The 144,179-nt window shown below is 34.4% G+C and overlaps 10 protein-coding genes and 1 pseudogene across 26 annotated transcripts; 5 read left to right on the forward strand and 6 right to left on the reverse strand.

The window, feature by feature from the left end:
* The first annotated feature begins 4,132 nt into the window (after positions 1-4,132).
* Positions 4,133-13,672, forward strand: LOC110672029 (membrane protein of ER body-like protein). 8 transcript variants are annotated; one of them, XM_058149899.1, is made up of 11 exons: positions 4,133-4,430; positions 4,877-5,130; positions 6,402-6,749; positions 6,902-6,961; positions 7,861-8,172; positions 9,546-9,638; positions 9,968-10,060; positions 11,610-11,717; positions 12,349-12,531; positions 12,780-12,841; positions 13,050-13,672. In XM_058149899.1, the coding sequence occupies exons 2-11, from the start codon at positions 4,929-4,931 to the stop codon at positions 13,518-13,520; spliced, it is 1,932 nt and encodes a 643-aa protein (XP_058005882.1). In that variant the 5' UTR covers positions 4,133-4,430; positions 4,877-4,928; the 3' UTR covers positions 13,521-13,672. The 8 variants fall into 8 exon arrangements, with proteins under 8 accessions (XP_058005882.1, XP_058005885.1, XP_058005884.1 ...); XM_058149902.1 differs by having other exon boundaries at positions 11,625-11,717; XM_058149901.1 differs by having other exon boundaries at positions 7,864-8,172.
* LOC110672040 (wound-induced basic protein) lies at positions 7,647-54,649 on the forward strand. Of its 2 annotated transcripts, XM_058149909.1 has the most exons (3): positions 7,647-7,651; positions 53,110-53,201; positions 54,245-54,649. In XM_058149909.1, the coding sequence occupies exons 2-3, from the start codon at positions 53,131-53,133 to the stop codon at positions 54,315-54,317; spliced, it is 144 nt and encodes a 47-aa protein (XP_058005892.1). In that variant the 5' UTR covers positions 7,647-7,651; positions 53,110-53,130; the 3' UTR covers positions 54,318-54,649. The 2 variants fall into 2 exon arrangements, with proteins under 2 accessions (XP_058005892.1, XP_021690401.1); XM_021834709.2 differs by lacking the exon at positions 7,647-7,651 and having other exon boundaries at positions 53,039-53,201.
* LOC110672038 (uncharacterized) lies at positions 14,119-17,934 on the reverse strand. Its single transcript, XM_021834706.2, has 2 exons — positions 16,894-17,934; positions 14,119-15,679 (listed from the first exon to the last, which is right to left on the reverse strand). The coding sequence occupies exons 1-2, from the start codon at positions 17,148-17,150 to the stop codon at positions 14,284-14,286; spliced, it is 1,653 nt and encodes a 550-aa protein (XP_021690398.2). The 5' UTR covers positions 17,151-17,934; the 3' UTR covers positions 14,119-14,283.
* LOC110672039 (DNA-directed RNA polymerase subunit 10-like protein) lies at positions 18,085-24,938 on the reverse strand. Its single transcript, XM_021834708.2, has 4 exons — positions 24,803-24,938; positions 24,393-24,451; positions 18,748-18,842; positions 18,085-18,304 (listed from the first exon to the last, which is right to left on the reverse strand). The coding sequence occupies exons 1-4, from the start codon at positions 24,836-24,838 to the stop codon at positions 18,279-18,281; spliced, it is 216 nt and encodes a 71-aa protein (XP_021690400.1). The 5' UTR covers positions 24,839-24,938; the 3' UTR covers positions 18,085-18,278.
* Positions 27,464-34,331, forward strand: LOC110672036 (FHA domain-containing protein FHA2). 3 transcript variants are annotated; one of them, XR_002498194.2, is made up of 4 exons: positions 27,464-28,151; positions 31,335-31,501; positions 33,247-33,588; positions 33,689-34,331. XR_002498194.2 is itself a non-coding variant. In XM_021834703.2 (3 exons), the coding sequence occupies exons 1-3, from the start codon at positions 27,527-27,529 to the stop codon at positions 33,454-33,456; spliced, it is 1,002 nt and encodes a 333-aa protein (XP_021690395.1). In that variant the 5' UTR covers positions 27,464-27,526; the 3' UTR covers positions 33,457-33,615. The 3 variants fall into 3 exon arrangements, 1 of the variants encoding a protein (XP_021690395.1); XR_009150020.1 differs by having other exon boundaries at positions 33,247-33,563; XM_021834703.2 differs by lacking the exon at positions 33,689-34,331 and having other exon boundaries at positions 33,247-33,615.
* On the reverse strand, positions 34,461-36,711 carry LOC131181497 (uncharacterized; annotated as a pseudogene).
* Positions 36,867-45,322, reverse strand: LOC110672034 (ethylene-responsive transcription factor-like protein At4g13040). Of its 4 annotated transcripts, none has more exons than XM_021834698.2 (8): positions 45,021-45,322; positions 43,488-43,631; positions 42,245-42,375; positions 41,008-41,092; positions 39,316-39,366; positions 38,293-38,473; positions 37,446-37,567; positions 36,867-37,363 (listed from the first exon to the last, which is right to left on the reverse strand). In XM_021834698.2, exons 2-8 carry the CDS (start codon positions 43,528-43,530, stop codon positions 37,230-37,232), a joined length of 747 nt encoding a protein of 248 aa, XP_021690390.1. In that variant the 5' UTR covers positions 43,531-43,631; positions 45,021-45,322; the 3' UTR covers positions 36,867-37,229. The 4 variants fall into 4 exon arrangements, with proteins under 4 accessions (XP_021690390.1, XP_021690391.1, XP_021690393.1 ...); XM_021834699.2 differs by lacking the exon at positions 45,021-45,322 and adding an exon at positions 44,592-44,971; XM_021834701.2 differs by lacking the exon at positions 45,021-45,322 and adding an exon at positions 44,388-44,542.
* Positions 54,650-56,652: 2,003 nt separating the features above from the next.
* Positions 56,653-58,702, forward strand: LOC110672028 (uncharacterized). The gene has a single exon (XM_021834689.2). It carries the CDS (start codon positions 57,214-57,216, stop codon positions 58,495-58,497), a length of 1,284 nt encoding a protein of 427 aa, XP_021690381.2. The 5' UTR covers positions 56,653-57,213; the 3' UTR covers positions 58,498-58,702.
* A 5,483-nt stretch (positions 58,703-64,185) lies between these two features.
* LOC110672037 (galacturonosyltransferase 8) lies at positions 64,186-66,952 on the forward strand. The gene is made up of 3 exons (XM_021834705.2): positions 64,186-64,558; positions 64,877-66,124; positions 66,429-66,952. Exons 1-3 carry the CDS (start codon positions 64,400-64,402, stop codon positions 66,702-66,704), a joined length of 1,683 nt encoding a protein of 560 aa, XP_021690397.1. The 5' UTR covers positions 64,186-64,399; the 3' UTR covers positions 66,705-66,952.
* A 678-nt stretch (positions 66,953-67,630) lies between these two features.
* On the reverse strand, positions 67,631-74,943 carry LOC110672022 (nuclear transport factor 2). 4 transcript variants are annotated; one of them, XM_021834683.2, is made up of 10 exons: positions 74,722-74,943; positions 74,287-74,382; positions 74,029-74,166; positions 72,917-73,205; positions 72,599-72,843; positions 72,190-72,382; positions 71,933-72,054; positions 71,798-71,857; positions 68,952-69,015; positions 67,631-68,244 (listed from the first exon to the last, which is right to left on the reverse strand). In XM_021834683.2, exons 2-10 carry the CDS (start codon positions 74,329-74,331, stop codon positions 67,949-67,951), a joined length of 1,452 nt encoding a protein of 483 aa, XP_021690375.2. In that variant the 5' UTR covers positions 74,332-74,382; positions 74,722-74,943; the 3' UTR covers positions 67,631-67,948. The 4 variants fall into 4 exon arrangements, with proteins under 4 accessions (XP_021690375.2, XP_021690378.2, XP_021690376.2 ...); XM_021834686.2 differs by having other exon boundaries at positions 74,287-74,345; positions 74,722-74,922; XM_021834684.2 differs by having other exon boundaries at positions 74,287-74,375; positions 74,722-74,922.
* Positions 74,944-90,805: 15,862 nt separating this feature from the next.
* Positions 90,806-92,957, reverse strand: LOC110672026 (uncharacterized). The gene is made up of 2 exons (XM_021834688.2): positions 91,900-92,957; positions 90,806-91,561 (listed from the first exon to the last, which is right to left on the reverse strand). The coding sequence occupies exons 1-2, from the start codon at positions 92,786-92,788 to the stop codon at positions 90,987-90,989; spliced, it is 1,464 nt and encodes a 487-aa protein (XP_021690380.2). The 5' UTR covers positions 92,789-92,957; the 3' UTR covers positions 90,806-90,986.
* Positions 92,958-144,179: the final 51,222 nt, after the last annotated feature.

The following is a 144,179-nucleotide window of genomic DNA, read 5'->3' on the forward strand; positions in this document are numbered from 1 at the left end:
AAATAACGTGAATGATGCATATTAATTATTGATTTATATAATCTTATCTCTATATCTATATCAATAATCTATATAAATGTATGAATGAGGATATTGGGTTTGTAAAAAGTACCCTTTATAATTTTTATTATTTATAAAAATATTAATAAAAATATATATATATAGTAATAAATATATAAATTCGTTGCTAATAATATAATTTAGCGACAATATATTTATCGTTAACCATTTAAATTGATCGTTAATAACTTTTTATGACACCTATATATCACTAATAATTTTAGTAATAAGGGCTTATCCATAATTTGTCACTAATAATGTTTAGTGACAATTTATCCATCTCTGATCTGTAAATAATTTCAATTGTCAATATTACCATAACTATTCATTTTCATTAATTTATTTTTTAATTATTCTAAATTTTTACAAAGGTATAATATTAAATTATAAAATTACTATTAAAAAATTAACTATTAATTAATGTAATTATAAAATTATTATTAAAAATTAATTATTTAATTAAATAAAAAATTTATTTATATCAATAAATATAAAACTCTAATCATACTCAGTGATAAATATTTTATTTATTATAAATTTATAGCTTTTTTTTTAATAATGAATAAGGTTTTACATTTAAATACTGTATTTTTGTGAAAGTCTAATTAACTTTGATATATAATGTGATTTTCTTTTTTTTTTCTTCATTATATTTTTGTATGTATTTTTTTTTCTCTAATGGTCAAAATCAATTTGTAAGTCTTTAAATTTTTTTAATTTTTTTTGTGTGACGTGTATAATTTTTATAAGGATAGTGACATGTTAATGTAATTATTAGTAATTTGTTATTATTGTCAATATCAAATGATATCTTTGCAAATTCAAAGATATTTATATAGACTTAAATAGATTAATTTTTTTATTTCTTTAATATTTAATATTAATGCATCCAATAATATTTATATAATTAATATTATTTTTAACATAAAAAATACATTTTGCATGTGATGGTATGAATTTTAATTTTCTTGGGTATACTTAGTTTAAATATAGATTAATTATAATTTGTTGATATCTTTATGAGCATTAACATTTTTTTTATTTTTAATTTATTAGTCAATCTAAGCAAAGTTATTAATTTTAACCATAACGTTATAAGAAAATTCAGCTAATTATATTTTTGCATATATTTATATGAGAAAGCTATAATCATCTCAATATTAATTTTAAATTATTATGTTTTAAATTTTTAAAACAATAAAAATAAGAGGAATATACGAAAAGAAAAAGGAGAAAAAAATTCACTACTCCAGAGTATTAGTTATATAATTATTGTGAAATACTTAAAAATGCATGATTAAATTTATATTTATATATTTATATTTTAATCTATAATATATTTATAACATATAAAATATAATATTTGAGAAAAAAATATATAATATAATTTATAATTTAAAAAAGTAAAAATACTTATTAAATATATTAAATAATATATTAAATAGGGTTTAAAATTATTTGTATTAAACAACATGATAGCATAAAATTTCAATAAATTAATTTAGTGAAAATTAAAATTTTATAATGATGCACTAAACTACAAAATACATTTTAAAAATTATCATATATTTTAATTTTATAAATTTTTTTTTTCACATTAATTTAGCTATATAATCTCATTAAGTTAATATTATTTTAAATTATAAAAAAAAGCAAATTAAACTTTAAAAAAAAAAAGTAAAATAACAGAGTTTGAATAAATTTAATTAAATGGACTAACTTGAATTTATTATTAATTTATTTTAATTTTTAAAGATATTTCTTCATTTATATTTTTAAAACTTATTATTACATTTTTTTATTATAATAAATTTAATTTTATATTTAAGTTAACATTATATGTTAATAATATAACACATATTTTTGTGGCAATAAAAATATTATTAAACTAATAAATATTTTGACTTATAATTAGTTAAGATAACATTAAAATTAATATTTTAATTTAAATCATTAATTGTAATATTTATAATACTATAATTATATTATATCATATACAAAAAAAATTAATAGAAATTATGTATTAAAAATTGATACAGAAAAAAACTAATAATGAATAAAATATTAATGTGGTATGTATTTAATTTTTCATCTTTTTCACATTTCTATGATTACAAAAAAATCTCACTGTTTATCTTTTATTTTTCTTTTAAATTAAAATAAATATCTTTTTAATTTTTTTTATGCCAATGGTAGTATTTTCAATTAATTTTTGATAGATTTATTTATTTATTTTTTGTAAGACCACAAGTTTTTTGTGTTTTGATTTCCCTAAATACTCTAAAGTATTAGTTTATAAGATCATCTTTTTCTGGAAGGACAAATTTTTATTTTAAGATAATAATAGTGGCTAATTACAAGCTCTAAAAATAAGAAGATGAAAAAAAATATATAAAAATTGAAAATGTAAGATTTTTTATACACATTTAAAGAGATTATATAAAAACATTTATAATAGGTAATAATAGATCTTTAGACTTATTATGAGTTTTGGTGATTTTAAATTAACTCGATTCCTAACGTCGTTAATGGCCCTCGATTTGAGTCATTACATTTTTTATTTGTCTGTTTAATTTATTATAAAAAGAATTATTTGGAACAAAAATAGAAGGATATTAATTTTTTATATTTAATGTAATGGATAATTATAATAATATGAATGATATTTTATAAGAATAATTAAGCTAAACAATTAAAATTACATTAAAAAAAAGTGTGCCATTAACTATTTTAGTTATGAAAATAAATTTTTCCTTTTCAAAAAATGATTTCACTTAAAGCATCAAGATGGCAAGGGTGTGAAAAGACTCATCCCTAACAGTTATATTTTAAATCATAAAATTATTTTAAGTTTCAAAAGAACCAAACAAATTAAAATACTAACTTCCTCGCCTGTGTTCTCACTTATGGTGTGATGCATACCAGACACAGTGCAATTCACAAGAATCACCTTTAAAATCATATATCACCCACATGAATCATGCTTTATATTATATTATGTGCTTTTGAGTTACTTACCATTATGAGTAACCCTACGCAAGTCTTTGTTTCGTTGGATTTGATTTTACCAATGGAACATACACTTCATAATTATATGAGTTTTGAAATCGACTCTATTCAACAACAGTAACATTTAGTATTTTGATTCTAATAAAAACATTACGTACCTCTCTTATTTATACTGTTCGGTAGTATAATATTTATATTAATATTTAGAGGTTGAGGGAGTGTTTTATGAAAACCTACCTCTACTAACTTTTAGAGATTAAAGGAGTGTCTTGAGTAGTGTCAACAAGATTATATAACTATTTTTACATTTAACAACTAATTCAACAGTTATTTTTACCGAACACTTTTGTTTTAATGACTATGTAAACAACTAACTATTTCAGCTAATAGCTAATAATTGACAATTATTAAAATAGTTAACAAATACTATAACTGCTTATATTATCAAACAGGGCCCTTATTGTATTAATGAATTGTGAGATTATCATCTTTAACTTTCACTATTAACAAGTTGATTATGAGATAACTTTTATTTCTTAGACACTAATAAGTATTAGGTATAATGGTAAGGCCTATTGTACTTCTAAAGGAATAACTAATGTTTAATTCTTAAAAAAGATATCATTAGGAGGGCAGCCATTAGTCTTCTATGAATAGAAAGATATATGGATAAAAAAAAAAATTATTAAGTATTTTACAGTTTAACTATATTGAGAATTAAACAATTATAAAAAGTAAATTGTGATGGATTAAATTATTACAATTTTCAATTCATTGTGGGTAATTAAAAAATATTTTATTAACAAAATGAATATATTATTAATAGAAATTAAAATTCAAGTAATTTGAATAGGATTTTTACTTTTATTTCAAATAGATTAAATTTTAATAATTTACATATTTTAAAATTCAACACATTTTAATAATTTTATAAATTGATTAAATTTTAATAATGATTTATATATTTTATAAATATTAAAATATTAGAGACTTTTTAATAGAAAGACTATTTTATGAACAATATGACTATATATGTGATGGACCGACTTATTTCTCATAGAAATTGAGGGAATAGCTATTACATTGTTAGGAAGTAAACTGTAAATACAATAGAAAATCCTATACATTACCCATCAATTCATCTCCAACCTCATGAACACAGCACAGAGAGCTTAAAATCCGTTCTTTCCTTTTTCCACAGTAGCCTTAAGCCAAGAGAGGAGAGAATAGTTTCAGAAGGGGATCCTCACTTCAAAATATATATAATTAAAAAAATAAATAAATAAAGAGTAGTCTCCAGGAATATCTGCAACTGATGCTCTCATCTACTAGTTTCAGAAGGAGAGACGAAGCAATATAAGGTACGTAATATCATAAATGGTTCATGATGGGAAGAAGGTTGAAATCATTCATAATCTTTCTTGCTTCACGCCTCTCGTTATTTTCTATGCATTCTTTTTTCCTCCTTTTTGAATTGAATAATAAAGAGTTCATTTAAAATTTACAAAATGATTCACTATTGAGATCTGAGAATAATATATGTATGTTCTATGCACATCAATGCTAGCTCATGACAAAGGCCATATTCCCGACAAGTTGTGTTTATATTAATATTTAGAGGTGGAAGGGTGAATCATGAAACTTTATGAAACTTTACTCTTGGTAATTGAGGTAGTGTTTAGGCTGATTGCTGCAGCTCGCATTAACGTTTTGTAAAAGAAAGTCATCAAATCTCTATTTCCCATCTCAACTATGCATTTCCATTGACTCAATCATGCATTTATGCTTATAAAAATGAGGGATCAAGGTACGTGGACTCAGGTTTTCTCGGAGAAGGGTAGCCATTGAGAAAAAGGCCGATGGATCCAGTTGAGCAATGGGAACAGGAGGAGGAGGAGGTGGCAGAGGTGGGGTTGCGAGGAAGGCTGCCTTGCCATCCTAGCAGCCAGAAATCCACCACCACCACGAGAGCTGTAACACCCAATGGAGTCGAATCTTCTTCCCACCATCAAAAACTTAATGGGAAGCCAGAAAGTGGGATTTTCTTTAGCAAGAGTAGAGGTAAGCATACAAATTACAAAGCTATATATTTATTCTACATTGGTATTACATATATATATATATATATATATAAAAGAATGCATATCAAGACTATTTCTCTTCATGGAATGATTTTAAGAGTGCACTCTCTCTCTCTCTTACATTGCATTTAAGATAAATAATAAGAGTAATTATCACATGCAATTACTAAACTTTATGGATATTCTCATAAAAATTATTAAATTTTAAATTTTTTTAATAAAATTTATTAAATTTTAATTTATTTTTATAAAAATTACATTGATCAGAAATTAAAAATTTTCAAGTTAATTTATTGAACCTGTTAATCATTTTATAAATAAAATTATCTAACAGTGACTGGTGACTAGTTAAGAAGAAATGAAAAAAGAAAAGAGATTTAGTGGCAACATAAATAATTGGATTCGTTTTATACATCTATTTTCTTTTTTTTGAAATTAATAAAATAATATAATTTTATTTATAAAATAGTTAATAGGACTGTAAATTAATATAGAAATCTTTAGGTGATAATAATTTTTATAAAATTAAATTAAAATGTAATAAATTTTATAAAAAAAATTAAAATTTAATAATTTTTATTAAAATATAGTAACTACACATGATATTTATCCTAAATAATCATTAAGTGATTCTCACATCATAAAGTGCTTCTCACTGGAATCGTGGGAATCGACCCTGGTTGATAAGAAATAAAACCTTTCCTTATCAATTGTACTAACCTCATTGGAGTATGTACTGCTTATTTTTTAAAAGAAAAAATGATTTGAGTTCAAATTTCTTATTTTTCATTTCTGACGAAAAAAATGTGGTAGAAAATAAATTAAAAAGAAAAAAAAAGGGTAACATCAGTATTTTTATAAATGAGAAAAAAATTTATTCTATTAAGAATTTATTAATTTTAAAAATAAAATTATAAAATTAAATAGCTCACAATATAAGTGAATGGAAGACTCTTAGAGGGCAGGATATTTGCCATTTACCTTGATTTGTGGTTGATTTGATTTCTTTTGTATAGTGAGGGCACATGATGGGGCATCAAGTTGGACCTCCTATTTAGTCCCAACATTTATAGAAACATATCTATTTCTTGGTCTTGTTGTAGGTAGAAGAGACAACCTTAGGATTTGGACTTTTTTTAATCCCTTCCTCCATTTCTAGAGGTCATAATTGCAGGATTCTTCAATGCACCATCTTTCATTCTGTGTTGATTTGTCTTGATCTTGCAACTGATAATTATGTGCATGGTTCAGGCACTGAATCTATTGACGGATTCAACGACTCTAAAGAAGGCAATGTTGACATTACTCCAATTTCTGAGACTGAAAACTTACTGGCTGTTTCAAGCCTTCCACCTTCCAACAATGGGACAGAAGCATGTGAAAGTATTACCTTCAGAAAAGGAAGTAGACAGGATGAAACAGAATTATATCTGGACGAGTTTTTTAAGAAGCCAGTTGCACACAAGTTCTTCTGTCCTAATTGCAATTCTTGTATAAAGAAGGTTGTTATTCGAGAATCGGGAAGTGATTATGCATCAGGTCCTCAACCGATTGATACATTCAGATGCACATCATGCTTTAGTTTTCTCATTCCTGCAGGTACTTTTGCTTCAATCTTTTTCTGTCCCTGCAAGGATTCATCCAAAAAATGCTTGTACATGCCATATAATACGTGCTGGTCATTCTGATCCTGCATAGGCTATTCAGGATGATATGTGCTGTTATTTAAACCATTCTGTTGTACTCAACAGGTGAATGGTTCATCCATACCTTTGCACCGAATGAGGAAAGAATTAGGTGGAAAGAGCAAGGTAATGTTTCTTCTGCAGTCTTTCTATGACTCTATTAGAAATGCTTGATGGTGAAGTAGGAAGGAAACAGCAAACAAAGTTATTTGTATGCATAAGGACAGACATATGTCCCCACTCATAAATAGCTATTAGAAGGGACATGAACTAGGCATTCACCGGTAGATATTCTCTGTCAAAGTTCAAACTCGGCTACATTTGAAAAAACCAAAAGGAAACATGAGAGTACTGTTAGAGTGGCATCCGCAGGCCTAGCCCAATTGCAGGTGCAACTCTTGGGCAAAAACCTGAGTTGAAGTCTCCCCTCGCTCTCCTTTAAACACCCCCACACCACCCACCCCCCCCCCCCCCAACCCAAAAAAAAAAAAAAAAAAAAAAAAAAAAAAAAAGAAAGGCTTGAAGCATGCCCTTACAATTTGGCATCTTATTTGAGCCTTAGAAACAGCATACACTAACCCCACAGAGCCCACAAGTGTGGGATGCTTCATGCGTTGTGTTACACTTTTATTTGATTTCACTTCGCCCATACATGTGTTAAGCTCTGAATTTCAATTTTTGAATTAAGAAATGGACAATTCCAGATAGCATAGCTGTAAACATTTGAATTATTATCCATGTCTATGGCATGCTCTATGCAGTGGATGATAATTGATTCTTTTGAAGTGCATTCTTGGCCCCATGTCTTGGGAAGCAAATGATAATCTTGCTTCTAAATACTCGACACTGTTCATGGTCTTTTTTCTTGTATAAGTGTAATTGGTACTGCTAAGTAAATCTTAAGTGGGGAACTGTTGCTTCTAAATTATAGAAGGTTTAACTTTTATTTGCTCTTCCTGTTTCTGTTATTTCAATTAAGTACTGATATATCATTCTCATGCTCTCTCACTAACGTGCTGATGCAGCAGAAACTAATGTTCTCCAAGATCCACCAAGTGATTCATTGCTACAAAGAGATTCTTTGGTGGGAACAGTCTATGATAGAACTACTCAACCAAATAAAACATTACATGATGAAAATGGTCATGCTCCAACAACAAATATTGTTTCATCACCTGTTGATATGGTCGGAGAGAATCTAAATTTTGGAATGATTAAACCCCAGGACGCTAGCAAAGATAATGTGACCTTCCCAAAACCAGATACTTTACTACAAGAAAAGGTGAAAATTGATGGAGGAGTAAGTTCAACTGAGGCAATGAGAGATGGGAAAACAGGTATGCTCTAGAATCAATGCCATGAATAAACATCTATACTCCAAACCTCCTAGTATTGTTGCAAAAAAATCATTTGAAGTTACTTTTTAGCTATTTTCGAGCTTTCTATGGCAAATTTTATGTCAAAATGAGCTAAGCATAACAACAATGCTAAACCAATCTATAGTTAATTTAAAAGCAAGATCTACTGTTAGGTAATATTTCCATTTAGAAAGGATCAATGGAGATTTTTTTTTCTTCTCTTTCTTCATGGAAGACATTGTTTCAGTAGCTTGACCTGTCTGTTTAATGTTAACATATTGAATATACATTTTTTTCCTTAGTTTTGTTGTAATATTATTCTTTTTTTAAGAGCAGTTAACGGTTGCTAGTATTATTATCATAATGTTGGTGCATTGCTCCATTATCATTCTCAAAATGATTGTCATGATCATCTACAGAAATTTCTTGTTCTTACCGATATTAGCTAGGCAATATTTTTATTAATGTGATCATTTTATTCTTTATGTAGTTCATTCATTTACGCATATTGATTATGTAGATGAGAAACACTTACAAAAGCCTGAACCTGATGAAAGACCTACAATGCAATCTAACATTAAAGACAATTTTAAAATAGAACAGAGTAGCAAACGTATGTAAGAGATGTAGTAATAAATTTTCACTAATCATACAATTTTTCTATCATATCTCTTCTCTATGTAGTGGCAAATACATTGCAAAAAAATACTTTTTATACGAATAACTAGTTTCCTGATTATATTCCTATAATTAGTTTTATTTTGTTACTTTGCATCTTAAATACACCTTGTCATAAAAGATGATCCAATGCACTGCTTGTTGAAATTAGCAATCGAAACCACACTTCTTCCAAGCACATATGAACTAAGCAATATTTTTATTAATGTGGTCATTTTATTTTCTTAATTAGTTCATTTATTCACAAATGTTGATTATGCAAATGAGAAACATTTACAAAAGCTTGAACCTGATGAAAGACATGCAATTCAAGTTAGCATTAAAGATAATTTTAAAATAGAACAAAGTGGCAAAGGTATGTGAGAGATGTAATAATAAATTTTTACTGATCATTCAATTTTTCTATCATACCTCTTCTCTAATTAGTGACAAATACCTTGTAATAAAATAATATTTATACGAATAAGTAGTTTTCTTATTATATTCTTATAATTAGTTTTATTTTGTTACTTTGCATCTTAAGTACACCTTGTTCTAAAAGATGATCTAATGCATTGCTTGTTGAATCAAGAGCAATTGAAACCACACTTCTTCCAAGTACATATGAGCTAAGCAATATTTTTGTTAATGTGATCATTATATTCTCTTAATTAGTTCATTTACTCATTATGCAGATGAGAAACACTTACAAAAGCTTGAACCTTATAAAAGGCCTATAATTCAAGGCAATGTTAAAGATAATTTTAATGCAGAACAGAGAGGCAAATGTATGTAAGAGATGCAGTAATAAATTTTTACTAATCATGTAATTTTTCTGTTGTACCTCTTTTCTAAGCAAGGGAAAATATCTTGTAATGAAATACTATTTCTACGAATAACAAGTTTTCTAATTATATTCCTATAATTAATTTTATTTTGTTACTTTGCATCTTAAATATACCTTGTTCTAAAAGATGATTAAATGCACTGCTTGTTGAATCAGCAGTAGCTAAAACCACACTTCTTCTAAGCGCATATGAGCTAAGTAATATATTTGTTAATGTGATCATTTTATTCTCTTAATTAGTTCATTTACTCACATATGTTAATTGTGCAGATGAGAAACACTTACAAAAGCTTGAACCTGATGAAAGACCTACAATTCAAGCCAATATTAAAGACAATTTTAATTCAGAACAGAGTGACAAAGGTATGTAAGAGATGTAGTGATAAATTTTCATTAATCATGCAATTTTTCTATTATACCTCATCTCTAAGTAGTGGCAAATACCTTGTAGTCAAATACTATTTCTACGAATAACAAGTTTTCTGATTATATTTTTATAATTAGTTTTATTTTGTTACTTTACATTTTGAATACACCCTGTTCTAAAAGATGATTCAATGAACTGCTTGTTGAATCAGCAGTAGTTAAAACCAAACTTCTTCGAAATGCTAAGCAATATTTTTGTTAATTTAATCATTTTATTCTCTTAATTAGTTCATTTACTCATGCATGTTGATTATGCAGATGAGAAACAATTATAAAAGCTTAAACCTGATGAAAGACTTACAATTCAAGTTAACATTAAAGACAATTTTTATGTAGAATAGAGTGGCAAAAGTATGTAAGAGATGTAGTAATAAATTTTCTGTTGTACCTCTTTTTTAAGCAGTGACAAATACCTTGTAATAAAATACTATTTCTATGAATAACTAGTTTTCTAATTGTATTCCTATAATTAGTTTTATTTTGTTACTTTTATCTTTAATACACCTTGTACTAAAAGATGATCCAATACATTGTTTGTTGAATTAGCAACAATCGAAACCACTTCTTCCAAGCTCATATGAGCTAAGCAATATTTTTGTTATTGTGATCATTTTATTCTCTTAATTAGTTCATTTGCTCACACAAGTTGATTATGTAGATGAGAAACACTTACAAAAGCTTGAACTTGATGAAAGACTTACAATTCAAGTTAACATTAATGACAATTTTAATGTAGAATAAAGTGGCAAAGGTATGCAAGAGATGTAGTAAGAAATTTTCACTAATAATTAAAATTTCTTGTTGTATCTCTTTTCTAAGAGTGGCAAATACTTTGTAATAAAATACTATTTCTACAAATAACTAGCTTTATGATTATATTTCTATGGTTAGTTTTATTTTATTACTTTGCATCTTAAATACACCTTGTTCTAAAAGATGATCCAATGCACTACTTGTTAAATCGACAACAGTCGAAACCACACTTCTTCCAAGCACATATGAGCTAAGCAATACTTTTGTTAATGTGATCATTTTATTCTCTTAATTAGTTTATTTACTCTCACATGTTGATTATGCGGATGAGAAATACTTACAAAAGCTTAAACCTGATGAAAGACTTACAATTCAAATTAACATTAAAGACAATTTTAATGCAGAACAGAGTGGCGAAGGTATGTAAGAGATGTACTAGAAAATTTTCACTTATCATTAAATTTTTTTGTTATATCTCTTTTCTAAATAGTGGCAAATACCTTGTAATAAAATACTATTTCTATGAATAACTAGTTTTATGATTATATTCCTATAATTAGTTTTATTTTGTTATTTTGCATCATAAATACATCTTGTTCTAAAAGATGATTGAATGCATTGCTTACTGAATTAGCAGCAATTGAAATCACACTTTTTCCAAGCACATATGATCCAAGCAATATTTTTGTTAATTTGATCATTTCATTCTCTTAATTAATTCATTTACTCACAGATGTTGATTATGCAGATGAGGAGCACTTACAAAAGCTTGAACCTAATGAAAGACCTACAATTCAAGTTAACATTAAAGATAATTTGAATGCAGAACAGAGTGGCAAAGGTATGTAAGAGATGTAGTAATAAATTTTTACTAATCATGCAATTTTTCTGTAATACCTCTTCTCTAAGTAGTGGTAAATATCATTTAGTAAAATACTATTTTATGAATAACTAGTTTTATGATTATATTCCTAAGTTTTATTTTGTTACTTTACATCTTAAATACACCTTTTTCTAAAAGAAGATCCAATGCGTTGCTTGTTGAATCAGTAGCAGTCGAAACCATACTTCTTCTAAGCACATATGAGCTAAGCAATATTTTTGTTATTGTGGTCATTTTATTCTCTGAATTAGTTCATTTGCTCACACGTGTTGATTATGCAAATGAGAAACACTTACAAATGCTTGAACTTGAAAGACCTATAATTCAAGCTAACATTAATGATAATTTTATTGTAGAACAAAGTGGCAAAGGTATGTAAGAGATGTGGTAAGAAATTTTCACTTATCATTAAATTTTTCTGTTATATCTTTTTTCTAAGTAGTAGCAAAAACTTTGTAATAAAATACTATTTCTATGAATAACTAGTTTTTTTATTATATTCCTATAATTTGTTTTACTTTGTTACTTTATATCTTAAATACACCATGTTCTAAAGGATGATCGAATGCACTGCTTGTTAAATTAGCAGTAGTCGAAACTACACTTCTTCCAAGCACACCAATCTTTATTGTTGAAGACGAGCAGACAATCCCTTCTGAACCAGCGGATGATAAAAATTGGGTCCTGAAAAGCATTGTATACGGCGGTTTGACTGAAACAATTACAAGCTTAATTGTTGTGACATCAGCTGCAAGTGCTGATGTTACCACAAGTAAGTTCAAAACTCTAGTGCTCTAGAAATGTTCACTGTAAATTGCATTTGTTTTCATTTATTCATCCTTCTTTTGATTAATTATAAGGTATTTGTGAATTGCTGACGTATATTTCTCATTAGATATTTTATGCTTTTTATATTCATATCACAAGTTCAACAAAATTGCTTTCTGTCATTGCGGACTGTGGAGTTGCACTTTGTTCATCTTGCATGGTTTAATCAGCTATTTTCTTTTCAAATTGCAGTGAATATTCTAGCTCTGGCATTGGCAAGCCTCGTTGGTGGACTCTTCATCATTGGACAAAATGTGAGTAATTTTCCCTGTCGATAGAGTTCAATACAAAGTTTTCAATTTTTCATAATGACTTCTTCTTGGATGAGTATTTTGCTCTTCTCATTGTAGACATAGGTTCTATATAGATCAAATGGTGCCCTGAATTAATACTCAAAACCTCAAGATTCTTTTGACATGAAACCTAGGTTCTTGCATTTTTAACTTACATGTAAGATTACAGCTTTGGGAACTAAAAAATGAACAATCTGGAAGAGGCACCTCAGATCAGACAAATGGACGAGAAGATCGTTACGAAGATCTGCTTGGGAAGAGACAGAACTTCATTCTTCATGCCCCAGTTGCCATATTATCATTCGTTGTTTTTGGGTTAATACCTCCTGTAGTTTATGCCTTCTCATTCCAGAAGAGTGACAATAAGCATTACACGCTAGCAGCAGTTGCAGCAGCTTCTCTTTTGTGCATTGTTGTACTTGCCATTGTTAAGGGTTATGTCCAGAAGCCGCCCCAGAACTGCATAATCACTATACTGCTCTATGCTGTTGTTGGAGTTATGGCTTCAGGAGTTTCATTCGTAGCAGGTGACCAGCTGAAAAAGCTAATTGAAAAGCATGGATGGTTCAAGTCAGAAGTAGCTGTTGTTATGCCCCTTGCTGAGATGAATTCGGGTAGACTTGCATGGGCAACTTATTGATCGCAACTTAGTTTGATTTGGGATTTGTTTAAAGTAATTTTCTTTGCTTTTGGAAAGCCTGGAACTAGTGCATCAGATTTTTCACTTGATCCTTTTCTTGTTCCTTTTTCCCTAGGAATATGGCAATAGCAAAACTTTTTGGCATCCGATAACTATGAAGGCGCTGGATATTCAATAATGCTGCGAAATTCAGGTTGATACAGTTTAGGTTGAGCTTAATCATGTACATGACACAATATGATGATTAGCATCCCCAGGGATTCAATATAACGTTTGTGCAGCACACACCAACACTTGCATGCAATTTGAAAATAAAACCATGAAAAGGAGGGAGAAAAAGAAAAAGAAAACAATTAGATGAAACATAAATGCCAAGTTTCAAGCCTCCCAAGTATGCTATCAAGTGCTTAACATACAAATTTAACAGTTAAATGGGTCATTAACCTTAGTGGTAACCAAAATGAAAAAAGGATGCAAGACTTTTACAAATTGTCATTCAAAGTCATTTATCCTCTTCTTTAAGCAATGTCAAACCAGGAAATTAATTGGAAAAAAAAAATTGTGTACACAATTATACAATTGAACGCCTGAGCAAAACTGCAAGTCTACAACCTTGTCGAATTTTCTTATTTATCTTAGATTGGTCTCCACGTGGTATCAATAAATTAGTTACACTATATGCATTTGAATGGACATGATCCAAACAAAACAAAAACATAGGATTTCTGTTTATCTCTTTTGATATCAAATTAATCTAGAATAATCAGAAATTCCATCTTGAAGAAGAGTGAACAGCACTTTGCTTCGGTTTAGTAGGCCGTTCTAAGTTGTTTCGCTTCTTCATTATTGATGACACAGTTGGACTGAAGTAGTCATTACTCCTTTGAGATGTTGCCCCTTGTGAATGCATATTCCTTCCATGGATAAAGCTTCTCTGCTGTTCTAGCATTGCCCTACGGGCCATGGGATTCTTGTGGGCAGCATTTCCCCATCCATTGTGACTTACACAACTTTGGCTCCTTCCAACGTGTTGAAACCTTCCCTCCCTTGGACTGGGATAGTTTCGGCTCTCAGCAGTTTCTGCAGAGTACATGGTCTGTTCCTCGCTGCTATATCCATTATGCATCTCTAAAACCTCCACCGGTGAGGAACTTGACTGGACCTCACTTTGGGCCCCATTTACCGAACCAGTAGATGTAATCTCAGCATCTACTTCAGGACTCACAGTTCCTCTGTCCTCAATTTGATCTCCACCTGATAGGTTCTGCAGAGGAAGTTCCTCAACATGATTCTCATCAGAGTTAGGTGGGAGCTGGTTGCCTGTTGGTGGTTGAACAGTTGTTTTGGCGATCCTTGGGAGGAAATTAATATCCAAAAGCTGAATTTGAACACTTTCCTTTTTCCTAATGGGAGCTGCAGTCAGCTTTCTTGACCCATAAATTTCTGGAGTCAAGATTCCCTGCACATGAACTGCATGGGGATTAGTGGTTAGGGTTTCTTCTTTTGTAATGTTTGCCACACCTGAACAACCTGGTCCATGTTGGTCCCCAGGTTTAGAGATTGTATTTGATGATGAAGGGGTTCCATCATTATCCACATCTGTCGACTTAAAAACCTGTCGGAGACTGAAGGAAGCACAAGAATGCTCGCTTTTCTGGCCTGTGGACATCAATCTAATGATTGGTAGCTTGGGTTTGGTAAGTTCATCAAGGTTGCCTTCCCAATGCTGGTTTAACCAATCACAGATGATGGGAACAGGAATACCAAATTGCATAGGAGAATCCTTCTTCCAGGATGTTGAGGATGAGGATGAAGTTGAAGAAGATTTGGTATTTGGAGATGTTGATAGTTTCATAGGATCACAGATCATGAAAGCGAGATTGCCTTGTACATCAAATCCAGCAGATCCAGGGCTCCATATTATTCCATCAGTTGACAGTTTTATGAGATTGTCAGTGGCTATTACCACCTTTCCCTCACCAACTGTCAGTTCTTCCTTCTCTGTGTAGCCCAAAAGATAGACAACACTGCCCAGATCCAGATTTGGTTTTGAACATGTCTTCAAGTAGTGAGGCTGCTGTCCTTGGGAATTGGAGTCTCCATCCATGGCATCTAAACCCACTATTGTAAGGTCCAGAACAGAACTGGTGATAAAAAACCTGCAATTAAATAATTAACATAAGAAAATTCATTGAAGAATGCCTAGATTAAACCATAAAGCTATTTGGAAGAAAAGTTGTCATCTCTTTCCTTTCCAATACATACAATGTCTCTACAGACAACAGACAATGTGGCAGCATTAGTTACAATAAGAAGTATAAAATAACATAATTCTGTAAAGCAAGGCAAGATGTGAATCACCCAAAATAAAACTTCAACGCATGCCATTAAGCATTTGATACAGCCATGAGAGAAAGCTATTGCTGAGCTACTTTCACCCCATATTCAAATCTGGCAACTGAGAGCATTTCTTATGTAGGACCCTACATGTGGTCCAGCTTTACATCAATTGATAGACTGAGACATTATGAAGCTTCTTTGGTTTTCCAGGCAAATTTGCAATCAAGGGTAGAATGCAATTTCCTATGAAACAGGGACAACCTTAAGACATGCTAAGAGTCTTGCTTTTAGTTTATTCAAGTCCAAGTTTAGCCTATTAGTTCTCATCATGAATTTTATTATTTAGGAGTACTAACTCTATAGAGTGAGTTGTCAACTCTCAATGAATATCTGTCTAATCCAAGTATTTTGGTAGACTTCTGTTAAAAAGAATTACAAGTATTTGGCTCTAGTTCTAAGGCACATAGGTCTAGTGAATGCAACAAAATGAGAGTTGCTATCACAATAAGGCATCCTAAAGAAAACAGAAACTATTTCACATCACCTCAGATACGATGCAAACACATAGTAAATGCAAAAAAATGAATACTAAAGGATGTTCACTGTTCCTCAATTAGCAGAACCAACTACTATTTATGCAAATGTAACCTCTCATACACAAGCATATATTTGCATCAGATCCAGTGCTTACACAATTATGAATAGTTTCCTTTCAGGGAGATGATACGACAACCCACCAACACTAATACTGCAACCTCAACTCACAAAATCATTTCCATTAATATCACTTTCCCTCTCAATCCGTCAAATAAATCCACATCTCAAGTTTACTCATCCGAACCTAAAAAACCATTGGCTCAGTTCAAATGGACTTTTCCACTATTTCAAAATCAATCTCTATCAAGTACTCAACTTCTATTAAAGATCCCACTTTTTCCCGTCAAACAAACACAGACCCAGAAGATAAAATGGGTAGAAATGTCAACATCAAAAACAACAATTATACGTAAAAATATATATTAAGAAAGAGAACCTGTGAGGGACGAGGCTAGCAGGTACGCCATTTTGGAGCCGGATCTCCAAACTCTCAGCAGCAGCAACGGAGGGAATATTAACATGAGTAGTCAAGAGGAGATTCCGGTGGATCAGGAAACCGGTGCCAGAAGTTCCGTTTCCGGCACAGGAGATTGTGACCATGGCTAGACCCTTATCGGAGAAAATGGCAGCTTTCATTCTCTCCGACTTGCCCACTCCTTTGCAAAAGCACCACGACTCCCTCAAAACGCCCATTCTCTTAAAAACTCAACAATTTCTACTCCTTCAAGAGAAAAAAAGAATGGGTTTTGCTTGGTCTTGCACAAGAATCAGAGCATCGCAGCTGAGATCGATCTAAAGAGAGTGACCTTTTGAGTTTTTAGTTCAATAAAATGGGAAACGGGTATTGAATATTAGTGCATTATAGAAAAGAAAACGAGAGAAAAGCAATGGAGACGAGATAGACGTGAAACAAGTAAAGGGTATGTGTCTCTCTGAGCTGGAATTTTCAGGAAATGAACTGCGGGAGAAGACGGGAGAGTCTTTGAGTGATGGTGAAGCCGACTGCGACGCTGCGTTTTGGCTTCTGGGAAATGTTTGCACGAATGATGTTATCATGGTTAGAGACTATTAGATAAATTTGAAAAACGACCACCCTTTGTTTTATTTTGTCTTTTTTTCTAATTTTTTTTTTCAAATTTAAAGTGTTTGAAGGTGAGAGAACATTGAACAGTCTACTAAGTTGTATTGATTTTTGCTATTATTTAACAAGAAGCAGAGTGCTCCAATCTTATATGACAGGACAATTTAATTGGATAGGGGCCAAGCCATAACTACACGTAACTGTTAAAACGGTCAAATGATGGGAACCTCAACGTTCAAGTTAAGAAATCATTGACCTGTAATGATAAAGAAATAGCTAAACACCTCTTTTGGCTTCATGGGAAAATACAAAAATATATATATACAAGACAATAGAAATGCTGCCAATACATTGACAATATACTACCATCCTAATTTACTTAGATATGCAAATGAAGCTAATTATTAAAATGCAAATCCAAAACTAGATGAGGCATAATAATTTCATGGCCTGTGACAGGAGCATCTTGATCATGACAGATCATCACCATTTTAAAGAAGATTTCCAAAAGCATGAAACAAGAAACATACAAAATGATTTGAACAGTTCCTCACAACATTGGCATCACATTAATATATAGGTCTGGTTTTCAAACAGGAAAAAAACAACAGTGATGAATCTAAACATGATATTTGAACATTCCCTTTTTTTTTCCATTGTCTACATTTCCACCATAGTCACCACACATCTTTGATAGCTAGTTTCAGAACATTTGTAACTCCACAGGGCCACAGCCTCCTTCAACTGCCCTCACTTCTCTCCAGAGCTGCAGCAAAGTATTTTGTCAGCACCAGAAGCTATATCCAATCCAACAGTAATTTATAAACAAATAAATATCAGAGTTTGCACGTAGAAACAGATTAAGATCAACACATGCTTAAATAAATCAACTCTCTTCTTCTCTTGATGTAAACTTTAAAATCTAAACTCAAAGCAATGGATCAAATATCAAAATATTGGAGTCCTAAATATTACATCAAATTTAATAATAAAATGCTAAAAGCATGATCAAACTGCTTAGGTGGATTTAATCATGCAAAGACAGTTGACTAAATAGCTAATACCACAACTACCAGTCAGCCTTGCAAGAGTGTATTTCAAATTCGACAAATACACTACAATGTTGATATATATATATATATATATATATATATATGTGTGTGTGTGTGTGTGTGTGATAGAGAGAGAGAGAGAGAGCCAAGGAGATACTATTGTAGTTCAAAAGCTTCTCAATGAGGTCAACATGTGTCATGAGCATTCGCCTGCAGCAATAGCGGACCAACCCCAATGCATCAAGAGCATCTCTGCATGCCAAGCAACAAGATGTTATTTCTAGTCTTCATATATCCTCTTACAAGTTCTGTTCATTATTAGTCTTAGTCATCAAATTTCATATAAATATTAGGAATGTTAACAGTCAGCAAGAATCAATGCACCAATGCTCTTGATGGTTCTTTTGCGAATCAAGTAAGATGATCTATCAAATTAAGACCCGTAGTTTCTGCATCAATTCAACTCAACTCAAATCAACTAAGCCTTTATCCCAAAATTTGAAATCGGCTATATGGATTCTCTTTTTTCACTCTAAACGATTTTGGGTTAAATCCTCAGAAATGTGTAATGCTTCTAGGTCATGTTGTACTACTCTCCTCCAAATCAGTTTAGGTCTACTCCTTCTTTTCTTTCTATCCTCTACCCTAATGTGCTCTACTTATCAAACTGGAGCCTCCGTATGCCTATGCTTCACATGACCAAACTACCTCAATCTCCCTTCTCTCAACTTATCCTCAATTGGTATCACTCCTACCTTTTCTCTAATACTCTCATTATGGACTTTATCTAGTCTAGTATGGCCACTCATCAACCTTAACATTTTCATCCGTAACTCTTATGTTGGACACATACGACTCCTTCAATGCCCAACACTCACTACCATATAACATAGCCGGTGGTATGGCTATACGGTAAAATTTTTCTTTTAACTTATTGGGAATCTTGCGATCACATAAAACTCCCGTGGCACGTCTCCACTTCAACCATCCTACTTTAATCCTATGACTAACATCCTCCTCACATCCCCCATCTACTTGAAGGACTGAGCTGAGATATTTAAAGTGATTACTTTGGGACAGTATCACTCCATTCAAACTAACTCCTTTCCTATCATCATTTCGGCCTTCACTGAACTTGCAATGCATGTATTATGTCTTCGTTCTACTTAACTTAAAACCCTCTGACTCTAGAGTACTTCTCCAAAACTCTAGCTTTCTAATAACTCCTTCTTGCATCTCATCTATCAGAACTATATCATCCACAAACATCATGCACCAAGGGATACTCTCTTGTATATGTTTCGTTAATTCATCTAAAACTAATGTAAAAAGGTAAGGGCTTACAACTGAACCTTGGTGTAATCCAACTGAGATAGAAAAATCTCTTGTGTCCCCTCCCACTGTGCGCACAATAGTAGTTGCTCCTTCATACATGTCTTTCAACACTTGTATGCACCTAATAGATACCCCCTTTTGTTCTAACACTCTCCATAAGACATCTTTTGAAACACTACCATAAGCCTTCTCCAAATCAATAAAAATCATGTGTAAATCTTTACTCGCATCTCTATATTTCTCCATTAAGTTTCTAATGAGAAAGATCGCTTCCATAGTTGAACGACCAGGCATGAAGCCAAATTGATTGAGAGAGATAAAAGTATCATGACGTAGTCGATGTTCTACAAGTCTCTCCCACAACTTCATAGTATGGCTCATGAGTTTAATTCCCCTATAGTTTGAGCAACTCTGTATGTCTCCCTTATTTTTAAAACTAGGTACTAAAATACTCTTCCTCCATTCATCAGACATTTTCTTTGAATTTAGAATCTTATTAAACAATTTAGTTAACCATGCCACTCCCATATTTCCCAAACACTTTCACACTTCAATTAGTATTTCATCGGGTCCACAGGTTTTACCCATTTTCATTCTCTTAAGTGCTTCCTTTACTTCTAAAGTCTAATCCTTCTAGTATAATTCACATTCTTTTCTATTGCTCTGCAATCTATATTCACGCTATTACCATTTTAACTATTATTAAAAAGATCATCAAAATAATTTCTCCATCTTTCTTTAATGTCCTAATCTTTCAACAACACTTTTCCTTATTTATCCTTAATGCACCTAACTTGATTAAGATCTTAATATTTCTTTTCTCTCCTCCTTGCTAATCTATAAATATCTTTCTCCCCTTCTTTAATTTCAAGTTTCTCATATAACTTTTCAAAGGCCTGCACTCTTGCTTGATTAACTGCCTTTTTTGCTTCTTTCTTTACTATCTTGTACTGTTCATATGCCTCATTATTATCACACTTAGGTAATTTTTTATACCATTCTCTCTTTCTCTGCCTGCACTTATATATATTCATGATCAAACATAACATGATCATCAATACTCTCTTCAATTGGAAACAAGGCTTTATATGGATAAGCACATCATTGTACACAATGACATAGCTTAACATCTTAACTACCTAATAACTATAGTTCCATCTTTAGTTGCCAAAATAAGGTTAAAAGGAAAAAGGGTCCCTAAGACTTGTGCTAATGCACAAGGCACAAACACACACCCAAGGGATTTGAGGTGCATATTTATTAAAATGTGCACATTACAGGAGTGTTATTAAAGGCGCCAGAGGCGCCAAGGCAGGGCACAAGGAGAGGCGAGGAGCCCCTCTAGTGCCCCACCTAGCACCGCCTGGCTTGCCTTCAATAAGGTGAGCGCCCCCAGCAAGCGAGGCAAGGGCCTCCGAGGGGCTGAGGCGACGCCTCTTTGAAGTAAAGTTTTTTTTTTTCCTTTTTTAATTGTTTTGTAACCCAAAGATGGTATCTATTAAGTACATACAAATGTTGAAAGATATGTATGAAGGAGCAACTACTATTGTGCGCACAGTGGGAGGGGATACAAGAGATTTTCCTATCTCAGTTGGATTACACCAAGGTTCAGTTGTAAACCCCTTACCTTTTTACATTAGTTTTAGATGAATTGACAAAACATATACAAGAAAGTATCCCTTGGTCCATGATGTTTGCGGATGATATAGTTTTGATAGATGAGACGCAATGAGTCAATAGAAAGTTAGAGCTTTGGAGAAGTACTCTAGAGTCAAAGGGCTTTAAGTTAAGTAGAACCAAGACAGAATACATGCATTGCAAGTTCAGTGAAGGCCAAACTGGTGATAGGGAAGGAGTTAGTTTGGATGGAGTGATACTGTCCTAAAGTAATCACTTTAAATATCTCGGTTCAGTCCTTCAAGTAGATGGGGGATGCGAGGAGGATGTTAGTCATAGGATTAAAGCTAGATGGTTGAAGTGGAGACGTGCCATGAGAGTTTTATATAATCACAAAATTCCCAATAAGTTGAAAGGAAAATTTTACCGTACAGCCATACGACCGGCCATGTTATATGATAGTGAGTGTTGGACATTGAAAGAGTTATTTGTATTTAAGATAAGAGTTGCAGAGATGAGAATGTTAAGGTGGATGAGTGGCCATACTAGACTAGATAAAGTCCGTAATGAGAGTATTAGAGAAAAGGTAGGAGTGGTGCCAATTGAGGATAAGTAGATGGGGGATGTGAGGAGAATGTTAATCATAGGATTAAAGCCAGATGGTTGAAGTGGAGACGTGCCATGAGAGTTTTATATGATCGCAAGATTCCCAATAAGTTGAAAGGAGAATTTTACTGTACAACCATACGACCGGCCATGTTATATGATAGTGAGTGGATAGTGAGTGTTGGGCACTGAAGGAGTCATTTGTGTCTAAGATAAGAGTTGCGGAGATAATAATGTTAAGGTGGATAAGTGGCCATACTAGACTAGATAAAGTCCGTAATGAGAGTATTAGATAAAAGGTAGGAGTTGTGCCAATTGAGGATAAGTTGAGAGAAGGGAGATTGAGGTGGTTTGGTCATGTAAAGCGTAGACATACAGAAGCTCCAGTTAGACAAGTAGAGCACATTAGGTTAGAGGATAGAAAGAAAAGAAGGGGTAAACCTAAACTGACTTGGAGGAGAGTAGTACAACATGACTTAGAAGCATTACACATTTCGAAGGATTTAACCAAAAATCGTTTAGAGTGGAGAAAGAGAATCCATATAACCGACCCCAAATTTTTGAAATAAAGGCTTAGTTGAGTTGAGTTGAGTTGAGTTGTAACCCAAATAAAAAAAATCCCTATCTAGTCTTGGCTACCTCACGCAAACAGAAAGCAAAAAAGAGAAAAGTAGAAATATACAACCTAGCTCACTTCTCTCAACATAAGGTATGTGTCTCTCTCTCTCTCTCCCCTCTTCTTCTTCTTCTTCTTCTTTCCTCTCTTTCTTCTCTTCTTCTCTATTCTATGCTTCTCTAAAACACAGCAGTATCTTTGCAGGCTTTCTTCCTTTTTTTTTATTTTCTTCTTTTTCTCTCCTTCTCTCTTTATTGAATATGGGACTATGGGTATGTCTCATCTTCCCCTCTCTCTCTCCTCTACTCCTTCTTTCCTCTATTTCTTCTCCACTTCTCTTCTTCTATGTTTTTCTTCTTTCAAGCTTCAACACAGCAAAGTCTCATTCTCTTCTCTCTTCTTATACTCTGCTATAGTTCAAAACAGAACCTCTGTTTTCTTTTTTTTTTTCTTTTCTCTCGTCTTTTTCTTCAAAACAGAATCTCTACTCTCCTCTCCTCTTTTTTACTCTGCTAGTCATATTATTGTTTTATTTATTTTTTTTTTATTTTAATTGTTGTTTTAGATATGAAATGCTTCTTGTTAATTTATTGTTATATGGATATCATTGTTAATTTTATTATTGTGTTAAGGGTATGGCTTTTTTTTATATGAGTAATGTTTAATTTTTATTTTAATTGTTTTTGTTAGATATGTTTTTTTGTTAATTTGTTGTTTAATTTTTTGTCATATGGCTATTGTTTAATATATGTATGCAGTTTTATAATTAGAAATTAAAATTGACATTGAGGCGCTCCTTGCAAATTTATGGTGGATAACACATGTATTTTATGTGTCATTGTAGGCTAATAGCTATTGAGGAAATTAATAACTATTGAAATTTGAATACATTTGTGTAAGGTGTTGTTTTGCTATAAAGGAGTAAGAAAGACTAGGCAACTATTGAAATCTAAATAGATTTGTGTAAAGTGTTATACATATATATGTATAATTTAGACAATTTAGGCTATGGCGCCTTGCTTCAAAAAGGCCCTCGCCTTGCCTCTCGCCTAAGGCTATATGGTACCTGTCGCCTTAGTGTCGTTTTTCGCCTTAATAACACTGCATTACAGACATAATGATTTGATTTTCAAGTAGAAGTAATTGCAATTATCGAATACAGAAGCCCAAAATTTTACAATCAAATGAAATACTACAGAAATGATAACTATTGAGACTAGTTCAACATGAATCATGAGGAAGATAAAGTACATAGAAATCATACCTCAAGCTACATCAGTAAAGATCATTACTAAGATTAATATAAGGCACATGCACATATGGTAATATTCACCTTTTAAGAGTTGAATCTATTTAATTATACTTGTTTTGGTTACATAGAGAGTGCCATCCAGTGATTAAAACCAAATAAAAAATAATGAGTGGAGTAGAACTTTTGACAATCATGAATCAGCCTCAAGTCCCAGAGTGCTCGAGGTGCACTTTTCACAATCATGGATCCAGAAGGGGAAAAAATATTCAATGCACAAGATTTCAATTCAATCCCTAGATTCTAGAAATTCCACAAAAACCAATGGAACTGAAAACAACAAACCAATAAAAAAAGACATGCTCAACGATAATCTCACCCTTCGGAGTAATCTGCTTGAAGGAGATCAAGATAAGTATCCCATTTGTTTCCAATCACCTAAGAAAATACATAACCAACGCCATAAAAGATTAAATGCAACATAAGAACACAGGGGAATTTTTTTTTTTTTTTCTTTTCTCAAACCAAGTAAAAAATGACATGATAAGCATTCACCTAGTCTCAAAATTTTAAGAACAAATTGTTCTAATAGTTTTTTCATTAAACATTCAATTGGTCTCAAAAGACACACACAAAAGCTGAAAACGGGCAACGATAAATAGGTTATAAAACCCTAGAAAAGAAGGGGTTTAAGCCATCTCGTGGATAAATAAGAGAAAATCCCTGAAACAATGGGCATTAGGCTATTGAAATAATAGAGAAGAAACGGGAAGAGCGCATAAAAATTACCTTGCCGCAAGTGAAACAACGAACTGGTATAATCATTTTTTATTGCCTCCCTGCTTCTGTTCTCTGGTCGTATCTTCCCTGGAGGATTTCTTGGTTGGTCAGCAACACCAGAGCAGCGAAGGCCTTTATATTTGGGAAAATTATTATCAAGTAATTATATTTTATTAAATTAATTATTTAGTCATTATTTAAAATTTAATTAAAATATTTTTTTATTTTATAAAATCAAACTCTTTAAACTTTTGTTAAATTTTTAATCAACTTATAATCAGAAGACTAAATAGTATTAAAGTTAAAATATACAAAATAATAATAACATTAATAGTTAAAATTGGGTTATATAATACAAATATTGAAGACTAAAATATGTTGACTAACGTGTTTTTTGACAGGAGAATTAAACTGTCAAAACTAATGAAACTGGTAAAATTATATTAATTTAATTCAATTTTTATAATTTTTATTTGAGTTATATTAGTTGTGATTTTAAAATTATATAAATCGATATATTTTAATTTAATTTTGATTTTGAAAATTATTTAACTGAGTTTGTATTAAAAATTTGAAGATTAAAGATTTGTTTAGCACTGTTGTTAAAATTGTTGTTGAAAAAATCACTTTTTTAAATATATTAATTAGATAGTATTAAAAAATAATTAAAAATTAAATTTAATCAATTTTAGTCATAAAAGTATTAAAATAATAAAATAATTTTTTTAAATTATTTTTCTCAACAGTATCTAAAATGATACTTTTATTCAGAAAAGTAATTTCAAACTCTAAAACTCAATGTCAAACAGAACTTAAATAATTTGGATCAGAGTTAAGATGACAAGAAGTTACAATTTTATTAGTAGTCGATTATAATAAACTCTAATTCCATAGGTTTTGGATTAAATTTAAATTTTATTATTTTTTAAATTAAATATAACAGAGGAGGAGTATCTTAATACCTATTTTTAAAAATAAGAAAGACATATAGAGTTGCTCAAACTATAGGGAAATTAAACTCATGAGTCATACTATGAAGTTGTGAGAGAGAGTTGTGGAGCATCGACTACGTCATGATACTTCTATCTCTCTCAATTAATTTGGTTTCATGCCCGGTCGTTCAACTATCGAAGCGATTTTTCTCATTGGAAGCTTGATGGAGAAATATAGAGATGTGAAGAAATATATACACATGGTTTTTATTGATTTGGAGAAGGCTTATGATAGTGTTCCAAGAGATGTCTTATGGAATGTGTTAGAACAAAAGAGGGTATCTATTAGGTACATACAAGTGTTGAAAGATATATATGAAGGAGTAACTACTATTGTGCGCACGATGGGAGGGGATACAAGAGATTTTCCGATCTCAATTGGATTATACCAATGATCAGCCATAAGCCCTTACCTTTTTACATTAGTTTTAAATGAATTGACGAAACATATACAAGAGAGTATTCCGCGGATGATATTATTCTGATAGATGAGACACGAGAAGGAGTCAATAGAAAGTTAGAGCTTTGGAGAAGTGCTCTAGAGTTAAAGGGTTTTAAGTTAAGTAGAACGAAGACAGAACACATGCATTGCAAGTTCAGTGAAGACCAAACTGGTGATAGGGAAGGAGTTAGTTTGAATGGAGTGGTATTGTCCCAAAGTAATCACTCTAAATATCTAGGCTCAGTCCTTCAAGTAGATGGTGGATGTGAGGAGGATGTTAGTCATAATAGGATTAAAGCCGGATGGTTGAAATGGAGACGTGCCACGGGAGTTTTATATGATCGTAAGATTCCCAATAAGTTGAAAATAAAATTTTACCGTACAGCCATACGACCGGCTATGTTATATGGTAGTGAGTGTTGGGCACTGAAGGAGTCGTATGCGTCTAAGATAAGAGTTGCAGAGATGAGAATGTTAAGGTGGATGAGTGGCCATACTAGACTAGATAAAGTCCGTAATGAGAGTATTAGAGAAAAGGTATGAGTGGTGCCAATTGAAGATAAGTTGAGAGAAGGGAGATTGAGGCTGTTTGGTCATGTGAAGCGTAGACATACGAAGGCTCCAGTTAGACAAGTAGAGCATATTAGGTTAGAGGATAGAAAGAAAAAAAGGGATAGACATAAATTGATTTGGAGAAGAGTAGTACAACATGACCTAGAAGTATTACACATTTCTGAGGATTTAACCCAAAATCGTTTAGAATGTATAAAGCAAATCCATATAGTCAACCCTAAATTTTTGAGATTAAGTCTTAGTTGAGTTGAGTTTAGTTGAATATAAAATTTTAAAAATATAGATTATTAATAAAAATATTTTTTTATATAAATTATTAATTAAATATATAAAATTAAATAAATTTAAATATTTTTCATAAAAATAACAAGATTTAAAATAAATTTAATAATTAAAAATAAATTTTAATGAAATTAAAAATAAATTTGAATTTGAGATATTAATCAAATTTAACTTTAGATATTTTCACGTTTATTTGCTAGATAGTGGGTGTATTTTCTTTTTTATTTTAATTTATTATTATATAATATAAAATTTTTATTAAGAAATGTAAATTTCAATATAATACTAATAATATATTTATTTTTAAAAATATAATATATAAATATATAAAAATAAAATATTTCTTAATAAATAATAATAATATATTAATGTGTGATAAGGAGTATAAAATCCCCTACAAGTATTCTGTGTGTAAAGCTCAATCCCAATTTCTCCGGACGCACCATGGGGACTGCAGGCAGCGACGTCGAAGCCGGCTTTGCAAAGCTGCAAGGCGAGGATTTTGAGTACTACATGCAAACATACTCCATAATGTTGGGCCGCAATTCCAAGAAATCCACCGTCGATGTCGACCTCTCCAGCCTTGGTGGCGGTATGAACATCTCCCGTCACCACGCTCGCATCTTTTACGATTTCACGCGCCGACGTTTTGCCCTAGAGGTTCTTGGTAAAAACGGCTGCTTGGTCGAAGGTGTCCTCCATCTCCCTGGTAACCCTCCTGTCAAGCTTGATTCCCAAGATCTGTTGCAAATTGGGGATAAGGAGTTTTATTTTCTGCTTCCCGTGAGGAGTATTCTAGGCGGCCATCTTGGACCCAGGCATCATGTGGCGGTGATGCCTCAGTACGGTTATCATTCCTCTGGGGCGGAGAGGATGTCGGGGGCTGTGGCCGTGGCGGCAGTTAAGAAAGGGAGAAGAGAATTTTACGAGGATGAGCACGATGATGAAGAGGAGATTGGTGGTGGCGGTGGTAATGGTGGAAAGAAGGTGAGGAGAGAGGGTTTTGAGGGGTACGGCTACAGTGCAGGTGGTGGCTCCGGTGGTAAAGTGGGATTGGCTGGAGCATTAGGTTAGTAGCAGTAATTGTTCTTTCTTTCCTACAGTTGATTTGAGGATTGTTGCTTTTAAGTCATCCACAGGAAGTTTTATGTATATATGTAGTTATTATATTATAGTATAATTCTCTAAATTTTTTGTGGGACTAAGCATTTGTTGCTTTTGTTTGATTTAGCTTTCAAAATCTTCTGTTTTGATCATTTCAACTTCTTACAATGTAAATGTTGGCACTATTTCTTGGAATTTTTTTTTTGTTGGTTTTAACGTTTACAATAAAACATGTTCGTTATTAGTTTTTGAATTGTTCTTTTTTTCTGTATGTGGATTTGGTGGCATGTCTTTTTAGGATAAAAGCTGGGCAGGGAAACTCAATTCTAAATGCCGTGTTGGGTTTCAATTACATCAGGATCAAGTTCTAGTGGTTGTTTTTCCAACTCTTGATTTGTATTACTGAATTTGTTGCACCTTGCTGTTTGGAATGTTTGTTAGTTTGCAATTATCAGTAAATTGTCAGGATTTCTGCAGCTACTTTTATGGATGAATTGGTCTGGTAACTCTGTTACGTTTTTTTTTTTTTTTTTGAATCATTCAATTTATTTGGTGTGTGTGCATGTGCATGGCATAATAACAAAGAGACATTCATGAGACAAGTTTTTAAAACTTAATATTTAGTGGATTATAAGTAGCTATTATCGAGCCTTTGATGAATTTACTTTGATTGCAAATATAGTTATAGGCAGAATATTCATGCTCATTTTTGCTAGTTTGGTGTTTTTTGATCCCATTGTCTACAGAATCCACTGTAAGCTTATTTGCATATTATTTGGTGTTCAGTCCAGGGATGTAATCATGTCTTTTGACTCCCCATAAGGTTTTGTGACTGTACATTAATTAGTCATTTATCTTAATAAAATGGGCGGGGCCTAACTCATCTCCAAAAGCTAGCTCAAGGGGAGGAGTGCCTAAAACCTTATAATAGGTATATTACTCCTAACAAATGTGGGATATTAACACACTTTATACCAAGAATTAAACACATTGAGCGTGAAACATTTATGGGAGGCTCAAACATTGGTTGGGACGTTCTAATACCATTTTAAAAAAATGGAAATGGTTTAATTCACCTCAAAAGCTAACTCAAGGGGGAGGAGTGCTCAAGACCTTATAAGGAGTACATTACCTCTATTCCAAACCAATGTGGGATATTAACAATTTAAACACATTTCGCACTATCATTATAGTACATTAATGATTGTGTATGTTCTGAATCTGGAATGTGAAAAAAATAATAATAATCTATCTATTGCATCCCTTTGAAGTTCAAACAGGCTCTGTCCATGTGAGTTCGGTATGTTCTTGATTCTTTTTTCTTCATTATATTCCTTCTTTTATTTGTTTAATTATAGTAATTGATATCAGTTTCAGTATTTCATGCACTGATGTCTTTCATTATTTCCTAATGCTCTTAAGAAGAATAGTGATGATGCCTTCATTTTTTGTGATGTGTGTGTAGAGAGCTATTTCTGCGTTGAAATGTTGTAGGAAGCAAATATTTGATGGATGTTCTGACCAATGTTACCATAAATAGCTTCACCCTAGTGATTTGTGCTCAAGATCACACAACCTGAGCTATGGATCATTAGCGATTAGGAACTTCAAAATTATTGTTCCAAAATGCAAACCACCATGGGCTAAGAATTGAAAAATTCAGTAATTTCATTACTATTTATATTCTGCAAATTTTGGGACATGGATATTTTTGGTCCTGAAAAGTGTTCTACATTCCTGGTAATCAAATTTCTTGCTGAGCAATCTGAAGATGCCTACCCATTGTATCGCAATTCTAAACAAGGATTTTTTTCATGTTCCCATTTTCGTTGTGTACCTAAGCTATCCACACTCTAGGTAGCATAGGTCCCAACCATGGTTTTAAATAACAGCCGTTACGTAATTTAAAGGTTTTTTGGCTTATCGTCATGGTTATCACCGTTATTTAATAGATTTTTAAATCTGTTAAAGGCCGCTATCGATGTTATCTAAAGGTAATAGCCATTACCGACCGTTAAATAACGATCATAATGACAGTTACTTTTTCAGCTAAGAATTCTTGGCTATTTTTTTTTTTAACCTCTTTCATATGAAATATGGTAAAGGAAACCTTTTCTTGGGCAAAAAACTATCTTGGCTCATTTATTTTAGCACCTTTTTATTTTCTTAATAGGCAAAAAAGTCATTTTCTCTCAACTTTCTCTTAATTTTCTCCACAATCAACTCAAGTGAATCATTCAATTCTTTACAAATTTTGAGCTCAAGAGCATACATCAAATAGATAAGGTAGTTTTGAAGTAAAAGATTAAAGGGTGAGTTTTTTTTTTTTTTCTATTTGTTAGCTATTTTTGAATTATTTTTAGGTGAATACATAAATAATTAGAAAATAATATTACAAAAAAGTTTTAGGTTTTAATAATATTTGCTAAGTATAAATTTAGGCTTTGGCAACATAAAATTTGAAAACAATAACTAATCATGAAATTAACTATTGAAATTTATTTTCATAAATCATAAATTAAATAGTAAGCAAGTGTGCAATCTAATTACATAGTAAGTTTACAATCTAAGCTAATAATCAAAGCTCCCAGTTCCAATCTTAGAATCAAAGTCAAGATAATCAAGGATCTTCTAGATACTCATTTTAGGGATAATAAGGTTAGTTATTTGCTACCTTCTTAGTTATTTTGATTTTAAATTGATTAATCCTAATTATGTATAAGAATGGTGAATTTAATGTCTTTATTTGATATATTTTTACTTGTTATTTAGTTGTATATCTTAGTTTTAATTATGTCTTTGAATATTTATTCATTTCATGAAGTTTGCAAATTTTTCAAAAAAATTTGCATAGTGACAGGCCATTATCGTTAAGTTACGGCCGTTACATGCCCGTTTCTATTACTCACGACCACAAACGCAAACGCTGCCATGAACGCGATTTAAAACCATGGTCCCAGCTTTTGGCAATGAAGTCATTTACCCTTATTGTTTTCATGCCTTATAAAATCCAATTACATTTCAGCTCAATCTGGCATCAATAAATTGCTTTTCATTTTCCATTTAATATTCTGGAATGCCTAAAGTGCTATTTAGTAAAAAAGTTGTACATGATAACTTGCTGTCATTGTCATGGTATCATGGCCAGTTCCTGCAGAGAAGAAAATAGATGGAAGATCAAGGGTTGATCGTGATTCTGACAATCACCAACTTATGCAGTTGGAAGAAAAAGATGTAGTGTCATCTGTTGCTACTGTGCTGTCTGATCTTTGTGGTCCTGGAGAATGGATGCCCATGGAGAAACTCCATGCTGAGGTTAGTTGCTGTCTTCAATCAGCATTTCTAATGATTTTAATTATCTTGGTCTCACTGCTTGCAAAAACCACCTCCTTATTACTAAATCACTTGTTCTTCAGATACCTGAACTATATAGATTCAGCTGTATTCAAACTAGCTGCATATTCTTAATCAGTGTCCACTTAATTCATTTGGGGGTTGTTTATCATGGAAAACCTTCTTACTGGCTTGCAGCCTGATTATCAGTTTTCTGTTGGTTATTTCACTTCATAGAAAAGTACTCCTATTGCTCTAAGAATCATTTGGAAGAATTTAAAATCTTCATTTCTTCAATTCCTTCATTTTAGATGCTATTACTTTATGCAACTTCAATGGCTTTGGATGGAGGATGCCATTCTCTTATATTTGGGAATGCCACTTATAGCAATATACTGGATAAGGATGCCTAATTTGTGTGCTGTTTCCTAAAATTATTATGATGATCATAGTTGTTAAAATCACAAGTTGACACATATTACGATTTTATGAGTTAGAATCATCAAAACGAGTCAAAACATATGTAAAATTGAAATAAAGTAAAATCTAGGTAAAATCACAATTTTAAATAGTAAAATTGAAATAAAAACAACACGATTTTATGAGTTTATGATTTTATATATTCAAAATTTTATAGGTTAAAATATTTTCTTTCAATTTATCGAAATCATTGTCATTTGTTTATTTGAACATCATTTCTAGATTTATTAAGTTTTTAAATATAGTAATAAATATTATTTTTGCTCCTACAATTTTCATTTATATTTTGTAATTTTTTTTATATTATTCTTGGGACAACTTTTGTTATATTTCAATTATAAAAAATATGATCTTATTTCTATATATTATTCATCAAATATTTCTATTATTTGTATTTACATCTTTTCAAAGAAACTTAGAATTATACTTTCAAATATGAAGTTTATATATGTGTGTATGTTTGTATAATTTTAATTATTCTCATATTGATAACGTGGTGAAGAAAATATTTCATTTAAAATTAAAATAATTTGAATATAAAACTTAAAAATATGTTAGAAAGCTTGTTTTTATATATATAACTTATGCTTAAATGTATATGAAAATTTATTATGTGTTTATATAAATATGATTATATATTTTTTGAAAGATATTTTAATTAAGTTGTAAAATCTTACAATTTTACGAATCGATTTTACAATCTTTTCAGCAATTCTAGGTCAGAAAAAAGAGTTTGACAACCTTGATGATGATGTACAAATGAAATTTTGACAATTGCCTGAGTAGTTCTACTGCCCCATAAAGAGAAATATTATAGTCTTCCCCTTATTTGTTAAAGGATTACCCAGTGTGAGATATTACATGGTTCAAGAAATCCTATATGCTGTTGGAGCAAAGGATCATAAAAAAATGGCGTTCTGGGGCAAATTTTCAATACTCAATTCAACTAAGTCTTTATCTCAAGAATTTTCAATACTTATATTATTTGGTGAGCCGCTTAACAAGGGTAGTTTGGGCCAGATTCAGACATAAGTTGCTTCAACTTAGGAATGAGAAACCTTTCTGTTCAAATGCCGTGGATCATTTAGCTGTGGCCCCATTGTATTGAACATGATACCCGAAGGCTTACAGTTATCACTACATAATTTCCAAAGTCTGCTGTTTCCTGACATTCTTTTTGTTCCTGGTTTTAGTTACTTCCATGGGATGCTTTCACATGCTTACCCCTTCTGCTTTTACATGTTTAGTTGGTGGAGCAATTTAGCAATGTCTGGCATCATACTCGGGTGAGGAGATATCTCACGTCTGAGGACTGGCCTGGTCCTGAATCCAAAGGGAAACCCTGGTATGGCTTGCTTATGTTGTTGAGAAAATACCCAGAGCATTTTGTCATCAACACGAGGTCCAAGGGTCGTGTAACACTGGAGTTTGTCTCTCTCGTCTCTCTGCTTTCATAAGATACTGAGAACATAACTAGGTTCTTCTTCTCACATGGCCTAGCTGCATGCAGTTTGTCCACTGAGTGAATTAAGTTGCAGATTGTTGATCTTGACTCTTGGATTAGGTCTGGACTTGCAGCTTGAAAACATGTAAATGAAATGCAGCATAATTGTCTCTTTTCTTGTTTTTGTCTCTGTCATGAATATTCTGTACATTATATTTTTGTAATGCAATTTTACATCTTTTCAGGAAAGATTTCCTGTTTCTTGAGAACATCTCTTAATGATGTGGGAATTTCACTGCCTCCAAAATTTTTTAGCCATCCAGTACTGCTGTCTTTAAACCTCCTGTGATCCATACGATAGAGTTGAATTCATACATCCAGTCTCCACCAATGCAACAAGGTTACTGGCTGATCTTAGCATAAGATGAGTGATGTTCAGTTATTTAGCTTGAGCCTTCAGATTCCTACGTTAAATGTATTTGAAGCATGGTAGATAACATGGCCAATTTTGTGCAACTTTCATCGTTTATCCTTCACTTTTCTGGGGATTGAAATCCAGCTCCTTAACTTTGAGGTTAACATGTTGTAGACTTCTACAAGATCAACTTGGCGATAATTACTGTTGCTTATCAGATGTGCCCTTTGGGATTCGTGCAAAAAGCTGAGATTTGACTGCTTCACCCATCCCTTGTTCGGTTTCACTTGTGGAAGATATCATGGACAAAAAGGTTCCTGTTTCTCTTTCTTTATCCCCTCAAAATAGTTCATCAAGGTCTGATCAATACATTTTCAAACAATATTGTGAACAAAAAACATCTCAAGCCCCTGTTTGAAAATTATAATTTTGTAAGAATTTAATTCAATTGATTTTTTTTCTTTTTTTATTAATTCTATATTTAAAATGAAAGAATTTAATTTTTTTAACTTAAAAAAATTATTTAAAAAAAAATAGAATTCATACATGATTATGAGAATTCTTTTATTGTAAATAATTTATTTCAAAAGGAATCCAAATCGGACTAGTCAACTAGATTGTCTTGAGCCCGTTTGCCAATAAATATCATTAGTGTAGTACTTAACAAAGAAATTAAAGTTCGTAAACATTGGTATGAACTATGAAGTATAGATGGACAACAAGTATTTTTCAGGCACATCAACAATGGCAAATACTAGAATAAAGAAACAACGGGATCATCAAAACATAATCCCTGCCTTCTCCTAAAAAGCTTCGAAATTAGTTCATCCTAGCCAATTCTAAAGTATGCCAAATAAATACACTATATAGGTCAACAAAATTCAGGTTCAAACTAGGTTTTCTCACTCTGCTTAATTTACCATGAGCTCTTTGCGCATAGAGTTGTTTTTCCCTAGCTTCTTTAGTAGGCAAGAGCTTCCTCATCAAGTGCTTCAATGGGAGACCACTCTGGTAACTTGACCAACTACCTTTCCTCTCTGAAACGTGTCATGGAAGGTCTTAGCTTAATCACAGCAAAATCCACCATTGTTCCCACAGCAACAAAGATGATAAGAGTAACAGAAAGGAACCAAATTGACCACCTATAATGTCAAAAAAAATAGCATCCGCGTAAAATATGGCACAGAGAGAGAGAGAGAGAGAGAGAGAGAGAGAGAGAGAGAGAGAGAGATTGCTAAATGGAACTAGACCTTGAAGACGTCCAAGAAGTGCACCACTACGAAATCCTGCAATTGCAGAGTTCATTAGATCACCAGATTCTGATTACCAAGCTACCCTTACAAATTCACTTGCCCCTGCCGAATCAAAGAAAGCACACCTCTAAGCCACACAAACAGGTCTCAGAAAAATAGCTTGTCCTTTTACAAAAACCCAGTTTGTCTATGTAATTTTCAAACAACCAGCTGTTTCACATTTGACTTACATGCTTTGAACCCAACAATGATGGCCCATATTCAAATCTATATCATGCTTTACAGACCAATGCTAGGGTAAAAGGCTCCACCTAGGCCGATTTGTGTACTCATATTTACAGTATTAGATTGCATGTCATGCAACAATCACCATATTTTCAGGCCATAACACATTCCTCGAACAAAGAGGAATAAGCTGTTCCCAGACACTGTTACAATTAGAAGCTTCTAAATGTTGATTGAAGTTTCAGAGAACCATATCCACAGAATTGACTACCAACATGAGTGCAACAAGTGTGTCCCATACAAAGAAATGGCTTACAATTCCTATGGGGTCAAAGGATCCTCACAACAAAAGAAAATCAAACCACCTTATGGGTATTACTTGGAATGCTTGAATGTGTGAATACTAAAAATCTAAGCCTACTTTCAATCTTTTCCGGGATGTCAATGAAATCTGGAGGTAATTAAACGGATGGTGCATTCTTTCACACACCAAATCAATATTCAAAAATGGAGAGTTCAAGTGCAAAGACATTCTTCCAATCCTAAGAAGTTAAAAAGTCCAGAGCCTCTTACATGCAATTTCCATCGAAAATCCCACAAAACAAACTGGGAGATGATGCAAGTTCACAACCCAAACACATTCGTGAACGATAATTGTGACTGGGCGACTAGATCATACAGTGAGAGAGATGAGATATGATTACCGCAATAGCAACCAGTAACAATGGCAAATAGCAGAAAAAACTCCAACCCATCTCCTCTGCAAGCAATCCCTGCATGAAAAAATTCCAAAGTTTGCAAATTAATAACCAAATAAGGGGTTGGTTACCAGAAAAATAGCAGAAAAAGAGGAAAAAATAAAACCTGCAAGGAGAGAGGGTATGAATATACGGTTCATCCAATTTTCTGAGAATGAAGAAGATGATGCTGGGGGCGATGAAGTGCATCCCCTGATGCTATTTTTAATGAGAAATTTTATTTCAGCTGATGCTTTGGTTGAGAACATCGGTGATGAAGCCTGGAATGGATTTAGCCCATTTTCAGTTTTGGCCTCAATCTATTGCACTTCGCTTCTTTACGCTTGAACGATACCGCATCCAACTCTTTCCATTGGAAGCTGGGGAAAATAGAAGTCCAAAAAAAAAAATTATAGGTCTCAAAAAAATAATGTTATTGAGTGAATAATTGAATATTTCAATTTAATTGTGCTGATTTTTCCATCAAATTTCAATTTTAGAGTCGGCCTTTATATATATATATGACTTTTTTTTTGAAGTTTCAATTCCGAAGTTCTAATTATCAATAAAAATTGACTAGTTGAGCAGCTGAATCAAATTACAACTAGTGTGCCTTCAAGGGAATTTCAGGCAGAAATTATGAATTTCATTGTCCCAAAAGGAAAGCGGAAAAAAGTTCAGAAAATGTAACATATAACCTACACTTGAACTGAACTCAACCTGAAGAATGCAACATTTAGCCATGGCTGCCTAGAAGATATATATTAATGAATACACAGTACAAAATGATCGATTATGATAAACTCATTTGAACTATTGAGCAAAGAAATTTTGCTTCTTGATACCAAGTTTCTCGAGCATTCTGCTGTTTCCAACTTCCATAATGGGGGCCAAGAAAAAAAAAGGGCAAGTAACTAGGTATAGCTATGTATTTAACAGGTCTGCAGATGATGGTGATAACAGACAGTGACAGCACATTTAATATTGCGCTTTCTGTCTCTTTATTGAGTTAAGAACTGCAAAGATCTGCTTACTAAAGGATGAGGTCTACCATCATCCGCCTTAATAGGGGGCTTTGCACACCAAAAATGGAGGACAAGCTAAAGCTCCACAGTTAGAACTGGATTATTCAGCCTTATTCTGAAACCGAAAATACTCAGGTGGATGAGTCTGGCTCTGTATCTTCTGAGGCTGAAAAGCTGTTCACTCCTTGCTTGTCATCCCAGTCGCCATTCTGCAAGGCAGGTTCAGATCTCTTCTGCAACCCAGATCCATTCCGTCTCTTGTGTTCTGGAACAAATGTTAATGACACATCCATTAATGATTTCTTGGATTCAGATTATGAGTAACAACAACCATTAGAAAATATTACTTTTACTATTAATTGCACTGCGAGTAATTGCCAAAAATTCATCCCATTTGAATTTTCTAAGTTCTTGCTTCTCCTCCTCAGAAAGCTCAAAGTTGGGTTCCCTCCCACACATGAAGGCAGCCCTGCAGATACAAACCCTTTGGTGAGTTTCAGAGTTTTCTTTAAGCTAAACTAACAAGGATATGCTCTCCTTGTGATTATGTCATGATGAGATATTTCCAGAATGTTAACATAAAACCATCTTAAACAGGAAAAATAAAATAAAATCTTCTTCTTACTTGTTTTATTAGCATAGCATGAAGGGGATGCATAGAACACCAGCACAAACATGAGAAATAATGCAATATAAGCCTAACCATCATAACTTTGAAAGGTGAAAGAATCTACAAGAAGTGTTATACAAGGAACATGTCACATTTCTTTATCACACAAATGTTGAATGGCAAGTCTCAAAATTTCTTGTTCAATGTAGTTTGAAACACACATCACCATCTTTTCAGGTCTAAGCAAGTGGAAATATCAAACCCATCATCCAGATTTGTTCTTATAACAGTTAAATACACCTCACAGTTGCCCACAGACTTTTTGCAGCTATCACCTATGTGATTGCATGAGAATTGAGAAGGATTTCCCTTTGTTAGATAATTGTGACAACAATTAAGCATGAACATTCTGCATATAAATCATACAATAATCTAAGAGGGCCAAAATTATCTGTTTGAGTAGGCACGAGACTTTCTGTATAAATCAACAGGATTTTTGTCTTCCAATATTACTTTCATTTTAGTAGCAACTGACACTCCTGAAAATAATCATAAATGCAAACGCTACCAATTCAAATCACTACCTGTCATACAAATGGGCAGCCTCTTCTTGTGAACCAACAGTCCCCAAGTGGATTTGCTTCTTGTCAACTTTAATTGCTGCCTGCCATTTCATATTTTTGAAATAGACACCTCTCATTAGGCATGGTTCCTGGTTTTGAACATGCTTTCTCCTGTGTCGCTTTCTGCGTTTAACTGGTTGCCCTAAAAACACATAAACAACATGTACAATAGCATAACCAAACTGAATAACAAGTAAAAAAAGAAATTATACATGTACTAAGTGTGATTGATAAGTTTTGATGGTAGTAGTCCATTAAGGGAACATCATTGCTGGTTTTATGGACTACTATTATCAAAACTTATCAATCACACTTGGTTCAGATATATCACATGAGATAAAGGGCTTCTTTCAAACTGATTCTTTCTGCTTCTCAAACATCAAAGTTAACATTTTAGGAAAATCAAATGGCATTCAAAAACCATCTAATGAGTGATGACGCTTGAGTGAATGCCATTTATGTTGTCCTTCTATTATGGTGATTTTCCAAAGAACAATTTCCTGTAATAGAAGAATATTTGTTGCCCAATATGTTAAATCCTCAAATTTATGAACTTTTGTGAATTAGCCCAACTTGAAGTCACTATTAGTAATAAAATCTATATGGCTCCCAGTCCATTACAAAATTACATAGCTTGGAAAAACAAATGAGAATGAAGTCGGTTACACAGTTGATACATGTCTAGTAGTATTTACATGGAGAATGAATAAAGGATAGATGGAGGCAAATTAACTAATTAAGCCTAACAGAGATTTTGCTCAATGATTTGCTGATAGTCTGTTGGAACTGATACTTATGCAACAGCTCCAATTTATAATCACAAGATAGCAAAAGATAAAAGTGATGAAAAGAGGGTAAGAGGAAAAACAGTAATGCAAAAGTAGCAAGTTGCACCAAATTAATTTGTTGCTTAGGTTTAATTTCTCATCCATGTAATCAAGCCATTCACGTGTCTGTTCATGTTGAGAGACAAAGAAAGTTCACCTTTAGCACACACTGATGATAGCAGAGAGAGTTTATGATGCACTGGGATTCCTATTATTAGGACAGAAACAAGGTGGAAAGCACCAGAGAAATAAGTAGCCTCCCATTGTAGACATCAGTTTGATTTAAAGGCTATAAAGATAAAGTTAAGCAGGGGGAAAGATATGATTAATTGCTGTATCAACACAATAAAGCATATGGATGACTCAATATTGAATGTAGTTCCCAACTAATACATATAAACAGCGCGATTGTCATTGAATACCAAGTTCTCTGATCTAATTACACTCTGCACCCTGTCTCCTCCCTACCCCAGCGGCCCCCCAGAGACCTTATTATTGCGCAACATTAAACAAAGAAAAAGGAAAATCCAATACAAGGTGATCTCAAAATACCAAATGGTATTTACAATGACTGATCAAGCAAGAAAACAAAGAAGTAGAACAATATGGTTTACATGATGAAAGAACATTATTTTCAACCATAAAATAATGCAGTTTGTGACATAGAACAACAAATGACACATGTTGCAAACATCTTTAACCTTATTAGCCAAGAAGCCTATACCATCAATTTAGATGTAAGCAACCAAATAAATTAATGCAGTTTATGACATAGAACAACCAATGACACATGCCACAAACATCTTTAACCTTGTTAACTAAGCAGCCTATACCATCATTTTAGATGTAAGCAATGAAACTTTTTGACTTTGTGAAAATCTTTCTTTTGACTACCAGCTCATAATGAACATAATTACATTGCACTGCAATTACAACATGCTTTTTAGTCCCTCTGTATGAACTGGTACAGTAATTAGCTAGTTTATTCTCCCATTACTTTTTCTCTACATTCATGACTGGAAACACTTCCAGATCTCTCTCTCTGTCTCTCCAATATGTGAGTTATCCTCAAAGTCCTTGAAAAAAAATATCTTCCAAAACAGATACCTTTACCAGTTCATAGTACCAAGATCTTAAACACAACCAACCACTTTGACCCCTTAGTTTATTGATTACACAATCTTGCATTCAAATGCTCAAATTCATCCAACTATATTTCCAGCAAAGGCCAAAAAAGTTTGGGATCATGATTTAGTTTCTTCACGAAAAGAAACTCTACGAGGAAATTATTTTGTGTTGAGAAATGTAGGCATGAGTTTAGAGAAAGAGTTACAGCTACGCTGTAATAAAGACTCCTTCAATATCCTAAATTCCTGATTCATGAGATTCCCAACTTTCCTTGCTGAAGCATTAATTGTAAGTATTCCCTTAAATACAACTTTAGATTGTAAAACAAGCTTCCCCAATCCCCACTCATTGGGATTATTATGAAATGAAGACATGACCTTGATCTGAAAGTGTATCATGCTAATTGTAGTAACCAATTCCACCATTTTAACATATATCTTTATCATTTTCATTATTGTCCCACATCCATTTTCTTCTGTCTCATATTGTTCCATGACATTACAATTAACCTATCTGAGAATCATATGAAGGTGGCAAGTGTTGCATATCTGTGTCTATGGTATTGAGCTAAAAATGATTCATTTTATATGTTTAAAACTAATTAGCCAGAAAAATGAAATAGTAATAATAACCAACATAATGGCAATTGATATTTAATTCTGCATCTGGTTGGTCAATATTAACTCAGAAAGATGAAGCATATTTCTCTACATAGACAAACCTGGATAAGGTTGAGATTGCTGCTCTTTTGATGAGCTAGAAGCCGACACATTTGACGAACCAGCTCCCACTTTGGAAACGGTTTTCTGGAAAACCACATTGAAAAATATAACGCAAATGCAAAAATAAAATAAAATAAAATAAAAAAATAAAAATAATTAAAATACGAGACATCTTCTATATCAAGTAAATAATCTCATTTGTCTAAAATTTGCAAAGCATGTAATAAGGAAAATAGAGGTTTTATATCATAGGTCATTGCATGACAGTTAAAGCAACCCACTAGATACATGAAATGGTTGATCCCAAAATTCTTTGCTTAAACATAAAACAAGTCCCCAACGGACAACTTTTACCTTCCATGTCAAACCTTAGGAGTCAGCAACACAACCATGCCAAACCTTTGGCTCAACAATTTTACATCCCGATAAATGTGTCCAGTGTATCAAGAACCCTATAATTCCAATGCATCCAGGCAGCCATGACAACAATCATTAAACATTACTGGACTCTATATCCTGAATTCACTTTACTCTCCCAACAGATTGAATTGCAGAAGTCCATTCCCTTCTTTTTGCATTGGCTAAGGCAAATCATGAATTCCATAAATAGTAATGACTTCAAAAGTGAAGGGAAGGATTTTGAGTTCAAACTCTATCATTGTATCTAAAAGGGAGAAAATCTCTCTATGATGAAAATCATGACCTGAACAAATGGGATATCCGATTTTTCTATATACAGCAAGTTTTCCTATTATGTAAAGAACTCTCCAGCAAATTCTAATAAGTTGTGACACCACATATCCATGAATCAAAAGTGAATTATACAATGGTTTCAACGTGATCAACTAGAGTATTATCTCTCTCTTGTTTGGAAGACAATACAAACCAGCTGTCAAACCTCAGTCTGCCTGCATGGGCGGTTAAAATATCTTAGTTTTGACTGCATTGGCTCATCAATACCATTGGTTTTAATAAAGTGTTCTTTATGCGCCCAAATAGTGGACTATACAAAGTTCAAAGTTCATACAAATTTGTAATAGATATATGTAAAAAAATAGATATATGTAATAGATATATCCCAAATTTTTTGGATAAAGGCTTAGTTGAGTTGAGTATATATGTAAACAAAAGTCCAAATCACAGCATGCCCAACAACACTTCATCCAAAGCATTCAAAGCAAATAGTGCTCTGTCATGAATGCTACGAAATAAACAGAAATAATGAGCTATCTTTACCTCCCCAGGTTGCTTGACATCATCTGCTGGCAGAGGATGTACACTTACAGACCTTGCATTCTGGGTAGAGCTTAAAGGAGAAATTCCATTGTCAAAAAATCGAGGAAGTGGAGTCAAGAAAGAACTTCTTCCTATAAGGGCCAATCAAATTTGATAAATAATACTATTCAGGCATGACATAAAGCATTAGAGCCTTTTACATTAATTATAATACACAAAAAGTAATTTAATTGGTGACACAAGGATTCCTTAAATGAATACCAAACATGGTTGTGAAGGCCCCATTACTGTTATACATGTTATATATAGGCAACTAAAAGAAAATACAAGTGCAATAGCCATTACTTCCATTACTTAATGATAACAGTCATTATTTACTGTTAAGGCCATTGCTCATGTGGGTTTCTTTTTTTTTTTTTTTTCCCAGAGGAGCACAGACGACTCATTTCAGTCTTTTCTTTCTAGGGATTTCCTCTTATGTTTCTCACTTTCTCTCAACTTTCCATCTAAAATTTTCTATCTTTTTACAAATCTTTCACTTCTAGAGCTAAGATCATCAATTAGTGAAGGTTATTTGAAGTGAAGGAGAGTAATCTACATTCATATTTTGCAAAGAATGAGTTATTTGTCTTTGTTTTGGTTTTTTTTGTTTATTTGTTGAAAAAATTTATGTTTTATGCTAGGTTGTTTATGAAATTTATGGTATGAAGCATTGGTTTGCCCGATCTATAGATTATTGTCTTTCTTCTAATTTTGAACTATTTTTGAAATTATTTTTATTAAAATAAATAATTAATTGGATATAACATCAAAAAAACTTTTAGCTTAATTAATGTTTGCTCAATATAATCAAAGTCAAGATAATCAAGAACCTCTTAGACACTCATTTTGGAGGTAATAAGGTTAGTTCTTTAATATCTATAATTCTACATAGTTACTTTAGTTTTAAGTTGATAACACTAATGGTGTCAAAAAATGATGGATTTAATGTATTTATTTGATGTATTTATACTTATTATTTAATTATATACCTTGATATCTTTAAATATTAATTATTTCATGAACTACGCAAATTTAAAAAAAAAAATTGCACAGCGATAGGCCATTGCCAAGAAACAAAAGAACAACATTTAATCAAGATTTCTACTTGGTGAATATGCTAACTACAAAGAACAATCTAATATGGCTATTCAACATATAGAATCAATGATTTCATATAAAATGCCTTTCAATTAGTGTTTACCAGCACATAGTCCCAAGAGTTTACGCCTTCTTAAGCTAACCATAGTGGATTATAATCTTCGTCTCAGTCCACAATGGCTTAGACACCGGCCTTTAGCATTGATCACCTTGCTCCTTGGATCACAGGAGGCAAGATCAGTCGCAACTGATGACAAATATGCAAATGAAACAAGATTAGATGGAAAAACACTTGAAAGTTAGAATGACCATAAAAGGAATATAAATTCATGTATATTACAATTACAATCATTTCAAAAGAAAATCATCACAAACAATTGACATGACAGATATGAATAATATAAAAAATGGAAATAGAATTGTGAGGGCAAAGCATATCTTTTCCAAGTTATAGAGGACAAAAAAGAAGCATGACAATGAAGGCTCTTGGTCTCTTCAAACTAACATAAGAATAACCACCCAAATCAAGGAGTAAAGTCCTTTGTATACCCATATACAAACACTTAAAGCACTTGCTTTAAAGTATCTGATTTGCTTAAAAAATGCAACCCATACAGCAAAATTTCGATATAACTAATAACTGATAAGCAAAGTTCCCAGACGCCAATTGGGGTGTTGTTTCCATCCAAACTTCCAAAGAATGTGAGTGGAGTTCATTTAAGTGCCAGGGAAATGAATAACTGTTTGGGTGAAAGATGAACAGATGCATACAGCTAGTTTCAATTCAGGTCCTACCACCTTTTATCTACCCATACGAACAGAAAAAATTAAAAAAAAAAAAAAAAACACTGAAAGTAAGCTGCTGCCTGCTAGCTAGCATTACCACGCAACTACAACACAATAGAAAAATTAATGAAATAATGAACAATGATTCCCTTCAAAGTGAAGCTAAAAACCCAGGCGTTGGCTAAGATATGTGGAGTTCAATTACGGATGTACATACGCTAATCCATTCCCACATTCAATTTACAGAATGTGAAAACAAGAAAGTACAAACACAGCTTCTTTTGGCTAAGAATCCTTTAACAACAGAAGATAATCGATTGCAAACAAGAGGCAGGGTGACAGAAAGCCCAGCACCAGCCAATGAAAAAAAAAAAGAAGGAAAATCTTGTGTTGATAAATTGGCAATAAAGAAAACCCATACCACTCATAGCACTAAACGGGGATTAGAATTATAGAGTTTAGAGGAAACCAACAAAAACGCCCAAAGACTTGGTTGCGAAGAATTCTAATTATCGCTCTCCTTAGAAAAGAAGTCAACCCCCATCAACCTACCACCTTTCATGGAGGATTAGATAGGAAGGAGTAAAACCCAGAGGCTAGAAAAGAACAAATAAAAAGAAAAAAATGGAAAATCTAAGAGAAACCCACAAAGCCCAGCATAGAAAACGCAGCTCTGTCTCTTTTTCTAGGCCCACAAAAGCAAAATGCCCATAACCCTGCTGAGAGTTGACAGACCAACTAAACAAAACCATGTAAAATCTTGAAAAGCCAAAAGCAAAGCAGAACAAAACAACAGCTAACAAGAGAAGCGGCCACCCAGAAGGAAGAGATAAAGCGATGGTGTTTGTACCTTGAAGGAGGAGGTGATGGTAGTTGAGAAAGCGAACAAACCGAGGAAAGAAACAGAAAAATCTGTTAAGAGAGAGAAAAGGGGTTATGGGATTTTAGGAGAGGAAGGTGGTGAAAGAAAAGAATAGTCAAAGGAAAGAAAAAAGAGAGAGAGAGGAAGGGATATGTATTGAGGAGTCTCATGCATCAACCACCTTTCGTTGTTTTTGTCTAGGAGTAAGCATTTTTTATGAGGTGGTGATGGCGTAGGTGGTGGTGGAGGAGGAGAGTGGTGCTAAATGGTAAATTTGGCAATGGAGTTTTTAGAGAGAGAAAGGGGGACGTATGCTTATTTGTGTACTTTTGTTGGGTTGGATTCCTTCATTGCCCTTTTGGTGCCTCCCTATTTCCATTTTTGTTTGCAATCGCTTTCTATACACTCAAATTTACAACTTTGTCCTTCTCTTCTCTATTTTGTTTGCTCTTTTTTTTTTTAAAAAAACTTTTACTAGTCATACATTCATAAGTGATGATTTAGGAATATATTGCACTTAAATGTAAATACTTGCAAACAAAATGTAAATTCTGGTTGAGTTTACTTATTAACTAGGAAATATATTTCTAATTTATTAACATTTTTTTCAACGTCACCAAATCATTATTTTTTATAAAATTTCAATTTAACCCGAGAAAATTCAATTTAACTCATTTTTAATTTTATGTTTAATCCAACCAATGCATTGCTCAGAGATTGAGAGTTACTAATCATAAAAGAAAAAAAAAATTAAAAGAGAATATCTAATGTTATTGGGATGCACTCCAATGATTAAGTTAAAAAATAAAGGGAATGTAAAAAATGAATTTATTATAATTTTAAAATATAAAATATATTTACATTTTAAATATAAAATTTAAATTAAGAGACTATTTTATAATAAAATAAAGCCTTAGAAACTTGATTGTTTCATATTAAAAATATAATAAAAAGCATTTTGATTATTTTTATTAAAATTAACAAAAATTTGAATGGAGGGATCAATTTTTATATATAATAAAAAATGAGTGACTAAATTATTTAATTTTAAAAGTATAGGGGCTAAGTGTAGATTTTAACAAATCTTATGTATTATATTATAACTTACCTTTAACCTTTTCAAATTTAATTTTGTCCTTTAGCTACAATTGCACCCAAACTCAAAAGTTTGGTTTTATTATCAAAAATTAAAACATTTGACTATAATCAATAAATAATATAAAGTTTGGAATTTTTATGTCCAATTTGCCAAATTGAATACCTTTTACAATTTATATGTTTCAATAATGATATAACTCCCCAACATATTTATATTTAATTAAGTAACTCAAGTTTTTTAATAGTCCATATGCCTAATTATATTTCATAATTTAATTATGAGTTTGTTTGATCGATTTAACCATTGCGAGATTTATTTAATAAAATAAAACAGTTTTGATTAAAAATAAATAATTTTTATCTTTGTAGGATTATCAAAGATAACAGTACTTATAATTATACACTATAAATAAAAATATATTTGATAATTATGTTAACTAATAATATTCACATAATTACATAATTAACTTATTATAATAAATTATTATCTATATCCTATATAAAGATATCGTGTTATATATTGAGATAATTCTTTTTCTACATAAATAATTTTATTCACCGTTCTTTCATTTTAGCTCTAACTTGAGCGTCGAAGCATTGTCACCGAGCACAAACATAATAGATCTCTGACTCATTTATTATTTATTTTACAAGTTCATACCCATAAAGAATTTTCCATAGACCGCATGAATTACATAACATATTTATCTTCATATGTAAAGATATTAAAATCAAATTACATTCACTAAATAACTATATAAAATACATTAAAAATTGCATATTAAAAAAATAAATAAAATAAAAAAATAATTAAAGTCACTTAAAGAATATAACATACATTAAAATAATTTATTTCATTAAATTAAATTATATTATATTAATATAAAATAATTAATAACTATAACTTATCACAATTATAAAGAAATGAAAATTTATTCTTTTTGTTAATTTGTAAATTGATAATAGTCGTGTCAATAATTTATTTTATTAGTATGTTAATTTAATTTATTGAATTTTTATTTCATTTTATAATATTTTATATTAAAAAATATAAAATTTTCCCTATTTGTTTTTTAAAAATTTTCATACATCAAAATTTATTTTATAAATGAACTTATCAATATAAAATTATTTTAAATATTTTTATTATAAAATATCATTATTTAAAATTTCAAATTTCAAATAAAATTTTAAAAATTTCATATAATAAAAATTAATTAGATTTATTTTAATAATTATTTATAAAATATATTAAGTTACTAATTATAATAATATGCCATTATTTTTAAGAGATTGTTAATTTCATAATATATAAGTAATTTATGTTTAATAGTATTTTATTTTATTTATTTATAATTTATATATATATACGAATAATAGAATAAATTTATAAAATATCAAATATCGTAATTATTTTATTTAATTATCATAAATTAAAAAGCATACTATAAATCATATTCCCTGAAGTTTCCAATTACAACTATACATTCTACTAATATATACTTCCTATAATTATTTATTTTAGTTAATATAAATTAAAAATCCTATTAAATATTCTTATACCCACGTTTGCATTCACCCTTCCTCCACAGCAGCTTCTTTTCCTTATAAGAAAACATTAACTACTATAATGAATATAAAATATTCAACTATGAATTTTAATTTAAAGGTAAGCTTTCTCAGTTTTAGCTAAATGGTTGATTCCAATCATGGAACTGTACTCCCCATTCTGCATCACGAAAAGTTGCAGAATTAGCATTGGAGGAAAAAGTTTAGTTAGCTAAAATTAGCAATTGATTTAAGTTTGAGATATCATGTACAAACAGTACTGCACGGAAGATAATTGCAAGGAAGAAAATATTCCAAGTTAAAGTGCTCATGGGCTAATTCTTCAGATCCCACATTGATTGTAGATAACGTGTGGGTATGACTTATATAAAAATAAAAATTTTATTAAAATTATCATAATTTTAATAAGTATTTATTTTTATCACTCAATCGTGTGTCTATTTTTTATAAAAAAAAATAAAAAAAGAAGTATAATAGATTTAGCACTTTTATTTTTTATAATAGATTATAATTTTCTATCAATAAAAATTTAAAAAATAATATTTTTACTTTTAATTAATATTTAAATATTGATATATTATATGATTACTTAATTTTAGTATAAATTAAAAATAATTTGATACAATAAAAGAGAATTGTTTTACAAAAATTCTAATAAGAAAACTTGTAAATTATGTTAAATCATAATTTATATATGAAAAATATTTTTTATATAAAATATTTTTATAAAAAAATATTTTTCATAAAATATTTTTTATTATTTAATTATAATATTAAATTAATAATATGTATTTATGCTATATATATATATATAAATATTTTTATATTTTAATAAAATTATCAAAATTTTAAAAATAAAAAATAATTTAATTTTTCTTTTGACTAAAAAAAATTTTTCATACTATTTTTTCAAGAGCTCCAAACATTAAGAAATATAAAAAAATATTTTTTTAAAAAATATTTTTACTTTCATTTACTTGACTAATAATTTTTTTAATTTATGTGTCAAAACTGAGGCAAGTCTTCTTCTTCCACTCCAAAAGAAACATTTCACAAATTCACATTTAGCCAAAAGGGGAATAGAAAATAAGAGGTAAAAAACAAAAAATTTGGAGGGCAATTGGGTCAACGTAATATTACGAAGGCAGAGGATGAAAGGGGGACAAATTGGGAATAATGAAGATTGATGAGGGTAGACAAGATGGTAGAGGAGAAATTATTAATAGTGCGGGTTGGTTGGTAGAGAGCTAAGGGCACCGACGAGTTCTGATTGGATGGGCGGCCTGTCATATAAGCCTCTATAGATAATGTCCCGCCAACCTCACTCCCTACCAATAATATTGAAATCTCTCTTGTTTTCCCTTCATTGTCCTCCTAATTAAATTAATTACTTCTACATATGCTTAATTATTTAATTTATTATTTCATTAAATTATTAGTTTAATTTCGAATGAATTAAAAAAAAAAGAATTCTATTATTCTAATTAATCTTAAGAGATATGATCAAGCACCAATGATATTTTCGTTCATTGTTTGCAAAATATGCAATAGTGCATCCCAAAATTCCTTTTTATAATGTATTTTTATTTTTATATTAAAAATTGAAAACATATTTTATAATTTAGTTCATAAAATAAAAAAAATATAATTTAAATAAAAGAATTAAATTATTATATATATTAAAATTATTAAGACTAAATTATTATAAAAAGTAAAATATATAATAAATTAAGCTGTTATAATTTTTAACTCATTACTAATCAATTTTAACATAAGTATTATTTTATTAATAAAAATATATATTTCTTTTTAACTGCTTCGCTTGCTTGTAGTATATATTTAGTTCACTGCTTTAGGTATTAGCATTATGAGTTTTCATCTAAATGGTTTTAATTTCAATTAATCTATAATTAATAGTCAAGATCGTGTAATTAATACCCGATAGATATTATTAACTTTGTTAAAGTATTATTTTATTAAAAAAATATATATTTTAATAATTAAGTTAATTTAATTAAAAAAATTAGTCCAATATTTAAAAGAATGTTTAACGACATTTAAAAAGCAATGTAATTAATTTCTTTTATGCTTTATTTAAAATAAATTATTTATAAAAAAAATTAATTAAATTTTCACATAATCTTACATGAATTATCCTATTTTATGTTATATACTATTTTATATATATATATATATATATATATATATATATATATATATTAGTTTAAAATAAATAATTGTTTCAAATTGTAAGATTTTTTAAAAAAAAAAAAGAGAGAGAGAGAAAAGTGTAATTTTGGCTAATAATGACAAGGGCTGGTTCCACTTGATGACTAGGAATGATCAAGACCGGACCGGCCAGCTAGCCTATATTGATTTTCGACCGATTCCATCTTGGTTCTCATTAAAAAAAAATTAATTATTTTTTAAAATATTTGATTTGAAATTAATTATGTTAAATGGTTTTTTTAGCTACATTAATTTCATTGTTTTCCTTATTTATGTATCAAATACGTTAATTTTTCCTTTAATCATTTCAATAATTTACACCCCTTTTTATAAATTATATTAATTCCGACAAATTATCTTAATTATTAGGTTAATTAAGCTGGTGTGGTCTTGTCAAGCCAATGAAGATTCCCATTGCCTGCAAATCAAATGCATGGAATCGAAATTTCCTAGTTGGTGTCGTGTGGAAAGAAAGTAGCCGAGGGAAGGACCATTGACCTTTCTACGTATGGTTTAGTGACCAACTAAGCAAAACAAGTATATAGTTTTCAAGTAGCTGGACGACTCCAATTGGGTTATTATTATCCCCATCATACGAATTGGATACGTAAACGTCGTATTCGCTATTATTTAACGTATTTTAATCATTGTATCTTAATTATAATAATTTTTCCTATTATTAGTTTTTTTTCCCCATTCAAAAGGGGTAGGAGAGCTTTTCCGGTGAGTCTCCGTAGACCACACCCAAAAAAGAGACAATAAACAAAGAGGAGAATAAAAGAGAGGACAGGAAGTGAGTTTTAAATCCATTATCAATAAATTTTTAAGTTTATATTTATTAAACAGAACTTTTTTTAATTAAAATTGTGTATTATTGAGTTATAATTAAGTAAATTAATAAAAAATTGTAATTTCATTTAAATTTTATGATGGACTATGTGTGAAGATATAGTTTTAAATTTATTATTTGTTAAAAAAAATAATTAAAGTGCATATAATTTATAAAAATAAAAGAATTTTGACTTTTGAATAGCTAATTGGTGATGCTTTAAAGCTTCTCTCTCTGGTTTGGCTAGAGGGAAAATTTTCTGCTTCTTTGGTTTCTTTCCTAGGAGCTTAGTCTCATTTTCTTTGTCTACAACAAAACTTCCCCTGTCTCTACAGGGGGAGCTCTCTTCTGGCTTAGTCATGGGTTTTCACTCTTCCCTCCACTAAGTCACGTGTAAATAAGTTATATTGTTTGGGTTTTGTTGGGTTGCAAATCCTAAATTAATGGCAAGGTGACTTCCTGGAGCTACTTAGTGTTGGTTCGTGTTTTTTCTGGCAACCGATAGGCATATTTGCTAAGGGTTTGAGTTTATGGAAGATGGTATCTCTAGGGTTTTTAGCCAGATTAGCCCTTTCATGAGTGACCCTCAAAGCTGAATTGCCATATGAGCTTTGCCATCTTCACCCTCCATGAAACGTTTGTGTTAGTTGTATTATGTCTAGTTCCATGACCTAGGTCTTTAGAAATTTCTGTTCTGGCTCCTTCTAGTTTGGTTCTCAAGTGGGCAAACGAAGGTTCTTGGCTCGATCTTTCTGGAGAAGCTGTCGTGGGTTTGAGGAGACTCTGCTTGGGCTTGAATGGGGTTGCATGGCATCATCCTTTAGAGTTTCTCCTCAAGTTGTGATTCTTGGGTTCAAATCATCTTCCTCAGGCAGTTTATATCTTCGGGTTATCGGCTTCAGGTGTATGGTCAGCGCTGCTTCTCTGTCTTGGCCAGATCCTCCTCTGTCTAAGGTTTCTATTTGTGCTTTGGGCTTGCTGAGGATCTTTTGTGTTTGACTTGAGTCTTGGGCTTATTGAGAGCCTTATTATAAATGGGTTATGGGTTAGACTTGTTGCATGGTGTTTTCCTCTTATCAATGAATCATCTATCTCTTAAAAGAAAAAAAAAAAAAAATCAATGCTTTCAAACAATTGCTCATGGGAAAAACTAAAAAACAAAGAAAAGATTTATTCCATTTCCTGTTTAAGATTTTATTAGAGGAGGGCATATTCATGTTAAATTTAAACTTAAATTCAATCTTAGTTTAAAAAAAAAAAATAATAAAGAGCTTAATTTTATTGTAAATAGAAACATAGAAAAGGTTTCTTCCATTTCCCTTTTATGATTTTATTCAAGGTGGGCTTATTCATGTTAAATTTAAACTCAAATTCAGCTTTAATTGAAAAAAAAAAGCTTAACTTTATTATAAATAGAACAAATTTATAACTTTTTAAAAAATTAATACGGTAAATATTTATTTAGATTCAATTCTAGAGGAGAGAAAAAGAAATGAAAAAATGAACTGAGCATTCACACAAGATCATCAAGGAAGCTTTTCTTAAGTTCAAGTGGTAAAGCCTCCAATGTTGGAGGTTATCAAGCTTTTTTTAGGTGCAATGGTGACTAGAGAGAGTTATCACTTGTGAAGGAAGTTGACTTGTGATTGGAAGGGTTTCTGTGTTTGGCCATAGAAAGAGATGGATGATGAACGGTGGTGATTAATTTTGGGGTCAGAGGGGTTGGGTTAGGACATATGATATAGAGAATGGTGGTGATCAGAGAGAGTTGGTGGATGAGGTGAGGGTGAGGGTGAGAGTGAGAGTGAGAATTAGGGTGAAGAGATAGAAGCAATAATTAAGATAATACATTAATTTCATTTACGATTTTTTTTTTATTTAAATGTAATTTAGTATGAATTTAATATATAAGATATATTGTGAAATTTATTATTATATATATATATATTTATATTAAATCGTATTTACCTAATAATTATTACATTAAAAATACTTAATGGAGTAAAAATAAGTAGCTCATAATTACCGAATGTGATAGTCTATGATTAACTTAGTGAGATGGTCCTGTCTTATTCCGATTTCATTTTTCAGCACCAGCATTAAGTATGATAACTAAAAATTATTTTTGCTTAAGAGTGAAAATGAGAGTCGATGGTGGATTGTCCAGTGATTCATGTCACAAGGTGGTATTGGGTTTATGACCGTCGTACTCGGAGAAAAAAAAGCTCATAATGGTTGGGCTTTTTGTAAAGGCCCATATTACATAAATCGTTTTGATTACTGAGCATTTAAGAGCGAAGGTTGCAGAAGCTGAGCGGCACGGTAAGGCTAGGGTTTATTGGGAAGCAATCTATCTATCTATCTATCTCTACAATGATCTACGACGTCAACTCTCCTCTCTTCCGTTCCTTCCTCAGCCAGAAGGGCGGCTCCTCTGATAAGAGGTATTCTTCACCCTCGTTCACTCCTTGTGTACTAATTTAAAGATCGGATTTGTGTTAAATTTATGAATTAGTTTTAGTTTTTCTTGGACTGTTACTGGTTTGGCTATGGGTGGTTATCTAATTTGATTGATTTTTATAGGATGCTTTATACTTTCTTTTTTGTTGAAGTTCCAATTTTAGACTCTGGGGAAAAAGGATTTGGTAAAAGCATTCTATAATTTTATGGAGTCTGCACTGAGATTTTGTGAAATCAGCTTTCAAAATGCATTAAGGAAGTGTCATGTTGGAAGTTTAAATTTGATATGCCGTCTCTTATTCCGTTTGGCTTGATTAGAACTCTAACTTGTGATTCCTGCATGTGGTACGTAGTGCCATATGGTGTTAAGCTAGCTTTTTCCAATCTGCAATGCTTTTTTTTCGCCCGTTTATTTGTGTTTTTCAGAAGTCTAACTTCTATAGATCATTTTTATGGCATTAGTTTTACAAGTGTTAACACATTTACTGGAGCAACCTGTTTTTAATTAGGGCTTTCGTGCCAGAAATTTTTCATATACTAAAGTAATTTTCCTTATGGTTCTTCGCAAATTAGATTTTTTTTCCCCATTTTTATCTAGAATTCCATTTTTTTTTTCCTCTTTTTGGGTCGACATACAAAAAAAAATGCATGTTAAAAATAAAGTGTTCAAATTGATTTTCAAATATTAAGAATTTAACATCTAAAAATTTAGTAGGATAAAATTGAGCCAATCTAACCAACAATTTCATGTGCAAAGAAAAGCTACTAGATTCAAGCAAGTCATACATTAATGTATTTTAATTTTTATAAAAAAAAAGGTTCAATAATTACATTTATAAGGGGTCAATTTAAACACACACACACACACATGTATGTATGTATTTTAATATTGGATTTAACTTGGAGCATCTTTTGGTGTTTTGGGTTGAATTAGGCCACCTTTATAGATTTATTTTGTGCTTCTTGATTTGCATCTTGTTTTTGTACAGTGTGAATTAATATATGTAATTGTTGTTGGATATTTCAGGAAAATGGAGGAACAGAAGCCAAAGGAACAGAAACCCAAAGCAAGTGAGAATAAGCCTGTTATGACAGAGTAAAGCTGTTAAGATGGAGTGAAGTGAAAGGTGCCTCGTCTATGAAGCTTTAAAATGGTTTAGAATAGATGAAAGCTGTTTCAAATGCTATTATAAATATTAGGAAGTTTTTTTTACCAGAAAATATTAGGAAGTTTGTGTTGGCTAATATGAATGAATGTATTGTTGGACTAAGATTTTTAGTTTGTAACGAATGCATGCTTGGATATGGCTATTATTTTGAGTTTGAGGATGGGCATGGCATTCTGAGAAATGTTGTGCAATGAATCTTATCTCATAGCATATGATGAGATAGCATATTAAAATTAAATCATATATGACTTATTTTTAGAGAATTATTGTTCTCTTTCATATTCTGTGAAAAATAGTGCAAGGGAATAATAATTTACTAATGAAATATAAGCATTGGTTGGATTAACTGGGATATACTTGAGTCACTGGTGGTGATGACTGATGACATTCAATGCTAATGGATGTAGTACCTAGGCAGGAGAATTAACTAATATTAGTAATATGTTTGATGAAATGATGATATACTGTTTTGTTTATATGAATTATTTGGTTACTTAAAATGTTATCTTTGCATTGGAGGTGTGGATGCTTTCAACTGTTGTCATTGAAGCTGATTAGTGGTTTGCTGGTTTATATGGGGAAAATGAAGACCTACCCTTTGGGTGATGCAATCAATTACTCAAGTGTGAATGGTACTGTATTTGCTGTACAGGTGGCTGGTCAATAATATCCGTTGCCTCATTTTGTTTTATTGATGTACATTTTCATACTAGTTGTTGCAGACAATAAAAGTATTAGGTGTAGAAATTTCTCTTTTACGTTTGAAGATTTTTTTTTTGTTTAATTTAAAATAAGCGAGGAGAGAGGGGAAGTAGGATAGGAGGGGATACATTTGAAGGTTTTTGTCTGCTGGTTGACCCTAAAGAAAGATGCTTTCGTAGAGCAAGACATGGGAAAGTAGTTTCTAGGCGTGGGGACAATTTTGTCAACAGCAGGGTCCCTTAGACCATGATTATTTAGCCATGATAGCCATCTGAGATTAAGGCTACTTTGCAGTGGCATTTTTCTCTTTCACTAGGTTTTAAGATGAAAATGCTGAGGGGACTTTTAACGGTTTTGGAATGGCAAACCTATAGCAATAGAGCATTTACAATTAAATAGTTTGTTTGTATTGATTCTTTCAGATTTTTATTGTGCTAAGACAGTGTGTCAGATATCAATTCTCTGCGTGACCATCAATGCTTTAGGCCTTGTGATCAGCTTGCAAACAAACTTAGGGACTTTTAGGGGTGAGATTTTCCTCAGTTTCAATTTCTTACAAGCTGGTGGATTCACATGAAGTAAGGCTCGCCGATGCAAGTTGTGTTTTTGTTTCTTTCTTCCTCCAATGCTAGTTGAACGAGCTTATTTAAGCTAAACAGAAATCACCTGGCAAGTGAAACAAAAGAGAAAGATAAGGTTATAAATCCACGCTAGACGACCAAATGGATTACTAAGTTGTGATTTTTTTTTCCTCTCATGTAATGTGGGAAAAGCGAAAAGTTTTTCCATTTGTGTTTAAGCAGTGTCCTCTTCACTTTTGCTCTGAACAGACCGTAAACAGTGAATCTTTCCAGTTAAGAATCGAAGACTTAAATAGTCAAACATGATAAAAAAAAAAAAAAAAAATCTAAAGCCTCCTTGAAGAGCCCTCATAGAGATCCAAAAGTGTAACAAAACATGGGTCCATCGTGGGGTGAAAAGTTAGAGACCGAAGGGGTGCATGCAGGTCAAGCACTTGAGTAGCCATGAGTGGTTTACCATGTGCAACTAATCTAAGCTCCAATCCTCCTTGCTCTCCATTGTCACTTAAAATCATCCACATGCCCTTTTTTTCTAATTGTAAATTACCCTTTAAACATTAAATTTAGATAATCACTTCAATTCATTACCGGTACCTACTGCATAAATCCATTGTTGTTTTGAGTTCCCAACTGATAATGGTGGCAATCAATGGAATTGGTTACTTATCAGTGAGTTAAAGAGAAAAAGGTCAAAATTAATGAGTTTGCTGTAATGCATTATGATGCATTACTGCATAATTTTCAGATGAGGATAGAAATAGAGTATCTATTAGAAGTGGAAGCTGCATAGCATGAGAGAGAAGGGTACCATATCAGGCTTACACTTGTTAAAGCTATTAAAGGTTTTTAAGATAGAAATTTAGGATTTTTTTTAAGTTTCTTTTTGTTTATATATTGAATTTATTTTTAAAATTTGGCTATTTGTCTTGAACCTTGATCTATTGCATTATATTGCTATAATTGTTGTGTGAGTAGATAGTGTGAAACATGATATTATTTTATAAAGTCTATAAAACAATTTTTTTTATTCTCAGAAATAAGAAAACTATAACGATCATCCCCAAGTAAAAAAAATTGGAGATTTATAATTTGCCGAGCTTGCAGATTAGAATCAGCAGTAAATTGCCCTTGAAAAATTTAGTTTCATGAAGGTGAAGATGAAGATCCCACGGTAATTTTTTATTACTACAGTGTTGTTCGAGGGTTGTTTTTGCAATCCTGATTAGAATAAAAGTTCAATAAAGTTGGTGGTTATAGAGAAACAGAGCAAAGTTTCTAAAGTTGCTTTCTTTTTTTTCCCCTGTCAATGTTAGTTATACTCTATGTCTGTGTCTCTCTCTCCTTTCACTTTGATATTTTTTTTCTTCCCTTTATTTACGCCGCTCCTACTTCCAATTTCACACTTTTTCTCTCCCATTTGTTGAACCAAAACAAGACCAACCAATCTTCTTTCTACGTTCTGCATATTCTATCAAGACCACCACTTGCTTCTGATTCTCTACCGTTCTGTTCCTCTCACATAGAAGAAGAAGAAGAAAAGGAAAATGTCTGAATTTTCTTTGTCCTCAACTACCTCCAAGAAAGCTCATTTCTCAATCTCAAGTCTTCTCCTCTCTGAATTCTTCCTCTTCTGTTCCTTCATTTTGTGTCATCCTTTATATTTCTTATACCTCATTTTCTTGTTTCCTTACCTCTTCAAGCTCCTCTCATTCCTTTCTCCTCTTTTTGCTACTACTTTTCTTTTACTCTTAGTTCTCCTCACTTTCTCTCCTAATCTTGTCCATGAAACTCTGAGTCCTGAATTGTCTGAATCAAAAGTGAGTTTTGTACTTGGAACATACCAAGCAGTTGTAGAGAGATTGCGGTCTAAGGTAGAGGAAGGAGGGAATGATGAGTTTAATCAATTTGAGGAGCTAGAAGCGTATAAGATCGTGTTCGAGACTTCTAATTTTGATATTGGAGTTGCAAGTACTGAGTTGGAAGCTAAAGAAAATGGCCTAGAAAGCAATGAAGCACAGGCTAACACGAGTTCAGGCCATCAAGATTCTGTTCTAGGCGTCTCTGAGGTTGTAAGTGGTAATTTTAATGAAAATTCAGTTGTGATTACAAGATCAGAAAGTTCTCAACTGATTGCGGAAGGAAATAAATTAGAAGTATTCTTGCATCAAAAGCAGAAGTTCGAAGATTTTGCAATCCAAAAAGGAGAAAAAGAAGTCAAGCCACTGAGCGAGAACTCCAATAAAGTTGAAGAACAGAAAGAGGAAACATATGTGAAAAGTGGATCCAAGGCAATGGGTTTTCTAGGAGATGGTAAAGTAGGTGTGGAAGATAGTAGAGTGTACATTCCAAGGATGAATTCCCAAAAACTTGAAGCAAATCCTTGGATTGATGCTAATGATGGTGATGGAGAGTACACTCCCAGAGTTATGGACAAATCTCAGTCGATGGGATCAAATCTTGGGAGTTTTGGATCAATGAGAAAAGAAAAAGAGTGGAGGAGGACATTGGCATGCAAGCTTTTTGAGGAGAGACGCAATGTGGATGGAGGTGAAGGGATGGATTTGCTTTGGGAGACATATGAGAATGATTCTATGAAGGCGCAGGCAAAAAGCAAAACAAAGAAGGGAAAGAAAGGAAGCATTGAGTACTATGATGATGAAGATGAAGAGGAAGAGAATGAAGGGCAACTATGTTGCTTGCAGGCTCTCAAATTCTCAGCTGGGAAGATGAATTTGGGAATGGGAAGGCCTAATCTTGTCAAGATCTCCAAGGCCCTGAAGGGGTTTGGATGGTTGCACCATGTGACCAAGAAGAAGGGTTACCGTTAATTTAGCAAGATTTTTTTTTTACATGTCTTAATCTTAATGTTTAAGTGGCTCAACAAATATGTGTATTTTGTTCAAGTATCACAAGTAAATATGTTCTATTCTTCTATTTTGCATGAAAGATAGTCTTTATTCAGAAATAAGGCAAAAATGGTGTATCAACTTAGATGATGAGAGGATTAATTCCAACATTTTTTATGGATGTTAAGCTGTTGGTCTTGGCCAGTGGGTGCTCCTTTCCTCTGTTAATAAAACTAGCAATGATATGCTTTTGCATTGCCATGAAAATAATTGATTCACTAAATTAACTTTACCCACTCTTGAAGAAATGTGTTGGTACTCTTCTCAAATGTCATATCACATGTGGGATGCTTTGATTCATTTCAATTTGCAAGACAGACAAACAATATGAGAGAATTGCAATAATTCTATCTTGGGTCATTATTAGTAGTAGTAATTCTATCACATGTTCTCATTGAACAGGCATCCAAGGTTTTTTTTTTTTTTTTTAATTATGAGAAAAAGACATTCAATCATTAAATTACCATATCTTTGCATTTTTTAATAAAGACAATTACTTGCATTTTAATTTTAGCTTACGTCTAAAATGTTATTGTTGATGTTATTTTAAAAGAAAGTTTACTATTGCTCAACTTATAATGTGTTTTCTAAGCGGTGCTTAGTTAAAAACAAAGTTGAGTTCAAGTCTCAATTGCCTTAAAAAAATCACTTATCTTCTTTTGCTATAATGGAAGGAAACTTAATTTGGTAAATACATCTAAGACTGGAGATATTATATAATATAGCGGTGATTTTATGTATGATGATCTACATGTTAATGAGAATCATATAAATAAGTATAAATATATTTAATAATATTTAATTTTTTTCATGTGCTTAAACTAAGAGTGCATGTAAATCTATCCAAATAAAATTGATGCCTGCATGCATCAAATAGAAAAAATAATGTTTTCATCGTAATTAACTGCACATAAACACCACATCATCAATTTTAACTATTGAGAGATTAAAACAAATTTATTAAAATTAAAATGATTGATTATAATTATAAAATTTATATTAAAAAAAAAATCTCTCTAAATTACAATGTAACATCTACAAATACAGTTTTAGCATTTTTTAGTGGAAGATAAATCTTCCTCCTTTCTCGGAAGCCGATTGTTATAATTATGTTAGTATTTTATGATAAGTCAAGATGGTAATTGAAATAATCAGTATTTTTTTGAGTGCGAGAGGAAAAGTAATAAAAATATAATTTCATTAATTTTTAACTTAGAAGATTACTATAATAGGATAAAACATTTTTATGAAATAAAATTAAAAGATAGAAATAAAACACGAGACAAAAATTCAGAGATAGACTATAAAAATTATAATATATACATATATATATATATATATATATATATATATATATATATATATATATATATATATATATATATATACTCAAATAAGAGGAGGTATTTTCCAACCATTTTTTACATGTTAGGTATTTTGAGCTAATTATCCACAGTTTACTTGTATTGATCATCTTGTTTAAACCTTTCAAAAATTGTGTCAATTTAATAAAATGGGTTAATTTCAAGAAAATAATCAATTTTATTAACATATCTTCTAAATTTTTCTATTTAATATTCTTATAATTATAGGATAATATTTAAGATTAGATAGTTTTTATCATGATAGAATGTTAATCACAACGCCTCAAAAATCTTCCTTCCAATCAATGGCTCAAAATGAAACCCACAAAAGAGACTTCAAGAGAAAGAAGAGAGTAGAGAATTTTTTTTTTTTTGTTCCCTATAATGATGATATATTTACTTTCTTTAGCATTAATATAAAAGATGTTAATTATGTATAAGTTTTTGTATTAATTTATTTGTTACTGGCACTAGTAAGTTTTACTTCAGTGCTACTGAAATCATTTATAATAAGCATATAAAATTTTGAGTTCAAATTTTAATCAAAGCAAAAAGAAATATATATATATATATATATATATATATATATATATATATATATATATATATATATATATAATTTACTCATGAAAGCTATTAAGGGGGGTGTTTGTTTCATTTGTTGGGTGTAGCTGATCGCTGATAGACACCCAAATAGGTGAACTAGAGTGTTTGGTAAGTTTTAAAAAATAAAGCTAATAGCTGATTTTATTTTATTTTTTATTTTGACCATATTAACCTTTTTTATTAACTCTAAAATTAATATTATTAATACTTTTATATTTTTTATTTATAATTTTAACATTTTAATTAACACATTTCAATTTTGTTAAAGTATTTTTTATTAATAACATAAAATGTAAAATATTTATTTATATCTAAAAACTTAAAATTAATTATAAGTTTTTTCTTTATCAACAATAATAATTACTTTATTATTTTATCTATATTTTTTAAATTATTTAATTATTTTTTTAAAAATTTAATTATTTTCTTATTTCAATAATAAAATAAATAATATAATATAATAGATTAATAATTATATTTTTATTTTAATAATATAATAAATGATATAATATATTAATTTGATAATTGTATATTTGATTTAATAATAATATAATATAATAAATTTATAATTTTATATTTATTTTAATAATAAAATAAATTATATAATATATACTCTTATTGGTCATTTCACATATCAACAGCAACAACTAAACATAGTTTTACCAAACACTTAACATAAATCAGCTATCATCAGCTACCAGCTATCAGCTATTAGCTAACAGTAACAGCTATCAGCTAACAGTTATCAACTGTATTCAACAGTTAAACCAAACAGACTCTAGATGGGTGATTGAATTTTTTTATTATTAATATTATTATTTTTTATAATTAATCTAATTAAGACTATATCTTGAGATCTCATAACTTTAAAAATAATTTTAATATTATTAAATTAAAGTTAGTTTTTAATATTTGGGGAAGTCCCTTGAAAAAATGGTGAAGGGATTTATTATTTATGATATTTATTTTTAATAATGAGAAGGGATTGGTCATTAATAAAATTAAAATTATAATAATAAGTTTTTTTTTTCTCAATCTTAAAGTATTTTTCATCACTAGAATAGAAAGCATCCAAAACAATGCTGATTGAAGTAGGTGGCTGTGGAACAAAACATGATAGCAATGCAGGAAATCATGCTAATTAAAGTTTAGCCCATATCATCATTAATTATTCAAGTAATTATTATTTAAATGTAATTACCACTCCTTTTGGATGTTAAGAACTAAAAATCTAGCAAGAGAGTTGACTATTTACTTGGACTTATTAATTTAAATATAGAGAATGGACTATCTATTTTCATTTAATTATATTTTCATGTGTGTATGTGTGTGTATTTTATTTTAAAAATAGTAAATACAGAGAATACTCTATCTAAGTACTTAACTCAACTAAGCCTTTATCTAAAAAATTTGGGGTTGACTATATGGATTCTCTTTCTTCACTCTAAATGATTTTGGGTTAAATCCTCAAAAATGTGTAATGCTTTTAAGTCATGTTGTACTACTCTCTTTCAAGTCAGTTTAGGTCTACCCCTTTTTTTTTTCTATTTGTCTAACTGGAGCCTCCGTATGTCTACGCTTCATATGACCAAACCACCTCAATCTCCATTCTCTCAACTTATCCTCAATTGGTACCACTCCTACCTCTTCTCTAATAATCTCATTACAGACTTTATCTATTCTAGTGTAGTCACTCATCCACTTTAACATTCTCATCTCCGCAACTCTTATCTTAGACACATATGACTCATTCAGTGCCTAACACTCACTACCATATAACATGGCCGTTCGTATGACTATACGATAAAATTTTCCTTTTAAATTATTGAGAATCTTGCGATCACATAAAACTCCCGTGTAACGTCTCCACTTCAACCATCCGGCTTTAATCCTATGACTAATATCCTCCTCACATCCCTCATCTACTTGAAGGACTGAACCGAAATATTTAAAGTGATTACTTTATGACAGTATCACTCTATCCAAACTAACTCATTTCCTATAAATAGTTCGGCCTTCATTGAACTTGTAATGCATGTATTTTGTTTTCATTCTACTTAACTTAAAGCCTTTTGACTCTAGAGTACTTCTCCAAAACTCTAGCTTTCTATTAATTCCTTCTTGCGTCTTATCTATCAGAACTATATCATCCGCAAACATCATGCACTAAGGGATACTCTCTTGTATATGTTTCGTTAATTCATTTAAAACTAATGTAAAAAGGTAAGGGCTTACAGCTGAACCTTGGTGTAATCTAATTGAGATAGGAAAATCTCTTGTATCCCCTCTCACTGTGCGCACAATAGTAGTTGCTCCTTCATACATGTCTTTCAACACTTGTATGTACTTAATAAATATCCCATTTTATTCTAACACTCTCACACTGTACGTACAATAGTAGTTGCTCCTTCATACATATCTTTCAACACTTGTATGTACCTAATAGATATCATATTTTATTCTAACACTCTCCACAAGACATTTCTTGGAATACTATCATAAGCCTTCTCCAAAACGATAAAAACCATGTGTAAATCTTTCCTCACATCTCTATATTTCTCCATTAAGCTTCTGATTAGAAAGATCGCTTACATAGTTGAACGATCAGGCATGAAGCCAAATTGATTGGGAGAGATAGAAGTATCATGACATAGTCGATGTTCTACAACTCTCTTCCACAACTTCATAGTATGACTCATGAGTTTAATTCCCCTAAATACTCTATCTAGGTAAAGAAAAATAATTATAAAGCCTATTTATTTAGGAGAATTATATGAGAAAGATGAATCATAAAGCATTTTGGAGACTAGAGCATACGCAGTGCTATTACAAAAATGAGGAACATAGAGAAATTGAATAAAACTTACAAAATTAGCAAACGTAGAAATATCATTATATAAACCAACTAAATCTCCAAGAACATTGCTCCATTTGTTGCCATAATGACCATTTTCCCATCTCATTCAACACAAATAAAAGTGGAAATTTTATTTCTAGCCATAAGCAAAGTTTCACGACACGTCAAGGATTCCAACATTCGAGGGAGAGGGAATAGTGACTTGGCTTGTGCGTAGACCAAGCAAAGATGGTAGCCACAAAACCTAACCTTAAAAATTATACTTCAAAAATCACTCACTCTATGAATAATTTTTTCAACTTTATTTAACTTTTAATTAGTATTTTTTTTACGTGAGTTGTAATTGTTTATATTATTACTTAATTTTGTACATATAATTTTTATATAATATAATATTATTATAATATATTAATTATTAATAATTAATTAAATTTAATTATTTATCCATAATAAATTGCTACTACTATATTTTGTTTTTAACTAAAGTTGGTTCATAAAACGGCACTAATAATTGTTTTTTTTTTTAAAAACCATCCTCTGGGATTTTATATTTTAATAACTAATTAAATTTAATCGATTACTTTTTATCCATCATTCATCTGAATTTAAAAGATTAAAATAAATAAAAACTTAGATTTAAATAAAATAAAATAAATATTAGATTATATTATTAAAATAAAATAGAAATTCACACCGACACACTCGTGAGAATGCGTTGCAAAGTTGACGCTTTAATCCTGCGTTTTCCCACAGAATCCAGGTGTCACTGCCTCCAGCAATTCCCAACTGGCCTCAACGAAACTCAGTGTCACTATCCTGTGGCCGTGGTCTCACTTAATCTGGCGGTCCTGCTCTTTCTTTCATTCTACGCATCAACTACGTAATCTCTCCCTCTGTCTTCCTCTCGAAAGCGAAAGCCAATTGCAGAAGCGAGAGCTCTCTCTCTCTCTCTCGATCTCTCGAGCTACCTCGCTAATCAATCAATCGAAGGGAAACAATGGCGAATCATCGAAGCTCGCGAACTGGATTGATGCGGAGTTTCAGTTTTTCTTTTAGAGTTTTGGCCTCCGCCATTACGGTTGCGGTGTTACTCTTCTTCACTGTTTCCTTCCTCTTCACTTCCCACTCTCACTCTTCCACCGACCTCCGCCACTTTGTAAGTTACACATTCTCTGTGCCCCCCTCCATCCAATTACCGATTTTATTTCTTTTTTCTCGTGAAAAAAACAGAGATCAAGGGTGAACTTCCATCAGATGGATTGAAATTTTGCCCCAAGACAATAGAAACGTGGAAGCATTTTTCTTCTTCTTGTTTGCGTCAATTTTGCGTTCTGCGTTTCTTTTCTTTCTAATAGTTTTTGAAAATTCGAGTGGGTGTTAAAATTTCAATTCATTTCAGTTGAAATTTGAGTGAAATTGAGACTTTTTGTACGAACTTTTGATTTCAATCTTTTTTTTTTTATTTTTTATTTAGGGCCTCAGCAACGTACCTTACGGATTTGGATCCGGTAGAAGATCGGTTTTGGCACTGAAGTCGGATCCATTAAAGCCGCGATTGGACCAGATCCGAAAACAGGCTGACGACCACCGATCTCTCGCCCTCGCATACGCATCCTATGCGCGGAAGCTCAAGCTGGAGAACTCAAAGCTCGTTAGAGTTTTTGCTGATCTCTCGCGAAACTACACCGATCTCCTTAGCAAGCCTGAGTATCGGGCTCTGTTCGAGTTGGATTCGCTTTCCATTGAGGAGTCCACGCTACGCCAATTCGAGAAGGAAGTGAAAGAGCGAATCAAAGTGACCCGCCAAGTAATTGCCGAGGCGAAAGAAAGTTTCGACAATCAGCTGAAAATCCAAAAGTTAAAAGACACAATTTTTGCTGTTAATGAGCAATTAACTAAGGCGAAAAAGCAAGGGGCTTTTTCGAGTTTGATTGCTGCTAAATCCATACCTAAAAGCTTGCATTGCCTTGCTATGAGGTTGATGGAGGAGAGAATTGCACATCCTGAGAAATATACTGATGAAGGGAAGCCGCAGCCACCTGAATTGGAGGATCCAAAGCTTTACCATTATGCAATTTTCTCAGACAATGTGATTGCCGCATCGGTGGTGGTGAACTCTGCGGTGAAAAATGCAAAAGAGCCGTGGAAACACGTTTTTCATGTTGTGACTGATAAAATGAATCTTGGGGCGATGCAGGTAATGTTCAAATTGAAGGATTATAATGGGGCACATATAGAAGTGAAAGCTGTTGAGGATTATAAATTCTTGAATTCTTCTTATGTGCCTGTGCTTAGGCAATTGGAATCTGCAAATCTTCAGAGGTTTTACTTTGAGAATAAACTTGAGAATGCAACCAAGGATACTACAAATATGAAGTTCAGGAACCCCAAATACTTGTCAATTCTGAATCATTTGAGGTTTTACTTGCCTGAGATGTACCCTAAGTTGCACAGGATATTGTTTTTAGACGATGATATTGTGGTGCAGAAGGATCTGACTGGGTTGTGGAAGATTGATATGGATGGGAAAGTGAATGGGGCAGTAGAGACGTGTTTTGGGTCATTTCATAGGTATGCACAGTATATGAATTTCTCGCACCCTTTGATCAAGGAGAAGTTTAATCCAAAGGCATGTGCTTGGGCTTATGGGATGAACTTCTTTGACTTGGATGCTTGGAGGAGGGAGAAATGCACAGAGCAATATCATTATTGGCAGAATCTGGTAAGATTGTGTTACTCTTTTGCAAGTTATTTTTTTGTTGATCATCTCCCTTTTTATGGGGTGCTTATACTAGAATATGAAAAGTGTTTCGCTATTACTTTTGTTCTGACTCTCTCTCATTAGTAAATATCGGATGGACTCTTAGATGTAAACGTTGAAATCAGTTTGCAATCTCTATTGTAGCTGCAGTTTAGATTTCATTGAATTTGATTTTATTGTTATTTTTTTTTTCCATTTCATATTGAAGTTCTACTTATTGGTGTCGCTGTACCATTATTAACTTGTGATGCTGCTGATATTGCAGAATGAGAATCGAACCTTGTGGAAGTTAGGGACATTGCCTCCAGGTTTAATCACATTTTACTCGACAACAAAGCCACTGGACAAGTCATGGCATGTTCTGGGGCTTGGCTACAATCCAAGCATCAGCATGGATGAGATTCGCAATGCTGCAGTCGTGCACTTCAATGGAAACATGAAGCCATGGCTTGACATTGCCATGACGCAGTTTAAACCACTTTGGACAAAACATGTCGACTATGATTTGGAGTTCGTTCAGGCCTGCAATTTTGGAATTTAATCATGTCGAGGTTATTTCAGTCGGTGCTGCTGCAACAAGAATCAAATCTTTTAAAGACACTAGTTATTTGTTACCCGATCACCAATTGTTCTTAACGTGGAAGAAAATCAGCATCTTTTCAAAGTGTAGCATATTACCAATCTTATTTCCATTTTTACATGTCAAGCAACTAGAATTTGTTGTATTTGGCAAATGTAGCTGTTAAGAATATGGTTATAGCATTCAAGAAGTTCACAACTGTTTGTTCATACGGTATCGACGCACTGGGCTCGGGGTAATATGCAAATTAGCTTTTCCATTCAGGCTCACTATATCTCCCTTTATTCCAACAGAATTCGTTTCCTTTTTTTTTTTTTCACCTTCAAGAATGTGGCGATCAAGCTTATGCCAAATTGATCGCTACCCATACAACAAGACATTTTCTTCCTAAAGATGCGATCAATGTACGGCTTTGGTCATTCTTAAATGAAGACTTAAATTGTCATAATGTGATTTACGGCTTGGTTACCCATAACCTTTAAAATGTTTTCCAAGCCGCCGTTAATATTTTCTTATTACATTTTCCCATTAAATAAATCCCCAGCATCTTCACATTAAAAGAAATAATTAAAAATAAATACTCCAAAAAAGTCTTGAAAAGTTTTAACGGCTTGAAATAGATCTTTTCGCTGTTAAAATATATATGTTTTATATCATACAACACACAATAAATTACTTGTATTTTATGCACAAGTTATTTTCAAATAAAACAAACAAGCCAGGCTAGCCCAAGTCCATGACAACCCCCTAGAACAGGCACAAAAAAGCCATGGCACGGATCAAATATAAGACTGAAACAACAAAATTTCAACAATAACAGGAACTATTCAAGGCAACAAATCCAATCCGTGCATGAACAATAGCTTAATTGAAACTATTAAACCATATTCAAGCATCAAATCCCAGACAATATATTCATTAAAGGTTACTGAAAAGTGGACTCAGAACTATCATGGCGAACCAGACATGAAATTAGTATACCAGACAAAACTTTACTACTATCCACCGAAAAAGGCCTCTTTACCGAGGAAAAATGGAAAAAATGTCAAGAAGGAAATCCTCAACAAAAATTTCATGAAGCTCATTTGTAGAAGTGTATCATTCTCCTTCAGCACTATTAAATCACTCCTGATAAATCACTGCACTAATGAACACAAAACTATCTGTGATCTCTTCCAAACAACCTTCTTCCATGCTACAGATCTTCAAGCAGTAGCAGATACCCGTGGTGGTGCTGTTGTTTTAGCTGCAGCGTTAAGATCCAACCCACCAGCACGATTTGCACGGCCACCATTGTTACCCATCTTATCAGTCCTACGATATCCATCACCTCCACGGTTTGAAAAGCCACCCCGGTTACCATTCCTATTTCCAAACTCTGTCCTGTTACTGAAATCTCCCCGGCCATAGGCTTTGCCTCCACCAAAATTTCCACGCCCTCTTGCTCCCTCATTCCTATATCCAGCTGCTGCTCCAGAGGAAAATCGACCCCTATTGTTCCCTGCAGATAAAGAGTCACTTCCATATGCTGAAGAAATAGACAGAGGGCCTGAAGCAGACTTGTGGATCATAATCTAGAAATTGGATTATACACCTATGAAAATTTTCCTATTTAATTGGCAAAAATGAGTAATTTGCTTCCTATACTAACTTGGAAAGACAATAAATTCCCAACAAGTCAATGAGTAACACATTAAGGCTACAATGGGATTGTATTTGTGAGATACCCCTTCCCCATTCTGAGCTAATGTAAAATAAGGATTTTATCTAACCCTACTGGTAAAACACCACCTAGTACCATACACATTCGCGTCTAACTTGACATGTGTCAAAGATTGCCTTAATTTGGAACTACAATATTTATCTATACGATGCATAAACTTAATTAATGATCCTTTTTTTGGGTCAAAAAGCCCTCAATATTTTGTTACTGTAATTATAAATGATAGAAATTTTATGTATCTGCTAAGTGATGCATAAAATTTAACATATGTACTTTCCTTATTTGCTTTAAGTCCAAATCACCATCAAGTGGTTCCCTAACTTTATAAAGTCCCTAACTTCTAAACTAAAATAAACAAAATTGACAACTTTTCACATAAAATTTTAGCATAAATATAAGTTGAAAAGGTATTGCTCCCATGAATTGCATACAGACAATATGGCACAATTTTCTACAAATAAAATTGACCATAAAAACCAACTTGCCTCGAGAAGTAGATCTCTTTCCCTCCACAACAACCCGGCATCCACTAATCATGATAGGAGAAGCCTGAAACATCAGCACAAACATTCCTCAAACAAAAAGCTTAGAAAATATTATGATTTATGACTGAACAATATTAGATCAGTGTACAAAAAGTGAAATGCAAATATCAAACATGATCAAGATTTCCATTGCAACAATATCAGCTACTTAAACTAAAGACTAACTAAAACTCATAAACCATGAAGACTTTGCATAATAGAAAAACAATAACAAGGGGAAAAAGCCCAACACACTGTACATAACAGAAAGAAGGTAACACCACCATGAACAACAGTTAAGGAAAGGTGTCAACACAAAGAAATGCACCACAAAATCAGTCAATAGTTCACATCAATTATCACTCTTGCATGAATTCATGTCTCCACATATTTGCAATTTCCCATAGCAAGTAATTATTTTACTAAGGCGTTTCTGATCTGGGAATGAAATTCCTCCTTGCACATTGGGTGTATACAATAAGGTCATGCAGCTAAATAAGTAGTTTGATTATAGGATTCTAATGAGTTTTTGGCAAATGAAATCAAATGTTGAAAAGTAAATTTGAAGTGCCTAAGATGGAAGCTATAGTAATGAATCATTGCCAGTGATGTAAATAGTTAAAAGATTATGGAATAGATGCCAGTAATAGTCATGCTATTGAAGTTGTTCATGAACTACTATTGCTCCTTATCACATTCACAGGTAAAAAGGACAAATGGATTTCCATAATTTCATATACAGTAGTTAACTTTTGCCGGCACTGTTTAATCTTTAAAATTATGTACCAAACATATTCTTCCCAAATTAAAATTCCAAAATATATCAACTCTCGCCAGTGCCCAACTGTAACCTGTATTATAGAGTCCAGTGATATTCTCATTTTATAATTTTTTGGCAGTAATATCCAGAAAATATCCAAAATATAGTAATTCAAACCCATAAAAACTTACTGCGAAGAACACCAAAATATCCAAGCCCAATTTACTAACTACATAGTAGTTCAAACTAACCTCCGAAGGTAATTCCATTTTAATCAGAATTAATGGTAAATGCCAGGGAAATTCCATAAAAACATTTAATTTAACCTCTTTTTGACATGTTATGGACCATTCAAATGGGAAAAAGGTATAGAAAAAGGTCCAGTTTCCAGGAATTTGAGTAATGCACATGTGACCTATGCACGCCCTTCCCACCTGCAAGCAACTCACACTTATGATTTGATAGAAAATAAGAAAAAGTGACGCCAATTTCACCACTAAAAATAGCAATTATATTTGAATTAAAATCACAAGTTACATTTTTAAGTAAGCAGCAGAGACTTATCCTATTAACCCAACTCTACATCACCGAGTGCGGATTGCCTCAAACATCATAATTATTCCTTATGTAGAACGGAAAGGGAAACGAGGACACGGGGAAACGCAGAAACAGACACTGGAAAATGGCATTTTCAAGAATATAGGAAACGGAAATGTGAGGAAAACGCGTAAATATAAAAAATATAGGGATATATTTATAAATAAATAACATATATATATATGTGTGTGTGTATATTTATGGATTTAAAAATTCTACTTATAATAAATTTAAATATTAAAAAAAATAATGAAATTAATTACTTAATTAATTAATTAGATTATTTATATATTTATAATTATAAATAATTAAAATAATAAATATATAGAATAATAAAATTAATATTAAAATGCTGAAAATAGAGGTTGAAAGTTTTAATATAGTGAAAATTGAAAAAAAAAAATAATGATTAAAAAAAATTTCAAATAGGAGATTCGGGCAAGGAGCAGAGCCATGAAGAAGGAGCAGCGCCATCGGGGAAGGGAGGCTGATTGGCAGAGCATTGGATGGGGAAGGAAGCAGAGACCAGTTACCTCCCATCGCCGGCACGCTACCGCACCAGGTACTCCTCCTCCTTCTCCTCTTCTTCTTCTTCTTCTTCTTCTTCTTCTTCTTTCTTTGCCTTCTCCTTTCTTCCTGGAGGTGCAACTTTTTTTGGTTTTTTTTTAAAGAAACGCGTGTCCGGCGAAGGAAACGCGTTTCCGATTTCAAGGAATTACGGAAACGGCCCGGAGACGTTTCCTCGCCGTGTCCTAACGTTTCCGGCAAGGAAACGTTTCCAGAACGGGGAAACGCTCCCGCCTCCCGTTTCCGTGCATCCTAGATTATTCCCACTCCTACATTTGAAACTAACCATTATTATACAAATGTTCCATGTGACAGCAAGTAGAAACATCGTCTTAATATTTGTGTCACTCATGTATCACTTGTGCTAAATACAAACGCAATACGAAACCGAACACAAATGTGAACAAGCCAAACATCTACAAATAAAACCAAGAACTGTCACAAAATACAAAGAATGCATCTCAGTTTTATCAGATTCTCCATTTAAAACAGAACATATTAAGTAAACAAAATTTCCTTCAATTTTTTTAAAGCATGTTCATATTAGTTTTTTCAAAAATTGAAATACATCATAGCAACAAAATTTTTAACATAAATAAAACAAAATATAGAAAAAAAAGTTCCATGGCAATGCTATAGATTGTAAATTTATAAGAAGGATTTAAATCTACAGACAGATATTCCCAAGAAAAATTACTATCCATCTTTTTTTTTCTTCCATCTTGCAATGGGACAAATAATGATTATTGAATGAGAAAAGTTATGACTGATACATTTGCAGATAATCCAGAAGGCATAACAGAGAAAACAAGTTATGACTGATACATTTGCAGATAATCAAGAAGGCACAATAGAGAAAACAAGACCTGTTAGCATTGCATACCTGTAATGCACTCTGCACAGCACTTGCCACTTCAAATTCGACAAAACCAAAGCAAAATCCCTGCCATGCAACATATAGATAATGAGAATGAGTAGCGGATACAAACAATAATGAACAGTAGCACTTGACTTGCACCTTTTGACATCTAACTTGAATACCACCAGGCCTAATAGGTCCAAACTTCTTAAATTCGTCCTCAAGTAGGGCAGGTGTTGCATCTAAAGGCAGGCCTTTCACATAGATGGAAGGACCTCCAGCTGTATGGACACATTAATAAGCAGATCAGAAAAGTTGTTAAATACTTGTTCATTGCATGCATATGTCAATGTCTTAACATGTATAAATTTAATCTGCTAAGAAAAGAAAAACACTCAAAATAAAGTACTAAACACCTTCATTCTCTTGGGCATTCCCATTTTCAGTAGCATTTGAATTGGAGATGTGTGCCTCAGTTGCCAGTGCAGGAGTTACTGCAGCAGTGACTTGTTCTTGGCTTTTTGGTGCAGACCTCAGAGGATAAGGAGCAGGGCTTGAAAAAGGGGCAGGACTAGAAAAAGGTGCAGCGTTCTCCCTCATAACTTTCAACTAGAACAAAATATAAATCCATTTAACAATATAAAGCCAAACGATGGAATGGAAACAGAGACATAATAAAAAGGGATCAATCATTCAAACTTTCATTACTTCACTGATAAGCATTTATAGGTATTGAGATCACTGGACATGCTATCACCATGCAAAGTAAGAGTATGAATCTGCAAAAGAATTTCAAGCAAAAAACAATGCATAATCACTACTTACAATTGATGCATATGACTTCTTTGGCACTTCTACAATCTTAGCATTAGATTCAGCCACTATCTGTGAATCAACCACCATCTGCGAGTCATTGGGAATTTCATCAACAACCTCAGGCACTGGTGCTTCCTGTTCTTCAATTGCCCCATCCCCATTCTCAGAGGGATTGCACATTTCCTCCCCATTGGCTTCCTCAGAGAAAGCAGTCACTTGCTCAGAAATGTGATTTTCTTGCACAGAAGGAAGGTCTGGAGGGGAAAAAAAAAATCAAAATGGAAAACAAAGATATAATAATCAAAATGCAATTTACCCGTCCCTTACCCTGGTTAGGAGTGGCTGGACCTTCAATACTATTGACAACATCAAGATTTCCATTTTGAAGCTTGGCATCATCAACGTATCGGAAGACATCATTCAAAACAAAATAGCCTTTGTCTTGTGGTGCCAAGAAGAAACTCTGAGTAAATTTCTGTCGAACATTATCATTTCCAGTCAAATATCCAGTCACAAGGACAAGGACTCCTCCGTCATATGATTCTTGTGAATCAACTGAGGTTATTTCTGCTCTGAATTCTCCATAACCAAGTGATAGTATCTTCTCATTTATGGCCTGCATCATAAAAATGGTCAAACATGCACAGCAGCACCACAAATTAAACAATAATTCACATTCAGTAACCTCTACTAACAGCAGGTAATTTACATGCACTTGTATAAACAGTCTTAGACTCCTCATATAATGAATATATATATATATATATATATATAAAGTTATTAGAGGAAACCTTAATTCCCAAGAAATACCCATTACAGTGCATTTGGATGGAGTGAATAAAAGTTTCATAAAGTAAGGTAAGGTAAGGTGATGAAAGGTAAGATAGAAAAACCTTTCCAACCCACCAATTTAGTGGATCGAAAAAGAAAGGTTTTAGAGGTTTTGAACTCAAAAACCTTACTTCTTTTAAAAAACCTTACTTCTTTTAAAAAACATTACCCCCAAACAAATATGATACTTTGAAAATCAATCCTTTACCTTCAAAAACTACCTCCCAAACAAGCCATTATATTCTCTGATGTAAGCTTATTTGCTGTAAAAAGTAATTGGATTTGGACAAAAACAAATTTAGTATTCAAGAGAAAGAAAACACAATCTATACTTGGCTGGAAATTAGTTTAGTTAAATTCTTCAAAGTTCAGACATAATAAACAAATCCCAGAAAAGAAAACTTTGATTTTGGCATTTTTCTTTGTCTTGCATTCAAAACCCAAATAGCCAAAAAAAGTTCCGTCTCCTATGACAATCCCCCCAAACCTTTAACACTCCACTTATAGGTTATGCTACGGAACAGAAAGCAATTTTGAAAAGGACATAAGAAAACATAGTCACAAACACCATCTTAAACAAATGTGTGCATGTAAAGTACGGAACTCACATGCATTGTTGTTGTGGTACTCATGATCCCACCCTCCTCTGGACGACCAAGCTTACTATCATCCTGGTAGAATCGGTGAACAAGCTCGGGCGATTGATGCAAGATGAGATAGTATTGGTGAACAAATGCATTACCGACCTAAAGCCACCACAAATTCCAATTAAAAATTAGAAACGCATTAAAACCTCGAGAGAACAGCATAGATATGAAAATTTTATTTACTAACAAAAAAAGAAGGAAAAAAAAAAAAAAACATACAACATCAGGAGGAGGAATTGGGGCTTCCGGGATCGAGGCTGCCATCACTGCTGAAGTCTCTGAAAATCAACCCAAAAACCTAATTAACCCTGCGAACTATCAACTAATAACACGTTACTCAATTTGCAAAATACTAATGAAATTTAAAAATTTAGAAAAAAATAAAAAGAAGTAGATTCGCGAAAGCTAACCGACAGATCATCACACAACATTTAACGAGACAAAGATAAACTAGCAGAGATTAAACAAACATAGCTATAGATTCTTCGAATCATGAAGAAGAAGAATATAGCCATAAGGTATCAGTTTACACTTGATATTCAACAAGTTATATGAGATTAAGAAGCATCTTAATTTACTCCAAAAGCCATAACTAAAGAAAGTTAAGCAAAGAGATCATTTATGCAGGTATGAGAATGGAAGAAAACAGAGTACCTGAGCTCAGATTTGGATCCGAGCGAGACAGCAAGAGAGTGAGGTGAGAGAAAGATGGTGATTAGCTCTGGTACTCGCTGTTTCTTTCTCTCACCTCCCTTTTCGAATGATGATTTCTAGGGTTTTTCTGGATCTTCTCAATAGTAGAGCCGCGAGAATAGAAGAAGGGTGGAGACGTAGAAGGAAGGGCCAAAGGGGAGGGTTTTTATTTTATAGGAGGAATTGCGAGTTATTCGGCGGTAAAAAGATCATCCGTCAAGTCGTTTTGGAATAGAAAATTGGAGATGGAAATATAATTTTATTCAGCGCAATATATTGTGATCCATGTCAGCAAGCACATTATTCCTTTTGCTGTCCTTATTAAAGAATAATTACACTTGGTTTAATATAATTTGCTCAACATTAACAACTTATCTTATAATTTAGCTCATGATATTTCTAGAGGGCTGGGTTCAAACTCCATAGAAATCAAAATTAAATTGCATGATCCCTTAATTTTAATTTTAATTAAATTTAATTTATTCAAAAAAATTTAATAATTAATTTTTTAATTTTAAAAACAAATTTAATTCAGACTTATAATAAGATGAAACTAAATAAATTAATTTAAATCTGATTTAAATATGATTTTTAATCAATTTGATTTGATTAATTTTAATGTAATTTTAATATTAGATTAAATTAATTCAATTTTATTCCAAATATGACCATGATAAAATATAAATATATTTTTTAATGGAATTCAAATACTCCAAATTTAAATGAAAGAAATATTACTCAATGGATGAATCCTATTTTAATGTTATTTTCAAATTTAGTGAGATTACTAATCAAACAATGATTAATGGGATTAATACTATGAGCATGCTAATAAGTGGTTTAGCCCATTTGATGAGGACTTTGCTCATTGCAATCTCATGAACAGAGGAAGGCTTCGATCTAAGTAGAGGAAAAGACTATTGTTCATTATAATTGAATAAACCCTTTCTAGTATTATAGTCAATGGAAAGAAATATTGCCCTTTGTCTATTATGTATTGTTATTATGGTTTATTTGTTTTATTTTACACGCTTCTACAATATACAATAAATTCATGTAATTATATTTACATAACAATTATCTAAATTCTATTTAAATTCAAATAAGGTGTTTTTTTTTTTAATTCATATAACTTATTTAAAAATTTTGTTTCGTCTATAATATGTATTATTACATAGTGAGGATGTATTAGCTAATTATTTTAACATAAAAGCTATTCAATCACTTATATAAATTTGTTATTAAAATAAATTAAAGCCCAATTTATTTAACATACTCTTTAAATTTTTGATAGATATAGCAATTTTTTATCGAGAACATGACACAAACTGAAATGTGGTTGGTTTACCATCCGAGATAGGAGTCATTGAGATTGGATGGCCACCACCGAAGCGATAATTTGGGGCATCGAGTTTCCGTTTGACTAGAACTTCAATCTTTATAAATCACAAGATAAAACTTTTAGAAGAATGAAGAAAAGAAGAATAGCTACTAAAAAAGAAGAAGAATGATAATTATTGAAAAATGCATAGATCGAAAAGATGAGAGTCAGAAAAATCTAGATGCCTATGACTTAAGCTTTTAGTGGTGGAATTGAAAGAAAATAGACGTTAACTTGATTCTCATTCCCTTTGATCCTTCGCCTCGCCGATGAGGAGTTGCAGAGATTTACCGGTGTATATGGGCATGGGTGACCAAGACAAATAAGGAGAATTGAGTGGATTTAGACTTGTTTGGCATTAGGGTAGTGCACAATTTATGGGGATTCGAATCGAATCAAAGAACTGAGCTGAAACTGAAAAAGAATCATTATTAAAGGAACTAAATTAAAGTTATTTTACTGATTTGGTTTGGTTCTAGTTCTTTATAAAGAACCAAACTGAAATTGGATGAAAATCAAACTTAACTGAATAATCAATTTTATACATATGTATTTTTTATATATTTTAGATATATTATGTAGTTTCAATAAAATTATACATATTATACGCAATTAAGATGGTTATATATATAAATTAAATTTTTATTAATTATAAGTACATGTATATGATCCAATATTAATTTTTATTATTTTTAATTATAAATACATAAAATGACTTTATAGTAATTAATTATCTTATTAAATCACCTTTTCATCATGTAGTATATTTTATTATTGAAAAATTATATAATTAAAAAATAGTAAAATATATTTATTAATATATATGTTATAGAGTGACTTAATTTATGTATATATTATTTTCATGAGATTAAATTATGACATACTCAAAATATTAGTGGTGCAATCAAAATAAAATGTTTTATGAGGTATGTGGTCATAGTGGAAAATATGAGCTAAAATAATATTTAAGAGTCAACATTAATAATTGAATTCATTAAATTTATAATTAAATTAGTTATCTTATTTTTAACTTGAAAAAGTTTTAGTTATAATTTACAAAATTTTTATAAACAACCTTTACTATATTAAAATTATATTTATTTTAAATACTTATTATTCTGAGTTAAAATTTAAATTAGTAAAAATTGTATATTATCCAACAAAATTTTAACTTTAAAATGTTAAATGAAAATATAATAAAAATTTTATTTAAAGCAAAAAATTATGTTGTTTTGTGCTATTGATTTATGTTGTATTAATTCTAACTCATTTTATACTCGTAGATTTATTGTTATTTTATAATTTTGATGGAAATTTTATATGCCTTATTACGTGTAAGATCGAGCGTTTACCACCATACCCAAAGTTTAAATTTTTAGCAGAGGCAGAACTTTAATTTCTTATAACATAGTAGCCCAAGTGCTCTGGCTGAAGGAATCTGGGCAGGATGTTGGTCACTGAGTTATTCCCACTCAATGTTAATAATCCAATCCCAGCACTTGTTAGGGATTCAAATCCATTAGCTTGGCTGTGATGCCAATTATAAGACCGAATGCTTACCACCATACTAAAAATTTAAACTTTTAGCAGAAGTACAACTCTAACCTCTTGTAACGTAATAACCTAAACGCCATGAGTCGAAGAGACTTGGGCAAGATATTGGCCCAGTGAACTATCCATACTCAGTGTCAACATTATGGATATTTAGTGTTATTTTATTTTTTTTATATGAGAATTATTAATTTAATTTTAGTATTTCTCTTGAGTAAGTTATTATATTTATATTAATTTAATAATATTTTATTTTGATATTAGCATTATTATTTTAATATTACTGCTATTATTTTTATTGTTATTTTGATATTAGAAATATATAATTGTTTTTGTTCTTTTAAAAGAAATACAATAATACTATAATTTTTTTAAGTGTAGAAACCGATAGTTGAATTGAATTGGAATAAAAATTGAAACTAAAAATAGAACTAAACAGGAGCCGAGAGCACTTAGAATCGAACCAGAACCAAAATTTAGTTTCTTTTTTAGTTTTAAAAAATAAAAGAACCGAAATTCAATTTTAGTTCTTATAAATAATTGAACAGGAACTGAAACCTTACAACCTTATTTGATAGTATTGAAACTGTTATTAAAAAAATACTTTTCTAAGTATGTTAGTTCGAGTTAGAGAATTAAAAATTGATTTAAAATTAAATTTAATATATTTTAATCATAAAAATTTCAAAATAATAAAATAATTTATTTCAATAATATATAAAATAGTACTTTTTTTAAAAGCGTTTTTCTTACTCAAAACTTGAATCCTAAACAAAGTCTTATTAAGTGCATAATTAAAACAACTTAATTAAATTATTTCTTACTATTTTATTTTTTTTTTATTTCAGTGAATTTCATAATTTGAATGGTATAATTTTTAATACTATATATATATATATATATATATATATATATATATATATATATATATTCTTTTCATTTATATCGTTTTGCAGAAATTTTTTTTTTCTTAAAATGTTTATTTTTTTAAAATTTTATTAACCCAATTTATTTTTAATGCAATTAGTATGAAAAATGCTTTTGGAGTAGATCTTAATGCTGAAAAGCAAAATTTATACTTATTTTTTGTTATGTTAGTGGGAAATCTTTCTCATGGTTGTCAAAACTCGATAGACAAATTTAAAAGTTGGTATCAGATACAATTCGACTGAGTCATAAGTGGGAAACACAAGGACAGATATAAAGTCTATTCTCTTGCCAGTTTTAGAAGGAGAAAGTTTCTCATTGTTTAGCTTTGTTTAGGAGGAAAAGTTCTCTTTGATCTGCCGGACCCATCTCATCTGGGCAGAGGACTTTCGATCCTCGCTTGGAGTGTGGGATTTTCCTTCTATCTCTACGCTGGATTGGTTAAACTGTAATTTAATTTTGTTTAAATTTATAACTTAGTTTTTGCAGTTATTTAATTCTTAACATTTGAATGAATTTATAAATTAATTATTACCATTAGAATTTTTGATAAATTATTATTAATTTTAATAAACAATTAAAATCTCTTTAATTCTATTTTCAATTTAAAAATAATTTAACTTTTGAAACTTTATTTTATTGATAATTTAATATCCGAGATTTTGTTTTATCAACGATTCAATTCATGTATTTTTAAAATGTGGATCTCATTATATTAAAAAATTTTAAATTTAAATTATGATTATTAAAATTATGTATTAATTATTTTAAGGTCACTAAAACTTTTAGTTAATTATGAAATTATCCACATATTTTAAAATTTAATCCTTAAATATTACAACTATGTACAAATAAGTCTTTATAATTTCGTTAAATTCTATTTGTCATTATTATTTTAATAATATATATATATATATATATATATATATATATATATATATATATATATATATATATATATATATATATATATATATCAGTTTATAATATTTTCATATGTTATATTATATTTTGGATTAAAGAAGAAAAAAATAAAATATGATTTTGGATGCAAATTATTAATAAGCAAACATTAGGGCTAAATTGTTTTCGGATTGAAAAGAGAGTTAAAACTATTTTGGTCATTTTTACTAAATTTAATGGAGAATTAATAGTGATTTTAATAGCATGAAGTAACTTGTAGATTCATTAAAATGTCAATAACTAATTTACTTAGTATTAAAACTACAGAAATTAAGTTTTAGGTTTCACCAAATTATAGGTTAAAGACATTTTGGTTATTTTTGCTAGAATGAACATAAATTTATTGAAATTCTAATGACAATGACTAATTTGTAGATTTATTAAAATGTCAAAATCTAACTTATAGATTTATTAAAATGTCAGAGGCTAAATTGTTTGATTTTAAAGCTATAGTGACTAAGTTGAAAGTTTAAGCAAATTTTAAAAACTAAATTGTAGTTTATCATATATATGTATGTGTGTGCGCGCGTGCCTTTTTGGCATTAATTTGAAAGGTTCAAACTATTTTTCTGAATAAAAGCATAATTTTAAATACTATTGAAAAAAATAATTTAAAAAAATTATTTTATTATTTTAGTATTTTTATGACTAAAACTTATCAAATTTAATTTTAAATTATTTTTTAATACTCTCAACAACAGTTTAAAATTATTTAAAAAAGTAATTTTCTCAACAACAATTTTAAAAACAATGTCAAACATTTCCTATATTTAAGGAGAAATGATATTTATCACGACTCAATCTATGGGCCGAATAGACACTAGAAATTGGGTCGGCATAAAACCCCCGAGGCCCGTAGTAAGTCTTACTGTTCTCAAACCCATAATCAGGCCCACAATTTAGGCTCAATATGCATATAAAATAATTTAAATTAAATTGTTATAATTTTATTTCGGGCCAACTTAACCCAGTAATTATCAGAAACTAAAATTTGGGGAGCCTAGCTCAACCCTGTTACATCATTTACAAACTATTTAAAACTCATAAAAATTTTTCATTTGTTAATACAAAAACTTAAATTCATGCAATTCTTGACATGATTAATGCTACTATTAGTACATGCGGAGTTCTAAATTACAAATTTATATAATAATAATACAGTTAAGTAATTTTTTCATAACCTGCAAGGCAAGGAACAGGTTATTCTGAAAAAGGTCTCCTCCTGTAGCCTGAAAAAATATAGTGAATAGGAGTGAGCGTTCGACTCAGAGAGTAAAATACAAATTTTAAGTACAATTTCTATAGCTATCTAAAACTAATGCATCCTAAAGAGTGGAATGCAACACTATCAAAATTTTTATACACATCATATCATAATAGCAAAAAGGCAATTTGAAGTACTCACACACCCAACACTATTCAAACAGTACATATATGGGAGCTGATCCCCTATACAACTCTCTTAATCCAACATTTGCCAGCGAGTGTCTCTCAAGCTGGACTTTCGCTTAATAAACCAAATGCGGGATCCCAGCGAGTGTCTCTCAAGCCGTGTCTACCCCAACTTATCCATAAAGGACTGGGTCCTAGCGAGTGTCTCTTAAGCCGTGTCTACCGTTCTTGTCCATATCCAATACCATATTACGCACACGCCAACGCACGCACACTGCTCTAAATTATCACAAACAACATCTATGGCAATTCATCAATTAAGAATATAATATAAAACGTGCCTAGTGTTTAACTACATATTTATAAGTGATGCATGGGCATGCTTGAACATATAATAATATCAAAATTATAATTAAAATTAATATTTTACTCACAGTACACCGAGAACTATTGTGGCTGTTGGATGGAGGAAAATAGTTGACCTCGATCACCTAAATAATTATATTATAAATTTATTAGTACTAAGTCAAAATAAAACTCTAAAGAGAAAACAGACAACCTAATTCATGCCGGAAATCTAACAAAGTTTTCCCTATACCTAGGACCTACCAAACTTGAAAAAAGATCCAACTAACACTTCTAAATTCTCAATTTCCATAATCACATCTCATCAACATTATATGGCCCCTCCTGGGCCCTCCAAATCAGACAATAGTCATAAACTTAAAAAATTACGTTTTAATCCCTATAATTGATATTTTGTAAAAATCTACTCAAATAAGCTCTAAAAATTTTAAATTTTGCCCTGCAATCCTTAATAAAGTTATAAAGCTATCGCAAAAGGAATTGTAATTTTTTAATCACCCATGAATATTTTATTTAAGAATATTACTTAATTCCATAAGTTTCCAACAGTTAACATATTCTTAATTCAACCTAATTCAATATTCACATATTTAAACCTCTATTCTCAAGCTTCAACCAATCACATAAAATTTAAATATCATAATCTCATATAATCTTATATGCCCATATGCTAAAAATCTAACTAAAATCCATATATATTTTTCAAAAATATTCTACAAAAATCACTCTAAAATTCAATAAATATCATAGAATATCTTAAAATAATTTTACTTTCATCATATATTTTTCTTAAAATTTTTCTCCAATTTTTCCTATTTAAGAAACACTGCATTTATGCTCCACAGACTGAGAAATAATGAAAATAATCTTATCCAAAGCTTATCTGTATCTCAAAAATTTCAAAAATTTATGAGAAAGCCTTTAGAAGTTGAATCATCCCTAAAGCTCGTCGGAGCCACCGTCGAAACCACTGCGCACGGTGGCCGGTTGCCGAAGATATCTGCTGGAACTGGTTAAACCAAAATGTTTCTCTCCTCGTCCTGAGTCCATAGGTGATCTTGGATCGTCGATCCAACGGTCGAATTATCGGAAATCTCATCGAAAAGTCAAAAAAAGTTGATTTTCTCTCTCTTGGCCTGCGTCAGAAATGGCCATCAAATCCGGCGAGGCTGGTCTCATCTGAAAGAGCTCACTATTAGGAGTCCATAGCCGCTGGAATCACTCCAATCGGACATCAAGATCACCGAATATGAGCGTTCAAAGTTTTGGGATCCATTTTTCTCTCTCCTGCCTTGCCGCCACTGTCGCCGTCGCTGGAGGCTCGCTAGATGTCGATTGGAGGTCGCCGGTGGTTGCTGGTGCAGCCTAGGGTGTCTCCAGCCAGTGGGAGGGGTCGCCGGAGCAAGAAAAGGGAGAGAGGGAGAGAGATGAGAGGGAGAGTGGTGGTGGTGGTAGTGGAGGAAAGAGAGGGAGAGAGAGACAAATCTTTTTTTTTTTTTAAACTTCTGCAGCAGTAGCAGTTGACAGTGGGTGTAGCCCACTGCTACACGCCACTATCACCTCCTAATTCTCTCTTCTTTTTTTTTAAGTTATTACATTATTCTCCCCTTAAGAAAAATTCGTCCTCAAATTTTCAAATAAACAAGGGATAAGGAATGAGGGCTATTGGGATAAGTGCGAGTATTTACTCCTCCAGCTAAGCAAAGATGGTTAAAATGCTCTATTCTCCAAATATATATTGCATTCCTCTGTTCTCTGATTTTCACCATAGTGCCCTAACTGTCTTCATTTTTTTTTTCTAGAGATGCTTTTATCTCTTAACTATTTATTGACAATTTTTCTGATATCTCAAGTATTCATTATACCTCTCTGAACTTGACTTGATGTCTCTTAACTTCAATCAACCTTAGCGCTTACCCCTCAACCTTCTGCTTTCCAATGACATGACTTATGTTTCTTATCCTACAATGTTCTATAGGATGTTTCCTGTAGCACCTATCATAGGCATCTTATTCTAAATCTTTACTTGTCCTTTGACCTCAATGGTTAGCACCTATGCATCTTCTTATTTTTATGATATTTCAAATTTCCAATCTATTTGTGTCATTATTAAGATACTTAGACCAACATCTGTCCATCTTATGTAACTAGTTCGGTAGAGTTCCCTCCAAGGGCTAAGTGTACCATTTATCAACATTGGAAAGCGAACTGGGTCTCTTCTCTTATATGACAAAAGCTTTTATATTCCCTGACAACCCAGTCCATGTGACTTTATCATTTCTCACTCCTCCTCTGGAATGGGAATATCCTGACTTCTTCCTAAAGCTTCTTATTATGTGATGTACTTCCTGACACATTGACACTTAGGTTGAGGTTTCACTACTCCTTGAATTTATTACCTCACCATAACTTGTTTTAAACATCCCTTGGTGTGTCCCTAGCAGGCTTATTCTTTATTATTCTTATCATTGTAACTAAATCTATTGAGCTCTTCTCCTATCCTTTGGATCTTATCCACTTCCTTTTTCTGTTTCTATTATTTTTGATATCCTTTCAACCTACTGTACTTATTCTTTAACTTTTGTTCTCTCTCATTCTTATACTTTTTCCTTTAAGGGTGTCCATCCCATCATCAACTTTATCATTCTTTTTATTTTGTAGTCCTATCTTAATTACTAGTTCCATTACTCCTGGAATTCTAACCTTATAATTGACTTCTACCAGCACATTCTTTATATTATGTGACACTTGTAATTGCCCATAGAAAATTCTTCTTGTATCTCTTTTCCAGCTTGACCATTAGAACATTACCATTCCCTACTACCCTTAGTAGAAAATTACTCATCCTGGATGGATAGGAGCCCCAGAAACTATAAGTTCCATCCGAACTAGCATGGCTGTGGGATATGTGTGCTATGCCATAATTCCAGATAAGATATTTCACGTGTTCATTCTCCTTAATATAACCACATATCCTGTTCATAATTTTTTTTTTTTTTAACTTCAGCCTCAAATTCACCCATCAATAGCGAATTTCATCCACTGAAACTCATTCACAATTAGTAATTCTTCTAGCTCATAGTTTAAAACGTTTGCAAGCCTTGGTAGCTAACTCAATTTAACTCTTGTCACTACTCTGATCGTCCTTTCATACTTAACATTAGGTATGCACTTATCGTCATTCTCACATCAGGATATTGTGTATGAATTGGTGCTTACCAAACTCTCAAATAAGTAGGTCTCCTTGACTCAATCTCTATTCCTTATATAACCTTCTAGAACCAAAAGCACGGGCTAAACTTGAAGGGAAAGAAAAATATCCTCTTACAGTCAACTACGCCCGATTGTCCATATAATAACATTTAACCTATGTTTCTTGGTCTTTCTCTTCAAACTTCATTATCTCCTAGCACAATTGTGCTCTACCTATAAGGTATCATCCGCATGAACCATTTTACCGTACCATTGTCCTTTCTAATATAATACTTTACAATTTATTAACTTTACTTATACTCGATCTATGATTCATACCTATCATCATTTATATTGTGCCCTTAACTTTTGTTGAATCTTGAAAAATTTCTCTCACTAATAAATTCTTCCAGCACTAATTCCACCCTTATCTATGGTCATTAATTTTATCCTTGAACTTTCTAGCGATTTATAACCACCCATACTTGTCACTTTTCGTTATACCCCTACTGTTGTTCTGTCATTATTACTTCACTGCAAAGTGATTTTGTTTATCACACTAAAAATATTTGCCTGACATTCATAACGAACCTCTAACTACCTTCTCACTATCTCAAAATTCTGACTTAAAGCCTATTTGTCATTATCTATCATTCTTTTCCTCTCATCATACCTATTTGATCCCTTAGATTGACTTTTATTCAATTTACTACTTACTAACTTCTTTTTCTCTGCCTAATTAGATAGTCCACAATATCATTGCACACCTTCTAGCTTTTGCTCATTATTATTGTATTCCTCGCCTAATCTTCTTGATACTGTTAACAAGTTAAAGGAATCTTGCCCCATTGCTATCCACTTCACTTTAGGAATAGGGAATAAATAGAGTATGATCCAATCATGCAACTCCAAGCTCTATATTCTAGCCCCTGGCACTACCTCAACTACATCATGTTATGAGTATCACATTACTAGATTCCATACCTCCATCACTATTCTCACTAATGTGGTCCCAATTTGGGTTCTCCATCCTTCATTCACCTTGCCAAGAATAACACTTAGCCTACCCTATATCTTAACTTTGTTTCTTTTATTCTGCTCCCTTCAGGTTATCCTTTCATTAATTTCCTTTGTCTTACTCAAAATAGAACTTGACTATTCTATCTCTGGTTTCATTCTTCTTCCTAACATGACAGCTGTACTTGCTAACTGTATCTTTCAGAGTCTCTACCAGGTTATCACACATCTATGCTACTCAGATTTGGTCTTTTGACCACTCTAGCTAGTACTTTCATTGGCATTTAGATTACGTTGCATCTGTAATCAATTGTCTAAATTTTTATTTTGCACTTTTTCTATCCACTCGCTTTCTGTGATTTATCTTCACTAATTTTTTGCTCTTAACACTATTATAATTGGATTATACTATTGTTTTGAACAATATGAAGTTAGAAGGGAACTTAAAAAATTGCAATCATATATATTTATTGTGTGATCTCTATTCTTATCCTTTAGCCTCCATAATATCCTTACCACCTCGAGAACTGATTCTGCAATAATTTTATTTTATTTTATTTTATTATTATTTTTTTCCATGTTTACTCAATTAGCCAAAACTTAAGATATTGGGCACCCAAACCTATCATTCAATTCAAAGGCTTTACATCCATCATGATTTGATCATTTATGGTTCATATAATGGAACTTGTGTCATCTCCAGGATACCTGAGCCAACTACTTTCTACTACACTTTACAATCCCATCTGGGACACTATTTTGTTGGTCACTATCATTAGTAATAAACCCATATCTCTCTTGAAAGAATAAGACCATTTTATGTCATAACTGACTGCGAAAAAGGTACTACATCTACCACTTTGCCACAACCATGTCAGGCTATCTGCTCTCTTATCCTACTAGAAACCCCTTAAAGCATCGTTTCACAGGCTATGAACATCATTCATAGCATCTTGTCTCCTTTAGGGGCAAAAAATCATACCCTGCGCCCTGCTGCTACACAAAGAAGATATTGTTTTTCACTAAACTTTAGGCAAAAGGCCCATTGCACTGCAAAAACCATCTAAGACCTCATATCAAAGACCAAATGGCCTCACCCTAAAGGTGTTACCTTTAATTTATGACTATAATGAAACCTCTAGTCTTTCAGCAATTCCTAATGTAACTGAAGCTCATGCTAGGGTAACTGAGTCACTGATTCTAGCTACCTTACAATTGTGACCCTTCGATATTCTGGCTCTAGGGTTTTAAATTTCTACCTAGGATTTCCAAACTCTTTTGCAGTAATAGAACCCTGTTCTGGCATAACTGTACCAAAATAGAGACTGTCTACAGACATCCTCATCATGAGCACTATGGGAAAGCATGCAGCTTTACACAATAATTTTATGTTGGTACTGTAATCTGCAGCGTACGGAGCAGACATTGAGAACATTGTATAGTTACTACGATACGTCCTGACAGACTAGGTCTCCTAATCTCTTATCTCTCTTGAATCTATTATTATCATAAACTTACTCTGACTGGGTCATCCATGGACGATTGCCAGCAGTGGTATCCTCACCCTTATCTAGTGCCATTATACCATCAAAACTCAACTTTATGTACTCGTGCCTAACACCAGATAGGCACAACACTTGGACCCATACTGATAGAAATATAGTGTTTCTTGGAGAACGTATTTCCATAACAGACCTCAACATGTCTGCTAACTCTATTTCACATTTCTATGTACTCCATGAAAATCAAGACACTAACTGAGGCACTCTTATATTTCTTGAGATATAACGCAGAATCTATAAATAAAGAATTACAGAAAAAGACGAAACAGAATCTTATACTCTGCATATAACCTCCTAACAAGACTCCTTTTTACACTCCTAATTACATTATTTCCCATGAATCTAAAGCTTAGGCTCTGATACCACTCTTGCCACAACCCAACCTATGGGCTGGATTGGCACTAGGACCTGGACCGACATAAAGCCCCCGAGGCTCGTAGTAAGCCTTACTGTTCTCAAACCCATGATCAGGCCCACAATTTAGGCCCAATATGCATATGAAATAATTTAAATTAAATTGTTATGATTTTTATTTCGGGCCAACTTAACCCAGTAATTATTAGAAACTAAAATTAGGGGAGCCCAGCTCAACCCTATTACATCATTTATAAACTATTTAAAACTCATAAAAAAATTTTATTTGTTAATATAAAAACTTAAATTCATACAGTTTCTGATAGGATTAATGCTACTACTAGTATATGCGAAGTTCTAAATTACAAATTTAGAAAATAATAATATAGTTAAGTAATTTTTTCATAACCTGCGAGGAAAGGAACAGATTATTTTGAACAAGGTCTCCTCCTGTAGCTTGGAAAAGTATGGTGAACAGGAGTGAGTATTCGACTCAGAGAGTAAAATATCAATTTTAAGTACAATTTTTATAGCTATCTAAAGTTAAAACATCCTAAAGAGTGGAATGCAACACTATCAAAATTTTCATACACATCACATCATAACAGCAAAAAGGCAATTTGGAGCACTTACACACCCAACACTGTTCAAACAATACATATATGGGAGTTGATCCCCTATACAACTCTCTTAATCCAACATCTGCCAGCAAGTGTCTCTCAAGCCGGACTTTCGCTTAATAAATAAAATGCAGGGTCCAAGCAAGTGTCTCTCAAGCCATGTCTACCCCGACTTATCCATAAAGGACCGGGTCCCAGCGAGTGTCTCTCAAGCCGTGTCTACCCTTTCTGTCCATATCCAATACCATACCACACGCACGCCAATGCACGTACACTGCTCCAAATTACTACAAACAACATCCATGGTAATTCATCAATTAAGAGTGCAATATAAAACGTGTCTAGTATTTAACTATATAGATACATATTTATAAGTGATGCATGGGCATGCTTGAACATATAATAATATTGAAATTATAATTAAAATTAATATTTTACTCACAGTACACTGAGAACTATTGTGGCTGCTGGATGGAGGAAAATAGTTAACCTTGATCACCTAAATAATTATATTATAAATTTATTAGTACTAAGTCAAAATAAAACTCTAAAGAGACAACAGACAACCTAATTCATGTCCGAAATTCGACAGAGTTTCTCCTATACCTACGAGCTACCAAACCTGCAAAAAGATTCAAATAATACTTCTAAATTCTCAATTTCCATAATCACATCTCATCAACATTATATGGCCCCTTCTGGGCCCTCCAAATCAGACAATTGTCATAAATTTAAAAAATTATGTTTTAGTCCCTATAATTGATATTTTATAAAAATCCAATCAAACAAGCTCTAAAAATTCTAAAATTTTACCCCGCGGTCTTTAATAAAGTTATAAAGCTATCGCAAAAGGAATTGTAATTTTTTAATCACCCATGAATATTTTATTTAAGAATATTACTCAATTCCATAATGTTTCCAATAGCTAACATATTCTTAATTCAACATAATTTAATATTCACATATTTAAACCTATATTATCAAGTTTCAACCAATCATATAAAATTTAAATATCATAATCTTATATAATCTTATATGTCCATATGCTAAAAATCTAACTAAAATCCATATATATTTTTCAAAAATATTCTACAATCACTCAAAAATTCAATAAACATCATAGAATATCTCCAAATAATTTTACTTTCATCATATATTTTTCTTAGAATTTTTTTTCAATTTTTTCTGTTTAAAAAACACTGCATTTATGCTCCACAAATTGAGAAATAATGAAAATAATCTTACCCGAAGCTTATCTGTATCTCAAAAATTCCAAAAATTTATGAGGAAACCTCTAGAAGTTGAATCATCGCCAAAGCTCACTGGAGCCACAGCCCGAAACACCCCGCAGGGTGGCCGGCCGTTGGTCACCGGCGGCATCTGCTGGAACTGATTACACCAAAATGTTCCTCTCCTCCTCATGAGTCCATAGGTGGTCTTGGATCGTCAATTCAACGGTCGGATTATCGAAAATCTCATCGGAAAGTAAAAAAAGTCGATTTTCTCTCTCCTTGCCGGCGCCGGAAACGACCACCAAATCAGGCGAGGCTGGTCTCATCTGAAAGAGCTATTAGGAGTCCATAGCCTCTAAAATCACTCCAATCAGACTTCGGGATCGCCGGATACAAGAGTTCAAAGTTTTGGGACCCATTTTTCTCTCTCCTGCCTTGTCGCAACTGCTGCCACCGCTGGAGGCTCACCGGACGTCAACGGGAGGTCTCAACGGGAGGTCGCCGGTGGTTGCTGGTGCCCCCTAGGGTGTCGCCAGCCGATGGCAGGGGTCGCCAGAGCAAGAAAAGGGAGAGAGGGAGGGAGATGAGAGGGAGAGTGGTGGTGGTGATGGAAGAAAGAGAGGAAGAGAGAGACAAATCAATTTTTTAAAAAAAAAAAAAAAACTACTGGAGCAGCAGCAGTTGACAGTGGGTGTGGGTGTAGCCCACTGCTACACGCCATTGTCACCTCCTAATTTTTTTTTTTTTAGTTGTTACAATATTCCTAGGGTATAGTTGTTAACCACAACGGAATCACTAAATCAATAAGTCAGATTAAGTCGAATAAATCAATAATTATACAAAATTAAAATTGAAATATTAAATAATTAAACTAAAATTATATCAAAATTTTGATTTCATTTCAATTTTTAGATAAATCTTGAACCAAAGCCAAAACCACACACCCCTAATAAAACCACCTCTTGGGGCTCTTGCTTTCTATCTGCTGTTTTGGTGTGTCGACATCGGCAAAGTTAGAGTTGGCTTGTGGTTAATGTTTATTGTTGTCAATCCAAAGCAGGCCCAAAACAAAACCTTTTAGAAACTCATCCAGTCGGACCTAACCTCCAAGGTGACTCATATAACCTTCCATGGGCCTTCAAGACTAGTTGGCCTTTTCTGAGATTCAACCGTAGCCTTTTTATTGTCTTCATGTTGTGCTAGCTTTGCATGTTGTTATACCCATTTTATTTATACCTAAAAATGATTTTACTAATTTTTATTTATTTATCGATTTACATCAAAACTAATTATTAAAATTTTTTAATTTTAAATAAAGAAAATTTTTAATTTTGACTCGAAATTGAACCGCGATTCAAATATGATTGATTTCAATTTAATTTTAATTCTGAATCGGACCTATTTAATTATAATCTCATGCCGAATCAGACCAGGGCAACCTCCACCTACAAACTACAAAGCCGGAAATTTAAAGCGTACAAATGATGGTGGCTCCAGAAGCGAGATATCAAATATACATCCATAATCCAGTGTCTGTTAATTCAGTTAGAAAGTTCAAGCTAAAAAGCAAAAACGAGCCTCCTCCTACCATTTGCCAGGAAGAGCTCATGTAACTCGATATGTATTCATCGCAAGGGATCCGTTAAATATCACTACCCGCAATGAGATGTCAAAGAGGTGATGGAATCACAGTAATGTGCCTTAGTGGGTGTGAAACAGCTGTACCCCCAGCATGTTGCACGAACTCCGCCGGTGAAAACGACGTTCCATGGCAGACACAAATGATGCTAACCTCTGTTTTTGTGTATCTATACAGAAACCCATTAATGGTTTTCCCATTTGGACTGTTTCCTGTCGTTGAAACACACGGCATGTAAGGTAAGGAAGAAATATGGGTACTGTGATTCTGGGCTGGTGGCTTAGGCGACTTGCCCACCACGTCCCCTTTGTTTTCCCCCATCGTTGGGCTTTCAGGAGTTGATATGTGGCTGTTGCTAGGATCTAGTTCTGTTTCTAATTCGGCTTCTTCGTTGGGTCCTGTTGGGCTGGATTGAGGACTATTGAATTGAATCATTTTCTCAACGTGATTTGCTGGATCATTAACTTGAGCATAATTATCCGTGAGGAGAGATGTTGCACTGTGTTCAAACGAGCCCTTCACATCATTTACATTTGAACAATTCAATTGAGGTTGTTCTGGTTCAAAGGGACTTGAATGGCTTCTGATGTCGCTTCTGCCACCTCCTGCAAAATATCTGATATTAATATACAGTCTTACCCAAGGAAAAGATTAAACTTTCCATAATTATATCCAGTTAAGTCTAGAGCTTGAAATCAATAAGCAGATTGATAGATTCGCCTACATAAATTCAATTTTTAAGAAGATTAAGTTTTCTTTTCAAGTCCTACTCTGTCTAATTCTTAAATCAAATCATATAAACCTTACACGAAAAGGAGAGAACTAGTAGAGTTGATTATAGTATTTAAATGTAAAAGTTTTTCAAATACAAAATTGAAAATTAGTTCTCTAGTTATCTCAAAAATTTAACTTTTATCATGTTTTCTGTGGGAAATACAAATACCTTCGTGAGAAAAGCTCCTGTGATCGGAACCCGTAGAGGAGGTACAAGTGGCGGACCCGTTCGACCCAGCTTTCCTCTTCCCTCCATCTCGGCTGCCATTCTGCTCCGACTCATACCCATTACCCAGATTATGACCTTGAATCGACGCAGCCTGAAATGGCACAAAGCCGTAGCCAACCAAAGGTTGAACCTGACCCACATTCTTCTCATCCCCACCTGTGAACCAACAAGGCATGACATTCACATTCGCACAAGGGAACACAAATCCATTCTCAGGCTGGCCATATTGTAACGACGGCTGTGGGTACTGCAGCGGCAGAACCGGGTGCACTGGCGACAAAGTAGATGGCGGTGGATAAGAAGTACAATGGTTTTGATCGACGCATAAGTTCAGATTCACCTTCTTTGTGTCATTGTGATCAGATCCAATATCATATGTCTTGCTTTTCTTGCATCGTCGCTCTTCCGTGTCAGCCACTCTCTCCTTAGCTTGAAAAGCTTTCGCCTTTAACCACATCCCATTGTTATTATTAACATTAATCTCTCCATTAATTTGTTGACCGCCGTTGAAGTACCCTTTACAAAAACCTTTCCTTAGCTGCTTCTCTTCTCTCTTCTTCTTCGCCTCCTGTCTCCTCAACGCATGAATCTCACGCTTTGTCTTGGGATCTATTTCCTGCACAATGTCTCCATTAAAACAACGAGACACACTAGATCTTGGGCAACTTGGATGCTTTTCTTTTGAACCCATATCAACAGTAGTATCAGATATCGAATTGGTACCGTTTTGTCTTTTGTATCTCCCTCCTATGGACAATCCAAGCTCTAGCTCTATCTCTTCTTCTTTCAAAGCTGTTTTTGTCACCATTGCACAATCGTCACTTCCCATTGAAACAGCAAATCAGCAACCTTAAAAAACACTTCAAGCTAGGCTTTCCATATGGCACCCACGAAGATGTTTCACAAGTTCTAGTATTTCTTTTCTATTTGATGTGTTGTGTTTTGGATTTCAGACGTCTAGGGACTGCGGAGAGGAAGAAAAAGAGAGAAAGAAGAGGAAAGACAAATGCCACGTGTCGGACAGGGAGAAGAGCAGAAGTTGGTTGACGACACGTAAGAGATATTTGGCTTAATCTCGAAGAAGCGTTAAGAAAGGTAACACCACTAATTCCTAATTAATCGCTAATTAAAGCGTGTGTTTTAGTTTTAGCGGGAAACCGGTTTTCGTTTTGTTAATTAGCGTCTTAGGTGCTTCCTACGTTCGTACGGTGCCTGCTCCCGCTTTCTGGATCTGCCACGTGGAGCAGTCGCAAGAATAGCTGAGAATCGAACACGTGTTCGGCTCTCTACCATTGTTACGATAAAAACAGCCGTCTGGTCTGACACTCTGGCAGGCATGTGAACACGTGGTGCAAGATCTTGCTGTCCCCAGATATCTCCACCGTCTTTTCAGTAATTGCGAAGTCTACGAAGATGTGTAGCCCATATAAGATAGAGACACGTGTCTAGCAGTGTTTAAAAGCGTGGAGTTGACACGTGGATGGCGGAGGTAGCGTAAACGATACAGCCGGATCAAGTTGCTTTGCAGCCTTAGCGAGTGATAGAGACGTATCGGGTTATCTCTGTGAAAGTGTGTACTACACGTGCTGCAGCTGGAGTCGATAAGAGAGGTAAAAATCTGAGAGCGACTGAAACGTGGACGTACTGGGAACATGAGGCGTTAATGAAAGGATCGAGAATGAAGTGTGGCGACACATAAGGTCATGAAGTGGGGCCTTTCTGGAGAAGGCTTTTGAAAAGTGTGTCATAAGAAAGGTCGGGTGGTTAGTGGTAGACCGGCAATGCATGAAGGCCACTTGCCACTGACTGATCATAATGATCATAGTGGGCAATGATAGTCACCAACTTTGTGGTACACGTGTGGTCTCTGTGGATGCCGCTGCATCCTCATGCACCTTGATGATTGTGCTTACTATCATAGCATCGCCCAGAGCCGGATCCCAGCCAATATAGTATTTTAGTATTTCCGATTGAGTTTTATTTTATTTTTTTTTTAACTTTAAGTTCAGAAAAATAATATTAGTGTTAAATTCGAATTTTATATATTATATAATAATTTTTTTAAGAAATTATATAATTATTATTGAAATATATTTTTATAAGTAATTAATTAAATATGAAATATAATAATTTTTTTAAAGAATTATTAATTAAAATATATAAATTAAATGGATTTAGTTAGTATTTGAGTAATAATAATAATAGTGAAATAATATTTAAAACAAAAAATTAATGATTTAGATTGAATTTTAATTGGATTGAATACTAATTTAAATATCAAAATAATTAATTAATTTTAAATTTAAATATTGTAATTTTCATAAATCTCCTCCTAATTGCTATCCATATTAAAAACTCAATCTAGTAGCAGCTAAAGGTGATGATGATTGTATAATAACTTCGGATGGAGGCATTATTCCAAAGTTTAATTCATGCATGGATTTAATTTTACAATGGCAGGACTATAATTTTAATTGTGGGTGGAGCCTTATTTTTCATGTTCTAAAATATCCATTAGCGTGTAATTGGTTAAATATAAACCTCGTCGATAGTTTAGTTCGGGCAGGAGTAGGCAATTCCGGTGGATATATATTAGAGTTTGGCATTTAAAGCCACTTAGTGAGATGGATGGGTGATTGATGCAAAGAAATTACAAAACTTTGTCATGCATTCCTATTCCACCTGCCAAGTGAATTTGCAATTGCTTATACATATATATGCAACGGTGTTGGGATGATAGACATGCCAGACTCCTCGTATGCTAAAGAGTGTGAAGGCCCATGTCTGTAAGCAATGATTTTAGAATTGCGAAGCTTTAGAGAGAGAAATTCCCTCTGTTCTTCTTCTTCTTTTAAGTCTTGGGTTGAGTCCCTTTCTTTGACTGATTTGGGCTTCCTCTGCTCTTCAAGGATAGAGGGGCAGAGGGGGAAAATGACCGTACAAGGGTAATATAGAAAAAAAAATATTAAAATGAGTTAGGATGTTGAGTATTTACGGAAAGGGGGCGAGTTAACACAAAAACGCTATTCAAAATAGCATCAAAAAAAAAAAAATGCTATTCAAAATAGCGTCCCCGCGTACACAGCAACAAAACGCTACTTATAGTAGCGTCCCAACGCCTTCGTCCACACCCCAGCGCTTTCGTCTTGCTCTGCACATGCACACCATGCAACAACAAAACACCAATCATATTAGCGTTCCAAGTGACCGCCTCCATTTCCTCCACCCAATTTTTATATTTTATTTGTTTAATTTATTTTATAAAATATATTAAATTTATAATATTTGGATCATTTAATTTTATTTATTTATTATATTTTATAAAATAAATTAAATTTACATATGTTAATTGTATACATTGATTTTTTTTTAAATTTTGTTTTATGTTTTAGTAGTAGTAACATTAATTTAATATTATATATTTGTGAAATTAATTATATTTATACATCGAATTCTTCGACTATGTCGTTTCAGTCGAAAAACTCGATATTGTCCCCCTTCTTGCTGCTCTTCTGGATCACCTTGTGCATCTTGGGGTTGACCAGATTGCCCTTGTTGTTGTCTTAATGATTCCCCCCTACAGTATAATGCATAGCACCTTGTTTATGGTGTCCAAATAGACCTGCACCAGATGAAATATGCCTTAAGGCACCAGACTGATATGGTACATAGTATTGATCTGAACTATATCCACCAAATTGACTCGAAGCATATTGTGATGGCCTAATACTAGATGGTCTGCAAATAAGCTGCCGATTGGTGTTTGTAGCTGCTGACTCTTAGTGAAGTCAAATGTGCTTCTGCTTTGCACATGAGAATGATATGACATCCATGGTGCTGATGGGCCAGGTATTGATGGGGTAGGCATCCAACCAGTGTAATGTGTGGGGATAGTTTCTGAATATGGTTGAAATACTGTGGATAGACTAGGATCAGGCGGTGCAAGAGCTGAGGGAATAGGACCAGGCGCTGATGCCATGCAGAAAGGGTGAAATGCGACAGGTGGGGGCATAACATCATCAGGTGGAGAGGATTGACGCACTGGATGTTGACGACGTCTGTAACACCCCTATTTGCAAAGCCTAGTATATTTCACTGTTTCGGTGACCGATGTCGGTCCGGACAATTAAGGAGATTAGAACCACACTTAAGACAACTAGAGAAGCCATAAACATAAATAATTAGTAATGTTCAATTAGTTAAGTATAAATAAGAAAAACAGAACATAAGAAGTTAAATGAGCCGAGAGTCACAGTGATGGGTGACCGTCTCGGGAACGACTGCGAAGCCATTTTAAACTTAAATTTCGAACCGTAAAATGTGACGCTGCTGTCCTTAGGACCATTACGAACACAGTAGAAAAGAGAAAATCACGAAAAAGAACTATTAAGCCAGTCAAATAAATAGGTCAGAGAGCTGGAAGAAATATGAAATTAATTGCAAACCGGGATGAACCGGCGAGGGGCAATTTGGTCAATTGACCCCGAGAGCTGACTCCTGACCTAACTGTCAAATAAAATCGGAGAAAAGAAAATTTCGGAATTGAAAATTAAATTAAAGAACTAATAGAAAAAAAAAAGAAAAAAGAAGAAAAATGAAAAAGGTGTAGGGAAATGACATCATGCATGACATCATGCATGATGCCATAAATCCCATAATTAATAATTTGATTAAATGGATTTTTGGGTCTTCCATAAGACAAAAGACATAAAGAAAGAAAAGAAAAAAAAAAAAATAAAACACAAAGTCTTCTTCTTCAAAACGTCACTTTCCCTCTCCCTCATATCTCCATAGTTAAACCTCCATTAAAGCTTGTCTTCAAGCTTTGAAACCCTTACCAAATCCTAACTTCTTTCATAATCACTCCATAAAACCTTATTCCCTTCCCTTGAGAAAGAAATTTAACAAGAAAGAAAGAAGAAAAGAGGAGAAAAATTGAAGATTGGATATCAAAGTTGAGGTAAGCACATCAAATTGAAAGTTTGAGATTAATTGTTGTGTTTTTAGCTTGAATAACTTAGAAAAATGCTTAAAATGAAATAAAAATTTATTGAGGGACCATGAATGATTTTCAACCAGCATGTATATGGGAGTATATTTGCATGGTTTGATGGATTTAATTGGGTATATAAACCTTAGTTAGTTAAATGACTATGGTTAGAGGCATGGAATCAAGTAAATGCATGAGGTTAGTGAATTAGGGTTTGAACATTAGGGTTTAGAGACTAAAAATATGAAAAACTTGTAAATGGTGTCTTTGACCTAATGTGAAGTGAAAAATAGTCATTTGTGACCAAGTGAGGTGTGTTAGAAGTGTTGGAATTAAAAGCCAATTCGGATTGGATAAGGTCATGTACTGGCAGCATGACCAAAATCTCCTTTGAGGGACCAAAAATAAAATGTTACAAGTCCAATGGATATGGGACCAATTGGGGATGAAAATAGGCACTAAATGACACAATTTTCATTTAGGAAGCCTGCCCAAAAAGTGACTAAAACCTAGTGAACAAAGTGACCGAAGTTGAGAAATGGCAGGCTACCCTGCACAAACTGACCAAATGAACAGTGTCTGTTCATTTGGTCATAAGTCGAGCTAGGTAGGTCAAAATGACCTGAAATTTTACCAGTGGTTAGATAAGATATATATCTAAAACTTTCATGAAGAACACAAATCCAAATTATGCCATTAACCAAATCAAATTACTGAGCAAAATTGGGTCACTGAATCTGCAGACTGCATATTTGCCATTTGAACAGTAAAGTTTCAATGGCTATAACTCTCTCTAGAAAACTCCAATTTAGGTGATTCTTGAACCGATGGAAACATAAGACATAGTAGAACATTTCATATGGAGAAAATTAGACCAAATTATGGACTTAACTTGATCAAATTACTGAACAAAATTGGAGCAACAAATCTATAGAACCAAATTCTGCAGCATGAATAGTAAACATAATTTGCTTATAACTTGAGCTACAAAACTCCAATTGGGGTGATTCAAAAAGGAGAATAAACTTAAGACAACAGGGAACATTTTCTATGAAGAAAGTTTTGCTAAATTCCAACAGTAAACTGACCAATGAAACAATATAATTAGGGACACCAAAACTGAAAATTTGGCCATTTTGCCTAAAAGACCTAAGTTTTGAGAAAATGACCAAAACCAACAAGTTTAGTGACCAAAATGTGGTATGTGGGTGAAGTTGGAGTTTCCATATCTATTAAGCCTTAGAAAGTTAATAATTTGACTTGAATAGTATAGTGAATAGTAACTCGAAACACAAAATTTAAAGAACGTCGAATTTAGCACGTTAGAGCTAAGTAAAAGTGAAGTTAAATTTATTTTTGGATTTATGTTAAGTTATGGTACTGAAACACTGTAAAAATTGTGTGTTTCAGTTGAAAAGAATACTGGGAAAGAATCCGAGGAACCGAGTCAAGGCCAAGAGGCGACTCGCTTGAGGTTTGTGCACAACGTATACTTTTTATAGTCATCTTTTGCATACTATTTTGAATAATGTGAAATATTGGATTATGGCATTCTTATGATGTTTGATCTAAATTGTTGAAAGTTATTATGTATATTTGAAATGACAATGTTTAGCAAATTGTTAAGATAAGTTTTGAAACTACAGTGTCATGACCATATATTTGAATACCTCACTAGCACGACTAGTGGGGATAATTAGTTTCGAATTTTGATTCCTTCTCTGGAGAAGTGTTGAGGTGTGCCAGTAGAAGAGGATGTGAATGGATATCCATATATTTGAGCTAGCTAGCCTTGTGATGTGATTTCTCTTTAGCCTCTGACTATTGAGATTCTATTTGTTTCGAATGGCATGATTTAACTGTGGATTTTATGAAACGTGTTTTGATACTTCGAAATGAACTTGGTTTGCATTAAAATTTCATAATTCATGTTTTGTGTTTAATGCTCATGTTTAGTCAAATTTTTTAATAAATGTGATTTATATTCTGCATAAAGATTATTTTAGTATGTTGTGCACCACTGAGTCCTAGTACTCAGCGATAGCTTTTATTGCTGTCGCAGATTTAGAGACTATAGAAGCAGCAGACTGAGCTGCTAAAGATTGAGGATCATTCAGCTTGAAGTCTTCGGGTATAATTTATACCCTAACTGTAAATATTTCTTTTGATGTATATATTACACATAAATGTATGGACATGTAAAAATGGGTCTTGAGCAGTTTGTATAAAATTTGTATAAAGTTGTAATATATATTGTAGTTTGAAATTCTCTTAATGTAAATTTTGTAATGATGTATCTAAATTATTTTGTCTCTAATGAAATATGAATGGAACTATTTTATTTAAATTGAATGAAATGGATTGCTAGTATTTTGATGATCATTGGATAGTGGATTTGAAATTTAAAAGTTAATAAATGTGTTGAGAAATTGATTGAGATTGAGTATGAAATTGAAGCAGTTGTTGAAAAAAATTTTTAGAAGTGCTTTTTACAGGTATTTGAAGAACTGTTTTCTCAAAATATAGAGGGAACTCTGTCAAAATTTTTATAAAATTTGCGTAAAACTAAAATGGACCAAAAATATTAACTAGATTTAACTTTAATCGTATGTTTTAAATACCTATTAGAAAATGCTCACCACTTGTCAAAAGTAAGAAAATTGTTTAAAATCCCTTGTAGGGTACTTAATGAGTTATCGGTAGGTGAAGTTCGGTAGTTCATTAGGTATTCTACGGGATCATGTTATGCCTTACAGAGGGGTAAGGGGTGACAACGTCGAGGAGGACGTGATCGACGTCATGCTGGTCTATGTGAGGGCCCAGGTTGGTTGATGGGTTGGTCCTCTTCCAATTCATCATTAAAAGTTGCTACTTGAGGTGCAGACTGAGGAGGTGGCATTTGGCAAAGCCGACTTTCTTGTTCCAGAGCAATCATCATTTTCCTTAATGTACGCTTAACTTCTGCCACGTTTTGTGTTGATGGATTTTGTAATTTTATCAAACAATCCTCAATTGTGTCCTCCTGTAAAAATAAAAAATATATACATAACGTTACATTTTAGGTTAAAGAAGATAAAATTATTATTATAAGTATTTAATAATGAAAAAAATACATGCTGTAAATCATTACCACACAACCAATAGTAGCTCCACTTATTGAGATCCAACGTCTAGCAACTCGACGGTACCACTCCATATATTCAGAATGATGGTGGAGTGGTTGTCCCATTTGTTGCCATTGAATAATATATTGTTCTCGCCTATTCCAACGATTAATATATGTTGCATGGTGGTGTGCCCAATTACTCTCACTGAGTCGGAGAGTAATATCGTGTAGCTCATCTGTTTGCATCGGTGGTGCTAGAATAGGATGGGCCAAACCAAACTGTCTCATCACTCTATCAGGTTGGTGCCATTCAATAATATGAAAGCAAATTAATGGCACCACTGTCTTCCAATTGGGATGACCTTGGATACACGTATCTGGTAGCTTATCCAATAATTCCTCGCTATATGGTTCCCATGTGATCTGCAAGTGAATATTAGCAAAACATGAAGTGATTATAAATGTACGGAAAAATATAACATATTATTTTATGTCAGATTTATGGAATTTTGACTTACATCTTCAGGTCGCATCCGGTCAAAGTTATACCGAATTTGTGGCAGTACATGGGTTGTTACTTCAGTGATTTGTCGAGCTCTACTCCACTTGTTAGTTGATAAGAAAATTAAAAATGTAATACAATAAAAGGCAATTTATTCATTGTTTAATGGATAAAAATATAAATTTAATGACATACCTAGCACCTAGAGGTGCATCATGAGGTGCTGATGGATCTCTTATTGATGGAGAGATTATTTTAAATCTCTCCCAAGCCCAGATCGGCAAAATGAATAGTGGTCCTGAAATCTCCTTTGTTTCAGTAACAGCAACACGATATAGCTCATAATAAAGGAAGGCTAAGCAAGCTCCACCCCAACTGTATGTCGCAGCTTCCTTTAAGTCTTCTAGAAGGGGTAGAAACATCAAGTTGACACGTGAGTTTGTCTTGTCGGGAAATATCGAACCAATGAGTCGTAATATGCCATAATTCAATATAAATTCATGTCCACCTTTAAGATTAATTCTACGGACAATTTTCATTCCTAAAGTACCAAAATCCATGCGTTTATCAATAGTAATGACGGTTGATGAACCCCCATATTATTCATAGCCTTCATCATCCATAATGATTTCTCCATCCCAATATAAAGTGGCAAAAGTTGGAATTGATATTTTCTGATAAAATAAAAATCGCAATAACTATCAACATAAACGGTTTGGTTGATAATAGGTCGTTATATTTTACTTAATAAAGAAATTATTTTCAATAACTTTTTGCATTACTAATTTTTCTATTTTTTTAATTTTAATTAATAAAATAAATTAATATTTTATTTCTAATAATTACATTTTAATTAAATATGCAATTGATCTTCAACAAATTTTATGTTACTATTGTTCTCATTTTTTAATCATATTTTAATAATATTAATTTTTTTTATTTTTAATAATTACATTTTAATTGTTATAGAATTGATTTTCGGCAATTTTTTTATCTTACTATTTTTTTATTTCTTTAATATTATCTAAATAATATAATTTTATATTTTATTTTTATTAATTACATTTTAATTAAAATGGTACTTATTTTTGGCAATTTTTTTATGTTTTTAATTTTTCATTTTTTAATAATATTTAATAATATAAATTTATATTTTATTTTTATTACATCCTTTACTATAATATATTATGAACTCAATTTTCTATTAAATTTTCCCTTTCTTCTATAGTTTTTACTAATTTTTAAAAACTTAAACTATTATTTTACTTTAAACTAATATTTTCTATTCAACTTATTAAACTATTATATTTTGTGATACAAAAATTATATTACTTAATATAAAATTTATTTTGTAACATAATTTACATTTATAATTTTTATTTTCTCTTTCCTAACATTTTCTTAATACTACAAATTTATATTATTTTTTCTTTACCTTCTTTACTATTATACACTAAAAATCTAATTTCTTGTAATATTTTCCCAATAACTTTTACTCATTTTAACAGTATTATGCTATTACTATATATATATATATATATATATATATATATATATATCAACTTGCTCACCAAAAGTTTCTCACAAACATACCAACATGCATGCATACAAAAAAAAAATACATTATTTCCAGAATAATAAACATATTAACACTCAAGCATTTCATATATTGCATGTTAAAAATTATCACGAAAATATATTTCTTAAGCCATGCATGCAAAAATATCAACTTGCTCACCAAAAGTTTCTCACAAACATACCAACATGCATGCATACAAAAAAAAAAAAAAACATTATTTCCAGAATAATAAACCTATTAACACTCAAGCATTTCATATATTGCATGTTAAAAATTATTAAACAATCAAAATACACACCTGAATATTATTTTTTTTCAAATTTCTTCTTTTTCTCTTTGTGGTCTACCACTGCATCTGTCTCCTTCTTGCTCCACCCGGCTATAAGGATGCTCCACACCAAAGAGAAAGCTGCTCCATCAAAATGAGACAATGGCGTAAATGAGGGAATGAACGAGCGTTTTGGAAAAATTTGGATCGCTGCTGCTGTTTTAAGACGGATGGCGTAAATGAGAGCGCAGGGTGAAATAAAGGGAGCGGGAGGAACTCTAGATGCGAATAAAAATAGCGTCCCACTTGTCTTCACCCAATGGCACTTGAGATGGGACTGGAGATGAGACTGGAGATTCGGGTGGAAATGTACACAGGACGCTAACATAATTAGCATCTCAAGCCCTGCCAACTGACGTGATGGGAGCAGCTGCACACAGAACGCTAGTTTTATTAGCGTCCCGCGCCCTGCATTTCGATGGGATAAAATATTCCATCTACTCCATTGCACGCCATTTTCAATGGCGTCCCAAGTCAATTCTCTGCAGTGAAGGTATGGGTCTGTAGTGAAGGTATGGGTGGTGGCAGGGGTGGCGTGAGGACGCATCAGAATGCTATTCATATTAGCGTCCGGAGTTGGGACACTAATATGAATAGCGTCCGGAGTTGGGATGCTATTCAAAATAGCACCCCAGGCGCTGACCGATCCACCTCAGCTCTCCTCACCCTTTATTCGTAATTAATCCACTTCTTAACCCATTTCAGCATTTTTTTCTTTCATGTTACCCTCGTACGGTCATTCTCCCGGGCAGAGGAGCCTCCTCCTTAGCCGGACTATGGGTTATGTCTTTCCCTTCTTGAGTTGGTGTAAATATAGGTTTTTGTTGCTTTTACAAGTCTAGAGCTTACATCGGTGAGGGATTTCGAATGGACCTGAGTAACCTAATAATTTGGGTGCATCTGTGTTTCTAGTTGTTGTGAGAGTTAGAAGCGTGCTCTGAAAACTTATGCATCGGTGTTTGCTTTGTATTTTTGGTCTGGTATGGATCTATCATCTAGTGAGGCAACTCGTGAGGTGTGATATAGAAGATCAGCCTGGAAGGTGCGAATTGGATACCGAAGAGACCCATTGCCAATGGTCTTTGCTTCATGTGGTGCCGATGCAAGCTTCAATGTTTTTCTCTGAAGATGTTTAGCAGCTCATCCTTGTGGTTTGGTTCTTACAAAGAGCTTTGCCTATCTTAATCAGGCATGTTGAAGAGCTGGACTGTCTTTGTCTTTTTTATGCCTCAGCAATGAGAGGAGAGTACGACAGCAGTGCAAAAGCGGTAGATGCTTCCTGCCTTGGCCACCTAGGGTTTTAAGTTTGGGTTTAGCTTTGTATATGAGTTCGGTAGAGTGGCTATTGGCTCTTTGGGTTGTTTTGTGCACCTTATCTCTTAGCTTTTTATATTTTTTTTATTATAGAGAGCATATTATTAAAACAAAAAAATTATTGTTAACTAATTTTTAACAATGGTATTTATAATAAAAAATTTTAAAAAATTAAATATAAAATATATTAACAAAATTTAAAAAAAATATTGAAAAATATTAAATTGCTTAATAAATAATTAAAAATTCTTTGATATATATATATATATATGAGATTGTGAGAATGTGGTTTTAATTAATAATAGTGTTATATTGATGATTGTGTTATATTTATGTAAAATTATGGGTAATGGTATTATAAATAATAAATTTAAAAGATAATAGTGTTATAACTAATAAAATTAAAGATAGTCTTGTTACGTGGCATAAGAGAGGAAAGAGAAACGTGGTATAAGAGAAGAGAGAGAAATATTGACAAAACATCGCATTAAATTTTTTCAGGTTAGTGTTTAATTGGGAAGTCATTGATTGAAAATCAGAAAAATTTTATTGTACAAAATTTAAATGTTGAAAGAGTTTTATATTATATTTTTAAGTTGACAAATTATGGTGTTATAATCGTATAAGTTTAGATATCATTGCTGAAATTTACTCTTTAGATTTTAGTTACTTCCTTTGTATATTTTCAAAGATTTTATTGCCCATAAGATAAATCATCTCTACCCTCAGTGCAAGAGAGAGGGTCTTATGAACTTTGTCATTTGAATGAACACAACGCTAATTTATTTACTGGTTCTAAATTATTAAACACATCTCCAAAAGTGATTTTACAGAAAGTTTCTACGAGTGAAGGGATATCGGGACCAGATCACCTGAATTTGTTCTTAGCAATTCTGGTCTCAGCGAGTTCCATTCTGATTTTGTTTAGGTCATGGGTGTGTTTGGTTTCGAGTTTTAAATGATCCTTATTCCGAATTTTATATGGTCGATCTAATTCCAATTCAAATTAGCTAAAAAAAAAATTTATATATTTTGACATAAAAAGTAATGTGTATATTTGAATTACAAAGAAAATAATATACAAATATACATAAATAATAGATTAAAAATTAAACAATATATTTTATTAAATTTTAAATGTAATGTACATTTATGATGTCATTAATTGCATGCATATAAGAATATGAAATATAATATATCGAATTTCGTTTATTACAAATAAAAAATTACATGCATTTAATAATATAAAAAATTACGTATAAATATTTTGTAAATTGTCTATATATTTTCTTAATATTAAAAAAAAAATTAAAATTCTCCCAATTTTCTTTTTTTTTTTCTAAATTTCCACTTACCATAATTTTCAGTAGTGTCAGGTGTGCCTTGACCTAGGCCTAATGCTCGTTAATGTCAGATGTGTAATTTTCTTTGTCTTCCGTCCTGCCTAGGCCTAGAGAAAAAAAATCCCCTCGCGTGCAATAATGGTTTATTTGTCATTGTAATTAAAGTTATGATTCAGAGACACTTTTTTAAATTTATTAATTAAAAAATATTATAAATTAATTTAAATTTAAATTTAATAAAATTTAATTATAAAAATTTTAAAATAATAAAATAATTTTAAAAATTCATCTCGCCTAATAAGTAATAGATCAATTGTAATTTTGTTCCTAACGTTTTTATAAAATTTATAATTTTAATGTCTGTATTTTCAAAATCATGTAATTTAAATTTTAAAATTTGATAAAATTTACGACTTACTCATACCATTAGATTTTCTTTAAGTTATCATTAATTTTAGTAAAAATATTAAAATGCATTTATCTTTATTTTTTAATATAAAAATAATTTAGTTCCTAAATTCTTATTTTTTTAATAATTTAGTTTTTATATTTTTAAAAATATGGGTCTCATTATTAAAATATAAATTAATTACTTTAAGATCTTTAAAAATTTTAATTAATTATAAAATTATCCATATTTTATAAATTAATCATTGAATATTATAACTATTTATAAATAAGGCTTTATGTGAGTAATAAGATTTTAATAATGGATCCTTTCCCCTATGTGAATTGAGCTTATTCTATGGTTTTAAGGGTTGAAAAACAAAGAGAGATCCATCAAATATATGGCAATTGATGAGTTTGACCATACTATGGCTATAACGACTGTCAATACTCAGAAAGGGAAAGGGGGAAATAAGGCTCCATAAAAGGAAAGATTAGGGGAAAAAAGAGACAAGGGAGGGGAGTATACTTACCTGTAATGCAAATGGCCATGTTAGGAAAACCCACTTCAAGCTTTATGGTTATCCTAATTAGTTGACTACAAGATGAAGAAGAATAAAGAGAAGAGTAATGCGGTCGTTGCCTTTGTTTTTGAGACGCCACTTGAGTATGAACTTGTTGCTAGACAAAGGCAGAGAATTGGAACATAGGACTGTCAAGTACAATTCAAATGCAACAAAAGATCCTTAAGTAAATGAAGAATCAAAATTCGACAGCACATAAGGTAGGATGTGTGGGATATATTCTTATTGCAAAATCTGCAAGTGCACGAATTCATGGTAGGACAATGATATCGTTCTTGTAAGGATCGAGTTGGTTATCAAAACTTGATTACGTGGATTATTTAGACTTACGATAACAATAGAGTAATAAAAATGCAATTATAATTAATCAAGCAAACTAAAACAAACAAATGTCAATTAATAAAAGGTGATTCTAGAATTGGGGGTTCAGACTCTAATTAATGGGGTATTTCTCTAATTAGTTCAATGAATGGGTAATTGTATTTTTGAAGAAGATTAATTCTAAACTCCCTTAGATTCTCTTTCAAGATATCAAAAATGTGTTTTAACCAAATCAATTTTTACTTTCATGGCTCTTGATTTAGTTAAAACCCATTAGGATCTTTAATTAATTATAAAAACCCTTTTATAACCCTAGTCTATCTTTAGATCTAAAGTTATAAGTTCAAATCATTGGTTTTCTATCACTAATCTTCACATTTCAGTTCATCAATTAATGATTTATATCAATACTTAGTGGGATCCTAACCCCAAACAAGCATTAAAGCAAAAGGAGATGAATCAATTCATAAAAACCCAATATTATCAAATAAAATCATATCAACACCATGATATTAACTAGAGTATTACATCCCAACTTTGAAATCTATAAAAAATCTACTCACTCGTGTTCAAATTACAACAAAAAAAAAACTATAAAGAAAATGACTATAAACATGAAAACAAGATAAAGAATCGAAGAACCTAGATGGAGAATCAATCTAGACTGAATCCACTTATTGCATAAGAAAATTGAGTTTTTCTTTGCTGCCGTCCTTCTCTTCTTATAAAAATCTTAAGTTCTTCTCTATTTTCTTTTTCTTTCATCTTCTCTTTACAACTAAGAAAAACATGAATATATATCTCTAGATTTTCTACCGTAATAGGTAAAAAATGAGGCACAGAAGAAGTCTGGAGAAGAAATTCACGTGATATTTATTGAGTTAGCACAACTTTAATTCATAGACCTCACAAACGAGCACACACACAAGCCCATGTGTCGTGTTTGGTTCCATAGGACTTCAAGTCTAGAGCAGACACAAAGAGAGATATGGTTATAAAAAATAAAGTTGCATGACCTCACAAATGAGCTCGTGTCTCTGCTTATGAAACTTAAAACTGCACTACCTTATGCAAATAAAACACTTACGATGCAAACTCGCATCTAGGCTGAAAGCAAGTTCACATTCTGTTGAAATGATTTTCTCATGGAACGACCAAAACCAAGCAACAATCACAACTTAAACAACTATTTTACTACAAGACAACATAAACACCAACATGTAATGAATAACCACTTTGATTAGTAGAAGAAAGTCAAGAACCTGATACAAATAGGGCAACTTGTACCAATTACACCAGATATTAAAATGAGACAATATAAGTGACTAACTTATATTGAATCTAAGTTCTTAGTAGAATTTAGGAAGAATATACATAAACTCTCTAAAAGGAGTTCTTAAGCTCACAAGCTTAACAATGGTAGATTCTAAAACTGAAACTAACAAAATGATGAAGAAAGCCTTATAAGGCTGCTCATGGTTCATCCAACACTTGGAATCTTTATCCAAGAATTTCTCCAAGTATTAGACAAAAAACATTAACCCCCATTTTAGGTAAAAACCACATTTACAAGTCTGAACCAAATCTGAATTTTGAAATCTGAATTTTGAAATCTGATCACAAAAGTTTCTTTTATCTTGTAGCTGAAAATGGCAATGTTGGTTTTTCCTTTATATCTTAGACAAAATACTCTCCCACTTTCCTTTGTAACTTGGATAAAGGTCACAAGTTGCAAAGCTGCTGAATGGATAGAATTGGAATGTCTTTGGGATGGAAGAGGTTCGGTTTGGTGCACTTGGTTGGACCTTGGTTCGCCTCACTTTGCTAGACCATGGTTTGGTTCACTTTGAATACCGAATTGCATCAACAAGACACATTTGTGCTCCCCTTGAATTCCTTGCATGTTAGGCTGCCATACTTGATCAATATGTGCTTGAATTAGTCCTTGCAATGCCTTGGCCCTAGTTTTTGTGATTGCTCCCTTGAACATGGGAAGTGGTTCAGCCATATTGCCCTCATGATGCTCATCATCCCCTCTTTCTTGGAAAGAATTCGCCATCGAATTTAAATCTACACCAAGATATGGAGATAGGTCAGAAATATTAAATGTAGAGCTAATGGGATCCATAAGCCACTTTGATATATAATTTTTTTTGTTTCTTTTAATTTCTTTTTTTTGAAAGAACTTGATCTCCAACTTAAATCTCTTCATAACACTATTTTTTATCGTATTAATAATCCTCATGCCCAAAACTTAATTGGTTCAAATTTTAATATTATTATTATTATTATTATTATTATTATTATTATTATTATTATTATTATTATTTTAATCATTAACCTTAATCATAAATCTTTTACGATTTACACTTTAATTCTACCAAGTTCTTACAACAAGTAAGAACATTACCATCATGTTCATCATCATAAATTTGATAGAGAATTTAATTATTCAAAACCTATGGCTCTGATACCACATGTAAAAAAATAATTCTTAATATACCATAACAATGATAAATATAATATGAATCATAAATATAAGATTCAACTATCACCCTAATAATGGATCTTGAATAAATAAATTCTCATAGATGTAAAAAGCATACCTGATGCAGAGTTTAATTGAAGCATGGTAATAATTGAGAGAGACTCTTTGATTCAATAAACTGATTTCTTCCTCTTGACCATTCTTGAATGACATACAAAACTTTAGTGATGAAAGATTTTTTTGAGATGACTCTAATATCTCTGACTTTATGAAAGAGAATGTGTGTGTCCTTATGGGTATAGAGAGAATTAGTTTATATATATATATATATATATATATATATATATATATATATATATATATATATATATATATATATATATATATATACCTTTTTTGATTGACACACAAAACTTTAGTTATAAAAGAGTTTCTTGAGATGACTTTAATATTTCTAACTTTTTGAAAGAGAATATGCGTGTTCTTATGGATAGAGAAAGGATCAATTTATATATATATCTCTCCAAAATTTAATCTGGTACGCCCACAAAGTAATCCATATATAATTAGGATTTACGGTAATTAAAGTAATTATTATATAATTAGGGTTTGTATTAATTAAAATAAATATTAATTAATATTAAACCATATTAAAGAAATTAATTTTAACCCATATGATAATATTAATTACAGAGCAAAAATCTTACAGGTCTCTCATGGATAATGTCTTTTGTATCTCCTCTGTCTTTTGGGCCCTTTTCCACCTCTTTTTAATCTATTCGGTTTCTTTGGCCTTTTTCTTTTTTGCTGTGTGGGTTTCTAGTCTATCTGTTCGCTGGCTTATTTATAGGAGTCTTTTGGTGCTTTCTCCTTATTTCTTGTTTTGTTTTCTTTCTTATTTTAATAAAATTCTTTGCTTGCTTATAAAAAAAATTAAATAAATAATTGTATAGATATTAAAATATATATATATATATATATATAACACCAATATTGTTGCTTTGATGACGGTTTCACTAGAATTGCCAAATTGGGAACCATCATGAACTGCAGAGAGCAAAACATCTTTGAAGTCCTTCTTGGTCTCCACCTCACCATTGAGCTCATGTTCTCGAACCCGGACATCCATAATGGAATCCAATTCCTTCAAAATCTTCTTCATAGATTTCACAAGCCACAAAAAATCCATCCATCCAAGAAATGGAACCAAGTCTGAAGGAATTAACAAAAGCACCAGCAACATACATGAAATCCCTCATGATTTGTCCAATGGGACGTCCCTTTTCATCGTGTCCATTATTGTCTGCTTTGAAGTATCGCTTCTCGGCTACCATTCTTGTCATTATATTGAGCACCAAATGTTCAAGCAATTCGCTCATGTCAACCTTGACTGGATTGTTTTTATTTTCCTTCCATTGTTTGAATATATACTTAATGACATAACTCACTTCAAATGTTCGAACATCCTTCAGCAACTTTAGCCTGTGGGGGGAGAGGACCTCGACAATGGCGAGCTTACGCACACGTAGTGCCAATAGGAATCATAAGGCGAGAAACCAAAGGATGCATAGTTGTATTAGGTGCTTTAATTGGCTTGATTGTGGACGTGAAGCTGAGTATTTGTCATTTGTGGTATAAAACTCTTTCATTATGCGTTGATTGCTGATCACTGTCGCAAGGTGTTTTGCGGTCGCCTGGACGAACACTCACCGAAGTGGGAAAGAGTGAGGAGTCGCCACTTTAATTTTGAGGGAAATTAAAGAAAACCATTTGTGAAAATAAATTAAAATGAAACCACTTCAAAACAGAGATTCTAGATTCGGGGTCCGTAAACGGGTGGGGAAGGTGTTAGGCACCCCACCTCGTCCCTCAATAAGGGTAAGTAGATTTAACTTCGCGTTCTTCATAAATTAGTTAGGAGGGCTCGAATGGAAATGTTAATCCTTTTGACAAAAGGAATATTTGATTTTTCACTAATTCGGATTACCCAGATACATAAGTAAATGAGATAACCTTAGTGAGTTACTGTTGTATGTTAGTTTTGTTTGAAGGGCTGTTTTGTTAGAATTCAATTTTGGGGATTGGATGGGACTTTCCTCCGATTTTTTTAAAATGTTTATTAAAGTTTTAGATTGAGAACCATATAAGAACTCTCCTCCGGTCTCTTTAATATTTATTAAAAAATTTTAAGCTTGAGGATCGGATAAGAACTCTCCTCCGACCTCTTTTAAATTATTTATTAAAATTTAGGAGAGAATCGGATAAAAACTCTCCTCCGATCTCTTTAATATTTATTAAATTTTTGCTTGAGGATCGGATAAGAACTCTCCTCCGACCTCTTTTAAATTATTTGTTAAAATTTTAGGTGAGAATCGGATAAGAACTCTCCTCCGATCTCTTTAATATTTATTAATTTTTTTTTGCTTGAGGATCGGATAAGAACTCTCCTCTGATCTCTCATATTTTAATGGGGGTCGGATAAGGACTTTTTCCGACCGATTGAAGTTTGATTGCGGCTACACATTATGAGAGCTTAAGACAAAGGGTTCTAATATTCACGAGTGCCAGAGATCGGAATAAGACTTCTTTTAACTCCTTGATACCTCGTGACTAGATAGAGGATACTGAACTGAATTTTACCGACCTCCTGAGTGATCACCTAGCCAATACCTTTTGATATCCGACTTACCTAAGGTTCGGTTTTATCCTGCATTGTGACATCTTACCCGATTGTCTTTTGCGTTATTTCAGTGATTCGGCTTAAATATTTTCCTGACTTATTACTGAGACGTTACATTACTTATAAAGAGACCCTTAAGATGCCATTACCTATATTCATCTGACCCGAAATAATAAGGATTAGCAAAAAGGATGGACTGATCAACAAAGAAGTAATCCCGAGAGTAACCTTCTTCGTATTCTTAAACACAATATAGACTTTAGAGAAAACTAGGTACGTAAAAGAACAAAGGAAATACGTAAAATAAGAACATGCAATTAATGAAATGGCAATATGAGCACTCACCTGTTGGGAGCCAAATCCGCTAAACTAACTACAGAATCACAGAATGTAATAGAACTGCAGGTTGATAGCTAGAGGACTAAGGTTCGCCTTGAAATGAAGGATTCATTGCTAAAATGCAGTCGGGTCAAAACAACCAAGCTTGAATGGAGTTGAACTTGGACAGCAGGAGTGGAAATAAAAGATAACAAAGACAGAAAGTGAGAGTGCCACAGGATAATGAACGAACTGAAAATGAAGAGTTTCAGTATTCAAAAATCCCTTTGCAAGAAAACACTTTAGAAAACTGGTTTCAAAAGTTTTTCTTATGAAAGCTCAAAAAAATAGCAGAGTAACGAACTGAATTAAGTTTCAGAGTTCTTCCACTATAGTCACTGCCTATCGTATTCTCCCCCCCCTCCTTTCGAACAGTTTTCATGCAGGTATTTATAGGAATCGGGTGCTCCATCTGAAGGGTCAAGATCTATTTTGAGGGAGATGGAGGGTCAGGATTTCAAAGGACATGATCTGAGGCTCAGGAATTAAAGAGAATCAGATTGGACGGCCGAGATCTCCTTCAGAATATTTGTCCTTTCTCTCTTCTAATCTAACGGTCACAAATTCTCTTGTTTGGGGCGATTCGATGGCTAGGAATAAAAGGCGCCGATCTTGTCGTCTTCTTCTTTGATCCAAAGGCTCTGGGCTCGTCCTTGCAAGTGAGATCAATGGTGGAGATTGGGATGTATAGGACTGTCATGACATAATCTGGCACCTGTCAGCATTTGTGGGCGATTCTTAGGCGTGCGGTGGAGATTTCGTCTGCAACGCTTTAACTACCTTGGCTCTGATTCTGACGATGGTTATTGGGATTTGTCTTATTCTCTTTGCCTTCCGATCTCTCCTCTTTCCTGATCTTCTTAACATGCTCCCTTTCCGATCTCTATCATTCCGACCCTTCCTGTAACACCCCTCACCCGACTACAGTGTAGCCGAGCAAGGCGTGCTACAATCGGTGCCGGAGCACCCTATCTTATCTTACTTTATTCCTTTCATATTTTGATCTCGTTATATTTTAATATTAATTATTTTTCGACGGAGAAACCAGCGGAGTTTCCCCTATTTTATTACCAGTTGACGTGTTTTTCAATATTCACCTGTTTGAAATTCAATTCAACAATATCTCTAAGATAAAATCTCATCCATGCTAATCATAATTATCTCATACATACATTTCAATTTCATAATCATTTCTATACATTTCTATTCATACTCAATTCATATGTAAACATTCTCAAATTACATAAGCAAAATTTTCAAATTTCCTTAATTTACAAAATTTACAAAATAATTGCAAAATTTCATAATTTACATGATATATAAATTAATTACATATGAAAAAGCTAATTAATTAATTTACATCACATTCCTATTAATTACTTGTTCATAATATACATTACAATACAATTTCTAAGCATTTTATACAAAATATAAAATATGATCTATATGGGCCCTATCTACATGCATTGTTGAGGAGGTGACAACCTTGAATACTTCAGACACTTCTGCAGATCTGGACTCCAAAATCTCTGTTTAGTATTCGCTGGGCTTTAACTTCAGTACCTGCGCGAGGAAACAATTCCATCGCGCTAAGCATTGCTGCTTAGTGGTGCAATAATAGAACAAGAAAATAAAATATACAAATAAAGAAAGAACGAAGCATAATTTGAATATTTAAGAATCAATTTAATTTAATACAATGTGTCTAATATTAATTATCTTTTGTTCTGATTTGTTTCGCTTTGGAAGCGTTTAATTTCGAAATTCACAGTGATAATGTACAATATACAGAATTTATAAAAATACTCAATTTATATTCATATGGAATTTAATATGTTTAATCCTAATTTAGTCTTCTTTGAAAGTGTTTATTTGCCAATGTACATTAATGATGTACAAAGAAAAATGATTTGAAAATAATAAATTTATGCTTATATTGTTATATAAGCACGTTTGCAATATTCATTTATGTTATAATTTTCTTTGCTAATCCTTTAGCATTTTCTCTATACTTGCTAGGTTGTCTCAGATTATTTCATAATAAGTAAATTTTGATATCTGTCCAGTTCATTTCGTTTCTTTCTAATAAATAACTATCTTAATTTATTTTAGGTCATCTTACTCATTTATTTTATTTAATTTCTAATATTTTTAATTGCTAATATTCTTAACTTATCTCAATAAATTACACTGCCCAAGTAACCTACGACAGGCTGACTAAACTGGATAACGGGTCGTTGGCACTGGACACCGCGGTGCCTCCGGCCGTCATACCATGGGACGCAGAACGTCAACCACGTATGCAATCAGTATGGCTAAAAAGCCATGATAACACATAATCGGGCATAAAAGCCATGAATGTTGGCATAAAGCCATGAATACGGGCATAAAGCCATGAATACAGGCATAAAGCCTTTCGCAGTACTGCTAAAACAATACCCTATTGGCATGCCAAACTATCCAAACCAATCTTGTTAGGTATACTAGGGCATTTGATACTTTAAAATTCTTCAATCTTTGAATTTCAACTTTTGGTGTCACTATTCATTTCATTGGTCAACAAAAAAGTTGACTTTTGCATAGAAAGTAGGTACATTGACTTTGGCACTTCAAACATACCACATTTTTCATTTAAAACTTGTTGGCATTAAGCATTAATACCATTTCTAAGCTTTAACCAAGGGAAACAAAATTTTCAGTTTTTGAAACTTAACTTTACTATTCCATTAAGCACTGTTGCAATGGGAATTTGAGGAAATGGTAAACATGAAAGTTGTTCCTTATTTTGTCTAGTTGAATTTCCTTTTTTGAATCACTCCATTTGGAGTTTTGTAGCTCAAGTTATGGCCAAAATAAGTTTACTGTTCACGTGTACTGTTCATGCTGCACTTTTGGGTTTTGGCAGATTTTGGTCCAACTTTGGTCAGTAATTTGATCAAGTTAAGTTCATAATTTGGTCTAACTTTCTGCATATGAAATGTTCTACCATGCCTTAGGTTTCCATCGGTTCAAGAATCGCCTAAATCCGAGTTTTCTAGAGAGAGTTATAGCCATCCAAACATTACTGCTCAAGTGAAAATCTGCAGAGTTGCAGGTTTGATAACTTAACTTTGCCCAATAATTTGAATGGGTTAATGGCATAATTTGGGGTGATGTTCTTCATGAAAGTTGTTTGTCTATATCCTATCTTGTTGCTGTAAAAATTTCAGGTCAATTGACCATATCTACAGTGAGTTATGGCCAAATGAACAGTAAAAGTTGTTTGTCTATATCCTATCTTATTGCTGTAAAAATTTCAGGTCAATTGACCATATCTACAGTGAGTTATGGCCACTGTTCATTTGGTCATTTCTGCAGGTGCTGGTTGCAGGGTATCCGGAATGGGGCCAACTTTTGGTCCTCTTGCTTTGGTCTTTTGGGCATGGTTTCTTCAGCAAAAATGTGCCATTACAAGCTTAGTTTCATGTCCAATTGGCCAAACACCAATTGGACCAACACAGCCCAAGATATGGCAGTCCAAGTGGACTGAAATTTCAGTCACTCTGCTGCTGTCCTTAGGCAGCCTACACATTCACTTTGCCATACCATAATTCAGTCCAAATTGTGGTCAACTTACCTAAAATGGTCACTAATTGACCATTAAAATGTTCTCTAACAATTTCCTAAGCCAAGTCAAATTTTCACTCTTAAAACCCTAGCTCAAATTCAAGGGTTACACCAACTACTTTAGTTAGCATACCAATTCATTATACTTGTGTATATGTACCTTAAACATCATTTCTAATCCACTCTAAGTCCAACAAAACACTCATTCCTATTCCTGCAATAGGGCTGCCGAAATTCATGTGCACATACACATGGGTTTGGTTCATTTATTTCACAATTTCTTACCTATTACACATCTCTAACATGGAATTAATGAGTTTTAAATACATATGTGCACTAACCTTTAAGTGGCAGATTTTCCCCAAGCTTAACTTCACTTTCCTTGTACTCTCTTGGCTGCCAAACACTTCCTCTAGGTCCAAGGATTCATTTTAGTGTTGGGTCCTTGAGAAAATATGGTGAGGAAGCATGAGAATGAAAGCTTGCAAGGAATGGCTATGGTGGAAACCCTATCTTCTCTCTCTCTATGTTTTGGCTGGTTTTGGGGAAGGAGATGGCTGCTGTATTTTTGGTTAATTTGGTCTTCATTTAGTCTCTTTTATTAGTTAATAATATGGTTGTTTAATTATAATTGGTGGAGACTTTCAAATGACATCATAATGATGTCATATTTGGCATTTTTATGGATTTTTCTTTTCTTTTCATCACTACTCAATTTCAATTTAATTTTTAGTAATGTTTCTTCATATTTTATGTCATATTAATTATTTACTTAACTGGACAAGTCGGCCAAAAATCACCTCTGAAGGCGAAATGACCAAATGCCCTCCGTTTGGCTTAACGGGCCAAAATTGTCTGTACCGATTGAAAAATTTTTTTAAATATTTTCTTGGCATTCTAATGCCATGGGAACCTCAATAACCCTTCTCTGGAGTCCCAAAAATTATTTTATAATTTTTCCCCCGGGTCTAGGGCTCCTAGTTGCGAGAACCGCAACTTCCCTCTGGTTTACCCATCGCTTGGGCACCGGCTCATTTGACTTCGTTGTATTTTATTTCTAAAATTTTTCCTAAATTTTTCTTATTAATATTTGAGTTAATTATGGTCCCCCACTTTAATTTAAATATTTTTCCGGACGTTCTAGCTATCCGGACCGACACCGGTCACCGGAACAGTAGAATGTACGGAGTTGCTACCGGGAGGATGTTACACTTCCCTTAATCAGGCCCGGTCCGGTCAAAACATTAATTCCCTCGATTCCTGAAGTGTCCGCTTCGTTTTCTGCTTAGCAATAAATGCCCGATTCTCCCCTATATATACCCCTGACAGAAGAAACTTTCCTCATTCGATTTTCCTCTCTTCCTTCTTACTTTCCTGTTCTAACTGTTCCGGCAATAGTTCCGGCCATGATTGTGGTTTTTGATCCCTTTCCGATGGACTTCCTCATTCCCCGACTGAAAATTTATGATCCCGGTGAACGGGAAATTATGATAACTGCACTTAATGACCGTGAGAGAACCAGACTAACTTACCGATCTGGATCGAGGACCTCGATCTTATTGACCTCGAATCGTTCGACCGATACAAACGGCGAACTGATTTTCGGCGGGAAGACTGCTAATATTCCCCTCAACACCGGTGACTGCCCCTTGGCGTTCATCTGGCTCCTCTCCACACTGGGTGTTCAAATGGCTCGGTTTGAAGGTAACATCGATGACGACGTCTCTCATCTTCATGGGAGTCATAGTCACCCCATCTGAGCTGTACATCTATCCGATGTCAACAGCCGGTCTCCTGGTCAAACACATCTTTTGACTCAGCCATGAGACTAGGCTTTGACATAGGCCTTTTAGATAGGATGTTCCACCGATCTCTAGAGATCGCCCAAATGATGTAATCTTTCAATGTAATCCGATCTCCTGAGATCGCCCAAATGATGTAGTCAGACCTTTAATGTAATCCGATCCCTAGAGATCGCCCAAATGATGTAATCCGATCTTTTGGAAATAAAAATTTTATTTTGTCAATTATCATCTTATTATTATTGCATTGATTATTTTTCGATCCCTGATGTGTTTATCCGATCTGGTTTCTAACTGAACGACCCTTAACTGATCCGCAATTCAAAATATTTATCTTAATATGCCGACCGCTAGTTAGCCGATCTCTTTATGAAATTTTAGAATATTCGAGAGATGTGTCAGAACAGCTGGCGAGTCCCGCTAACCGATGCGTTGCCTGGAACATCGTGAGCATTAAATGCTCGGACGAGTATAAATAGGGGTGGGGTTAGCCAGTTGCTCTCTTATGCCATTTTCAGTCTCTTGCGAACAGCTCCAAAATTCTCTCGTTTTCTCAAGTTCTTCCGACTCCGATCAAGCTCCGGTAAGGGTTTTGATCCTTCTTTTAGTTTAAATTCTTTATTTCCTTTGAAAATGAGCGGCGCCGAAGGTCAGAGAGCGGAGAGCCCCCTTTCCGTTCACGTCTCGTGGTCATCAGACGAAGTCGAGGTGGTTGGACCAAGCGTGCGACCAGAACCTCCTAGGGTCTCCGTTCTAGCTCAGAGGCGGACCGCGCCATCAAGGCTTGTGCCTTCTTCAGGGAGGGAGAATCTTCCTATGGACGAGCTGCCATCAATCTTGCAAGAAACCGACCTGCAGTCGTTCAGCCAGGAGTACAACATCGAGCCTGATTTGTACGAGCTCATCCGGTGTCACGGCGATCTTCGTGCCGATCACTTCTTTGAGGAGGACGATATGACCATGGTGTACGAGGAACAATTAAAAGTCGCGCTGCGATTCCCTCTCGATGACTTCTTCAAGGAAGTCCTAAAATATCACCAAGTGTGCATAGCCCAGGTTCACCCGAATTCCTGGCGGATCCTGGTAGCTTTCAGGGGCCTTTGCCGAGCCAAAGGGATCAGACCTACAGCTAAGGCATTCGCCGAACTACATCGGCTGACTCGCCGAAAAGACGGCGAGTATTGGTTCTTCCAGGCGAAACCCCATTGTGGGCTTTTTACCGACTTGCCTTCCTCCCTAAAGAATTGGAAGAACCGATTCTTTATCTTGAGGAGCAAAATACCGAACGACTTTGAGGGTTTTCCTCGCAGCTGGCGGCACCAGGGCCCCTTGCTCCCGAAGCGTATGACCCTGAATAGAGAAGAAGGATTAATAGTGATGGAGCTGAAGGATCAGGCGAGCAGAGAAAAGCTTTCTTGTTTAGATGCAGTGACGGCCGAGCTGCACCATTGGACTATACAGTTGGTCACCGGCCAAGATCGCGGGCTCCAGCTCTCTGACCTCGGCATCGGTATTTTCTATATCTCAGATCTTTGGACCTTAGCGATCTCACTGACCTCTTCTTTGTGCAGGTATGGCAAGAGACGAAGCCTCCAAGGAGAACCGGAAGCGAAAGAGGGAGATCTCCCGGAAGGTGCGGGAGATGAAGCGAGCTGAGGAAATGCAGACACCCAGGCATGAGCCCGGGGAAATACGAGAAGGCCCGCCTCAACCTTCGGGACCGCCGGTCGTAGAAGCTGTTCGATCTCCTCCTCGCCGAGAAGAGCCGCCTCCACCTCCTCCAGTTGCTCCAAGCGCAGAAGGGGGTCCTTCTCAACCTTCTGTGAGGCCCCTTTCTCGTGGCGCTCAAGTGCTGGTCGCTTCCCTGGAGAAGAACCGGACTGTTCGGGAGAACCCAGGTTTTGCCAAAGTCTTGGGATCTTCCATCTGCCTTCGAGAGGATCGGGACAGGCTGTCTCAGGACAACCTTGACTACATCCTGACCCTATCGATGAGTCTGAACGTAGAGTGCTTGGTGAATCAGCACATAGACCGGGAAAAGGCTCACCGCCTGGGTAAGGAGGTTGAGAAGAAGAGTCAGGAAGTGGCTTCCCTCCGATCCCAGCTCTCATCCGCTCAGAATTACATATCTCAAATTGAGGGGCGGATGAAATTCTATGAAGACAAGCTGGCCGAGCAAGCTCATGTTCTGGCTGAGCGAGATCATGCTCTTGGAGAAGTTCAGGCGCTCCGGGCCGATGAAGCTGCTCAGCTCGCTCACCTTGCCGAGGAGCTCAAGGCGAAAGAAGAAGAGATGGTGACCGGAGTGGCCGGCGCCTATGTGAATGTTCACAGAGATCTCTTGGCCGAGCTCAAGAAGCGTTATCCTGAGAAGGACTTCTCCTGGATGGCCAACCTGGCTCCCGAGGATGAAGGTGAGGATAGCGAGGAGGAGGTTGAGGGTGAGAGAGGAGATGGACAAAATGTAGATCAGGCTGGGGGTGATCCTCCAGCCGAATGACTTGTACAAATTCTGAAATGAAATGAAATGAAATGCCTCTTTTGTTCGGTGAATGATTGTGATCGGAAGATTTCTAAATTATTTAAACACTTGATTGTTTGAGTACATTGAAATAACTAAAGTGATTATTAATCTAAGTGTAAGAGGTCGGAAAACACAATAAGCATGAGATCGACAGGGAACCAACGCTAAACGGGACTTGATTAAAATTGGAAATTTGGCTTGAACATTTAAGATCGGGATCTTCATTAAAACGGATTGGAACCTTAACTTGATTATTCCTAAACTTTTAAAAGGGAGGTCGACCATGAAACTGGTGACATGAAGATCTGGTGTTGGTTCAATTTTATTTAACAGGAGAGATCGGGAATGTAGTTGACTAGTCAGGATATTTGACAATTGGCTTGAGAGATCGGTGAGTGATTTGAAAGACCGGTAAGGCTTTAACTGATATGAGGACTTAGCATTGATTCAATTCTTTGTGTAGAGAGATCAGAAATGTGGTTAACTGACAAGGAGAGATCGGAAATGTAATTGGCTGGCAAAAGGAGACTTAGTGCTGAGGATCGGTTTTGAAGTTTATTGATTCTAGGGATTGGCCGAAATATGGTGTCGACAGCTGCCCCTCTTTACGTAATTTCTATTAAAGGGGAAAAATTTTCCCGCGTAGGAATTATGTAAAGATTCAGACCCATATTTTGGACGATTAGGTGTTCGAAGGTTAGGGATTAAAATCAACTTGGATCAAGGAACCAGAGGTTGATAACAGGAAATTTAAATTACGGGAAATTAAAATCAACTTAGATCAAGGAAATTAAAATCAACTTAGATCAAGGAACCAGAGGTTGATAACAGGAGATTTAAATTGCGGGAAATTAAAATCAACTTAGATCAAGGAACCAGAGGTTGATAACAGGAGATTTAAATTGCGGGAAATTAAAATCAACTTAGATCAAGGAACCAGAGGTTGATAACAGTAGATTTAAATTGCAGGAAATTAAAATCAACTTAGATCAAGGAACCAGAGGTTGATAACAGGAAATTTAAATTGCAGGAAATTAAAATCAACTTAGATCAAGGAACCAGAGGTTGATAACAGGAAATTTAAATTGCAGGAAATTAAAATCAACTTAGATCAAGGAACTAGAGGTTGATAACAGGAAATTTAAATTGCGGGAAATTAAAATCAACTTAGATCAAGGAACTAGAGGTTGATAACAGGAAATTTAAATTGCAGAAAATTAAAATCAACTTACAAAGCAGGTCTAATCTTGGCACAAGGAGTTTTTCCCGATGAAGTGTACTTAACAGGATCCCGAAAGTCGAGGATTGATGGAGGACGAGTTGCAAGACTTGACCTATGACCCCATTGCCCCATTTCTGTTTCCGACTTTCTTCTTATTTTACGGAAAGCGCCCTTGCGGGTTTTCACTTTCCATTCTTCCATTTGACCAGAAGCGCCCTTTCGGGTTTTCACCTCTACACCCTTTTTTTTTTTTTTTTTTTTTTCAAGTCATCCCCTGCAAATCTCATAGTAAAGTACGTGAGGTTATCAATTGTTAAATCCTAATCTTATGGCAAAAATTTAACTGATTAATAGCGCATTAAATAGCGAGATTACAGAAGGATGATGTTAAAGAGTGAGTATAAGGAAAAATAAAAGCAGAGGGAATAAAGTATAATTTTTATTACGGTTTTAAGAACAACAAAGATAGAGTTTCAAAGAAAAAGAGTACAAGGGTAGATCTCACATATTCCTTATGGTTGGCTTTGAAGTCCCTTAACTGCCATTATTTCAAGTTCTCTGAAGCCTCATGCCGTGACGGTTTCTCTCCATCCTCGGTTTCATGCCCCATTCCTTATTTTTCCCTTTTGGTTCTTGGGATGCCCTTTCGGGTCTTCATCCCTAGCCCTCTCCTTTTTTTTTTTTACTCACTCTTTCAGGACGCCCTTTCGGGTTTTCATCCTTTATTCATTTTTCAGAAAGCGCCCCTTTGGGGTTTTCGCCTTCTTTCACACATTTTGCTAGGAGCGCCCTTTCAGGTTTTCACTCCTACCCCTTTTTTTTTTTTTTTTTTTTTTTAGGAATAATATCTCTTGACGGTGTCAGCATTCACAGGTCTTGGGAATTCCTCACCGTCCATGTGGGTCAAGACCAAGGCTCCTCCAGAAAATGCCTTTTTAACCACATAGGGTCCCTCGTAGGTTGGTGACCATTTGCCCCGGGATCGTTTTGATTTGGTAGCACTTTCTTCAGAACTAGGTCCCCGGGTTGGAATTCGCGTGGGTGAACGCTTTTGTCAAATGCCCTAGCCATTCTCCTCTGGTATAACTGCCCTTGACATGCTGCTGTTAACCTTTTCTCATCCAGTAAGTTTAACTGATCCAACCTCGACTGAATCCATTCTGACTCATCAATCCCTGATTCCTTCAGAATCCTTAGGGAAGGAATTTCAACTTCAATAGGTAATACTGCTTCCATCCCGTAAACCAGTGAGTATGGAGTTGCCCCGGTTGAAGTTCTTACAGAAGTCCGGTATGCGTGAAGAGCGTAGGGGAGCATATCATGCCAATCCCTATATGTGACCATCATTTTTCGGATTATCCTCTTGAGATTTTTATTTGCAGCTTCCACCGCTCCATTCATCTGGGGACGGTATGGGGAGGAATTGAGATGTCGGATTTTGTATTGATCACATAATCTCTGAATCTTTGGACCATTCAGATTCTTGGCGTTGTCAGTGACGATTTCATTGGGGAGACCATGCCGGCAGATAATATTATTTTTGAGGAATTTGAGAAATGTGTTCTGTGTAATATGGGCGTATGACGTGGCTTCAACCCATTTGGAGAAATAATCGATGGCTACTAGGATAAATCTGTGCCCATTGGATGCCTTAGGGTTGATGGGACCAATAACATCGATGCCCCACATAGCGAAAGGCCATGGTGAGACGAGGTTGAACAACTTGTGAGGTGGAACATTTATCGGATCCGCATAAATCTGACACTTATGGCACTTTCGAAAGTATTCAATGCAATCTTTTTCCATCGTAGTCCAAAAATACCCACGTCGCATGATTTGCTTAGCCATCATATGGGTTGCACAGTTTCCCTCATGAGTCTCGAAAAGGATTTTCTTCGCCTCCTTTGTATCCACACACCTCAACAATTCACCGTTGGAGCTCCTCTTGTATAGGATTTCTCCAATGGGGAAGTATCCTAATGCTAATCTCCGGATCATCCTTCTTTCGTTTCTGTTTGCCCCCGAGGGAAATTCTCCTGTTCTGATGTAGACCAGGATGTCATGATACCAAGGTTTACCGTCGAATTCTTCCTCGATCATGAAGCAGTATGCTGGCTCACTCCTTACTTTAATCCTTAATATCAGAGTAGTCTGCCCTTCCTCCATTTGAGCCATAACAGCCAGGGTGGCTAAGGCGTCTGCAAATTGGTTCTTATCTCAACTGAGGTGAGTGAAAGAGATTTCTTCAAATTTCTTAATCAGCTCCAATAAGTACTTCTGATACGGGATTAGCTTCGAATCTTTAGTTTGCCATTCTCCTTTGACTTGGTAAATGATCAGAGTTGAGTCTCCGTACACCTCCAACTTCCTGATTTTCATTTCGATAGCAGCTTATAGACCCATTACACAAGCCTCATATTCTGCAACATTATTGGTGCAATCAAACCTCAACTTGATAGCTATCGGAAAGTGTTTCCCATCCGAGGATACTAATATAGCTCCGATTCCATTACCGGACAAATTGACAGCTTCGTCGAAATACATTTCCCATACATCGGCTGGCTCCTTTTCTTCGCAGTCTACCTCATTAATATGCTCATCGGGGAACTCAAAATCCAGAGCTTCATAATCTTGGATAGGGTTTTCTGCTAGGAGATTGGCGATTACACTACCCTTCACCGCTTTCTGGGTCATATAGACTATGTCATATTGGGAGAGTATGACTTGCCATTTAGCTATCCTTCCTGGCACGAATGGGCTTTCGAATACATACTTGATAGGATCCATCCTAGAGATGAGCTATGTCTTGTGGTTCAACATGTAGTGTTTGGGGCGATTTGCCGTCCAGGCTAGTGCGCAGCAAGTTTTCTCTAGAAAAGAGTACCTTGACTCACAATCATTGAACTTCTTGCTCAGGTAATAAATGGCTCTTTCCTTTCGGCCAGTATCATCATGTTGCCCCAAAACGCATCCCATTGAGCTTTGTTGGACTGCCATATACAGAATCAGAGGCCTTCCCGCGACCGGAGGAACCAATATTGGTGGGTTTGATAGGTACTGCTTAATTTTATCAAAGGCCTCTTGGAAAACTGAATCCCATTGAGTAGAGTTGTTCTTCCGGAGTAGTCTGAAAATAGGCTCAGCTTTGGCAGTGAGGTTGGAAATAAACCTTGATATGTAGTTCAACTTTCCTAAGAAACTGTGCACCTCCCTTTCTATTTTTGGGGATGGCATCTCTTGAATAGCTCGAACTTTGTCTGGGTCAACTTCTATTCCTTTCTCGCTTACTATGAATCCCAACAATTTCCTAGATCTAGCTCCGAATATGCATTTGGCAGGGTTCAGTTTCAGTTGATATTTCCTGAGCCTCTCGAATACTTTCCTCAGTACCTGCACATGGCTCTCTTTTCCCTGGGATTTAATGATCATATCATCCACATATACCTCCACTTCTTTATGCATCATATCGTGGAATAATGTGACCATTGCGCGCTGGTAGGTAGCACCAGCATTCTTCAACCCGAAAGGCATGACCCGATAGCAAAATACTCCCCATTGAGTGATGAAAGCAGTTTTATCCTTGTCTTCCTCATCCATTGGGATCTGATTGTACCCTGATGCCCCATCAATACACAAACACCTGCCCAATCCCGCAGCATTATCAACTAACACATCAATGTGAGGGAGAGGGAAATCGTCTTTCAAGCTTGCTTTATTAAGATCTCTGTAGTCAATGCACACCCTGACTCTCCCGTCCTTCTTCATTACCGGGACGACGTTAGCTACCCATTGGGGATATTTGACTACTTCCAGAAACCCAGCGTCATACTGTTTCTTGACTTCATTCCGAACTTTGAGCAGTGTGTCGGGATTCATTCTCCTTAACTTCTGCTTTACCGGGATTGTCCCCGGAATAAGGGGAATCTTGTGCGCCACTATCTGGGGGTCCAAACCAACCATATCATCATAGCTCCAGGAAAATACGTCCAGGAATTCTCTAAGCAAACTGATCATGTCTCCCAATTCTTCACTCTCCACTACCTTAAGTTCCCTTTTCTCTTCTTCCGTGCCTAAGTTTATGATGCATGTTTTGTCTTCACAAGGCACTAGGGAAGGTTCATCTCTTTCGTCCCTTTCTTCTGCGAGATTTTCCTCAGAATCACTTGAAGCAATGGCAGTTATGGGGATTTCAAAATTAACCGGAGGAATTTCTGAGTCTATTGGATTATTAGGTATTAATTGATGAATGGTCCTAAATGAATAAAAATAGAACATATTATGAGGATGGAATTCAAAAGGAAAGAAAGAGAGAATTGGATTTAGAATGCGCTATTAATTCATTAATATTTATGCCATAAAAAAAAGGGTCCATTTACAGTATTACACTTGCCACCATGGACAAAATGATCAAGTGTAGATAACCAAAGGTACTTTACTCGAAATTGAGTACAGGGATGTCCTCTGCTGTCCAGTTGTCTAGTTCTTGCCCCTCAGCTATTGGCGAGACCAGAGCCTCGTACAAGGAATCCAGGTAGATGACCTCGACGGATGGTTCATCAGGTGATTCTTCAACCTTAGCGGGATTTTCAATGACCGGTTTAGTGAAGACTTCTGTGATTCTCGGGACTACTTTCATCTTTCCCATTTTCTGGTCAAACCTTTAATCCCGGAGCATTTTCCTCATCCAGAATCGCCCATCCATAAGGGCATCTTCCTCATAACCCAAACCACAATGGCCTATCTTTTGGATAGTCGGTATAGGCTCGACAATCCCTTGTAACGCGGCACCTAGGCCTTTGCCCTCTTCATACCCCTTCTTTGACGGCACTTTGGCCACTATAGCCATAGCCCCCTCATTTTCGGTTTCTTGTAATTCGAGGGCCTGGAAAGAACTTTCCAACGACTCCTCAGCAGCTTCCACATAAGGAAGTGATTGCGGCTTGGTGACTAATATGGCTTCTTCCCCTCTTACCGTGATGATTTTGCCGTCCATGATGTACTTTATTTTCTGATGCAAAGTTGAAGGAACGGCATTCGCTGAATGAATCCAAGGCCTCCCCAGTAACATAGTGTAGGCCGGTTCAATATTCATCACCTGAAATGTGACGTTGAAGGTGCATGCGCCAATTTGAAGTGGCAAGTCAATATCTCCTAATACTTCTCTTCTTGTATCGTCAAAGGCTCTTACCACCATAGCACTTTGACGTATATCTGATTGGTCAACTGGCAACCTAGCCAAGGTAGCACTAGGCAGTACATTGAGAGCCGATCCGTTATCAATAAGGACCTTGGCTACTATACAACCCTTACATTTCACTGTCACATGCAGAGCTTTAGTGTGCCTTAAACCTGCAGGGTCTATCTCGTCTTCCGAGAAAGCAACAAAACTGGATGCCTGGATTTGTCCTACTATTTTCTCAAACTGCCCCAGTGTGATGTCGGGGTTTACGAAGGCCTGATCCAGGATTCTCTGCAAGGCTTATCGGTGCACTTCTGAGCTCAGGATCAGCGATAATAGTGAAATTCGGGCATGTGTCTTTCTCAACTGCTCCACCACATCGTACTCACTCTGCTTCATTATTTGGAGCAACAGTTCCTCCTCCTCTTTAGGCCCGGCATGTTCTACTTCTTTCGTCTTCTCATCCTTTTTTTCTGTATTCTTTAGTGACTCTCCCATTTTTACTTTCCCTTTCTTCTTTTCTTTCTCTTCGTTCCTGTAACACCTCCCGCTTCGAGTTATGAACTCGACTTCTTGCTCAAGCGAGGAGGATTTTGTGGCAGCGACGGGCTGATGATTAATTTGGGGAGTAGTACTGGTGATAGGTCCAGCATAAGTCATCTTAAAGTGTTCATGAGGAGTGAAACACGGTTTCGGAGGTGCTGAGGGTGAAGCAAGATTAGGAGCTGATGTACTGCTTGACGCTCCTTGTGTGAAAACTTGGAAATTATAGTTCCAAGGGACAGCATGAGTATTTGTGACAGGGAGCTGAGGCGGAGTTCGAATAACCGTTACTGGCGGTGAGGCTACTGGGGGTGAGAAGGTGATTATGGGTTTGGAGGTAGAAGCATCTTGGCTGAATCTAGTTGTGTTCACTCCCCCTTCCGTCCTCGACCTTGTCTGGCATCTCAGAACTTTGAGAGATAACAAGTTCTGAACCTCTTGCTTGAATCCCTCACAGTCCCGCAGCTCATGATCAGCTGCCCCTCCATGGTAAGGACACCCCGTACCTTCTTTCGATCTTGTTACCTGAGGGCAAAGGTAGCCTTCCCTCATTGCCACAGCAAAAATTTCCTCAAAGTGAGGAATCAGCTTGTCTACCTCCGGTGTTGACCTCTCTCCATCTGATTCTATCATATTTACTCCATTGCCCGCATTATAATTGGGCAACGGGTTTGACGTAACATTAGGGAGGGAACCATTTCCCTCAATTTTCAGCCACCCGTTCCGGATTAAAGTGTGCACTCTCCCCCTAAGTGCCCCGCAGTTGTCAGTTGAATGCCCTTGTGCCCTTCCATGATACTCACAACGGGCAGTGGCATCATACCATCTGGGGTATGGTGGCTGGACTGGGTCAAGGGGAACTGGCACTATCTGGTTTATACCGATGAGGTATCGGTATATTTCGCTCAGTGGGAGGGGAAGGGGTGGATCAGGATTTCTTGGTGGTCTTGGGTTATTTTGAGGTGGTCTGGGTTGAATAGGTGGAGGAGGAGGTCTGGGTTGATAATTTGCTGGTGGTGGGTATTGTGGGCGCGGGTGTGGATAGTTTGGGAAAGGAGGTGGGATGTTTGCAACCGTTTGGCCATGAGGGGAAGGATATGGCCGATAGTTATTCTGGGGAAGTGGGGAATAATTGTTTTGCCGGGTGATGGAATGCACCTCACCCTCTCTCTTTTTGCCAAAGCTGGCAGTTTTCTTTGCAGGATTCTCATTCACCTCCTGCAATCGTCCCATCCTGAGGTTGGCCTCTATTCTTTCACCGGCTTGGATGATATCCGAGAAGCTATTGGAAGTATTCCCAATCATCAAATTGAAATAGGGGGCCTTCATTGTCTCAATGAACAGGGAACAAAGTTCATTGTCGGTCATTGGAGGATATACTTCTGCAGCCTTTTCTCTCCATCTTTGGGCATACTCCTTGAAGCTTTCCCTGTCTCTCTGCACTAGGTTCTGAAGGTCCCTCCTTGTGGGGGCCACATCACAGTTGAATTTGTACTGCTTTAAGAAGGCGTCAGCTAAATCCTTCCAGGAGCGCAGTTTGCTTCTATCCAACTGAATGCACCATCTCAGGGCTGCTCCGGAGAGGCTTTCGTAAAAGAAATGGATGACAAGTCTGTCATCTTCTGTCAAGGCAGACATTTTGGCAATATAAGTTGCCAGGTGGATTCGGGGGTCTGAGTTCCCGGTGTACTTGTCAAAATCCGGGACTTTAAACTTAGGCGGCACCACTACATCAGGCACGAGTCTAAGCGATGCCACATCAACTGAACCATACATATTCAGTCCTTCGATCACTCTCAATCTCTCTTCTAGAGCAGATAGTTTTTCATTTTCTCTTGTCTTATTTTCTCCTCCCACTACATGAAATACTCCCCCAGTTGGGAGATGAGGGGCGGAGTGTACTGGTGGGATTAGGATTGAAGGGTATGGGTCGGTGTTTGAAACAGCTGGGTAATGAGAGTAAGGTAGGTCATTATTCATGGTAGCCGGATTGACAGTGATTGTCGGGTCCGGAATAGGTGACTGAAAGGTAAAAGAAGTTAAAGCTTGGTGCGGATCATTTGTTGTAGGTGGTGGAGGAGGTAATGGCAAGTTTGGTTCTGAAACAGGTTTATTCTGGGACATCTCCCTCATTAGTCTCATAAGTTCTGAGACCTGATCCTTCAACTCGGAGACTTGCCCTTGTAGGTTCTGTACTTGTTCCTGGTCTTCCATTATCTTCTTTGTTCGAGATCTTGTTAAGTACACTCGTTTGGGTTGAACCGTGTGCTTGGTCAGACTTGCCTTGTTTGAAGCAATGTTGATTTTCTGTTGGAAATAAAAGAAATTTTTAGCGAATCTTGATCAAAATTAAATAGGGTCCTGACGTGGACAAAGGATACGGTGGCATCTGAGAGCTAAAAATGAAATCTGCAGAAGGATAATTGCATCACTTTTATCATGGCATCATTCGATAGTCTGGCGGTAAATGACTGGACTGAACACACCTCTATGGTACTTGTCCATATGGCGCTTTCAATTCTTCGCATAACTCTAGCGAGGGAGTCGCTACGGGAGTCATACTATTCATTCACAATTTTATTAAACAGTGGTCCAAAGTCATTCCATTAATTGATTAGTTCATACATGGCATTCTTTACATTGGCCTAGGCTCAGGGAGGTTTTTTATAATGATATTACACTTTCTGAGATACTCATATAACCTTTCTTCCTGTCTGGCAGGGTCGAACACTTTCAGAGCATATTCGGACTCAGGTAGGAGTTCTTGTTTCCCTTGCGCTATTACTTTTTCCAACTGATCAACGTTCTCTTTCAGCTCTCGATAAAGAGCAGCTTGCCTTTCTCTTTCCTTTCTTTCTTTGGCACATTCCTTCAGAACGTCGTTGATGAGCTGTGCCTGTTCCTTCAGTTCAAGCCTCTTCTTTTTATTTTCTTGTTTATGCTCCTCTATGAGTATATCTTGATATTTCATCTTCTCCTGAAGCTCTCTATTCCGTACTTCTATTTCTTTTATGACAGCTTGGAGGGAACTTCTTTCTTTCTTCCACTGTGTCTCTTGTTCTTCAACCTCCATCTCCTTAGTCCTAGCCTCTTCCCTGAGCCTCCTTAATTTTCTCTTGAGGATATGCTGTTGGCCCTCCAACTGTTCTATTTGTTTTTGCAGTTGCGAGTTTTCGATGTTTGCCTTTTGTAGGGAATCGGCCAAATGATTGCTAGCTTCTTCTGATAAGATGTCCCGGCGAGAGTTGCTGTCGTCGAATTTTGTTGAATCCTCAGCTAAGTGTTCCTGGTCCCTGTCGGTCCTCCACTTAAGATAATCGCCCGTGGCACTTGGACCTTTAGGCAACCTCTCTGTCAGAGTGATGTTTTCCCAAGATTTGCGAGCCTTTTTCAACCCTTCTTCTTCCTTGAGCTCATGGTAGAAATGACCTTGGTGGTATTCTTTAATGTTGATTCTGGACTGTGTTGAGCCAAACTGCCTCATTACCAATGCTGGAGTGTAACTTGTGTATCCAGTCACTTCGATTAGGGATACCGATTGATTACCTCCCGTGCTGATCAAAATGGATTGGCTCGACGTCCACAATTTCTTCCAACAGTAGTCATGGCTATTGAAACTCGAAATCTGTTTTTGCCACTGTGGTTCATTCTTCGGGCTGATTACTAATCGGGTCATTTTCTCGATGAGAGGCTGGTCGAGGTACCAAGTCAATCCCTTTGTCTCCATAGGACACATGTGACTGATAATCCAAAGGTACAACAGTTGAGAACAACACTTAATGGACCCTATGCCCTGTTGTCTGCAGTCGGTAAGGGTTAATAAGGTATCTGCAAGAATTGCCGGTATCGGATTGACCTTCTGTTTTTCTACTGCCCAGAATATTTCTACAACACCGCAGGTTATGATTCCGGAAGGTCCTGGGAATAAGATCAAGCCGTAGATTGCCAAAGCGAGCATCAATGAAGCTTGGTCCCACTGCTCCTCTTGGATGTATTGATCCAGCCACTTCTCGAGGTAGGTCCAATACCATCCATGCGTGTTCCCTTTGACAGTTTCTTTTGACTTTGCTTCTTCCGGAGGAATACCCAACAAATGTGTTAATCGTTTCCAGGTCTGCGTATGCTTAAGGTGTAGGTAGATCCCATTCTGCGTCGAGTAAGGAATCTCTAGTAACGCCTGGTATTCTTCCATGGTGGGAACAGTATCGACATCGTTGAAAGAGAAAACCCCATACTTAGGATTCCATACCGCTAACATGGCCTTTAATGCCGCGGCCTGAACTTTAACTCGCATCAAGGTTGCAATCTTCCCATACTTTCCCTCAAATCGTGCCTTGACCTGATCAGGAAATGACCTCCAACCATTAGACAGACCCTCGAGATTGTTCATCCTGACCTCAACTCTGCTCAGGTCCAACGAAGGCAATGAGCTAGCATGTGCTTTGGTGACATTATTCTGTGGGGGTACTGAGCTATGAACTGATCTGGACCATGGTTTAGCATTTTGAACCTTCTCTGCCGACTGACTCGAGGATGCCATGTTAAAAATGATGTTTATCCTTTTACAGACTTTTGGTTTGATGATGCCTGCGGGAAAAACTCGTTAGCAGGATAAATTTGGGTAATTTTGAATTATACTGTTGACAGGGTGACACATACACATTTATCAAAGTAGGAAAATGTGTAGGTGTTCCAGTAGAATTCAAGATTACCCTCATAAAAACGAACAAAAGAAAACTGAGGCAGAATAGGGTAAGAGTAAGCGTGCCCCTTTTGTCCTAGAATAGGGAGACTCCTGATACCGGATGGGTGCTACCTAATTGGATAGTTCTATCTTACAAGGTAGCTTACTACGGCTTCCTGCTATCGTGATAGTTTAGCTCAAGGTCTAATTTTCTAAAAGCCACAGGTTCCCAAATTGCCCCTACTGTAAACAGCAGAGCCTCATTCTATCCGCATGATACTGTCGGGAAAATTCCACGGGTATCACAGTAAATAGAATGAGTTTCAATCTGAGCAGAAGCCTTCACGGATACTAACGGGGTAAAACCCACGGGTACCGCTACATGACCCCCTCCTATTTTCCTAAAAGGGTAAGAAAGCCCGGGTATAGGGCTGTAGTGTGTGAGGACTTCGTGTGAGTGTTCAGTGTGTGAAGGGACACCTTTACCTCTTCCCAGTATGGGGGAATTTTCTCTTTTTTTTTTTCTTTTTTTTTTTAAAAAAAAAAAACAAAGAGCGCTGCGAGAAATAAAACAAACAAGACAAGCAAAACGGTTAGCAGGAATAACAATAATTAACATATAAAATATTGCCGAGTGAGCCCACCTAAATATGATTTGATCGGAAAATTAAATCTACTTTTGGACCTCTGGACCGGGGTTAAGTTGCTCGAAACTAGAGTCCCCAGCGGAGTCGCCAAGCTGTCGCAAGGTGTTTTGCGGTCGCCTGGACGAACACTCACCGAAGTGGGAAAGAGTGAGGAGTCGCCACTTTAATTTTGAGGGAAATTAAAGAAAACCATTTGTGAAAATAAATTAAAATGAAACCACTTCAAAACAGAGATTCTAGATTCGGGGTCCGTAAACGGGTGGGGAAGGTGTTAGGCACCCCACCTCGTCCCTCAATAAGAGTAAGTAGATTTAACTTCGCGTTCTTCATAAATTAGTTAGGAGGGCTCGAATGGAAATGTTAATCCTTTTGACAAAAGGAATATTTGATTTTTCACTAATTCGGATTACCCAGATATATAAGTAAATGAGATAACCTTAGTGAGTTATTGTTGTATGTTAGTTTTGTTTGAAGGGCTGTTTTGTTAGAATTCAATTTTAGGGATTGGATGGGACTTTCCTCCGATTTTTTAAAAATATTTATTAAAGTTTTAGATTGAGAACCAGATAATAACTCTCCTCCGGTCTCTTTAATATTTATTAAAAATTTTTAAGCTTGAGGATCGGATAAGAACTCTCCTCCGACCTCTTTTAAATTATTTATTAAAATTTAGGTGAGAATCGGATAAAAACTCTCCTCCGATCTCTTTAATATTTATTAAATTTTTGCTTGAGGATCGGATAAGAACTCTCCTCCGACCTCTTTTAAATTATTTGTTAAAATTTTAGGTGAGAATCGGATAAGAACTCTCCTCCGATCTCTTTAATATTTATTAAATTTTTTTTGCTTGAGGATCAGATAAGAACTCTCCTCTGATCTCTCATATTTTAATGGGGGTCGGATAAGGACTTTTTCCGACCGATTGAAGTTTGATTGCGGCTACACATTATGAAAGCTTAAGACAAAGGGTTCTACTATTCACGAGTGCCAGAGATCGGAATAAGACTTCTTTTAACTCCTTGATACCTCGTGACTAGACAGAGGATACTGAACTGAATTTTACCGACCTCCTGAGTGATCGCCTAGCCAATACCTTTTGATATCCGACTTACCTAAGGTTCGGTTTTATCCTGCATTGTGACATCTTACCCGATTGTCTTTTGCGTTATTTCAGTGATTCGGCTTAAATATTTTCCTGACTTATTACTGAGACATTACATTACTTATAAAGAGACCCTTAAGATGCCATTACCTATATTCATCTGACCCGAAATAACAAGGATTAGCAAAAAGGATGGACTGATCAACGAAGAAGTAATCCCGAGAGTAACCTTCTTCGTATTCTTAAACACAATATAGACTTTAGAGAAAACTAGGTACGTAAAAGAACAAAGGAAATACGTAAAATAAGAACATGCAATTAATGAAATGGCAATATGAGCACTCACCTGTTGGGAGCCGAATCCGCTAAACTAACTACAGAATCACAGAATGTAATAGAACTGCAGGTTGATAGCTAGAGGACTAAGGTTCGCCTTGAAATGAAGGATTCATTGCTAAAATGCAGTCGGGTCAAAACAACCAAGCTTGAATGGAGTTGAGCTTGGACAGCAGGAGTGGAAATAAAAGATAACAAAGACAGAAAGTGAGAGTGCCACAGGATAATGAACGAACTGAAAATGAAGAGTTTCAGTATTCAAAAATCCCTTTGCAAGAAAACACTTTAGAAAACTGGTTTCAAAAGTTTTTCTTATGAAAGCTCAAAAAAATAGCAGAGTAACGAACTGAATTAAGTTTCAGAGTTCTTCCACTATAGTCACTGCCTATCGTATTCTCCCCCCCCTCCTTTCGAACAGTTTTCATGCAGGTATTTATAGGAATCGGGTGCTCCATCTGAAGGGTCAAGATCTATTTTGAGGGAGATGGAGGGTCAGGATTTCAAAGGACATGATCTGAGGCTCAGGAATTAAAGAGAATCAGATTGGACGGCCGAGATCTCCTTCAGAATATTTGTCCTTTCTCTCTTCTAATCTAACGGTCACAAATTCTCTTGTTTGGGGCGATCCGATGGCTAGGAATAAAAGGCGCCGATCTTGTCGTCTTCTTCTTTGATCCAAAGGCTCTGGGCTCGTCCTTGCAAGTGAGATCAATGGTGGAGATTGGGATGTACAGGACTGTCATGACATACTCTGGCACCTGTCAGCATTTATGGGCGATTCTTAGGCGTGCGGTGGAGATTTCGTCTGCAACGCTTTAATTACCTTGGCTCTGATTCTGACGATGGTTATTGGGATTTGTCTTATTCTCTTTGCCTTCCGATCTCTCCTCTTTCCTGATCTTCTTAACATGCTCCCTTTCCGATCTCTATCATTCCGACCCTTCCCTTAATCAGGCCCGGTCCGGTCAAAACATTAATTCCCCTCGATTCTCGAAGTGTCCGCTTCGTTTTCTGCTTAGCAATAAATGCCCGATTCTCCCCTATATATACCCCTGACAGAAGAAACTTTCCTCATTCGATTTTCCTCTCTTCCTTCTTACTTTCCTGTTCTAACTGTTCCGGCAATAGTTCCGGCCATGATTGTGGCTTTTGATCCCTTTCCGATGGACTTCCTCATTCCCCGACTAAAAATTTATGATCCCGGTGAACGGGAAATTATGATAACTGCACTTAATGACCATGAGAGAACTGGACTAACTTACCGATCTGGATCGAGGACCTCGATCTTATTGACCTCGAATCGTTCGACTGATACAAACGGCGAACTGATTTCGGGCGGAAAGACTGCTAATATTCCCCTCAACACCGGTGACTGCCCCTTGGCGTTCATCTGGCTCCTCTCCACACTGAGTGTTCCGACAACGGCTCGGTTTCGAGAGATAACATCGATGATGACGTCTCTTATCTTCATGGGAGTCATAGTCACCCCATCTGAGCTCTACATCTATCCGATGTCAACAGCCGGTCTCCTGGTCAAACACATCTTTTGACTCAGCCACGAGACTAGGCTTTGACATAGGCCTTTTAGATAGGATGTTCCACCGATCTCTAGAGATCGCCCAAATGATTTAATCTTTCAATGTAATCCGATCTCCTGAGATCGCCCAAATGATGTAGTCAGACCTTTAATGTAATCCGATCCCTAGAGATCGCCCAAATGATGTAATTCGATCTTTTGGAAATAAAAATTTTATTTTGTCAATTATCATCTTATTATTATTGCATTGATTATTTTCCGATCCCTGATGTGTTTATCCGATCTAGTTCCTAACTGAACGACCCTTAACTGATCCGTAATTCAAAATATTTATCTTAATATACCGACCGCTAGTTAGTCGATCTCTTTATGGAATTTTGGAATATTCGATAGACGTGTTAGAACAGCTGGCGAGTCCCGCTAACCGATGCATTGCCTGGAACATCGTGAGCATTAAATGCTCGGACGAGTATAAATAGGGGTGGGGTTAGCCAGTTGCTCTCTTATGCCATTTTCAGTCTCTCGCGAACAACTCCAAAATTCTCTCGTTTTCTCAAGTTCTTCCGACTCCGATCAAGCTCCGATAAGGGTTTTGATCCTTCTTTTAGTTTAAATTCTTTATTTCCTTTGAAAATGAGCGGCGTCGAAGGTCAGAGAGCGGAGAGCCCCCTTTTCGTTCACGTCTCGTGGTCATCAGACGAAGTCGAGGTGGTTGGACCAAGCGTGCGACCAGAACCTCCTAGAGTCTCCGTTCCAGCTCAGGGGCGGACCGCGCCATCAAGGCTTGTGCCTTCTTCAGGGAGGGAGAATCTTCCTATGGACGAGCTGCCATCAATCTTGCAAGAAATTGACCTACAGTCGTTCAGCCAGGAGTACAACATCAAGCCTGATTTGTACGAGCTCATCCGGTGTCACGGCGATCTTCGTGCCGATCACTTCTTTGAGGAGGACGATATGACCATGGTGTACGAGGACGATATGTACGAGCTCATCCGGTGTCACGGCGATCTTCGTGCCGATCACTTCTTTGAGGAGGACGATATGACCATGGTGTACGAGGACGATATGATGGTCGAGCTGTACCATTGGACTATACAGCTGGTCACCGGCCAAGATCGCGGGCTCCAGCTCTCTGACCTCGGCATCGGTATTTTCTATATCTCAGATCTTTGGACCTTAGCGATCTCACTGACCTCTTCTTTGTGTAGGTATGGCAAGAGACGAAGCCTCCAAGGAGAACCGGAAGTGAAAGAGGGAGATCTCCCGGAAGGTGCGGGAGATGAAGCGAGCTGAGGAAATGCAGACACCCAGGCATGAGCCCGGGGAAATACGAGAAGGCCCGCCTCAACCTTCGGGACCACCGGTCGTAGAAGCTGTTTGATCTCCTCCTCGCCGAGAAGAGCCGCCTCCACCTCCTCTAGTTGCTCCAAGCGCAGAAGGGGGTCCTTCTCAACCTTCTGTGAGGCCCCTTTCTCGTGGCGCTCAAGTGCTGGTCGCTTCCCTGGAGAAGAACCGGACTGTTCGGGAGAACCCAAGTTTTGCCAAAGTCTTGGGATCTTCCATCTGCCTTCAGGAGGATCGGGACAGGCTGTCCCCGGACAACCTTGACTACATCCTGACCCGATCGATGAGTCTGAACGTAGAGTGCGTGGTGAATCAGCACATAGTCCGGGAAAAGGCTCACCGCCTGAGTAAGGAGGTTGAGAAGAAGAGTCAGGAAGTGGCTTCCCTCCGATCCCAGCTCTCATCCGCTCAGAATTACATATCTTAAATTGAGGGGCGGATGAAATTCTATGAAGACAAGCTGGCCGAGCAAGCTCATGTTCTGGCTGAGCGAGATCATGCTCTTGGAGAAGTTCAGGCGCTCCGGGTCGATGAAGCTGCTCAGCTCGCTCACCTTGCCGAGGGCTCAAGGCGAAAGAAGAAGAGATGGTGACCGGAGTGGCCGGCGCCTATGTGAATGCTCACAGAGATCTCCTGGCCGAGCTCAAGAAGCGTTATCCTGAGGAGGACTTCTCCTAGATGGCCAACCTGGCTCCCGAGGATGAAGGTGAGGATAGCGAGGAGGAGGCTGAGGGTGAGAGAGGAGATGGACAAAATGTAGATCAAGCTGGGGGTGATCCTCCAGCCGAATGACTTGTACAAATTCTGAAATGAAATGAAATGAAATGCCTCTTTTGTTCGGTGAATGATTGTGATCGGAAGATTTCTAAATTATTTAAACACTTGATTGTCTGAGTACATTGAAATAACTAAAGTGATTATTAATCTAAGTGTAAGAGGTCGGAAAACACAATAAGCATGAGATCGACAGGGAACCAACGCTAAACGGGACTTGATTAAAATTGAAAATTTGGCTTGAACATTTAAGATCGGGATCTTCATTAAACCGGATTGGAACCTTAACTTGATTATTCCTAAACTTTTAAAAGGGAGGTCGACCATGAAACTGGTGACATGAAGATCTGGTGTTGGTTCAATTTTATTTAACAGGAGAGATCGGGAATGTAGTTGACTAGTCAGGATATTTGACAATTGGCTTGAGAGATCGGTGAGTGATTTGAAAGACCGGTAAGGCTTTAACTGATGTGAGAACTTAGCATTGATTCAATTCTTTGTAAAGAGAGATAAAAAATGTGGTTAACTGACAAGGAGAGATCGGAAATGTAATTGGCTGGCAAAAGGAGACTTAGTGCTGAGGATCGGTTTTGAAGTTTATTGATTCTAGGGATCGGCCGAAATATGGTGTCGACAATCACCACTGTGCGGTGAATCCCCATTTGGATGGAGAAGATAGGGCCTTTTTTTATCAGCTATGTCGGCCAAGATTCGGGCAAATGGCTTCCGGGCACCAAGTTGGTGAAGGTGACCTATAATTGGTAGGGCACCAGGCACTTGTGGGGATAAAGAGCGCCTCTTACTGTTATATTTTCCCCTCCATAGGTTATAAAGTAGGACAAGAGCGAGGACTCCTAGAATTGCTACAAAATTTGAAGAGAAATCCATGATGGGTTTGGACTCTAGAGGAAGGATTTGCTTAAGTGCTGAACTTGAAGGACACAGTAGAATTTATAGAACTTCATAAATTTACTATTAATAGGAATTGAGATTTTATTTCGGGGATGTTATTATAATTAAGGGAATTTGTTTCCCACTCAAAATATAAAATGTATAATGAATTTTATCTATTAAATTAATAAATATTATGTATTTGTGTCTTAAATTTATAGTAGACTGGGTATAGATAATAACTTTAATTTCATTTAGATATTGATTAGTACTTACAAAACAAGATCATTTATCCAGTCATGATATCAAAATGAAGACTCTTAATTTAAAACTCAATCGAGTTTTAATCTTCTTAGTTAAATTTAATTCGATGAAATATTTATAATATTTCAATTTGAGCTAACTCAACTCGATTATATATCAAATGATAAAATGTTCAATTTCACCCTTATATTTATTGAGATGTTCAATTTATCTCATTTTAAAATTTTTGCTAAAATTAACTCAAAAGTTTCAATTTACAAATTTTGGATATTCAAAAAATAGGCTGTAGATTTTTGATATCCTCAAACAAAACCAAATAACACAGTGCTATTAGAAAAAAAAAAAAGGTTTGTTGGCCGCCGGGGCCGGGGGGGGGGGGGGGGAAGGTGGAAGAGATTCTAGATAACCTAGAAATAAAAAACTAATTAAATAGCATATTAGTGTTTCATTTCTTAAGAAACATATGGCAAATAATCAAGAAATAGATTACTTAAATAGCTTGTTAAAAAAAACAACAAATAAATAATTTCAGAAAAACTTTAAAATAAAGAACTCACATGGCCATATTAGTGGTGTTAAAAACAAAAGTGGACAATTTCAAATAAACTAGAAATAGAAGAGTCCATGTAGTAAAGATCAAAGAAATAATGGGAGAAGATTGAAAACAGGTGAGGAGAGGGATTAAAGGAGCATAAGTGTTGAAAATGGAAATATGGTTGTTTGCGATCTTTGGTGTGGTGGTTTAATGAGATTTTGATACTTTTATTACCATAATTACTAATTCTAACAACCTCCTTCAACACAACAAAAGATTTTAGTAGGTCAACAAATTTTGGATCCAGTAGTATATATGGGAGTGTTTGCGGAAGTAAAAATAAATAAGGCGCGCCTTTTTAGATCCTTGCACCTAGGTGTATAGGGCAAGCACTTATCATAGATTAATTGTTTGCCTTTCTCTCATAGCGACATTAGGGTTATTCTGGTGAGCCTTGAGTTTAAGGCACGCCTTGAATAATGCTGTATGCTTGCCTGAATTGTGTCTATCTTATATTCTATTTATTAAATAAATCTTCAAGTTCTTTTTTGCGTTTGCAGATATGATGGCAGGAAAAAAAAAATCTAGTCCGTACTTGATTTTCCCAAGCTTAAGACTAGGTAATGAGAAGGCAATGGCTTTATCTGATCTTGTAAATTTTGAGTTCCTTCAGCTTGCCCTATTTTTCCTAATTTTCTTGGCTATTGGGGAAATCATTTTTTCCATATTTTCTTGGCTTTAGTCTTGCAAATTTATGACTTGCAATTTCTAAGTTTTCTTGTTTCTGCTGCTCCTGTTGATTACTTAATTCAATGTACAAACTTGACTGGGTTTTGAAGTTTTCTCTTCATACAACAACTACCAGGCATTTGGCCGACTAGTTCCTATTGTTCTTCACCCATCAATGAATAATGATATAGGTATTGTTGACACCATATTTTGGCCAATCACCGAGGTCAAGGGACTTTAAATTAACCCCCAGCCGATGTCCTTCGATTAACAAATGACTTTTCCAAACACATTGATTGCTCGATCGTGAAATAAACCGATCATGCACTTAATAAATTGTTCTCCGATCTCTTATCAGAGGGGTTCGAACTAATTTCAGGTCTCCATACCCTCTAGTCTTACTTTCCGATCTCTCTCTTTATAAATATTGTGGAAAGTTGTTTAGCTAATGCTAGAATCAGGGTTCCTCACTTGTATGTCTTAGACATTCCTTAAAAAAAAGTTAAGGTTTCAGTCCGACTTAATGGTGATTCCGATCTTAAGAATTCAAATTAAGCCTTTCCAATTTTAAGGTTCTAAAGTTCTACCGGGTGTTCGGTCTCGGCTTACGCCGATCTCATGCTTACAATATTTTTCCGGCCTCTTATACTTATATTAATAGTCGCTTTTAAGTTTGATGTTCTAATGTGTTCAAACAATCAAGCACTCATACAATTTGGACACTTCCCGATCTCATCAAGAAATTGAACAAAAGAGAGAACTTCATTTCATTTCAAAATAAAATTTACAAGTCATTCGGTTGGAGGGTCTCCCCCAGCTCGTTCTCTAAGTACATCATCACCTCTCTCATTTCCTCTCTCTTTCTCGGGCTCCTCGTCGCTCCCGTCTTCGGCCTCTGGGGCGAGCTCGTTCATCTAGGAGAAGTCCTCTTCAGGATACCGTTTCTTCATCTCGGCCATAAGGTCATTATGGGCGTTCACATAAGCCCCGGCCTCCTTCGTAGTGCTCTCCTCTTCCTTAGCTTGAAGCTCCTCATCCTTGGCTCTGAGCTCTTCCTCCTTCGCCCGAAGGTCTTCAGCATAACGAGCGAGATCGGCATACCAACCAGTTCGAGAGTCTTCAAGTTCTCGTTCCACTTCGACGATCCTCTCCTCATAAAGCTTCATCTGATCCTCCATTCTGGCGATGTACTCATTACCAGAGGAGAGCTGAGCTTGTGCAGCAGAGGCATCTTGGACCACTTTAAGGATCTCTTTCTTCAAGCCGTGGGCTTTCTCTCTGAGTATATGCTGGTTTGCAATGGCCTCTAAGACTAAGCTCATTGTCTGAGCTAAGATATCATCAAAGCTCTCCTCTGCCAACCTGTTTCGATCTTCTTGGAAGAAAATGGAAGCTCCCATGACTTTGGCCAGGCTGGGATTCCCCCTAGTAGAGCGGTTCCTTTCTAATGATTGGATTAGAAGTTGTGTGCCTCGAGAAAGTGTCCTAACCGTGGGACCGAAAGACTCCCCTTCTACATTGGAAGAGGTCTGAGGAGGAGGGGGAGGTGGAAGCTCGATTTGTTGAGGAGCCAGGGCGATGACCTCTACCTCAGGGATCGGTTGCTCCTGAGATCGGGGAGGAGAGCTCGGTACCTCTATTGATTCACGATGAGGGGTCTGAGCATCGGCAGTGGTGGCCCCCTTCATCGCCCTCACTTTTCTGGAGACCTCCCTCTTTCATTTGCGGCTCTCCTTGGAAGCATCACCGCCCGCCATACCTGCACAAAAAAGAAGTCAGTGAGTTTGCTAAGATTCAGAAACAAGAGATATAGGTAGTACCAGGGCCGAGGTCAGAGAGCTGAAGCTCGTATTCTTTGTCAGTGATCAGCCGCATCATCCAATACTTCAGTTTGGCCATCACCGCGTCTAAGCAAGAGAATTTCTGAGTGGACGCCTGAGACTTTAACTCTTTCACCATGGCGTCTTCATCCTTATTTAAGGTAATCTTTTTTGGGATCGGAGCGACCAGATGTTGCCAACTCTGTGGGATGCCCTCAAAGCTGTTCCGAATCTTGCTCCTCAAAATGAAGAACCAATTCTTCCAATTCTTTAATGAAGAAGGCAGATCGGTAAAGAGAGAACAATGGGGCTTAGCTTGGAAGAACCAGAACTCATCATCCTTCCTTCGGGCGAGCCTATGTAGCTCGGCAAAGACTTTGGCTGTGGGTTCCAGTCCCTTAGCTCGGCAGAGGCCCCGAAAGGCTATTAGAGTCCGCCAGGAGTTCGGATGCACTTGGGCTATCGAGACATGGTGGAATTTCAGGACGGCCTTGTAAAATTCGTCCAAGGGAAAACGGAGCCCGGCCTTCAATTGCTCTTCATACACCATGATGAGATCGCCCTCATCAAAGAAGTGGTCGGCCTGATGATCACCATGGCATTTGATTAGTTAAAAGGAGTCAATCCGTAGATTGTACTCCTGGCTTATAAATTGGAGATCGGTTTCTCTCAAGATTGAAGGCAACTCATCAATTGGCAAGTTGTCTCTTCTTAAAGATGCCCCTCACCTCGGTCTGGTAGCCGAACCAGTTACTGGGACGAGGGCTCTGCTGGTTTGACCACCCAATCTAATTACGTCACCCTCTTCCGAGGTCCACGAAACGTGGACAGAAGATGGACTCGCAGCTCTCTGACCCTCGGTGCCACTCATTTTCAAAGAAACCAAGGAAGTTTAACTAAGAAAAGGATCAAAACCCTTACCAGAATGTGATCGATGCCGGAAATACTTGAAGAAACGAGAGAATTTTGAAATTGCTAGCAAAGTGCTAAAAGTGACATAAGGAAGCAACTGATCGACCCTCCCTCTATTTATACTCGTCTGAGCATTTAATGCTCACGAAGTCCCAAGCGGCGCATCGGTTAGCGGAATCGACCCTCTTTCCTGACACGTCGCAGAAGGTTCTAGAAACACAATAATAAAATCGAATAAAATGAGATTGGGTAGCTAGGGTTGTCGGATTGGGCAAACATTCAGAGTCACAGATCGGCTAATGACGATTTAGTTAGAGATCAGATCGAATATGCACATCAGAGATCGGAAAAATAACCAATGCAATAATTAAATAATAACCTTCAAATAAAATCTCATTTCATTTCTAAAATGTCAGATTACATCATTTGGGCGATCTCAAGAGATCGGATTACATCATAGAACCTTTAAAAATCAGATTACATCATCTAGGCTGTGACACCCCTTACCCGTCTACAGTGTAGCCGAGCAAGATATGCCACAGTGTGTGCCGGAGCACCAAATCATATTTCAATTCAATTTACCCTTTTTACTTATTTATTTATAATTTTTTATTAATCTGAATTTTCAGCAAATTTTATAGAAAATCCGGCAGAGTGCCGGCTGTAAATTGGAAAAACAGTTCTTCTGAATTTGTTAAAAACACTTCCAATAAAATCATTAAATCATTCTCAGTCAACCACCAATATATTCTCAACAATTTCTCAAATGACTTCAGTATCTCAAAATTCAATTCATTTCATATCACACTCAATTCAATGAGAAATGCCCACATTTATTACTGAACATAGTTCATAGATAATTACATCAAAAACATAATTACATGAGTTTATAATATACATTACAAAAGTTTACAAAATACGAAATACCAAAATACCAAAATACCAAAAGTGGCCTAATGTCCTACCAAATACACTGCAAATGTGAGGTGACTCTGGACTCCGTGTGCAGATCTGAAAACTTACCCTGTATGAGGTCTGCTGGACTCCCCAGCTATGTCTCCAGTACCTGCGCGTGGCAAAAGCGACGCGCTAAGCAATTCTGCTTAGTGGTGACAATATAAAATGAAATAACTAAAATAAAGTAAATATGTAGAATGTGTGTTTACATTTTTGGTAGACTTAATTCCTGATATTTATTGCATTATTATTCGATTAAAATTTGGTAAGATTTATTATCATTGCCCGAGTAACCCATACTAGTCGACTGGACTGGATAAACGGGTAAACTGGCACTGGGTACTAAGTACTTCGGACCATCAGACTATCGGTCACATTGTGTCTCCTGGTGTGCAACAGAACAGCTAATAAGCTGTAATAATTATCAGGGATGAAACCCAAGTATAATATCTCAATCAACATAGCCAAAGGCTATTTTATCACAAAATGGCACATGAGGCCATAAAACACAGAATGGCATGAAGCCATATGCAGTACTGCTAACAGAACCCTATTGGCATGCCAACCTATCCAAACCAATCTTGCTAGGTGTACTAGGGCATGTTACACTTTTAAATAGTACAATTCTAGAAATTTAAGTTTAGGTGTAACTATTCATTTCATTAATCAACTAAAATGTTGACTTTTGCATAGGCAATAGGTACATTGGTTCTAATACTCCCAATATACCACATTTTTCATTCTAAAATTGTTGGTATTGGTTGCCAATACCATTTCTAAGTTTAATGTTAATTGTTCAAAATTTTCAATTT

The sequence above is a fragment of the Hevea brasiliensis genome, chromosome 7, assembly GCF_030052815.1.
Source record: "Hevea brasiliensis isolate MT/VB/25A 57/8 chromosome 7, ASM3005281v1, whole genome shotgun sequence".
Lineage (NCBI taxonomy): Eukaryota > Viridiplantae > Streptophyta > Magnoliopsida > Malpighiales > Euphorbiaceae > Hevea > Hevea brasiliensis.

Excerpts from the sequence above, each read along its gene's own strand:
- LOC110672038 (XM_021834706.2), bottom strand. The coding sequence starts at position 17,150 with ATGGGCGTTTTGAGGGAGTCGTGGTGCTTTTGCAAAGGAGTGGGCAAG. Across the intron at positions 15,680-16,893 it reads GCTAGCCTCGTCCCTCACAG|GTTTTTTATCACCAGTTCTG; the intron begins GTTCTCTTTCTT and ends ATTTAATTGCAG.
- LOC110672022 (XM_021834683.2), bottom strand. The coding sequence starts at position 74,331 with ATGGCAGCCTCGATCCCGGAAGCCCCAATTCCTCCTCCTGATGTT. Across the intron at positions 73,206-74,028 it reads GTACCACAACAACAATGCAT|GCCATAAATGAGAAGATACT; the intron begins GTGAGTTCCGTA and ends TTTATGATGCAG. Across the intron at positions 72,383-72,598 it reads AGAAGTCATATGCATCAATT|TTGAAAGTTATGAGGGAGAA; the intron begins GTAAGTAGTGAT and ends ATTTTGTTCTAG.
- LOC110672039 (XM_021834708.2), bottom strand. The coding sequence starts at position 24,838 with ATGATTATACCAGTTCGTTGTTTCACTTGCGGCAAG. Across the intron at positions 18,843-24,392 it reads CAAGCAGATTACTCCGAAGG|AGATGCTCTTGATGCATTGG; the intron begins GTGAGATTATCG and ends CTTGGCATGCAG. Across the intron at positions 18,305-18,747 it reads GAAGCTTTTGAACTACAATA|CTCTGGAGAGAAGTGAGGGC; the intron begins GTATCTCCTTGG and ends ACTTTGCTGCAG.
- LOC110672029 (XM_058149899.1), top strand. The coding sequence starts at position 4,929 with ATGGATCCAGTTGAGCAATGGGAACAGGAGGAGGAGGAGGTGGCAGAG. Across the intron at positions 5,131-6,401 it reads TTTCTTTAGCAAGAGTAGAG|GCACTGAATCTATTGACGGA; the intron begins GTAAGCATACAA and ends TGCATGGTTCAG. Across the intron at positions 6,750-6,901 it reads TAGTTTTCTCATTCCTGCAG|GTGAATGGTTCATCCATACC; the intron begins GTACTTTTGCTT and ends TGTACTCAACAG.
- LOC110672037 (XM_021834705.2), top strand. The coding sequence starts at position 64,400 with ATGGCGAATCATCGAAGCTCGCGAACTGGATTGATGCGGAGTTTCAGT. Across the intron at positions 64,559-64,876 it reads CCACCGACCTCCGCCACTTT|GGCCTCAGCAACGTACCTTA; the intron begins GTAAGTTACACA and ends TTTTTTATTTAG. Across the intron at positions 66,125-66,428 it reads ATCATTATTGGCAGAATCTG|AATGAGAATCGAACCTTGTG; the intron begins GTAAGATTGTGT and ends CTGATATTGCAG.
- LOC110672026 (XM_021834688.2), bottom strand. The coding sequence starts at position 92,788 with ATGGGAAGTGACGATTGTGCAATGGTGACAAAAACAGCTTTGAAAGAA. Across the intron at positions 91,562-91,899 it reads CAGGAGCTTTTCTCACGAAG|GAGGTGGCAGAAGCGACATC; the intron begins GTATTTGTATTT and ends GATATTTTGCAG.
- LOC110672034 (XM_021834698.2), bottom strand. The coding sequence starts at position 43,530 with ATGGTTAGCTTAAGAAGGCGTAAACTCTTGGGACTATGTGCTG. Across the intron at positions 42,376-43,487 it reads ACTCTTGGGACTATGTGCTG|GAAGAAGTTCTTTCTTGACT; the intron begins GTAAACACTAAT and ends TGGCCCTTATAG. Across the intron at positions 37,364-37,445 it reads CAGTGCAATTAATAGTAAAA|AACACAAGAGACGGAATGGA; the intron begins GTAATATTTTCT and ends CATTTGTTCCAG.
- LOC110672036 (XM_021834703.2), top strand. The coding sequence starts at position 27,527 with ATGGGGACTGCAGGCAGCGACGTCGAAGCCGGCTTTGCAAAGCTGCAA. Across the intron at positions 28,152-31,334 it reads GGGATTGGCTGGAGCATTAG|TTCCTGCAGAGAAGAAAATA; the intron begins GTTAGTAGCAGT and ends TATCATGGCCAG. Across the intron at positions 31,502-33,246 it reads TGGAGAAACTCCATGCTGAG|TTGGTGGAGCAATTTAGCAA; the intron begins GTTAGTTGCTGT and ends TTACATGTTTAG.
- LOC110672040 (XM_058149909.1), top strand. The coding sequence starts at position 53,131 with ATGATCTACGACGTCAACTCTCCTCTCTTCCGTTCCTTCCTCAGCCAG. Across the intron at positions 53,202-54,244 it reads GGCGGCTCCTCTGATAAGAG|GAAAATGGAGGAACAGAAGC; the intron begins GTATTCTTCACC and ends TGGATATTTCAG.
- LOC110672028 (XM_021834689.2), top strand. The coding sequence starts at position 57,214 with ATGTCTGAATTTTCTTTGTCCTCAACTACCTCCAAGAAAGCTCATTTC.